At 39.9% G+C, this 144,179-nt stretch overlaps 2 pseudogenes; both read left to right on the top strand.

Moving 5' to 3' along the window:
- Positions 1-29,078: 29,078 nt before the first annotated feature.
- On the top strand, positions 29,079-98,738 carry LOC133752172 (cytochrome b-c1 complex subunit 6, mitochondrial-like; annotated as a pseudogene).
- LOC133752530 (U2 spliceosomal RNA) lies at positions 30,490-30,599 on the top strand (annotated as a pseudogene).
- Positions 98,739-144,179: the final 45,441 nt, after the last annotated feature.

A 144,179-nucleotide genomic window follows, 5' to 3' on the forward strand; every position in this document is an offset into this window, starting at 1 on the left:
CACGTTAAAAATAAACAGGTGGGATTCATTTTATAATATATTTTATCTAAACAAATGTATCTGAAATACAATTTCAATATGTGATCAAAAGAAAAAATTATAAATGTTATATCTTGCATTCCATTTTCATATTAAATTTTCAACATTAGGAGTGTACAGACTATTCAGAGTATTAGATGTGCTGCTAATCACAAATTACATGAACCATATCTAAAGTGTTCATTAGCTACACAAGGCTAGTGGCTGCTGAATTGGAAAGCATAGTTCTAGACTCCTCACAATTTGGCTCTCCAGCATGCTCAACTGATTATTCACTTTTACTGAAACAACCTCATTATTGCCTTTACATTTTCTTACCCTATTTTCTCACCTGTCCTAGAGTCTTCTATCCAGCTTCTTTGATTCCCTCTGGTCTCTTCTTCACGCTCTGGTTAGAACACATTTCTGATGCTGTCAAGGTTTAACTCATCGCACAGGATCCATCATATACTGACCCTGGTATCACATCTCTTTTCAACCTGACACACTCTTCCCTCTGACATAAGGAAAAGTTGAAATTACTTCAACAAATATTTACTGATCAAAGCAAAATCCTTGGGGGTGGACATTTAGTACAATAATGAAGAAACTGCCCAGGATGTCCAAACCACTTTTCAAGTATCTGAGTATGAGTCTGGCTCTGCTTTGAAGTCCAGCTTCCTGCTAATGCACAGCCTGAGAGACAGCAGGTAATAGCCCAAGTAGCTGGGCCCCTGGCCCCCATGTGGGAGGCCCGCAGTTAGTTCTTGGCTCCTGGCTGTGGCTTGGCACACCAGACATAGCAATTGAGGGTCTGGAGTGTGAATCAACAGATGGAAGCGCCTCCCTCCCTCCCTTCCATTTTTCCTTCCTTCTGTCATCATCTAGCTTTCAAATAAGTAACAAAGGAAGGAAAGAATAAAAAAAGAAAGAAAACATTTACAAACTCTTGGGTTCAATGGGTTCTATTTCATCTCCATATATGTGTACCTGCAGTTCCTTCTTCAACATTGTCTCTGCACCCACTCCATGGCAGACGCTAGTTTCCTTTCCTTCGAAGCTCAGCTTGTCCAACTCCTCCTGGTAGAGTTCATTCACACCTTCCCATTTATCAGATTCTGAACGTGAGTTCCTACAGATCTCTCTTACCAGAACATTAAGATGTTCATTACACTGTTTCTAGTCTGTGTCCCAAAACTTATGTGTATTGAGAGGAAAGACAATATAGTATTTAAATTCTTGGCGAAGCACCAGGCATAGGGCCTGGCTCATCACAGATCCTCAGTAAATACTTTCTAAGTCCACTAAAAATCCAAAACAGAAACACCAATGCTGATTCTTATTTAGTTTGTTTCATCAATAAAATCTAACATTTATATTTTAAAAGGTGAAATAATTTTCCTCCCACTAATCAGCAAAAAAGGCATTCCCCACTCTTGTGTAAGAAGGTTACTGAAAAACTGTAGGAGAGCTTTTAAATTGTTTTCAAAAATGCTACCCAAAAGGCATCCCAAAAGAAGTAAATAAGCAGTTACATAAGAAAATTTGACAATGGTATATTTATGTGGGAGTATTCAGGCTTCCCAAGGATTCAAGCCAAGAAAAATACCAGCTTGTATTCTTGTCTCAATTTTGTTATTTTAATAAAAGTTTCGTTTTTAGCTGAATTTTGTAGAACATTGCATGAACAGCGAAGAGAGCAGATGTGCTCCTCTTTTAGCCACCTGATGCCTACAAAGTCTGATTCATTGAAAAAAATCATACAGGGCATTCTTCACTTTATGAAAAGACTTACCTAACATGTCTCCCCACCAGCATCACTGAACATTCAATGTGATTTGCTTTCTTAAAAATATGTGCATGCGAATTTTTTCAGAGCCCACAATGTTTTAAATTATTTTTAGGCTTATACACACTTTACAAAATATTTACCTATTAGTATCTAATATTACCTTCCCATAATTAATTACGTTGCTAAGGCAATAATGATACTCTAAATTATCCTGACAATAATAAATAACAGTAATAACAATGGTGATGATGGCTGTTTACTGACCATTTACAATAGGCCGCATGCTGTTTTAATGTTTTCTACATAATTGACGCTAATCTTTCTGATGTCTATCGGATAGGTTACCAATGATATCACAATAGGCGAGGTACTGAGTCCCACTGTGCTGAATTCCATTCAGCTTCTCATATTGTCTGTAATGTGTTGACTAGTATTACCAAAAGTGGTATGTCTGACTCTTAATTCCCAGTATCACTGAAAGTGATTATTTCACACAGATCTAGAAGCCAAAAGTCCCAAATCAGAGTTTCAGCAGGACTATACTCTCTTTAAAGTGTCTTGGGGAAAAATTCTTACAACTTCTGGTTTCAGGTGGTTCTTGGTGTTTCATGGCATGTTTTCCCTGGCCATAAGCAGAGAGCTGGGTGAGAAGAAGAACAACCAGAACATGAACCGGTGCCCATATGGGATGGTGCTGCCACAAGCAGAGGTTAGCCTGCCATGCCTTAGCGCCAGCCAGCATAAATGGCTTTACAACTCAATAGTAAAAATACTTATAACTCACTTAAAAATGGACTGCAGACATTAATAGGCATTTCTCAAAAAAAGCATATAAAATGCTAATTGTCAGGCAAATGCAAATCAAATCCACAATGAGGTATTATCTCACATCTGTCAGGATAGTTATTATCAATAGAACAAGATCAGTGCTGGAAAGGATGTGGAGAAACTGGAATGTTTGCACAGTGTGGAAATACAAAATGGCAGACTGCTATGGAAAACAGTATAGAGGTTCCTCAAAAGATTAAAAGTAGAACTATCATGTGAGCCAGCAATCACATTATGGTGTATTCAATCAAAAGAATTGCAATCAGGATCCCAAAGAGATGTAAGCATCCCTGTGTACACACTCACAATGGAATACTGTCCTGTCTTTAAAAAGAAGAAAATTCTTTAATATGCAACAAGATGGATGAAATTTGGCCAGCGCCGCTGCTCACTAGGCTAATCCTCTGCCTGCAGCACCAGCACCCCGGGTTCTAGTCCCGGTTGGGAAGCTGGATTCTGTCCCAGTTGCTCCTCTTCCAGTCCAGCTCTCTGCTATGGCCCGAGAAGGCAGTGGAGGATGGTCTCCCTGCACCAGCATGGGAGTCCAGGAGGAAGCACCTGACTCCTGGCTTCGGATTGGCATGGCACGCCTGCCGCAGCATGCCGGCCATAGCAGCCCTTTGGGGGATAAACCAGCAGAAGGAAGACCTTTCTTTCTGCCTCTCCCTCTCTCTCACTGTCTAACTTTGCCTGTCCAAAAAAAAAAAAAAAAAAAAAAAAAAAAGATGGATGAAATTTAAGGACACCATGTTAAGTGAAATAATCCAGCCATAGGTTGACAAATACTACCTGATTCCACTTATAGGAGTTATCTAAAATTTTCAAATTCATACAAAGTGTGGAATTATGTTTGACAGGGGCAATGGTGGGGTGAAGTGGAGAGTTACTAATTTACAGGCACAAAGTTTAGTCAAGCAGAATGAATAAACTCTAGAGATCTACTGTACAGCATTGTACCTGCAGTGAACAACAAGGCATTGTACACTTAAGAAATTTGTTGAGGATAGATCTCACATTAACTACTCTTACCACAATACACTATGTCTGAAATCTGTGTATTCATCTAAGTGTTCTACTTTTCTTTTGATTGACTTTACCACAGATGGCTTTTGCCAATGTGGTGGAAAAAATTACCATCCATCAGCAACTCCCAGCTTGAATTCAACTGGCTTAGAAATCCCTAGGAAAGGAGCGTAATTCTTTCCTGTGGTTCTGGGGAAAAGCTTTAAATTGAGATTTGAATTAGTTTCTTATTGTGACTACAACAAACTACCACAAACGTAGTTGCTTAAAACAATGCAGATTTACTCTTAGGAGTCTGAAATTCAGAAATTCCAAATGGACAGACTGGATTATTTCCTTGTAAAGGCTCCAGGAGAAGGCATGTTTGCTTCATGTTTACAATTTCTAGAGCCTGTCTGCATTGCCCATGCATGGCCCCCTCTTTCCATCTTCAAGGCCAGCATCACAACATCTCAAATCTATCTATCTATCCATTTATCTAGCCATCCATCCATCCACCCATCTTTCTGATTTCTATTTCTGTGTTTATTTCTCACTCTCTGTTTGATAGCTAATTTTATGCATTGATATGAATGGATTATGGGGCCCAGATATTTGGTCGAACATTGAGGATATGTGAGGATATTTTTGGATGAGATTAACATTTCAGTCAGTATACTGAGTAAAGCAGGTTGCCTCCCTAATATGAGTAGTCTCATCCAGTCAACTGAAGGTCTGCATGGAACAAAAGACTCTCCTTCCATATATACCCATATATAAATTCTGCTGGTTCCATTTCTCTGGGAAACTCTATTAAAACCTGATTCAGATTTCTTCCTTTTTACAAGGATGCTGATGACTTTATTCACACACACTTTATGGGATCTGTTGAAGTCATTTCCAGTTCTATGTGGCCATTATTGTTAAAGTCTATTACTTAAGAAATAAACAGCACCCTTCCAAGAGGGCAGGAGAAAAACTAATTAGCACGTGAGTGTTCTGTACACATACAGTGCTCTGCAAATACTAACTAATGACACTGGGGAAGAATGGTCTCAAGATATTTTGCTAATTTTTATCAGTGCTTATGTATAATTTTAATTAAAATATTAGAGGAGATATGGTCACATAGGACTGGATATGACTTCAACAGATCGTAAAAGAGTGTGTGAATAAAGTCATGAGCATCCTTGTAAAAAGATAATATCAGGGCCGGCGCCGTGGCTTAACAGGCTAATCCTCCGCCTTGCGGTGCCGGCACACCAGGTTCTAGTCCCGGTTGGGGCACCGGATTCTGTCCCAGTTGCCCCTCTTCCAGGCCAGCTCTCTGCTGTGGCCCGGGAGTGCAGCGGAGGATGGCCCAAGTCCTTGGGCCCTGCACCCAGCGTGCTGGCCGCGGCGGCCATTGGAGGGTGAACCAACGGCAAAGGAAGACCTTTCTCTCTGTCTCTCTCTCTCTCACTGTCCACTCTGCCTGTCAAAAAAAAAAATTAAACAAGATAATATCAGAATCAGGGTTTATTAGAGTTTTCCAGAGAAATGGAATCAGTAGACTGTAGATATGTGTATACAGGGAGGGGGAGAGAGTCTGTTGTTCCATGCAGACCTTCAGCCTCACAACAGTACAAAGTAGGTTTGGCATGTCAATAGTGAACATGGAAAAGGAGGAAAGTGATGTGTAGTAAACATATTGTGGTAGGGATTGAACTTCACTTGCTCTGTGTTGGTGAAAGTACTGGAGGAAGCAAGTCTTCAAGAACAGGAAGAGTGTACATGTCTTTAAATGAAATCTGAGTTTATATACTGGCCTCATTTCCCTGATACCATCTGACCTGGAAAACTGATCAGGGTCAGTAAAGTCAGTACTTGTGAGAAGATAACTTTGGGACTTGTAAATATTAAAACATTTGTGGTGGGAGGTCTGGCATTGTGGTACAGCAGGCTAAGCTGTCACTTGAGACACTGACATCCAATACCAGCTTGAGTCCTGGCTGCTATGCTTCCAATCCAGTTCTTTTTAATGGGAGGGCAGGTAAGGGGGGAAGAACTGCTATATTCCTAAAGCTGTACCTATGAAATTTATATTTATTAAATAAAGTTTCTAAAAAAAATATAAAAAAATAATGCACTTTGGAAGGCAGAAGATGATGACCCAAGTACTTGGGTCCCTGCCAACAATGCCTGAAACTTAGTTGGAGTTCCGGGCCTGTAGCTTTGGCCTAGCCTGGCCCTGACTATTACAACCATTTGTGGATTGAGCCAAACGGAGGATCTCTCTCCACCTCTCCTTCTCTATCACTCTGTATTTCTTTCTTTCTTTCTTTTTCTTTTTTTACAAGCAGAGTGGACAGTGACAGAGAGGAGAGACAGAGAGAAAGGTCTTCCTTTTGCCGTTGGTTCACCCTCCAATGGCCGCCGTGGCTGGCGCGATGCGGCCGGTACACCGCGCTGATCCGAAGCCAGGAGCCAGGTGCTTCTCCTGGTCTCCTATGGGGTGCAGGGCCCAAGCACTTGGGCCATCCTCCACTGCACTCCCGGGCCATAGCAGAGAGCTGGCCTGGAAGAGGGGCAACCGGGACAGAATCTGGCACCCTGACCGGGACTAGAACCTGGTGTGCCGGCACTGCGAGGTGAAGGATTAGCCTATTGAGCTGCAGCGCCGGCTGTCACTCTGTGTTTCAAATAAATAAGTAAATCTTTAAAAATAAAATAGAACCATTGAGTATCACAAGACCACAAGCAATTAAATAAAGAGCTCAGATCTGAGTCAGGGTCCTAGTAAATCTTGGGTGAAACACTAGCTTTGCAGTCTTTTAAGAGAAACTTTGCTCTCTGAATTTGTCTGTTCACCTGGAACTCAGGTGGTTTAGATGAAATGACCTGAAATGACCCTTTTAACACAAGTAGCCTGTGATTCTCTGAGGAATATGTTCCATGAGGTTCCACTTAGTTATCTTCCCTAAGAATCACATGTACTATTCACTATTTTCCTATTGGGAATGCTCCCACCAAACTACCAGAGCAAACAGCTTTTTCCAAGGGGATCAACAGTATTTCACCATAACTTATGGACATTTTTAACATTTCTTATTTTTCTGATAAATTAGTTTTTCCTTCAAGGCAGTGACTCTATCTGATACACATTTGAACTCCAGCTCCAGCACAAAACACTAGCACAAAATAAATGTTCAATAAACTTTGCAGAAAATTGAGTAGGACTTTTCATGGTATCCCAGGATCATCAGGCAATCCCCAGATCTGAAAATAAACGAACTGTAAGTATTAAAGTTTCTGTTAACATTTATTAAAACTGGGCAACAACTCTCAATTATTCAATATGAGTAGAAAACTATAAAAAGAGAAGAAAGATAAGAGAAAGAACTCATTAAATTCAGTAACTGCCAATTTAGCAGTCGTGTGGATACTCTTGCTACCTGGAAAACAGGTGATAGGAGTAAGGAGAGGAAAATGAGAGTAACGGGGGGACAATGAAGCAGTCTGAGAGGTTAAATAGGTGTATTCTGATGTCACACTCTCTGGCAGTAAAATCTCATTCCCAGCAATTATCCAACACCACTTCACCATAATTCATTATCTGTGCAACAGAGATAGGAATAATGCCTACCACACAATGTTTTGTGAAATTAAATTAGTTATATATATAATGCTTAGAATTATATAAATAATTATAATTATTTTATGTATGTGATAATACATTTTAAATGGAATAAATATAATTTTACTAAGAAAATAAAATAGTGGATGTGTCCCACATCCAAAATGTATTGCCTCATTTGGAATCCTGGTTTGATAACTTACTAACTTTGAATTCCTGGTCAATGCACTTGCCAAAGGAACAAAACTGCATATGGGTAGCCGCTGAGTTCCTCTACTAGTGGCAAAAACTAGAGTTTCCCAGTCAAAATTGACTTACTGCCCAGCATGTGAGGTCCATGGAAGAAATGAGCAACACTGGGTGCAAGGCTATGGATGGAGAGAAAACATGCATTCAGATTTTAGTTCTGATGTGTGTTATGTGTACAACTATATTCCACTTACTCAGCAAACTGTTCTCTGCTTCCTAGAACTTAAACTGGGATGAGGGTACCTACCCATGTTAGTAAAAATCAAAAGAAAACAATGCATGTGAAATATTGAGCACAGCGGCTAATATACAAAATACCTTCTATTTTTATTGCTCAACTGAGAAATAATGGAGAGGCTGGCATAGTGCCACCATGGATTAAGCTGTCACTCGTGATGCTGGTATCCCGTATAAACACCAGCTGTTCTACTTGTAATCCAGTTCCCTGCTAATGCACCTGGGAAAGGAACAGAACATGGTTCATGTGCTTGGGCTCCTGCCACCCGATAGGAGACCTGGAAGAAGTGCCAGGATCCTGGTTTCAGTCTGTCCATCCCAAGTCTTTGAAGCCATTTGAGGAGTGAACCAAAAGATGAGAGATATGTCTCTCTCTGTAACTCTTTCAAATAAACACATAAATTACTTTTAAAAATAAATGATGGATAAGGGAGAAGGACAGAAAAAGAACTTTGGGCCAACAAAGACCATACTGATTAGTATAAATCTTATTGAAAAGCTTCAATTAGGCTTTTTGCTGGTTTAGACTAGTGGTTCAGTTCTGAATCTGGAACCAACATAGACAGTTATGGGATGAGAGAGATCTTCATGGGTAGGTGGGAGTTCATGGAAAAGCCCCTTTGAAAGAAGATATAATTTGGCACAAGAGTGAAAAGGGTGGGAGCAGTTAAAAGGGAAAACTAGAGAAGAGACAACTGACTTCTGAGTGACAGCACTGGAAATCTTGTCAAAGCATTGTCCTCTTTCTGCATGCTGCCAGAAAGTGGGATTTAGAAGTTTTTAAAGATTACTCATAGCTCTTTGCTCAAGAACATTGGGAGGCATTAAAGCCTCTAATAATGAAAGCACAGTAAAAGCAGAAGGTCATGAAAAGTGTCCCACAGTCTCAAAACACCAGCAGATTGACAGTCTACGTCTCCTCAAGGTCTGCTCTGTGGGCTCTGTGGCGATGTGCAGTGCAGGGCACAAGTTCAATGCTGTTGACCTCCACAGGGAGTAGCCACCAGCAAGGGGCCCCTGGGACTCCGATGCTGCGACACGCACTCATGTGCCCTGAATGGCCCATTCAGTTCCACCACTACTTCCTGAGGGCTTGTAGCCTCCCATTGAGCACCATAATTTCTTTTTTTTTTAACTTTTATTTAATGAATATAAATTTCCAGTGTACAGCTTATGGATTACAATGGCTTCCCCCTCCCATAACTTCCCTCCCACCCGCAACCCTCCCCTCTCCCGCTCCCTCTCCCCTTCCATTTGCATCAAGATTCATTTTCAATTCTCTTTATATACAGAAGATCAATTTAGTATAAAGATTTCAACAGTTTGCACCCACATAGAAACACAAAGTGAAACATACTGTTTGAGTACTAGTTATAGCATTAAATCACAATGTACAGCACATTAAGGACAGAGATCCCACATGAGGAGCAAGTGCACAGTGGCTCCTGTTGTTGACCCAACAAATTGACACTCTAGTTTATGGCACCAGTAACCACCCTAGGCTGTCGTCATGAGTTGCCAAGGCTATGGAAGCCTTCCAAGTTTGCCGACTCTGATCATATTTAGACAAGGTCATAAAAGAGTGAGGATAGTAACCAATGATCCTAAGAGTGGCATTTACCAGGTTTGAACAATTATACAGCATTAAGTGGGGAAGAGGACCATCAGTACACACAGGTTGGGAGTAGAGCCATTGGTGGTAGAGTAGAGGTTATGATTACAAAGGAATGAGGCCCAAGTGCACTAGACAGGGCCTAGAACAAAGGACAGAGTCATTATTAGAGGAGCTAAGAAAGGTGCTGTCTAAGCTACAATTAAGTTTTCTGATTGAAAGGCAAATAGAACCTGATAGAAGGGGCTTGATAATAATCTGGTGGGCTTTAGGCCTTGTAAATTCAGAGGCCCAGACCTATCTATCTCTTCACATGGGGTATATCCTAAGGGAGGTGTGAACCTCCTAGGGGAAGGCACTCTGTTGACTTTCATTACTTGGCTGGCCTGGGAGGAGAGCTGCCCAGGTCAAGGCAGGGGGCATCTCTAACAAGAAATTTACAGTTCTGCCTGCAATGTTGCTGACCCTACTTGACCATCCCCTCAGCTGCAGTGGTCACTTTGGAAGTTGGGCTGAGTGAAGGGCTTTTCAGCTTAGAGCCAATAAGATCTGTGGCTCTGACCTGGGCATCCTTCGACTCCAGGGCAGGTCCATTTCCAGTGATCCAACTCTTGGCAGAGCAGCACCATAATTTCATTTACAGGGCATAATTCTTCTACCTTTGGATAAAGCGCCAAGAAACTATGAACTTTCCTGAGAATATTGTGTAAACATGGACCTAAGACCACAACCCACACTTCTGATTCAAATTTAATCGTGTTTTCTAGCTCAAAATGCATGGAGGATGCTGTGGGGATAGCATGAGGATGAAGATGGGGAACCAGGGAAGACCTGGACCAGCACAAATCTCAGATCTTTCGTGGTGGAAGGATCCACAGAACCCTTTCTTCATTCCCATCTAAACGTCTTCCTCCAGTTTTGTTCTGGAAAGGCTGCTCCTTTTCTTTAGGGCTCACAGAACTCATTCCCCTTCACTTATGTTTACTCCAGCTTCAACTTCCAGAAAATAGTTTGCAATCCCACTGGACAAGCAGAGGAAGAATGGGCAAGTACAGAAAATGTAGTACTTCATGACGTTAAGCTATGGCAATACATGTGAAAATACATTGGTGCATTGCACTTTCAGGCATGTGTTACCCCCATTTAATTAGCATTATCAGCTTAACCCATGGAGTTATCAAACACTATAGTATGCATTAAAATCACCTAGAAGCCTTACTAAACCACTGAGATTATTGAATCCTGTCCCAACAATCTCTTATTCAGGTATGTCTGGGTTAAGAACTGATAATTTGTATTTTCCAACGAGGATTTATTGTTGGTACGAGAAGACACTCTGAGGAAATCAAACCCAATGATTGGGTATTGTAGGAGAAAGCCCTTGGAGTAATTGCTTGGCACCCAAATTCTCCCTCATCTCTACACAAATGGTTCCCTATTAGGTTGCACCGAGGTCATGCTGGACATGTTCTGGGCTGTGTAACTGTGATTCCTTGCCATAGTTGATTGACCCTATAGGTGGATTACTTGTCCGTGAAGGGGAACTGTTCCAAGAGGATCTGCCAAGCATATAAAATTGGGATCTTTTCCACTGAAAACTCTCCAAGACTTTCTCAGAGCTTTTAGAATAAAAAAGCATCTTTACTATGTGTGTTAGTCAGGGTGAGCTATTTACTCTAATGAAGGATTACTTCTAGCTTAATTTTCAATCATACGAAGTTGGCAGAAAATGGGTCTGCTCTATGCAGTCATTCAGGGACCAAAGACCTTCCAGTTGGAGGTTCTAGCATCTGTTAGGACTTGGGGGATGGCCCAGTATATAAAATAAGTGTGGGATTTTAAGGGCAACACCTGTAGATGATGTTTATCAATTCTCACCCACATTCCGTGAGTTAGAACCTACCCAAACAGCTGCACTCAGTTGCATATCTGGCTGTGGGCCCAAGAGGAAAAGGTAACGTTTTGTGAAACAGAAACACACATCTTTCATGTGGCTTTTTAGTCTTTTGTGATCTAGTCCTTGCCTACTTTCACAGCACTGAATTTTTTTCCAACCACAGGGCATGCACTTTTCCTTCATGTGACGTATTCTTTATCACCCTGTTGCTTATAAATATCTAGTTACCCTCCCAATTGTAATACCCAACTATAACTAATCATAACTAGGAAGGTAACTAGGGAGAACCTACTCTATTATGTATATTTTAGTAGAACCATTCTCCTCTTCTTAAATTTCTAATTGCAAGGTGTCTGGCCCGTAACAAATCTTCCCAGGCAGACGAATCAGTTAATTCACAGGCTTTTATTGGGGTTCCGCTCCCAGGTGAGGTTCACAGGTCCCAACAGAGCAATAGAGCAACAGAGCGGGAGCCGGGGAAGTCATGCGTCAGAGATTGGGAGAGCTCCTTTTATAGATTCAGGGCATGGGGGTTAAAGGTTGAGGTGGGTCTGATCCTCATTGGTTGACCTTTAGGCACCCGTAGCACCTTTAGGGGGACCTTGACAAGGACTTTTCTTCCCAAGAAGTACAGGTAGAGACTTCTCCATTCCCGGAAGTATAGGCCTTCCTTCCATGCAGATCCCAAAGCTACCACTAATAGCTGCAATTGTTCTTATAACTGTGTGATTACCTCATTAATACTATATTTTTTATTTATTCTACATTCCTCACGAGTCCATAAATTCCATAATGGTAGGTACTATTTCAGTTTTGCTTGTTAGGTCCCCATTGCCATCACAGTGTTGAGTGAATAGCAGGCATGCAATAAAATTTTGATTAATGAAAGAAGGGGAGACGGGAGGAAGGCAAGAGTTGAAAGAAGGAGGGAAGGACAGAAAATCAGTAGAGCTGTTTTTTATTAAATGGTTTTATTAAATTTATTAAATAAGTTCCTGGTTCTTATACACTTGAAGTTATGTCCATTTCTGATTTTTAAAAATTTTAATTAATTTATTTGAGTGACAGAAAGACAAGGGAGAGAGAGAGAGAGAGAGAGGGAGGGAGAGAGGGAGAACGAGCTTCTGATTTATTCTTAAATTCTTGCCACAACCAGGGTTAGGCCAGGCCAAAGCTGGTAGCCAGGAACTCAATCCAGTTCTCCCGCATTTGTGGAAGAAACTCAATTACTTGGGCCATCACTTTTGATTTCCCAGAGTCTTTATTAGCACAGAGCTGGAATCAGGAAATAGCAACTGGAATTGAACCCACACTCTCGGATATGGGATGCCAGCATTCTAACCACTAGAGCAAATGCCCACCGTCTTTTCTGATTCTCATATGGTCAATTCCTCCTTCTATTCTTTGGGGTTCGCCAAATCATTCTGGTAAATTCACCTCCTGAAGTTTAAATTAAGCAGAGTCAGTTTATGCTGCTTCCTAACAAAACAATTCCAAATTTCTTAAATTTTCGTTTGTATGAATACCACAGGGATCTGGTTATGATGGACATTCTGTTTCAGTAGGTCTTTGGATGGGATGAGGTCTGAAATTTTGTATTTTGAATGAGCTCCCAGATGACTCTGATTGTGCTTGTTTGTGGCCCATGTTTTAAGGAACAAGACCTAGTTTACATACAATAATCATTCAAAGAATTTGATCTGGAATGCTACTGCAACTCGGTCCTTAACGAAGGAGCAGATTCTCTGCACAGACCATACTTCTCTGCTAGAAAACCCGTTCCATCTCTTTCAATCCTCATTTTCCAGCTACTCTCAGGGCAATTGCATCCATGCTGACTGTTGGCTTTCATTCCCTGACTCATGCTCTAATTCAAAATTCAATGCTCGCATCGCTTGCCTGTTCACTGGAATGCATGACTGTTTACTGCCAGCATTTAACTGACCAGGGAAATAAATTAACTATCAAGATGCCAAGCCTGATAGATACAGCCTATTGTCTATAAATGGTATTTTCAGCACTGTTACTTTATTTATTTTTTATTTTTTATTTTTGACAGGCAAGGTGGACAGTGAGAGAGAGAGACAGAGAGAAAGGTCTTCCTTTTGCCATTGGTTTACCCTCCAATGGCCGCTGCGGCCAGCGTATCGCGCTGATCCGAAGCCAGGAGCCAGGTGCTTCTCCTGGTCTCCCATGCGGATGCAGGGCCCAAGCACTTGGGCCATCCTCCACTGCCTTCCCGGGCCATAGCAGAGAGCTGGCCCGGAAGAGGGGCAACCGGGACAGAATCCGGCGCCCCAACCGGGACTAGAACCTGGGGTGCCGGCGCCGCAAGGCAGAGGATTAGCGTATTGAGCCGCCGCAGGCCAGCATTGTTACTTTAAACAGTTCAGTAACTGTCATCACTGTGGTACTAATTGGGCCCATTTCTTTGGAAAATACTAACCCTCTCAAGATTCTATGCTTGGTTATCTTTTTTTCTTATTTATTTTTATATGGAGGACAGATTCCACTTATTTTGTATGTACAATTACAAGAATAGGATATTTCCCACCCATCTTTTCTTCCTTGCTCCTCCTTCCTTTTTCTCTATTAATTTTTGTGATAACATACATTTAAGTTTTTTATAATCACAAGCTTAATCTTCCACTAAATAAATAATTCAACAAGTAGTAAGGAGAAAGAGCACTGTTTGTCAGGAGTATAGACTAGGTCTATAAAGAATAATCAAGCCTCAAGATGTCAATTTCATTCATATACAATCTTAAGTAGTAAGAATAAAGTGGGCGCATCACAATACCATATTTCAAGACATACTACAGGGCTATTATAATCAAAACAGCATGGTATGGTCATAAGAATAGACACATAGACTAATGGAATAGAATAGAAACCCCACAAATAAATACAAAGATCTGCAACCAACTAATCTTTGACAAGCAAGCTAAAATCATTCCCTGGATAAAGGACAATATCTTCAACAATGGTGATGGGAAAATTGGATTTCCACATACAGAAGACACATATCTTATATCCTACACAAAAAGGAACTCAAAATTCATCAAGGATCTAAATTTGAGAACTTAAACAGTTAAATAACTAGAGGAAAGTAGGGGAGACATTGTAAGATGTTGGCCTAGTCAAAGAATTTTTGGGTAGTGCCCACAAAGGATAGACAATAAAAGCAAAAAGAGACAAATGACATTATACCAAGCTAAGAAGCATTTGCATAACAAAAAAAATTAAAAGTGAAGAGACAACTGATAGAATGGGAGAAAATATTTGCCAGCTATGCATCAGATAAAGGATTAATAATGGCCGGCGCCTTGGCTCACTAGGCTAATTCTCCGCCTTGCGGCGCTGGCACACCAGGTTCTAGTCCCGGTCGGGGCTCCGGATTCTGTCCCGGTTGCCCCTCTTCCAGGCCAGCTCTCTGCTGTGGCCAGGGAGTGCAGTGGAGGATGGCCCAAGTCTTTGGGCCCTGCACCCCATGGGAGACCAGGAGAAGCACCTGGCTTCTGCCTTCGGATCAGCGCCGTGTGCCGGCCGCAGCGCGCCAGCCACGGCGGCCATTGGAGGGTGAACCAACGGCAAAGGAAGACCTTTCTCTCTGCCTCTCTCTCTCACTGTCCACTCTGCCTGTCAAAGAAAAGAAAAGAAAAAAAAAAGGATTAATAACAAGAATATTTAAGGAGCTCAAGAAACTCAACAATAAAACAAACAATCCAGTTAAGAAATAGCCAAAAATATGAATAGATACCTTACTAAAGAAGTAATACAAATGGTTCATAGAAACATGAAAAAATGTTCATCAGGAGAATGCAAATAAAAACTGTCTTGAGGTTTCACCTCACTCCAGTTAGAATGATTATTATCCAAAAATCAAGAACTTAAATACAGTGGTGAGGTTGTGGAGAAAAGAGTGCTAGTTCACTGTTGGTGGAAATGAAAATTGGCAGCACTACTACAGAAAGTAGTATGAGCATTCCTAAAAAGCTAAAACATGAATCTATTGCATGACCCAGCTATCCAACAGCTGAGAATAAATCCAAAGGAAATAAATCAGTGTGTAAAAGGGATATCCAAACCCACGGGTTTATAGCAGCCCAATTCACAACAATAAAGATATGGATTCATTAACTGATGACTGGATAAAGAAAATGCAGTGTTTGTACATGATGGAATATAACTCAGCCATATGAAATAATGAAATCTCAACACTGACAACAAAATAAATGCAACTGAAGATCATTGTGCTAAATGAAATAAGCCATACCCAGAAAGACAAATATCACGCATTTTATCTTAGATTTGGAAGTTAATATAGAAAGAGTATAAAAATTGTGTAGGTGTCATACTATTCAGTATATAGTTACAAATATTGCTTTATTGAATTGTACCATGTACAGTGAAATATACCCTCTTTCTCTATTTTATGATCCTGGCCTTGAATCCTATATTTTGTGATATTAATATTGTTGTGCTCAAGAAAAATGTAGTATACATGTATGTATATAATACCTACATATGAAGTGAATATGCCAAAACACTAAAAATTCTTAGCTCTGAAAATTTTTTAAAAATTTGCTTTCAATGAATTTTTCTGGATAAATAATTGTAATACATTACGTTTGGATAATTCTTCATACCTTACAAAATTACTGATGCGTGTCATTTCATTCTATTGTCTCATCCCTTAAATTAGTTCCTCATTATCTTTGTGAATGACATCTCTTAGAATGATGGATTGCATCATATGAATGTACAGTGTCCTGCAGTACCAATAACCACAGTTTGTGTAACAATCTTGTATAGAGATAACTGTTTTCTGAGAAGCTCTGTGAATGTAGCTGCACCATGTTGAGTCCCACTTACTGCGTAACAAGCACTGGGGTGGGCATGTGGCATCCTCATTGAGTTGCTGTTTAGGGCACCCATCCCATGTCGGAGTACCTGTTTCAAGTCTTAGTTACTGCTATTCTGAGTCACGTCTCTGCTGATGCAGACTCTCAGAGGCAACAGGTGATGATGGTCCAAGGATCTGAGTCACTGCTTTCCATGTGGGAGACCAGAATGAAGTTCTGCACTTATGGTTTGTCCTGAACCAGCCCTGGCTGTTGTGGGCATTTGGGAATAAAACAGACGATGGACGATCTCTCCATCTATCTCTCTGTCTGTTTCTGTCTTTATACCTTTCAAATAAAATGAAAATAAATATGAATAAAAAGTTTTTAAAAATATTTAAAAAAAAACACATTTACCCAAATGCAATGGTACATACACAAAAGATGATTCTACAGGAAGGCAGTGTCACCCTCCAGGCCCCCAGGACAGCATATTAGATGAGGAAAGAACCATGTCTATTTGTAGAACTCTATTCCAAAATGAGGTGACTATTTGATTGTTTTCAGGCATTCAAGAAATTGATGGAAAGTAAGATATTTTTAAATCCACACATGAAAGAAAGTTCAAACATTGTTGTGTTGTATCAACCAGATCATTCTGAGTGCTCCTGGGTATGGTGTGGAGATAACAGAACATAGAAAAGGCCTGAGGGTATAGGCTTGCTCAGCCGCACAAAGGAGCCCTCTCCTGAAAGGCTTGTGCAAAAAGAACAAGGAGAAAGGGAATTTGAATGTTATTGCTGTTTTCCCTTTTTGCATTAACAGGCTGGGATTTCTGGAAAAGAAGGAGATGCAGCTCAGGTTTTTTTTTTTTTTTTAATAAAGATTTATTTATTTGAAAGTCCCAGTTACAGAGAGGGAAAGGCAGATCTTCCATAGGCTGGTTCACTCTGCAGATGGCCTCAACGGTCGGCAGGGACTGGGCCAGGAGCTTCTTCTAGTCTTCCATATGGATGGCAGGGGTCTGAACCCATGGGCCATCTTCTGCTGCTTTTCCCAGGCCCTATGCGGGGAACTGGATAGGAAGTGAAGCAGCCTGGAACAGCGCCTATATAAGAAGCAGGAGCTCCAGGCAGAAACTTTACCAGCTGGGCCCCAAAGCTGGTCTGACTCTTTGTTTCTTGATGATTATATTTCAAAGGGATGATTCCCCAGTCTTTGAGAAAGACATTCCCAGTGTGTGGAAAACTGACATAGCCAAGAGCCAGAGAAAGAATTTACAATTGAAAAATTTCAAAAGAAAATACTCAAAGAAAAGGAGATTGGGACCTACAGTCAGGAAAATACCTGTCTAAAGTTCAGTCAAACTGAGAGAAACTTTAAGGTCATCTTGGTCAATGCACAGTGAACTATGCTATTTTAAACTTTAATTGTTAGAATAATTTCTGATATGAATTTCAGTCAGAAAATGGAATCTTCCATTAGCGGCTCAGATTATGAAGAAATACTAGTGAATGTTATATGGTTTTAACATAAGCTAATTATTAACTTTAGGAAAAATGTAACTATTGTCGCTTTGTGATATAGTCTGTTTTGATGCTGATATGTCAAGCTCTACAATAACTGATATATGTTTCCTCATAACACACTTCGAATTGAGTGTTATTATGTGGACTTTAAAGATGAGAAAATAGAGGTTTAGAAAGGCAAGTAACTTGATCCAGGGTTATAGAAAGGAAGCTAAAGTCAACCTGGTTGATGAGTCCCCCAAATCTACTATTATCTATTCTTCCTTAGTGAATTTTGCATCTACTGTGCAGACCTTACTCATCATGATGTTGACACCACAGAATGAGTTCAAGAGAAGAGAGAGCTCATAGTATCTCCACTACTTATCCAGGCTGGAATTATCCGGAACCTACTCAGCCTCTGGCTCACTGTATGAATACATGGTGTTGCCATGACATTCCATCGAAAAGAAGGAAATTGAATCTGTTGCATCAACTTTCTCTTGCTCTGTGGGGAACTTTGAGTCACCACTAGTCCAACAAAGTTATCTTAAGGGGCTGTGATATTATCCATTCACCCTATAGCAGTAAGCCAAGTTTTTTTTTTTTTTTTTTAAGATTTATTTATTTATTTGAAAGTCAGAGCTACACACAGAGAGAAGGAGAAGCAGAGAGAGAGAGAGAGAAAGAGAGAGAGAGAGAGAGAGAGAGAGAGAGAGAGAGGTCTTCCATCTGCTAGTTCACTCCGCAGATGGCCTCAACAGCTGGAGCTGACCGATCCTAAACCAGGAGCCAGGAGCTTCTTCCAGGTCTCCCACATGGGTGCAGAGGCTCAAGGACTTGGTCCATCTTCTACTGCTTTCCCAGGCCATAGCAAAGAGCTGGATCAGAAGTGGAGCAGCCAGGTCTCAAACCAGTGCCCATATAGGATGCTGGCACTGCAGGCGGAGGCTTTACCTGCCACGCCACAGAGCCAGTCCCAGTAGCCAAGTTTTTTTCAACAAAATCAGAATTTGAGATTTTTTATAAGCAGGAAGAAGAGCTCCTGCCCTGCCCTTCCAAATGAGAGACAGATTCCAACTACATAAACATGGAGCTTTGCCAGGAGCCTTCTAGCCCTCACATCCAAGAGGGATAGTAATAGGTTCCATCTTACTAGCTGAAAAGAAAAACGACTTCCTTTTAACCTCCTGGTCCCTGCTTTGCCTCATTCTTTACAGATTACGGCATCTCTTTTCAGCCGAGATGATGTGAGGCAGACCCTCATAGTCTCCTAAGGAGCCAAAGAAAATCTGTTGAGAAAGAAATCCCACAGGGCATGTTTACTGTTCCACATGCACCCCTTCCTGCCCCCAGCAAGATGAAAAACATATGCAAAGTAATCACAGACCTTGAATACTTGAAAGTGCATTCCTAAATGCTTACTGTGTGTAGGGGGAAAAATAGCCTTGGCTACAAAATGTTCCCAGCAGGGAAAAATTGCATGAGAGAAACACAAAGTGGGGTGACAGGTTGAAAGGCTTGTAGGGACCCTCTGGACTACATATCATCAAAAGATTTTTCTCTATTCCGTTTTCTTTCTCTGTGTCTCTCTTCCTGCCTTTCAAATCAATTAATTGGTTTTAAAAAATAAAAAAAGGACAAGGAGCCATAGGAAGAGGCTGTTATTACTCCAAAGTCTGTCTTTCAGTTCTCATCAACCTGTCTATATAGTGCAGGAAAACCTGCTTCAGGGTCAAAGCCCATGAATACTGGTCTTCATGCCCCACAGAGCTAAATCACAGTGAAAGATTCTACCTCATGGTAGAAGTGTGTATCTAATCACATGAAGGAATTCTTTCCCCCTCGCACTCAGCAGTGCAAAATCATCTTGGACTGAAGCCTCTTAGCCATACTCCACTTAAGTGCTAATTTCCAGTGTTTTAAAATGCATCTTTCAATGAATACTAATGTTCTGATAAGAAGCCACCCATAGACCAGCAAAACCCTGGGCAGGAAATATTTGTTTTGAAACATGTCAAAGAGTCAGGATATTATTGTTTATCATCATGGAAGATGTTGAGGATGTGGACCAATCCTGCAAGAGGCTGTGCAGAGACCTTCCCAGGAAACAGTGGCACCTCACTGTTGAGAGTTCTGCAAGGTCCCCACCGTGGGGCTTGAAGCAAATGAGCTCACATTCTCCTTGAAAGGGGAAAACACTGTCAGGCTGCAGATGTGATCCTGAGTGCTTTGTCCCACTCAGCTTTCTGATGTGGTGGAATTAGCAGACATCACTGTGTTGACTCCTGATAGATGCAGAAGGAGTAGAGGATCAGCCTCCTGGAAACTAGATTTCACCAACAAGTGTGTCTGGTGTCTCGTTGCTACCAGAGGGATTACAGACCTGTGTTCAAGCTTCTGGGATTTGGAAAGCAGGGGGAAGCACTGGATTGAAGTGTTGGTACCCAGTTTGCACTTCTGGCTATGCTATGTATCAGCTCTGCGACTTTTCCTCCCTCTGGACATTGGCTTTATTTTTATACAATAAATATAGGATAATATGTTCTCCAATGTGATAGCCTTGCTACATTTGAATGTCATTAAATTAAAATTTACGTTCTTAGTCACACCAGCCAAATTTCAAATGCCACATGTGGCTAGTAGCTACCATGTTGTTAGCAGAGATTCTAAGCCCTTTCCATCGTCACAGAAAGTTCTATTAAATTGTGTTGATAGAGCTGATGAGTCTGGTCTTTTCTAACTGAAAAATTCTGAAAACATGCCCACACACCATCTGTGTCAGCCAGGATTAGAAGGCATGGACTCCTGGTCCTAGAACAGTAGCCTTTGTCTGCTAAACATGATAATGTGGATGGCATTTGTAACAGACTCAGGGGACATTGGCTGGAATCAGCATTTTCCCACCAAGCAGATGCAGCAAAGATCACAATGGAAAACCCCAATAAGGAGAGAGCTGAAAAGAGCTGGCTGGGTATATGGTGCTCCTGGGTTCCTATTCCCAATCTCCTCCTAGGTCAAACTCTGCAAGGAACAAAAAGAAGAGACCCTATCCTCAGAGAATAACACTGTTTATTTTTTATTAACCCGTAGTCAATTGACTTAGGGCAATTCATAATTTAGAATGTTGCTGATGTGATAAGAGCTGACTACTGAAAACAACCTGCCCCCAGAGAAGTCAGCATTGTGGATTCACCTTGCCAGCAAGCCCATGGGAGCAGACCACCTATAGTTACTTTCTGGTGCCTAAGGTGGTCAGAGAAAAAGCAGAATATGTAGGTAGCTTAGTATCTAGTCTTTCCCTGCATATAGCAGAACTTCAGGTGATATTATGGCTGCTGAGTTAAAACTATTGAGCCAGGCCGGCGCCGCGGCTCACTAGGCTAATCCTCTGCCTTGCGGTGCCGGCACACCAGGTTCTAGTCCCGGTCGGGGCACCAATCCTGTCCCGGTTGCCCCTCTTCCAGGCCAGCTCTCTGCTGGCCTGTGGCCAGGGAGTGCAGTGGAGGATGGCCCAAGTGCTTGGGCCCTGCACCCCATGGGAGACCAGGAGAAGCACCTGGCTCCTGCCATCGGATCAGTGCGGTGCGCCGGCCGCAGCGTGCTACCGCGGCGGCCATTGGAGGGTGAACCAACGGCAAAGGAAGACCTTTCTCTCTGTCTCTCTCTCTCACTGTCCACTCTGCCTGTCAAAAAAACAAAACAAAACAAAAAAACAAAAAACAACAACAAAAAAAAAAACAACTATTGAGCCAAAGAGAGCTTTGAGAACGGCATTTGTGGCACAGGGCTTAAGTTACCATATCCCATATTGGAACATTGGTTTGAGTCTCAGCTCTTCTTCTGATCCAGCTTCTTGCTAAAGCACTTGAGAAGGCAGCAAATGATGGCCCAAGTACATGGGTCACTTCCACCCATGTGGAATGTAGTTCCTGGCTCTTGGCTTTGGCCTGGCTCCAAAGAGCTGCTGGCTGTTGCAGGCATTTGAAGAGTGAATCATCAGAAGATCTCTTGTCTCTGTCTGTCCCTCTGCATGTCTCTTTCTGTCACTTGGTCTTTCAAATAAATAAATCTTTAAAGAGAGAGGGAGTTCTGAGTGTAAAAGAGGGACACCATTGAAAGATATGAGAATCCAGGCCGAATGGAAATAAATCCTGCACATTGTTCATTCTAATGTATGGCAGCTAAATCCACAGATGACTCTCCTTGAAGTATGACCTCAGTACAGAGAGCTTGGCTGGTAGAAAACCCATGGGTTCCTTCTATCAGCCCAAGGCTTATAAGATGTCTTCAACCTGTGTCAGCTCTTTCTTTTATAATACAAGACAGATCATAAGCATTTGTGTAGCACTAGTTATGCAACGGACATGCTTCCAAATGCTTTAGATACATTTGATCATTTCATTGCCATAATAAACTGCTGAGGTAAGTAATTTTATATTTGCAATGTGAAGTTGAGGCATAAGTGGTTTTAAATGACTTTCACAAGATCACACAGTCATGAAATGATAGAACGGCAGTTCTCAGGAACTCTAGTTCTAGAATTTTCATGCTTTACCATGATTATATACAGTCTTTACAAATGAGATAGATTTTTACCTGAAATCCAGCACTTGTGTAAAAGGTGTTGCTTTGAGGGTAGCAGCGTTGTGGTAGGGTAGAGTAAGCTGCCACTTGTGACATTAGCATCCAATATCAGAGCATCAGTTTGAGTCCCAGTTACTTCACTTTCAATTCATTTCTCTGCTAATGCGCCTAGGAAAGCAATGAATGATGGCCTTGCCGCCCATACACTAGACCTGGATAGAGTTCAAGGTTCCTGGCTTTGACCTGGACCAGTCTTGGCTGTTGCAGGCCTAGACTGGGGAGTGCACCAGCTGATAGAAGGTTGATCTCTCTCTCTCTCTCTCTCTTGCTCTCACTCTCGCTCTAGCTCTCTCTCTCTCTTCATTTTAAATAAACAAATAAACCACTAAAAGCTATGCCATTTTGAGATGAACACATATTAGAAAAAGATACCGAAAGAGCAGAGTTTTTGTAACAGATGCCAGGGTAAAATGGTTTACTCTGTTGTGACCAAATTAGTGACCACAACACTAAACAGATCAAAGTCCCAAACAGATTCTTGCAACAAGGACTCTGGGCTAATAGAATATTGGCTAACTGAAGCTTTTCTTTCCTTATTCTAGAAATATAACAAATATTAAAACAGTGATAAGGAAGGGCATTCTGAGGAAAGTGGGAGCATAAAAAGAGACAGAGAGAAGCAAGAGTTTAATGAATAGGAGGCATGAGAAAGGAGCCCAATTTAGAATGGCCCTGTGTTCATGATGATTGTCATCTTTTATGAGGACTTGACCAAGTAACAGAAGAGCCACTTATTCTTAGGTTGGATGTCAGTAATTTAGGGAGCTTCTACCCAATACCTAGGAAATATTCTAGTCTAACAGAGTTAGACTGTTCCTAGACACCGGTATCCTAGAAATCAAACTATGATTTGTGAATAAAATACCCTTCTCATCTGAAGCAGTTATATAACACACTTTAGTGCTTTTTAGTAAGACATTGAGAGTTACAATGAGAAGCAACTTTTTTTTTTTTTTTTGACAGGCAGAGTGGACAGTGAGAGAGAGAGACAGAGAGAAAGGTCTTTCTTTTGCCATTGGTTCACCCTCCAATGGCCGCCACAGCCGGTGCATCACGCTGATCCGAAGCCAGGAGCCAGGTGCTTCTCCTGGTCTCCCATGCGGGTGCAGGGCCCAAGCACTTGGACCATCCTCCACGGCACTCCCTGGCCACAGCAGAGAGCTGGCCTGGAAGAGGGGCAACCAGGACAGAATCCAGTGCCCCGACCGGGACTAGAACCCGGTTTGCCGGAGCCGCTAGGTGGAAGATTAGCCAGTTGAGCCACGGCGCTGGCTGAGAAGCAACTTTTAAAAATTAGTTTATCTTGGGACGCACCTTTGGCACAGTGGTCACGATGCTGCTTGGGATGTCTCCATCCAGCATCAGAGTACCCAGGCTTGAATCCCAACCCCTCCACTTATGCTCCAGCTTCCTGCTAATGCACACCCTGGAGGAAGGTGATGGTTCAATTTTCTGGGTCCCTGCTACCCATGTGGAAGGCCCAGATGGAGTTCCTGACTCCTGACATTGGCCTGTCCCAGACCTGACTATTGCTGACATTTGGGGAGGGTACCAGCAGATGCAAGAATTCTATTTCAGCCTGTCTATCTCTCAAATTAAGAAAAAAATCAGTTTATCTGAGAGCTACATGGCACCACCTCTTGTAAATATGTTGATAGCCACTTCACCTTCAGTATTAAACAGCCTGAATTCTGTTTCTGAGAAGTAGACATTTGCTGTGGAAAGGTTAAGATTTGTCTGCTATGGCTAGTCCTCCCACCCCCAGCTTGCATCTTTGCAGCACACAAATCCATGCTTACCCCTCAGTCTAAGTTCCAGTAGCAAAGCCAAAAGAACCAAATGTTCCTCTGACCAGTCTGTGCACTTTCTATTCATTTCCACACACCCCACCCTGCCCTCTTTCCTTCCTTAAATGATGAGCTACTCACTGGAGGCAGAGTGCCCACATTTTAGATCCAACCATTCCCAGGTCTGTATCCCATTTTGACCGCTTGATAACTGTTAGTATTGGCAATGGTAATGTTGCTCTCCACTGTGAGCCTTATTTTTGTTATCACTAAAATAAAATTGGTGGTTCCTACATCACAGGCTTATTGGGTGCAGGTGCAATGGTGCATACTCCATGTTTAAACCTTGCATCTCTTTTAATTCTTAGTTACAGAGGCTGGACAAAGGTAGATTTGATAAGTGCTTCCCAAATGTGTGGATGAATGAAAGAGTGATTGACTAAGGATGGGTTTTCAGTGAGTAGCAATGGTTTCGAGCTCGACACAGTAAAAACATCCTCAGGGTATACAGACTAAGCAGATTCTGGTGCTTCCCTTTCCTAACCCCTTTCCACTGTCTTTTTACGAACTGTATGCCCCATTCCTTTTTGTGCCATCAAAATGACATGTTTGGGCCGGCGCCGCGGCTCACTAGGCTAATCCTCTGCCTTGCGGCACCAGCACACCAGGTTCTAGTCCTGGTTGGGGCACCGATTCTGTCCCGGTTGCCCCTCTTCCAGGCCAGCTCTCTGCTGTGGCCCGGGAGTGCAGTGGAGGATGGCCCAAGTGCTTGGGCCCTGCACCCCATGGGAGACCAGGAGAAGCACCTGGCTCCTGCCATCGGATCAGCACGGTGTGCCGGCCAAGGCGGCCATTGGAGGGTGAACCAACGGCAAAAAGGAAGACCTTTCTCTCTGTCTCTCTCTCACTGTCCACCCTGCCTGTCAAAAAAAAAAAAAAAATGACATGTTCGACTCTAGAAGTACAAGGAACCAATCAAAGCTATGAGCTGTGTAGTCCTAAAATCTAAGAAGATTGTGGAAATAATTCAGAACCAAGCAGAACCAATCTAATCAAATAGTAAAGCAGTATTGATTGCAGTTACTTGAATAGGCAGAGGAGTAACATATTGTTAGGACTCACACTCAGAATGGTGTGCAACCTGGCCTACTGTGCTGACAACAGGAAGCCTGAAAATAATTGTAAAAGTCCCAGTCATTATTTCTAGATCTTAGATAAACTTCACTAGCTGAGAAGATAAAATTGTTAAGACAATATAGCTATCTCAAAAATGAATAAGGTTCTTTTAACCTTGAGAAAATTTGGAAATGTAGACATGTTGAAGAGAATTACAGTATTAATATTTTGTATTTAATATGTGCTTGATATTTTAAGAGTTTTTAATGTTCAAAAGAATTTTGCCTTTGAGAGCAACATATCAGTTTTATAATGTCATGCAAAATGCATAACTGAGTCATTGATTTAGACACACTATTTGAGACTGAAATCATACTATGTACATATACAATGGACTGTCTCATATATATCTAAAGTTTTTATTTTCATGAGTTTAATTTATAGATTTGAAAGAGTGATTTAGAAAATCTGGAGGATTTTCTAGTGTGTTAATCATTTTAATTCTTAAAAAGGAAATTTAATGTACTAAATATACAAATGAGATTTTTTTTAAGTTTCAAATATAAAGTTTTAAATAGGACAGAACATCAGTTGAAATTCCTTTAAATATGAGGGACTTATATTTTCTTCTTTTTATAAGTATAATGAAAAAATTTGTAAGTAGAACTTAAAAATAAGAAAATAACATTTGAGATTCGATGAATTTTTACATCCCTTATCTTGACTGTTGAGGAACAGTGTTTTTTTCTTCATACCATTTGTTGAACTCTTAGTGTGAGTTAATCTTTCTTTAAAAGATTTATTTATTTATTTGAAAGGCAGAGTTACACAGAGACAGAAGCAGGGAGGTCCATCTACTGGTTCACTCCCCAGATGGGCACAATAGCTGGAGCTGGGCCAATCTGAAGTCAGGAGCCAGGAGCTTCTTCCAGGTCTCCCACATGGGTGCAGGGGCCCAAGGACTTGGACCATCTTCTGCTGCTTTTCCAGGCACATTAGCAGGGAGCTGGATCAGAGGTGGACCAGTTGGCACACATATGGGATGCTAGCACTACAGGTGGTGGCTTTATTTGTTATGCCACAATACTGACCCCATAGAGTTAATATTATAGTGTAAATTTAACTGAAAATAGATATTTGTAAAACTTAAGAATGTGAATAGAAGAGGGAGGAGGAAGAAGGGTGAGAGGGTAGGATGGGAAGTATCACTATGTTCCTGAATCTGTATATAGGAAATGCAAGAAATTTGTATATTTTTAATAAAATTTTAAAAAGAAAAGGAAATAACTAGATTTGCAATTATTTTCAAAAATTAATATAAAGATTACAAGTTAAGTAACATCTGACTGGTTATTAATATCTTCTTAGGGAAGCCAAAATTTTGCCTTATGATTACCACTGCATTAAGCCTGTGATTACAAAGCAAATTGAAAATATATTATTGCAAAAAAAAAAAAGAGAAAAAATAAAGAAGGAAGGAAGGAAGGAAGGAAGGAAGGAAGAAAAGGAGGGAGATTGGGAGAGGGAAAGAGGGAAGGAAGGAGGAAAAATATGGTTATCTTCTTAGAATTGCATCTATGAAATACATGGAATATGTTTTTATATTAATAAAAATGTTTTAAAAAGTTAAAAAGAGTTAGTTTGCCTTGTGTTTTCATCTTCTTTTTGCTAAATCTCCCAGAAATGTATTAAGGAGTTGGATTACAGCCACTAGAGGAGCCAAACTACAAGGCCATAACCACAAGAAGTGAATCAGAAAAATGACTCAAAGTCCATAAGTTTCCATGAGCAAGTCTGTCGATAAAGAGCAAAAATTGAAGTGAAGTCGCCTCCCACAAAAGAACCCAGTTCCTATCATGTGGTGAGGGTAGAGGGAGAGGATAAAGAGGATAGAAAATAAGAAAAGAAGAAAATAATTACACAAAGCAACATCAATAGGAAAACAAAACGAAAGCACCAACTCTGCACTGAAGGTGGCCAGTTGAGTAAGATGAACCTGAGTTTGGTTTAGCTGAGCAGCAAGTAAAGCATGAGTGGAGGGTGTCATTCCAGCAAAATTGGTCAAGGGGTCAGTCCAAATAGCTAAAAGGTCAAGCCGTTTCATGTGCATTAAAAAAAAAGAAAACTAGAGTGAGACAGAAACTACAGAGAAGTGACAAGCATTTAATGCATATGGCAGTAATTTTGAGAGATACTTTGTGCCTTTATGTATGAAACTTATCTTTGTCCATAATTAGTGAAAATGACCATGTATAATCAGTTTTGAATGCCAAAATGTGAAGACCTAAATCTCAATTCCCAGTAAGTGATAGCCCTGCAATGTGTTAGCAAATGTAACAAGTAGCTTATGTTGAATATATAGAATGGGGTATACATTTTTTACAAAGGGCACTGGGCTCCTTCCTTACAAATGTTAAACAAAAATTACAGAACATTAATTTGAATTGTGTGCTGAGTTATGGCCTCTGGAGGACTCGCAGGAAAGGGGACACTTGCACTCGCTGTCATCTAGAAGTTGTGTCAAAGTTGTATAAGCCCTAGGGAGCACTGTCCATTTTTAGAGGATTACCTTATGCAAACATGGTATGTTTTTGTTTACAAATCTAGTGAAAATAAACTAAAGGAGTATAGGAGGAAGCTTGTCACTATGGGAAGTCAAGAATCAGAGACCAGAATAGGCATCCTGACATTAATGGGTCACGTCCAGCCACTTCCACCTAAGCAATATTGCACCCGAAAGAAACAATTTTAAAAGCTAGGCAAGAGTAAGTCAGACCACATACTGATGTCAAATGATTATAATTCTATAAAGGAGGATTTAGACGTAGCACAGGTTCATAGATTCCTGAGAAAGCAGCTTTTGATTGAGTGGGGCTGGACTTTTCTCTTTTAAAGCATGTCACTAAAAATTACCCGGTATTGAGATTAAAAAAAGAAAAAAAACTACTAAAATACCATTAACATAGATGAATCTCAATATATTGAGATCCAAGAGTATACTGAATGGTTCCATTTGTTAGAAATTCAAGAACAGGCACAACTTATTTATGGAGTTAGAAATGATAGGAACACTTGTTTGGAGCAATGGTTAGACCATGGCTTCGGAAGCCCATGTACCACATAAGAGTGTCTGATTTGAGTCCTGCATACTACGCTTCAGAGTCAAGCTTCCTGCTAATGCACAGTCCGAGAGGCAGCAGATGATGGCTCAACTGCTTTGGTTCCTGACACCCATGTGGCAGACCCATATGGAGTGCTGGGCTCCTGGTTTTGGCCTGTCTCAGTGCTGGCTACCATGGGCATTTAGGGGAGTGAATTAACAGGTGGGAAAATTATTACCTTCCCCTCTCTGTTTTTATCTCTGTCTCAATCTATATTTTTCTTTTTCTTTTTCTTTATTTGACAGAGTTATAGACAGTGAGAGAGAGACAGAGAGAAAGGTCTTTCTTCCTTTGGTTCACTCCCAAATGGCTGCTATGGCTGTTGCTGTGCCAATCCGAAGCCAGTAGCCAGGTGCTTCTTCTTGATCTCCCATGCAGGTGCAGGGGCCCAAGCACTAGGGCCATCCTCCACTGCCTCCTGGGCCACAGCAGAGAGCTGGACTGGAAGAGGAGCAACCGGGACTAGAACCTGCGCCCATATGGAATGCCAGCACTGCAGGTGGAGGACTAACCAAGTGAGCCACGGTGCCGGCCCCTCAATCTATCTTTTTCTTTATCTCTATCATCTCTCCCTATCTCTATACCATCTCTATCATTGTATCATGTCTAGTTCTATAAATAAATACATTTTTAATTGGAAAAGTGCCTCCATAGAGTGTGATGAATGAAACATGATAAGAAGGGAGTTTTTGTGGCAATGGTGTGTTCATCCTATTTTTATAGAGGCAGACTACTTCATAAAGAAAATATATTTATTTTGACTCATGGTCCTGGATGTGCACAGTCGGAGCCTCATCTCATGGTGGCTTCTTGCTGACAGAGTCCAGGTGGTGAAAGCCCCTCATGGTAAGAGAAAGGGAGCGCTTATGTCTGTCTGGTCTCTCTCCCGCCTCTTACAAAGCCAGCATAATTCAATCATGGGGTTCCACCTTAATGATCTAATTTAACCTTAATGAGCTCCCAGTGGCCTCTCTGCTAAAGACCATAGCTGGACTAAGTTCCTCCACCTTAATGCCTCACAGTAGAGGTTACATTCCAACAAAAGAGGACTTAGGGATACACTCAAGCCATATCCAAGTCATTGAAGATGGAAATATTCTGCATCATTATCTGATTGATGGTTGCATGTATACATTTGTCAAAATTCATTGTGTTTAAGAGCTGTGCAATTTTGCTTTATTTGAATTACATTTTGATAAACTATTTTAAGATATATATGAACATACTGAGATACTACTACATACTTACCCTATTGGCTAAATTACAAAATAATTTTTTTCAATTTATTTGACAGGTAGAGTTATAGACCATGAGAGACAGAGAGAGACACAGAAAGAAAGGTCTTCCTTCAGTTGGTTCACCCCCCAAATGGCCGCTACAGCCAGTGCACTGCGCCGATCCAAAGCCAGGAGCCAGGTGCTTCCTCCTGGTCTCCCATGCGGGTGTAGAAGCCCAAGCACTTGGGCCATCCTCCACTGCCCTCCCGGGCCACAGCAGAGAGCTGGATTGGAAGAGGAGCAACAGGGACTAAAACCTGGCACCCATATGGGATGCTGGCACCGCAGGCAGAGGATTAACCAAGTGAGCCACGGCTCCAGCCCACAAAATAATTTAAATACCTGGTGTTGCCATGAAGGTGAAGCAGATGGAACTGTCATATACCACTATTGAAAATATAAATTTGTAGAGTAACATTGAGAACATGTTGACATTTCTTTTAAAACTAATTGTACTCGGTCGGTGCTGTGGCTCACTTGGCTAATCCTCTGCCTGCGGCGCTGGCACCCCGGGTTCTAGTCCCTATCAGGGTACCAGATTCTTTCCCAGCTGCTCCTCTTCCAGTCCAGCTCTCTGCTGTGGCCCGGGAAGGCAGTGGAGGATGGTCCAAGTGCTTGGGCCCTGCACCAGCATGGGAGACCAGGAGGAAGCACCTGGCTCCTGGCTTCGGATTGGTGCAGCGCCGGCCGTAGCAGCCATTTGAGGGGTGAACCAATGGAAGGAAGACCTTTCTTTCTGTCTCTCTCTCACTGTCTATAACTCTCTTTTTGTCTCTTTCTCTCTCACTGTCTAACTCTGCCTGGCCAAAAAAAAAAAAAAATACAACTAAATATACTCATATTTACAGACCAGAAAATTCCATACTTAGGTATATATAGTTAATAGAAACACACCTACATCGCTTCTCGGCCTTTTGGCTAAGATCAAGTGTAGAAATGCACCTACAAATTTATCGACATTATGTGTACAGTTTTTTTTTCCAATTTTTGTAATAATTGCCAATTATATATCAAATGTAAAATGAACAAAGAAATTTTGTAACAGTAACACAATGGAAAACTACACAGCAATGAGAGTAAGTGATAATTTTTTGCAACAACAGTTAATTGCAATAACATAAAGTTGAATAAAGGGAACTAGAAACATAAGAATACATACTGGATGAGTTCATAAATATAAACCAATAAAATAGGCAAAATTAACCTATGTCATTAAAAAGTAAGAAGTGGTTACTATTGAGGGGATTGTGATGAGAAGCAAGCAAGTGGGATCTTACATGGTACTGGTCATATTCTCTTTCTGCTCTGGGTTCTAATTACACAAATACATTAATTTTGTGAAATTAATGGAGCTGTTCTATAATTATACTTTTATTTTCCAGCATGTGATACATACATACATATTTAATTTTTATGGAGTAAAAAAAGTGCCCATTTTTAACTCTCACAATCCTTTTTTTCTTTTTGTTAATTTGCCTTTGATTTAAGACCAGCAAACACCCTTTTCTGTTTCCTTAGAAATCACATTTGATATCTTCCCATTCTTAATTCCTTCATGCAAATGTATTATCTGTTCATGCATTATATTGTTTCTTATACCCTCCAAAGATTCAACTCATTTCAGACAATAAATCTCTTCAGTGAGTCATCTGGACACTCCAATTCCTAACCCAGTGTCTAGCTCATAGTAGGTTCTTGACATTTGTTTAATAAATAAATACATAAAGGAAAAATCTTAGACGCTTCCAATAGCCGCTGTCTACTGTCCTTATCAGGTTTGATCCATCTTGAGTCCACCATGTGTTGATCTAGGGTAGTAGGAAGAGGAACACATTATCTTAGTTGATAGAAAACCATCAGAAGCGAGGCGTTTGCATAAGCATTCCCAGCTCCAGAGTCCATTGCTTGAATTGCAGGAGGAGAACCAATAGACATACTGAGAGTGACATGGGCGTTACTATCATGTTGTTGTCAAGGTTATGGTTATTGGCAGTGCTTTCTTACAATAGGCAGTTATCAGAGGTATGATTTGCACAGGTATATCAAAAGGAGACATATGCCATATCAACTGTATCATTAAGGAATGAGAAATATTCAAAAATTGTTTTGGCAATACTTTAAAATGGAAGAGCTTATTTGTTTTTGTAATATTATCTGTTTTGTAATATTACCTGGAATGGAGTGGTCCAAAACCAGCATAAGGCTCAAGAATCCAAATTATTCTTGTCATCCTTATTGCAGTCACAAAATCCTCACGCTTGTATGTATCCTCACAGTGACAGCATGTCTGTTCCAGTCTCATCTTTGAATTCCAAGATGAAAACAAAACAAACAAACCAAACCGAGGAGAACAGAAGGGGAAATAAGTGACACAAAAACTTTCACTTATATTTCATGAAATCACTTGATTACCAGGATCAGGAATCCAAGCTTCATAAAGTACAAAAAAGCAGAGAATTTGTAATAGATGCAGGTAAGAGTCATTAGGTGGAAAAAAAATTGAGCTCACATACTTTGAACTTACTTTAAACTGTAGAACAATATGAAGCATCAGTTTCACAGATGGCTATCTTGCCATTCAATGCTTTCTTAAGCTACCATTAAAAATGGTAACAGTAGGGGTGGGTGCTTAGCCTACCGGTTAGGACGCCATATATTACATTGCAGTGCCTGGGTTCAATCCCCAGGTTTAGGTCCTGACTCCTACTTTCTGTTAGTGTGGATCCTGGGAAGTAGTGATGATGACTCAAGTAATTGGATCCCTGTCATCCACGTGGGAGACCTGGATTGAGTTCTTGACTCTTGGTTTTGCTATTAGTCTATGCTTCAAACAGAATGATACCAGTGGAGGTTGCATAATAGAAAAGTCCTGTGATGGAAATTTTGTAACTTTTAAAATATATATACATATATATGTATGTATGTGTGTATATACATAGAGAGAGACATAGAGCCCAAGATTGGAAGGGGACATTTAGCAATGAGAATATTCTCATATTCAGATACTAGGATTGTAGATAATTATTTCTTACAAAAAGGGGATCGGAGAGCCCGTGAGAAAGTGCTAGTAAGTCAGTGATATATAGGATTTGAAGCTTATCCAGGGTATTCTTGAACTACATCAATATCAGAATTCAATCTCCTCCAAGTTTAAACAGTGAAAGAAACTTCATTTAAAGAAAGGGACATGTGACTACAGAGGATTAAGAGTACCAGACAGAGTACACATGACTGAATGTCAAGAGAAGGTTCAACCAACACATTTTGTAGAATTTTAGAAGTATAGGATCTTTATGGGTGTTGAAGCCCTATCACTTAATTTCATGAATGAGGAGAGATTATATGTCTTGTCCAGAGATCATGGCTGTGTCAAGATTAGAATACTGATCTCCAGCTTTCCAGGTTAATTCTATTTCCATTGCACCATGGTAACTTAAATGATGATGCTACTTTGTGATAATTCAGGATGAACACAAAGACTTTCTAGTCAACTGGACCACAGAGGACCTACTGCTCACTTTCCAAAGAGCTGCCTCCCATCTCCTTAGAAAGAAAGAGCTCTTTTCCAGGTAAGCTTAATTGACAAAAATGGGTGGTTACCCAAAGTGTTTTGATTTGATTATTTTAGAATAGTGCATTCAAATAGTATTTCTCCTGACTACAGAGTATCAGGTGTTTATCAGAACTTTTAAAAGCATCACCCAGTACATCCTAGTAGCTGGTGATACTAGCATTTCTAGTGGTGGTCTTACTACTTCATGGTTAGAAGGAAGAAGTAGCCAGCCCCCATGGAGCGGTGTTCTACCTTATATCTGGTAAGGTACAAGAACTTAACTAGACATAGAAAATTTAAGAGACCTTCATCATGTTTTCCTTGGTAAATTTCTTGCATGGATTGTTTCATTCCCTATGTTTAATTGTCTAGATTATATGATTATATACTGGGCATGAAAATTTTGTCCATTTACTTTGGGCTTCATGAGCCTGTAGATTCCAAACAGTTAAACAAATTAGAGTAAAAACCAACACACTTTAATGAGCCATAGGAGAAGGACAGAGGAGCTGGCCAAAAAGGGAAGATTGAGAGGAAGCTTCTCTCTTTATGGCCCATGAAAAGTTCCAATGGAGAGAGAGAGAGAGAGAGAGAGAGAGAGAGAGAGAAAGTGAGCTTCCAATTGCTGGTTCACTCCCTAAAAGACCACAAAGGCTAGGGCTGCACCAGGCTGAAACTAGAAGCCTGGAACTCCATCTGAGTCTCCCATGTGGGTGGCAGGGGTCCAAATAATTGGGCCATATTCCATTGTTTTTTTGGGCATATTAGCAGGGAGTTGAAACATAAGTGGAGCATCCAGGATTTGAACTGGCACTCATATGGGATGCCAGCATTACATGAAGCGGCATAACTCACAGCACCAAAATACCAACTCCCCAAGTATGTTTTAAGCAATTTGTATGCATTAATATTGTTTTAATTGTTCCTATGTTATAGATGAAATTCAGAGATAATAAGAAATATGCCATGGTTAGAGGTTGGCAAATTCTAGCCATTGGCTAAATCCAGACCATTGCCTATTGTTTTTAAATATGGCTTGATTGGCACACAGCCACACTCATTCATTTATATAACATTTGTTGCTTTCTTATTCAGCAGTAGAATTCACTAGTTGTGAAGAAGATTACTATATGGCCCACAAAGCCAAAACACTTATTATCACTCTTTAAAAGAAAACATGTGCCAATTCCTAGGCAATTCAGTTCCTCAGTGGTGAACCCCAGATTTGCAACCAATCAAACCAACCAAGAACACACACATACAATCTAGCCTCTATTATTGTAGGCAGCCTAGTCCTACTTTGTAGTGAGGATATGGAAAACCATTGTAATTTTAATATAAGATTCACATCTAGAAGTTACTTCTCTTCCTCTAGAAGTCATTGAACCCATACTTTCCCCTAAATTCCAAATCCTTTATACCCTTCAAGTAGGAAAAACATCTTTTCTGTGAGTAACAATAAGGGTCCCAAATATAGAAAAATTAAGCATATCTAGGTATCTCATGTATTCTTTCTTGAGCTAAAAGGTGCCTGATAAAAAGCTCTGGTGTGTGGGCCGGCGCTGCGGCTCAGTAGGCTAATCCTCTGCCTTGCGGCGCCAGCACACTGGGTTCTAGTCCTGGTCGGAGCACCGATCCTGTCCCGGTTGCCCCTCTTCCAGGCCAGCTCTCTGCTGTGGCCAGGGAGTGCAGTGGAGGATGGCCCAAGTGCTTGGGCCCTGCACCCCATGGGATACCAGGAGAAGCACCTGGCTCCTGCCATTGGATCAGCGCGGTGCGCCGGCCACAGCGCGCCTACCGCTGCAGCCATTGGAGTGTGAACCAACGGCAAAAAGGAAGACCTTTCTCTCTGTCTCCCTCTACTGTCCACTCTGCCTGTCCAAAAAAAAAAAAAAAAAAAAAAAAAAAAAGCTCTGGTGTGTGTGTGTGTGTGTGTAGAGAGAGAGAGAGAAAGAGAGAGAGAGAGAGAGAGAGAATACAAATTGGTGGAAATCCAAGAAAAAGAGGTGTCAAATTTGAAGTTACAGTTATCTTGCAGTCCAGCCTCAAAAAAGACTTCACAACGTGAAAAGTGCCAAGGTATGCAGACAAAAAAAAAAAATAGTGCAAGTAGGCAAACATCTTGACCATGCTTGCATGATTGATGGCCATAGCTTTTGGCAATTCAATTACAGCCTCTTCTCTGATACATGTCAGTATATTTGAAAGTGCCAAAAGAACCCCAGGGACATTGGTAGACCTGTGGTTGTAGAAGTATTTCAAGCTCCCAAAATTTAGGCTTGAACTGACCAGGTTAAGAGCCCCACACACTGATCTCTGATGTGGAAATTTTTCATAAAAGAGGATTAAATACAACAGAGGAGATCGATTTTAAAAGGCATTCATTAGAGTATTTGGTATATGGTAGTCGCTTAATAAATTATAGGTTGATAATGATGGAAGAAACATTTGTAACAAGGACAATGCTATCACATCAGCAAAAATGGAGATGAGATTCTTAGGCTGTAGATTTTAAAGAACCTCTGAAATGCTTTAACTGCTAGATAAGGGACATCTGTAGCTATCACATTCATTCTCAGAATGCCAAGGAATCTGCTAAAGAGTTTAAAATTAATTTGTAGGACTTCATCCTTAAGGCAGATAAACACTGCCCATGTTTACTCTGCCCATTTGCTCAGCAAGCCCTTTGGTCCATGGGTTTGTTCCACAGTGAAAGGATGAATTTCAGCTCAGCCCTCTGGAAACAGCAGATTGTATATGAGAGGACTGTACACCAGCACAGTCTGTCTATTATAAGACAAAGCTTTGGTATCATGGGTAGTGTCATTTTCTGAGTCAGGAGCAGAGCTTACATCCAAGGCTACAGCATGAATGGCAGCATTAAAAAATGTTGAAATTAGACAATTCTGCTCTTTTACAGCCTCTGCAGCACCTCGAGGCCAGGATTTCATTTATGGCTGGCACTGCTGCTGGGCTGCAGACTTTGGGGCAGGCTCTGCTGCTAGTCAATTGTTATCCAGTATAAAACTGATGATCAGCTTGCTCTAGCATTAATGCCAGACAGAGTGGTTGGGTTATTAAGGCTTTTCAGGAGGTTACACTTATCAAGGTTTACAGAGGCTTCTAAGGGTAAATAAAAACCTCTCCTGATCACTTCTCTAATCTCAGTCAGTGCTGTCTTCTCTTCTGATTCCCTTTCTCCATTTTACACTTGGTGGAGCTTCCTTTCTCTGACTACCAGATAAAGTGGAATTGAACAGAAAGAAACTCATCACACACAGTCTCAGGAATACCTTTTCCCCCCCAAGAAGTCTAAAGTATAAATCCAAATGTAATCCAGTTCATTTTGAGACATATTTAGTAAGCATTTTCTTTCTTTCTTTCTTTCTTTCTTTTTTTTTTTTTGACAGGCAGAGTTAGACAGTGAGAGAGACAGAAAGGTCTTCCTTCTGTTGGTTCACCCCCCAAATGGCTGCTACAGCAGGTGTGCTGTGCCAATCCGAAGCCAGGAGCCAGGTGCTTCTCCTGGTCTCCCATGGGGTGCAGGGCCCAAGCACGTGGGCCATCCTCCACTGCCCTCCCGGGCCACAGCAGAGAGCTGGACTGGAAGAGGAACAACCGGGACAGAATCCGGCGCCCTGACCGGGACTAGAACCCACAGTGCTGGCACCGCAGGTTGAGGATTAGCCTAGTGAGCCGCGGCGCCAGCCTTAGTAAGCATTTTCAATGCTTCTAGAATTTTTTTTTTTTTTTACCATTACTGGGGTCCCGATAGCCCAGGGCATGGGAATTTCTGGGAAAATGCACAGAATGTTTTATGCTAATGAAAATTTCAGGTTTAAACCTTTTTATAGAACCCCAAATTGGGATAAAATGAGTAAGAGTTCCTAGACAGGTTGTTTTCATCTGGCCCAAAGGGATGCCTGCAAATTGGTCAATATTTTGAAACATTCCTCAAAAATGAGGTTGTATCATTTTTTTTAGTACTAAGATACTGATTTCACTTATTTGAAATTCTTGTTGAATTTCCATTATTTTAAATATTTTTATTATTTATTTGAAAGATATAGTTAGAAAGAGAGAGACAGACAGAGAAAGGTCTTCCATCTCTTGCTTCACTCCCCAAATGGCCACAATGGCCAGAGCGGGGCTGATCCAAAGCTAGGAGTCAGGAGCTTCTTCTGGGTCTTCAACACTGGTGCAGAGGCCAAAGCACTTGGGCAATAGCTGAGAGCTGGATTGGAAGAGGAGCATCCAGGACTAGAACCAGCACCCATATGGGATGCCAGTGCGACAGGTGGAGTCCTAGTCTGCTGCACCACAGCGCTGGCCCCAACCTTCCATTATTGTACTTAGGATATTGTATTGCAACTATTTCTCTTGCTAGACTGTGAGGATAGGAAACCCAATAATTCTACTAATCTACCCAGTGCCTGGTCTATAAGAGATTACATACTAGATTGCATACTCATGAATTGACTAAAAACCCTAGGAAATTGTTTAGTGTCAAAAATAGAGTACAGACAAAATTACTTCAATGATTAAGATAAAAGAAAATCTGTGTTTCTTGAGTGACTCCCTCAAGATATTTTCTAAAGAAAACAATATCCTAATCCTCTGAATCTGTGAATACATTTCATTGCTTGAAAAAGTGGACTTTGCAGAATTTCAAGATAGGGAGATCATCCTGGGTCATTTTTGTGGTCCCAAAGACATCACAAAGGTCCACATAAAAGGAAGACAGGAGATCATAGTGAGTGGTAAGAGAAGAGACAGTGGAAGCAAGAGTTCAGAACCATGTGAGAGAAGGCCACAAGACAGGGAATGCAGGTGGACCTCAGAGGCTGAACAGGTCATTGAAAAAGATTCTCCCCTTGGGATCTCCTACAGGAAGGAAACCAACCAACACCTGATGGTTATCCCATAAAACTCACATCAAGCTTCTGCCCCCAGAACCATAAAAGAACAGAGATTTGTTGTTTCAAAGAGTAAGCTAGTTGCTTGTTGCAGTCGCAATAAAAAAAGTAAGCATTTGGGAAACTGGAAACGGGATGCCACTGCAGCAAAGACCTAAACATGTGGATAGGAATTGAATAATATTTGGAAGATTGAAGGAGTTACAAGAGAAGGAGAGAGTCGCTGGAACACACAGTTGTCAAAGTATGGACCTTAAAGTAACTGCCAGGGAAGACTAATAAGGAAGCAAGCAGCGTGGTAGAGAAAATCCATATCACAGAGAATAATTAAATTGTCACTAAAAACCCTTGATGATAGAAACATGGAGGCTAGTAGGGCTGCTGCTAAGAAACCATAAAGAAATGGTAGCAAGTTATTGAAAATGAGACAAGGGCATTATTATCATACAATGGCAGTACTCTCCGCAGAAATAGATTGTTTTATGGAAACAAAATTTGTAATGGTGAACTAAGGAGACTTCCAAGCAAGGTGCTAAAAGTGACAATTTCTCTTTGGTATTCTAGGTTAAAAGTGAGAAGGAGATAAATTGAGAGAAGAATTACTGAGCAAAAATGAGCCAGCACTTGATGATTTTGGAAATGTGTAGTCCACACAGATTGCAGAAAATACCAAAATTCAACTTCACTGTCAGGAAAGCATGCTCTGGAGAGAAATCCAAGGGGATTGTACAGCTTTTTGTTAGATCTTGTGAGAGATGAAAGACAACAGCATTGAGTCACATGGTTGCCCTTTGAGGTGACTAGTTTTGTGAGTCCTGAGTCAACTCAGCCAGGATCTCACCAGAAACCAAAAAATAGAGATAAAATGATCTAACAAAGACCAGTGGAGGAATATATTGCCTAATGGAATACGTTTTTGAGATATTATAGGAAACCCACAAGTTTCATGAAGATGTTTGCCAGCAGAAATACTGCTGGACAGAAAGACAGCAGAGAGGGGATGACTTTAAAGAAATCTGTCACACCCCCCAAACTTTATAGGCTGGCAACAGGATGATAAAACTACTCAACTACAAATCTGTATCACCCTTCAAGGAGTGGGCAGTGCACAGAAGATACTATCAGCAGAACCCCAGGCTTGGTGGACAAAATGTTGGGCCCAGAGTGCAGATCCACTGGCAGCAGAGAAATATTTCAAGCCTCATACCAAGCAGAGTTTGCCCAGTAGATTTTTGAAATTGCTTAGATGCTCCATTTTCCTTTCTCAGATATGTGTAATGGTTATCATATTCCTACCCCATCATTGTCTTTTTGTAGCAGACACATTAGTCTTAACTGTCAGGTTCACAGATGGAGAGGAGTTTTGTGCCACGATGAAATATATCCACAGTCTCAATCTTATGCAATTTAGACAATCCTTTTTTCCCCCCAGAAGTCTTTTATTTAGGAATACAAACTTCATGCATTTCATAAATACAACTTTAGGAACATAGTGATTCTTCTTACTGTACCCACTCTCCCACTCACACTCCCACCCTTCTTCCTCCTCCCTCTTCTATTCCCATTCTAATTTTTTACTAAGATCTATTTTCAATTAGCTTTATACACATATGATTAACCCTATACTAAGTAAAGAGCTCAACAAATAGTATGAATAAAAAACTATTCCTTAACAATCAAGATAAGGGCTATTCAAATTCATTGCATCTCAAAGTGTCAATTTCACATTTAGAGATTACCTTTTATGTGTTTTACTATTTTCACAGACAAGGGAGAACATATGATGTTTGTCCTTTAGGGAGTGGCTTATTTCACTAAGTATAATGTTTTCCAGTTGCATCTATTTTGTTGCAAATGACAGGATTTCAACTTTTTTTACTGTTGTGTAGTATTCCATGATGTATAGAACCTATAATTTCTTTATCCAGTCTTCAGTTGATGGACTTTTGGGTTGATTCCATATCTTAGCTATTGTGAATTGAGTTGCAATAAACACAAGGGTACATATAACTCTTTCAGATGATGATTTCATTTCCCTTGGATGAATTCCCAGGCGTGTGATGGCTGAGTCATATGGTAGGTCTATATTCAAATTTCTGAGATATCTCCGTACTGCCTTTCCATCATTTTCCATATGTTTCTGCCAGCATTTGTTATTTGTTGATTTCTGTATGAAAGCCAATACAACATGGGTGAGGTGAAACCTCATTGTGGTTTTGATTTGCATTTCCCTGATGGCTAGTAATCCTGAGCATGTTTTCATGTGTCTGTTGGCCATTTGGATCTCCTCTTTTAAAAAATGTCTGTTTCAGTCCTTTTCCCATTTCTTAACAGGGTTGTTTGTTTCTTGATCTCTTTGTATATTCTGGTTATTAATCCTTTATCAGTTGTATGGTTTGCACATATTTTCTCCCATTCTGTCAGTTGCCTCTTCACATTGCTGAGTGTTTTTTTTGCAGTGCAGAAGCTTCTCAATGTGATGTAGTCCCATTTGTCAATTTTGGAGAGAATCCTAGTATGATGTTTGAGATTTTTGAATGTGTGAGGGTTCAATGAGATTTTGAATGTAATTGATGCTTGAATTGAGACCTTTGAAGATCTGAGCATAGGGTAAATTTATTGTGATGCATATGAATCATTTTTACAATAACAATACAAAGCTAATACATTAATTTATTTCCAAAAAGATTCTGTATGTTCTTTTTTTTTTCTTTTTCTTTTTAAGGCTTTCGAGGAAAGCTATTTGAAACTCAAAAAGTGTATGTGCATAATTCAGGAAGAAATTCTTTTCTGGAATTATCCTCAACATTGAACATTGGCTCTGGGAGCAGGTGTTTGGCCTACAATTTAAGATAATGGGTTATGTATCTGTCTAAAAGGTCAGATCTCCATTCTGATATATTTATTGGTTGTTGTAGGGCCAGTAAATCTATGCATTGGATGTATTTCTTAATATTAAGATATAATCTTGGCTAGTGCCATGGCTCAATAGGCTAATCCTCTGCCTGTGGAGCCAGCACACCGGGTTCTAGTCCCGGTCGGGGTCTGGTTGCCCGTCTTCCAGGCCAGCTCTCTGCTGTGGCCTGGGAGTGCAGTGGAGGATGGCCCAAGTCCTGCACCCGCATGGGAGACCAGGAGAAGCACCAGGCTCCTGGCTTCGGATCAGTGCAGTGCACCAGCCGCAGCGGCAATTGGAGGGTGAACTAACAGTAAAGGAAGACCTTTCTCTCTGTCTCTCTCTCTCTCTCACTGTACACTCTGCCTGTCAAAAAAAAAAAAAAAAAGAGAGAGAGAGTGATACAATCTCTGGAAAACCATTGCCAAGATTTCATGACACACATCTTTTCGTTTTTTGTTTTTGTGTCGTTCAACCACATTTCTTTTTAGTGCACTGTTTGCTAGTGGTGTAGACTGAGCAGAAGCTTAAATGATTTTTGTTTTTGAATCATCATAAATCGCCACACCTCAACACAAAGGAAGCATCAAGTCATGTCAAATTTGTGGGTTTTGTGTTGAGAAAAAAAATAGAAATTTCTCTTCTTGGTTACTAAGAGAAAAGCCCCATTGTTTCTTTGCTCCTGAGATGTTCCTAATTTAAAGTGATAATTTATTTAACTTTCATTGTTTAGATATTTTTATAAAAGCAAAATTCAATCTATAAATAAACACTACAAATTCCACATTCTATAATGGAGATTCTATTTATTAACTTTTGTTTTTTCAATATATTAATAAAAAATAAAATTTAATCTATAAATAAATTCTGCAAGTTCCACATTATATATTGTAAGATTGTATTTACTAGTTTGTTGTAAATTGTTGTAGGTCACTTACATAACATATAGGACTCTTCTGAGTACTATAAAAATGTCAATGACCAAATAACATTCAATTCCAAGGTATTATACATGTTTCGGTTCCCTGAACTTGTAAAGAATTTAATGAAAACTTCCTAGATAATGAAATATTGCTATTATCAGTTTGATGGGTGGAAAAATAATACATTTATCAATTTGTGTCAATGAGGCTAAAGCAATGTTAATAAATTTCTGTTTTTCTGTTTTGACTGTTCAACCAAGAGTTACAGGTGTTTATGGAGACAACACACCATTGGCCAGCCAAATAAAGGGTCCCTGCCTTCAGATTCCAATGGGCTTTCGGACTTGACACTCATTCTCAATGGCTACCTGGTGAATCAGGAGTACTCAGGAGGAGCTTACACAAAAAGTTAGAAAGGAACATGTTTCTCAACCACAAGGGACCCTATTAGTTTGTACAGAAAAACACCAAAAATGTATTTCATTATTTTTCCTAAGAGCAAGTCAGCTTTGTGAGAAAGCAGACCACCATCAAACAAGGAGTTTAACATTCCACTCTAGGTATAGAATGGTGATTTTGCAAAGAAAAGAAGGAAAAAGAATCTTACGCTTACTGTTAGGGCTTTCATTATTCTTTTCTGTTCTGAATTCTAACTTCTTTCTTTCAAAAATTAATTGAGAGAGAGAGAGAGTCATGGTCATAGTTTTCTTGTCATCCACCAACCCTCATCCTTGCTGGGACAACCTGATCTGGACCCAGACCCTCCAAAACCACCCCCAGCTCAAACCACCTAGCTGAACATCCTACACAGCTTCCCAAGAGCCTACTGACAATATTCACTCAACTGCTGAGTAAATTTCTCAGATTGAACAGGCCCACTGTCAAAATCACCTTTATTTTCTATAGATCTACTCTGCTCTGGGGTTTGCCATCTTGGTGAATAGCATCTCCATCCAGACAGCCACCAAAACAGAAACAGGCAAATCCTCTTACCACTCATGTCTGACTCACCACTGAACTACATCCTCTCTGCAGGTGCACATGTCTTAAACCTATGCTTTCTCTCCACTCCCTGTGCCACTGCTAATTGCAAGTCCCAGAAATTCTTTTCAACTATTTCACTAAGTTTATATTGATTTGGGATCTGATTATCTCTAGTCTGCTTTTCACGTAACACCAAAACTCATCTTCTATTGATAAGTTAGAATTTTAGAAGATATAAAAACTTCAGTTACAACCTTATTAAAAATATTTTTATGTAATATAAGAATTAAAGTCGTTGACACTTCCAAACTCCATTGCCATTCACAGAAGGACCATTCTGAACATATGGTTTGGCATCGTCTCAAACATTTTTCTATTTTTTTCATGTAAGTCTGCATTTATTCACATAAACATGTTTTTAAAACATAAATGGAAGTATAACTCTTGATTTATAACTTGGTATGTTAACAATGTCTTAGAGGTGATTTCATTTTAGTATATATAATAATATCCAGCATTTAGCAATCATGTCATGCTACATACTGCTCTAAAATGTTTAATATATATTATCTCTCCTAATTAACATGCTCTCTCTATTGTAGTAACAACCAGCTGAGTTTTGGTGTTGGTGTTGGTGATGGAAAATCTCTCTCTCTCTCTCTCTCATTGTCTCTCTCTCTCTCTGTGTGTGTAACTATGCCTTTCAAGTGAATGAAATAAATCTTTTTTAAAAAGAAAGAAAGTATCGGCTGGCGCCGTGGCTTAACATGCTAATCCTCCACCTTATGGTGCCGGCACACCGGGTTTTAGTCCCGGTTGGGGTGCCGGATTCTATCCCGGTTGCCCCTCTTCCAGGCCAGCTCTCTGCTATGGCCCGGGAAGGCAGTGGAGGACGGCTCAAGTCCTTGGGCCCTGCACCGCATGGGAGACCAGGAGAAGCACCTGGCTCCTGGCTTCAGATCAGCGAGATGCGCCGGCCGCAGCGGCCATTGGAGGGTGAACCAATGGCAAAAATGAAGACCTTTCTCTCTGTATCTCTCTCTCTCTCTCTCTCTCACTATCCACTCGGCCTGTCGAAAAAAAAAAAAAAAAAGAAAGCATCACTATAGACAAAAAGATTTAGAAGAAAATAAAATGGTTTACCAAGAAGATAAAATCAAATTAGATTTCCACATATCATTGATAAACAGAAAATAATAAAATATACAATGTATGCAATAGTCAAATAAGTAAGAATAAATTATACCATGTTGTAGATTAAACACTGTAAAGCAGAATTGTGACACGTTTTAAAGATATCTAAATAAGCAGGAGGATATATGATTTTCTTGTAAAGTGCAATAGAAAAATTAAGTTTCTACTTAAGTTCATTGGAAAAATCAATACGATTCCAGTGGAAATCCCACAGGACTGTGTTTATACATGCATGTGTAGAAACTGAGAAGATAATCCTACAGGTCATGAGCAGATACAAAGGGCAGGGAGATCCAGGACCACGTTGAAAGAGACCAATGCTGGAGAACCTTGATTAGATGTCAGTCTAAAGGAACAGAACTCAGAGAGCGTGGGCTACACACCAGATGTCAGAGTGAAGAGCCCTGCAGCACACCATCACATACAGTCTCTGGACTTGGGAAAACGGTGCCACAGCCGGGAAGGAGCGAAAGGATGGCTTTTGAGGTTAACGATCTGGAACAAGAGAAAATTAAATCTTAGGAATATCCTGAACTCTGTGCAAGGGGTCTTCAAAAAATTCATGAAAAATTCTTATGAAAAAATTTGCATGAATTTCAAAGTGTTTTTTTTTTTTTTTTTCACCAAGGGATCAGTATTGTGGTGCAACAGGTTAAGCAGCCACTTGGGACTCTGGTATTCCATATCCGACCACAGGTTCAAGTCCTAACTGCTCCACTTCTGATCCAGCTTCCTACTCATGCACCTGTGAAGGCAGCAAAAGATGGTACTTGCCACCCATTTGGGAGAGTAGGGCGGAGTTCCTGCTCCGGGTTTAAGACCGGCCCAATCCTGACTATTGCAGCCACTTGGGAAGTGAATCAGCAGATGGAAGATCTCTCTCTCTCTCTTTCTCTTTATTTTCCACACACACAGGCACACTGCCTTTCAAATAAATAAATAAATAAATCTACAAATCTTTTCAATTTTCATCAAACTAAGCATATGTTTTAATTCCATTATTTTTAGAAACTTTCTGGCCGGCACCGTGGCTTAACAGGCTAATCCTCCACCTTGCGGCGCCGGCACACCGGGTTCTAGTCCCAGTTGGGGCGCCGGATTCTATCCCGGTTGCCCCTCTTCCAGGCCGGCTCTCTGCTATGGCCCGGGAGTGCAGTGGAGGATGGCCCAACTCCTTGGGCCCTGCACCGCATGGGAAACCAGGAGAAGCACCTGGCTCCTGGCTTCAGATCAGCGAGATGCGCCGGCCGCAGCGGCCATTGGAGGGTGAACCAACGGCAAAAAGGAAGACCCTTCTCTCTGTCTCTCTCTCTCTCACTATCCACTCTGCCTGTCAAAAAAAAGAAAAAAGAAAAAAGAAACTTTCTAATGGATCTTCTTATTTACAGGTGTTTAGTGCAGATTTGTGTAGAGTAACATTTTTGAAAACATGAAATAGACAAATTTCAAGAACACAAAACTTTTCCTAGTAGACTAAAGAAATCATAAAACCTTTTGCCAAAGCTGAGCTGTTAAAGAAAATGAAGTATTTTGTGCATCCCTTTATTATTTGTGGCATAAGAGTCATGTTAGCTTTGCAGAATAATTTGAGATTTACATTTTGACCTTTAATTCCTGGACTATGGAGAAATTTCTATAAAATAAAAATGAAGAGTTATTGGAGAACACGTTTGGCCTAGTGGTTAAGACCACGGTTACAATGCCCACATCCTACATCAGAGTGCTTGGGTTCCATACTTGCCTCTGGCTCCCTATTCCAGCTTCCAGCTAGTGCAGAACTTGGCTGTCAACAGCAGTGTTTCAGATAATTGAATTCCTGCTACCAGTTTAGGAGACTAGGATTGAAATCCTACCTACTGGCTCCAGAACAGCACATTCCTGGCCACTGTGGGCATTCGAGGGGTGAACCAACAGGCAGGAGCTCTCTCTGTGTATCTACATCTCTCTCTCTATCTCTCTGTGTCTCAAATAGATACATCTTTAAAGATTTAAAAATTGTGAGTTCTTGAAAATTTGGTAAAGCATGAAATACTTTTTGGACTGATGGTGCTTTATTCACCCAAAATGTGGCTTTAACACGCACAAACCTGTTATCATCAAGAAGTGTTCACACCTAGCAAGCTCACTTGGTGGGTTAAACAGAGTAAGTTCTTTATTTTTCAGTTTTCAAAGAAATTTTGCAGTCTTGACAAATTCTCTATATGTAATCACCCATTGTGATGAATAATGGGGCACAAGATGCCAGAAGTTCCCTGAAGATAGACAAACATTTCTCAGGACATCTGATATATGAACATTGGAACAACAACTGCAGTCTCTTTTAGAGATGTCCTGCTAATATTTGTTCATGAAAATATGGGTTCTTATGGTGTTTGAAGTGAGACTGAAAATGGGGAATTAGTATAAAATCGTGTTGGTTTTTTATGTTCTATTTCCTATGGGAAAAATTCTTTTTACAGCTATCTTCTAGTGATTTTGTTTATCTCAGTATGAGTTACAAAAGAGTAAGACCTGGGAAAGGCTTTGGGCACAGTGGATCAGATGCCACTTGGGATGCTCACATACCATTTGAGTGCCTGGGTTTGTGTTCCAGCTCCATTTCTAATTCCAACTTCCTGGTACTACACACTCTGGGAGGATCAGGTGCTGATTCAAGTACTTGGGCTCTGGATACCCACCTGGAAGACCTGAATTGAGTTCCAGGCTCCTGGCTTCAGTCTGGCCCACCCACAGCTGTCATGGTCATTTGTAGAATGAACCAGAAAACAGAAGATCTCTCTGTCTCTCTTCAGCTTTTAAATATATAAAAATAAATACAATTAAATAACGATAATGATTTTTATCCATGTTATTGTAGAGTGCTTTGTTTCTGGATGTGCCAGTTGGCTTCATTCACTCATTAAAGGACATTTGGATTGTTCCCAGATTTTTGCTATTATGAATAAAATTGCTATCAATATGAATATTTAAAAAAAGAAACATCCTTCAAGTAGGCTGAATTCACCTGCTAGGATGTCTGTGAGGACTAACACTAAATCAACAAGTCTCTTAAGATTCAATGTGCCATATTTAAGTTTTTCTCTTTAACTTACCTCAGCTCTTCAAAAAAAGAATACTGAAAAATGAGAGTGAAGGCATTGCTATTACTAGCTATGGAAATCATCACACAGTGTTATTGATTTAAAAAGAGAGAAACAGGAAAAATATGGTACAAGATAATACAATCAATCAAAGTCATTGACTGTTTCCTGCTCACTGTTGTATATCAGCCTTGAGCACATGCAGAGAACGTGATGGGTGCTCAATTATCATCTGTTTAAAGATAAATAACTGAATTAATAAGCAAGTGAAAAAACGATTAGGAAATCAGGAGGCACATTAGGAAATGTAGGCAATGAGGCATGCAAAGGCCTCTTTATTTACCAGGGCAGTTCTTAAAGGGGAGTGTAGATGAGAAATAAACTTTGAAAATATCAGCTCTTTAGGGAGAGGCTGGTCAACATGTACAAACCTCTAGCTAGGGGAATATATTATGGTGTACTGTTGCATTGTAGGGTGGCTACAGCTGACAATAATGTATTGTATATTTGAAAATAGTTAGAAAAGAGGGTTTTGAACATTTTCACCAGAGAGAAATGGTAAATGCTTGAGGTTATGTATATGCTAATTACCCCATTATCATTATAATATATATACTTGTATCAAAAAGTTATATTGTACCATATAAATATATACAATTATTATTAATAATATAATAATTCTTAAAAATATCAACTCTGAATTAAGCATGAATTAATTTTGTAAAATTTAATATATGCAGCTATGTTTTTTTAATGAGATATAAAAGGAAACAGATTTCAAGTGAAAAAAAACTAGGATAAGCCTGAGATAAACATGATCAAACGAAAGTATAAAAAAAAAAGTTCAAGAAATGTAATGGATTTCAGTTAAATATAATGGAGGTGCTTCAATGAAACATCTTAGAAAATCAAGGACTGAAAGTTATTATATTCAGCAGCAGTAATTTTAAATAGATATCGGGCTGGTCTCAGTGTCTGTGTTAGAGTAAATGAACCATTACTGACAGTGGAATCACATCTACTAATTTGTCAATCATTGGAATACATTAGCAGTGGATGGCTGTCAGCCAGACATAAAGCAAAATACTGTGCAGTTCGCAAATTATAGTTGGCAAATTCCACTCTCCAAAATGAGACTAGGATAAAGTCAAAACTGTCTTCACATGGATTTTTAAAGTACTGGGGACTTTCATCTCTGAAAATGATGAGTAAATCAGAAGTCAACATTGCTTCCAAAATAACAAGGACAATCTAGACAAGCTATGAAATCACAGTTTTTCTAAACCTGCCAGAGACCTGAGGATGCAAATAAATCTACATCAACTAATTTCTGGAATGTGGCAATACATTCTCAGGAGAGAAGCTATCCATGACCTTTTTCATTGCTCGAAAACAGGAAGGGGTGTACCCTAAACAAAGAAAAAGAAATACAAGAAAATAAGTAACAGTGGCTCACTGGGTGATACGACAAATGGAATCCATGGAGCAGGCCTGCACTCACCCACCAGAATTCTCCCTGGGCTTTCACTGAGTGTCTGGGGAAATGTGATGGAAACTATGGCACATGGGAGGCCCAAGATAAATTCCTCCAAGCGGTGGGCATTGTGGCACAATGAGTTAAGCCACTACATCAGAAGCCTACATCCCATATCCAAGTGCCTGAGATGGAGTCCCATCTCCACTTCCAGTCTGTGAAGCAGTAGATAATGGCATTTGGGGAAGGAATTAGCAGATGGAAGGATGTGAGCGCTCTCTCTCTCTCTCTCTCTCTCTGAAAGTGCTTGTGACCTGTCACTCTTCGAAATAAAGAACTTTTAAATTTTTTTCTCTTTCACTGAGCTTTCATTTCTTTTTAACTTTTATTTAGTAAATATAAATTTCAAAAGTGCAGTTTATGAATTACAATGGCTTTTTCACTCCCATAACTTCCCTCCCACCTGCAACCCTCCCCTTTCCCGCTCCCTCTCCCCTTCCATTCACATCAAGATTCATTTTCAATTATCTTTATATACAGAAGATCAATTTAGTAAATATTAAGTAAAGATTTCATTAGTTTGCACCCACACAGAACATAAAGTGTAAAATACTGTTTCAGTACTAGTTACAGCATTAATTCACATTGAACAACACATTAAGGACAGAGATCCTACATGAGGAGTAAGTACACAGTGACTCCTGTTGTTGACTTAACAATTTGACACTCTTGATTATGGCGTCAGTAATCTCCCTAGGCTCTAGTCATGAGTTGCCAAGGCTATGGAAGCCTTTAGGGTTCGCCGACTTTGATCTTATTCCAATAGGGTCATAGTCAAAGTGGAAGTTCTCTCCTCCCTTCAGAGAAAGGTACCTCCTTCTTTGGTGGCCCGTTCTTCCTACTGGGATCTCACTCGCAGAGATCTTTCATTTAGGTCCTCTTTTTTTTTTTTTTTCCAGAGTGTTTTGGCTTTCCATGCCTAAAATACTCTCATGGGCTCTTGAGCCAGATCCAAATGCCTTAAGGGCTGATTCTGAGGCCAGAGTGCTATTTAGGACATCTGCCATTCTATGAGTCTGCTGTGTCTCCCACTTCCCCTGTTGGATCGTTCTCTCCCTTTTTGATTCTATCAGCTAGTATTATCAGACACTAGTCTTGTTTATATTTAAACATCAACAACAAAAAATAACAAAGAAAAATTACTCCAGAATACTTCAGGCCTTCACCAAATGAACTGTATACAGCTTTCCAAGGTTAGAGATATGGCAGCAGGATAGATCTTTCCAGGAACACAATAACAACAATGGGAAGAGAAAATAAAGACAATCCCTCAACACCCAGACATCAGGTGGCACCAGGCTCAGCTCTAACTCTGATTTAGAAATCTGACAGCAGAGCTGCAAAGCATAAACAGATTGCTAGAATCTCAGTGATGTCCAGATCTCAAAGCTCTGCTCAAAGGAAAGTCCAAATTTTACTTTTACAGCATTCTGAGCCAATAGTGGACTGAATCTAACTACACACAGAAAGGTCCGGACTACACACACACACTAAATATACCAAATTCCTTACACCAAAGAAAGTGCAATGGTACAAAAGCAGGTGTAAGCCCTTGTTTAGAAATAAATGTTATTTATTTCTTTACACACAGAAAGTTCAGTATCAAAAATGGAAATGACAGGACACATAAAGAAGCAACAAACATGACTATGATAAGGTAAAAGTGCTCTCAACAGAAAAAGTTCTGCATACCAAGCATTTTTGCTGAATATTGTCTTTGTGTTGTACATGTAATATGTAGACTTCTTCATCCTACATCCTATAAAACAGACTCACGCTCAATGAATGATTTTAGTTGCTCTTGCTACAAAAATAAACAATACAATGAGTAGCTATAGGAGATGATGGATGTGTTAATTTGCTTCACTAGAGTAACCTTTTATTTATTATCTATGTGTATCCTGTAATTTCATGATAGGTACCTTAAACCTAAACAATAAAATTTAGGATTTTTTTTATAAAGAAGATAAATAGCTCCAGAGATGGGCCAGATGTTGAAATTCTTAGAATTTTTAATAACTGATGAATATATTAAAAGATCAACTGGAAAAGGCCAACAGTGTTCTAATTTTAGTATATGTGCTGCTGAAGTGAGCACAAGCCAACAGTGTTCTGAACAGTATGAGAGTGGATGGGAAATTCCAGTAACCATGTGGAAACTATGAACTATTTCAATCAGATGGAAGTGTTAGTAATGAAAGTTCAATATAAGAGATGGAGATTTAATTTCATGGAATGAACAGCAGATTAGACATAGCAATTTAATGTTAATTTAAGAAGAAGATCTAATTACAAGTCAATAGTTTACCCAAACTGAAACACTTGGAGAGAGAAAAACTGATCAGAAAACAACACAAAGAAATATCTGTGGCACAATAGAGAACAACCTGCCTATGAATAATTGCAGGATCAGGAGAGAACCGAGAGAATGGTTTAAAAAAAGAAGATAAAAAATTTTAAAAGAGAATGAATGAAGATTTATCAAATCCTATCAAAAAATCAATGCAGAAATCGAGGAAACAACCTCAAATAAACCTTAATCAAGATAAATGAAAAGAAAAGTGTGCTAACTCATAATGGTAGTAAAATTTAAGAAAACCAAAGAGAAAGAGTATTATAAAAACAGCCTGGAGAAAAGTAAGTTGCACAGACAAGAACACAATATGAGAGATTTTCCTCTAGTTACAAACAGTGTGGTCCAGACAGAACAATATCTTTTAAAATATTACAGAACAAAATGGTCACCCACAGTGTGTGTATATATATATATATAACATATAATATATATTATATATTACATATATATTATATATAAAATTTTTAAAGAAAGGCAAAATAAAGTCATTTAACACAAACAATAGGTGAAGTTTTTGTCAACAACCAATTTATACTATAAGAAATACCAAAAGAATTTCTTTAAAATAAGTAGAAATGACTAGAATGTTTTGACTTTCCAGAAGTGATAAATAGCACCTTAATGTGAAATCTTCATTGTATATTTTTGGTATGCTTGTATGCAATATATACATACAACACATTTCTCTAAAACACCATTGAATTTTTAAAGAAAAAATAGCTATCACCAGCTTCCAGGTTTGTAGCATATATTGAAATAAATAACAAACACAGAGAGGGGGAGGGCAATGGAGTTATGATATTGTAAAATTGAATTGCTTTGTTATTTGAAAATAGACAATAGTAGATGAAAGATGCAAGGGGTAACCTCTGGAGCAACCACTACCTAGATAATGCCAAGGGACATAACTTACAAGTCAATGAAAACCGTATGTGAGATTTGATGTAGTGATTAAGATGCCTTACCAGATGCCCACATTCCATATCAGAGACCTGAGTTCTAGTGCTGCCGCCATACTTGACCAGCTTCCCACTAATGATCTAGAATGTCTTATTCCCATTTCCTTCCTTCTTTTTGTACAACTTTCTTGTTCTCACTCTTCCCCAGACAAATCCTCTCCCAACCTCTGCATAGCTAGTCATTTGCATGTTTCAGGGCTTTTAAACTGCCTGTTCCCTCCAGTAACAAAGAACTCCTTTACTGGGTAGCTATATGCTTCATCTCATTTCAGGAGTTTGCTTAATGAAATTTATGTTGGTTGTCCATCTAAGCTACAACCAATACCACCCCTATGCCCACTCATATAGACTTCACAGATTTAATCAGGATTTCATTTTTTTTCTAGCATAGTTCTTATTATCTTATATATAATATATAATTTACTGTTATTACTTTTTAACTTGTTTTTAACAGATTAAATATGATTTGTAGATGCAATTTTAAGAACGTAATGATGTTTCCTCCCTCCCTCCCCCGTTTCATCCTATCCTTTCCCTTTTCTTTTTTTTTTTTTTTTAGTTTTTGAGATAGTATATTTTAAATTTTCACTACAGTAAAAAGGCTTCATACTTCACTGAATAAGAAGCTCAACAAGTGAAAAACAAAAGGATTGCACTAAAAGAACAGCAAGGAAAGAGGATCATGGGAACAAATGTGTGAAGACAATAGATGAGAACAAAATAGATGAGGCAAAAAGCAAACATAAACATAGTAGACTTGTCCAAACCATACAACCAATTAAAGTAAATGTCAGTGAGCATAATGTAGCAATTACATTTCTTTTGTATTAATTTAAGACTCAAGTCTCAATTATATGTTGCTTAACAGAGATCCACTTTAAGTATGAAGACTCCAAAAAGGTAAAAATAAAATGTTAGGAAAAGATGTATTTCATGTAAGTAATAAACCTAAGTGGATAGATATATTTATATTAAATCATACAAAATTCAATATAAAAGATATGATGAGAAATAAAAGAGAGCATTTCAGGGATTCCTATTTGGTGTAGTGGTAAAGATATTACTTGGGGCATCCATTACTAGTATTAGAGTGCTTGTGTTTGAATCCCAGTTTTGCTCCAACTTCCATGTTAGTACATGAGCTGGGAAGTGGGAGGAGATAGTTCAAATAGTTAGGTTCCTGCCACCCTCGTGAGAGACTCAGACAGAGTTCTGGTTTCTACTTGGTTTCATTCAATTCTAGTTGTGAACATCTGGGAAGTGAACCAGTGAATGAAAGATCTTTGAATGTATGTACATATGTATATCTCTCACTCTCTCTGCTTTGTAAATAAATAATGACTGTAAATATCAACTCACCTAATTCAAAGTGTCAATATTTGTGAAATTTAACAGAGCTATAGAAGAAAATACGCATACTAGCTTCACCATTGTATATATTTTTAAATTTACATTCTTAACAGACACATGAAAATTCTACATATTTATGGATCATCTAGTAATTTTCAATATATGTATATATTATGCAATGTTTAATATATATATCCTCCAACATTTAACATTTTCTTTATTGTGTAAACATTCAGAATCCTTTTAGTTTTTTAAAAAAGGATTTATTCATTTATTTGAAAGTCAGAGTTATTTATTTGAAAGTCAGAGTTACAGAAAAAGGGGGAGATACAGAGACTCTCCATCGGCAGGTTCACTTCCCAGATGGTTGCAATGGCCCAAGCTGGGCTAGGGTGAAGCCAGCACCCAAGAACTTCTTCCAGGCCTCCCAGATGGGTGGGAAGGGCACAAGCAATTGGGCCATCTTCCTCCACTTTTTCCAGGTCCTTAGTAAGTAAGGAGCTGGATCAGAAGTAGAGCAGCCAAGACACAAACCGGGACCCATATTGGATGCAGGGATCGCAGGCAGCAACTTTACCCACTACATCACGATGCTGGACAAAAATACAGTGCATTAACACTATCGGCTTCAGAATTTCTTACTCCTATCTATAACTCAGTACCCATTAATTGAGCTTTTCCCAACTCTCCTTCATCGGTTCCATCCTCAGCCTCTGATAACCACCATTATAGTTTTAACTTTTAAATGATCTCCAATTTGTAGAGTCTACATATAATTGAGATTATATATTTGCCTTTCTGTGCTTGGCTTATTTCTTTTAACATAGTGACCTCCAGTTCCATTCATGTTGTTGGGAATGGCAAGGGTCATCATTCTTTAAAGTTGAGTAGTATCCCATTGTGTGTATGTGCCACATTTTCTCTACCCATTCATCAGTGGGTATGCCCTTAAGTTATTCCCATTTCTTGGCAGCAGTGAATAGTGTTACAATGGACAGGAGAATCTATCTCTTCAGCAGACTCATTTAATTTCCTTTTTATACATACCCACAGTGGGATTGCTGAGTCATTTGGCAGGCCTAGTTTTAATTTTTTGAGGAACCTCTATACTGTTTCCCACAATGACTGTATGACTTTGCATTCTCAGTAACATTTAAAGGCTTCCTTTTTCTCAACATTCTCACCAGTATTTTTCTGATCATAGTTAATCTAACTGGAGAGAGGTGATATCTCATTGTGGTTTTGATTTTCCTTATGATTACAGATGTTGAGCTTTTTTATATACTTGTTAGTCATTTGCATGTCTACCTTTGAGGCATGTTTGGTTGGATCTACCATCAATTTTATATTGGATTATTTGGAGCATTTTTCTTTGTTCATTTTTGCTACTGAGCTATTTGAGCTACTTATGCATCCTGTGTGTTACTCCCTTGTTATATATATAACTTACATGTATTTTCCCAATCCGTAGGTTGTTTCCTGGCTCTGTTGATTGTTTCCCTTGCTGTGCAGAAGCATTTTAGTTGATGCAATCACATTTATCCATTTTGCTTTACTTTCCAGTGCTTTTAGGGTATGATCCAAAAACCAAAATCCTTGCTTATTCCAATATACAGAAACATCTCCCTATGTTTTCTTCTAATTTCTAGTTTCAAAATTTCAGGGCTCACATTTAAGTCTGTAATCCATTCTCAGTTGAGTTTTGTACATGATGAGAGCTAGGGGTCTAGTCTCATTCTTCTGCAAGTATATAGGAAATTTCCCAGAATTTATTAAAAACACTGTTTTTTCCAAAGCACATTCTTAGCATCTTTGTCAAAGATTCACTGGCTATACCTGTGTGAGTTTATTTCTAGGGTCTGTATTGTTCTATTGGTCTATGAATCTGTTTTTATGCCAATACTGTGCAACTTTAATTATTGTGGCTTTGTAATATATTTTGTTTCTTTTGGGGCCAGCGCTGTGGCACAATGGGTTAATGCCTTGGCCTGAAGTGCCGGCATCCCATATGGGTGCTGGTTCTAGTCCTGGCTGCTCCTCTTCCGATCCAGCTCATTGCTATGGCCTGGGATAGCAGTAGAAGGTGGCCCAAGGACTTGGGCCCCTGCACCCATGTGGGAGACTCGAAAGAAGCTCTTGGCTCCTGGCTTCGGATTGGCACAGCTCCAGCTGTTGCAGCCAACTGGGGAGTGAACCAGCGAATGGAAGATCTCTCTCTGTCTCTACCTCTCTCTGTAACTCTGTCTTTCAAATAAATAAAATATATATATATATATATATATAGTTTCTTTAAAGACTTATCTATTTTTTTAATAATTTATTTATTTGAAAGAGTTACACAGAGAGAGAAGGAGAGGCAGAGAGAGTGAGTGGGAGAGAGAGAGAGAGAGAGAGAGAGAGAGAGAGAGAGAGAGAGAGATCTTCCATCTGCTGGTTCACTCCCCAGATGGCCACAATGGCCGGAGCTGCGCCAATCTGAAGCCAGGAGCCAGGAGCTTTTTCTGGGTCTCCCAAGTGGATGCAGGGGCCCAAGCACTTGGGCCATCCTCCACTGCTTTCCCAGGCCACAGCAGAGAGCTGGATCAGAAGTGGAGCAGCCGGGACTCCAACCGGTGCCCATATGGGACGCCAGCACTGCAGGCAGCGGCTTTACCTGCTATGCCACAGCACCGGCCCCAAGACTTATCTATTTATCTGAAATACAGAATGACACTGGGGTGGGGGATTGGAAGTGGGGAAGAGAGCAAAAGAGATCCTCCATCCACTTCCCAAATGGACACAACAGGTGAGGCTGGTCCAGGCTGAAGCAAGGAGCCAGGGACACCACTGGGATCTTCAGCATAGCTGAGATGGGCTCAGGAACTTGGACCATCTCCCAGTGGTTTCCCAGGAGCTTTATCAAGAAACTGAATCAGAAGTAGAGGGGCTGGCACCCAAACTGGGACTTCAGTGTGGGATGCAAGTATTGTAGGTGGTGACTTAACATACTACACCACAACACCTGTTTCTGTAAAAAGTTTTAAAGTCAGGTAGTGTAATGACTCCTGCTTTCTTTGTGACCAAGATATCTTTCAGGCTCTACAAAAATTTTAGGAGTATTTTTTTTCTTACTTCCATGAAAAATGTTATTTTTATTTTGGTAGGTTTTGCCTTGAATTTGCAAAGATGTTTGGATTATATGTGTATTACAATGATATAATTTCTTCTAATCCATGAACAGAGATGTCTATCCAATTCTTTGTGTCCTCTTCAACTTCTTTTATCAATGATTTATAGTTTTATTCATAGGTATTTTGATGTTTTTGATTAAATTTATTGCTAGGTAATTTTTCTTGCACCTACTGAAAATGGGATTATTCACTATTGGAATGCAAAAAATGCTACAAATTTTGGCCGGCGCCGTGGCTCAATAGGTTAATCCTCTGCCTGTGGTGCTGGCACACCGGGTTCTAGTCCTGGTTGGGGCACCAGATTCTGTCCCAGTTGCCCCTCTTCCAGACCAGCTCTCTGCTATGGCCCAGGAGTACAGTGGAGGACGGCCCAAGTCCTTGGGCCCTGCATCCCATGGGAGACCAGGAGAGGCACCTGGCTCCTGGCTTCGGATCAGCGTGATGTGTCAGCCGCGGCGGCCATTGGAGGGTGAACCAACGGCAAAGGAAGACCTTTCTCTCTGTCTCTCTCTCTCCCACTGTCCACTCTGCCTGTCAAAAAAAAAAAAAAATGCTACAGGCCGGCGCCGTGGCTCAACAGGCTAATCCTCCGTCTTGCGGTGCCGGCACACCGGGTTCTAGTCCTGGTTGGGGCACCAGATTCTGTCCCGGCTGCCCCTCTTCCAGGCCAGCTCTCTGCTATGGCCCAGGAGTGCAGTGGAGGATGGCCCAAGTGCTTGGGTCCTGCACCCCATGGGAGACCAGGAGAAGCACCTGGCTCCTGCCTTCGGATCAGCGTGATGTGTCAGCCGCGGCGGCCATTGGAGAGTGAACCAACGGCAAAGGAAAATCTTTCTCTCTGTCTCTCTCTCTCACTGTCCACTCTGCCTGTCAAAAATTTAAAAAAAAATGCTGCAAATTTTTTAACATTTACTTTGTATCCTAAAAGAGTGCTTAATTTGGTGGAATTTGGGAATATTCTATATATAAGATCCTGGCATCTGCAAGCAGTTCAGTTTGGCTTCCTCCCTTCGTATTTGGATGTCCTTTACTTCTTACTCTTGCCCAAGTGCTATTGCTGGGATTTCCATGACCATATTTACAATACTAGAGAATCCTGAATATGTCTGTATAGTTATTATTAACTAGTGAATTTTCTGTATCTTGAATTTTTCTCCTTACTCACTAGCATCTTTTCCTTTCAGCTCAAAGAACTCCCTTTAGCATTTCTTATAAGACAGATCTAGCAGTGATAAATTCTCTCAGGTTTTGTTTGTCTGTAAATGTCTTTATGTCTGTCTCATATCTGAAGGATAACTATGTTATTTGCAATAAACTTGGCTGGCAATTTTTCCTTCAGTACTATGAAAGTCTTATGCCACTCTTTCATGGCCTGCAGTTTTTAACCAAGAAGTTTACAGTCAATGAATTGGTACCCTTTCATTTACAATTTACTTTATTTCTCTTGCATCTTTGAGACTTTTCTTTATCTTTAACCTTGGTCAGTTTGAGTATATATATTAAGTAAACTTGGTTGGGTTGAATAAAGGTGACTTTTGATTTTGCTGTACTTAGAAAGCTTTATATTTCTTTAGATTTGGAAAATGTTCATATGTTACCTCTTTTTAAAAAGATTTATTTATTTACTTGAGAGGCAATGTTACAGAGAGAGAGACAGACAGACAGACAGAGAGACAGACAAACAGAGACAGAGAAAGAGAACTTCCATCTGTTGCTTCACTCCCCAACTGGCTACAATGGCCAGAGTTAAGCCTATACAAAGCCAGGAACCAGGAGCTGCTTCTAGGTCTCACACACAGATGCAGAGGCCCAAGCACTTGGGCCATCTACTGCTTCCCCAGGCCATACCAGAGAGCTGGATTGGAAGTGGAGCAGCCAGGACTCGAATTGGCTCCCATATGGGGTACTGGCACAGCAAGCAAAAGCCTAACCTACTAAGCCAATGTGCTGCCCCTCTTTTGTTAAAAAAAAAAAAAAGATTTATTTATGTAGTTGAGAAGCAGAGTTACAGAGAGAGAGAGGGAGAGACAAGATAGAGAGTTAACTCTTTGGATGTGTTTTTCACTCATCTGGCATTCTCAGGTCCTTCATAAACCCACATAATTTGAACATTTACCATTCTCATGCTATCTCAATATTCCCAAGAGCTTTCTTTCTTCTTAATTGCTTTTCTCCCCCCCTTCAAATGTTTATTGTCAAATAACTTGTCTTCAAGTGCACACATTCTATTCTGTTTGCTCTAGCATACTCACGTATTCTAGTACATTTTTAACTTGCTTAATATCTTTATCAGTTCCAGGATTGTTTGATTCTGTTTAATTACTCCCACCTCTCTCCCAGCTCTCTGTGATAGTGTGTGAAGTCATTTTGATGGGTTCTCTTGCAGTTCACGGAGTGTCCTTTAAAAAACTATTTTGAAATCCTCATCTAAACATTTGATAATTTTAATTCCTGGATGATTGGTTTCTGGCTTCTTATTTTGCTCATTATATTCTTTGGACATCCTTGGTACTTGTTGGTTTACAATGTCTTTTTTTTAAAGATTTTATTTATTTATTTGAGAGGTAGAGTTAGAAACAGTGAGAGAGGCTGGTGCTGCGGCTCACTAGGCTAATCCTCTGCCTGCAGCGCCAGCACACCGGGTTCTAGTCCCAGTCGGGGCGCCGGATTCTGTCCTGGTTGCCCCTCTTCCAGGCCAGCTCTCTGCTGTGGCCCTGGAGTGCAGTGGAGGATGGCCCAAGTGCTTGGGCCCAGCACCAACATGGGAGACCAGGAGAAGCACCAGGCTCCTGGCTGCGGATCAGTGTGGTACACTGGCCACAGCGCACCAGCCGTGGTGGCCATTGTGGGGCGAACCAACGGAAAAAAGGAAGACCTTTCTCTCTGTCTCTCTCTCACTGTCCACTCTGCCTGTCAAAAGAAAAAAGAAAAAAAAAAAGAAACAGTGAGAGAAAGAGACAAAGTCTTCCTTCCGTTGGTTCACTCCCCAGATGGCTGCCTCCGCCGGAGCTGCACCGATCTGAAGCTAGAGCCAGGTGCTTCTTCCTGGTCTCCCATGCTGGTGCAAGGGCCCAAGGACTTGGGCCAACTTGGGCCATCTTCTACTGCTTTCCCAAGCCATAGCAGAGAGCTGGATCAGAAGAGAAGCAGCTGGGACTAGAACCATCGCCCATGTGGGATATCGGCACCACATGCGGAGGATTAACCTACTGTGCCACGGCGCAGGCCCCTACAATGTCTTTCACACAGTGAAAGATTAGTGAGAGTAATCTGGCTTTTTTTGTAGCTGACCTTTCAGAAATTCTTTATTTTTAAAGTTTTATTTATTTATTTGAGAGGTAGAGTTACAGAGAAAGAGAGAAAGAGAGACAGAGAGGGAGAGGTATTCCATCTGCTGGTTCACTCCCCAAATGGCCACAACGGTGAGAGCTGGGCCTATCCAAAGTCAAGATCCAGGAGTTTCTTCTGGGTCTCCCATATGGGTTCAGGGGCCCAAGCCCTTGGGCCATCTTCCACTGCTTTCCCTGGCCATAAACAGAGAGCTGGATCCGAAGAGAGTAGCTGGGACTAGAACTGGAGCCCGTATGGGATAATGGTGTTACAGGCAGAGGCTTAACCAATTATGCCACAGTGCTGACCCCAAGCCCTTTCAGAAATTCTGAAATTCTGATCAGTCTATTTTCTCCGAGCCTATGGACATTTCTGCTATTTCAGCACTAAATAGCACCCCAATCCATGGTTGCTGTAGCTCCTCTATTAACGTGTTTTCATAGTTTCATCTAACAATACTCCCTGAGATCAGGTTTTTCACAAATCTGCCGTTGATTTTGTGTTCAGAATGAACTTGGGAAGGGCTTGAAGAGGTAGAGTCCATGCCTGTGAGACTCTTCATGAGACTTGGGTAGGCTCAGATGCCTGCTCCTGATGCCACCAATACGATGATGTTAGATCACAGTTGGAGCCACAGACCACTAAACCTAGTGCAACATGAGGGTAGGACTGGAGTCAACTGTGCTGTGGTCCATCTTCTGCTGATAAGCATATCCCCACCACTGGTGATGCCGGCTGGAGTAAAAGACTGATCAACTGGAGACACAAAAATCCATTTGGCACTGAAGCAGATCCAGAGATTCCATCTGTAGGACAATTAAGATCTGATCAGTGTTGATTTTGCCAACCTGACACTGAGTCCCAAAACAGTCTTGTGGTTCATTATTGTCTGTCCAAGGTTGGAGGAAGGGTTGTAGAGGCAGGTTTTCAGCTGCCCAAGCAGGATCTAGATGGATTGCACCTATATGTCACAATCATTAGGTCCTGTGCAATCTTGAGGGTGCTTTGCAGGCCCATAAAATGCTGATGGTAATACACATCTAAACAGGTCTGGGTATTGGGGCTAGTCTAGAGACACTAGCTGTGGAGGGGGACCATTTGGACCTGTCTCGAGTTGGGCTTTACCAGACTAGCACTGAGTCCCAAGACATAGTTGTGTGATTGTTTACTGTCTGCCCATGTTTGGGAAAGGGAGATCAAGGCAACATCTTGGCCACCCAGGCTGACACCTGGTCTTACAAAATCTCATGGGGCACATCAAGCCCATTTGTGGCTAACGGTGATACACAGCAAAATGAGTCCATCCTACCAGAGTCCATGTCTCTGCCTGATGCTGGAAAAAGTCTAAAGAGGGTTTCGGGGAAATATGGTTATCTTCTTAGAATTACACCTATGAAATACATGAAATCTGTTATTTCTATATTAATAAAAATTTAAAAAATAAAAAATTGTGAGCACAGGCCTGGGGGTGAGAGGACTTTTGGTTGTATCAGGGGCTGGGTCCTAAGCTCTCTCTCTTGGCCTATTCCCCACTGACCGGAGTCTTGCTCCCGCCTTCTACCAGAGGTTAGAGAAGAGCGGCAGGGATAGTCCCCTGGCCACCAGGCCATGGAAAGTTCAGATACTCAGTCTATAGTTACATGCCTGGGGTCAAAAGGCATGAGCCCTTTCTGACTCTGAATTTTTATCACAAAGTTGAAGGATTTGTACTACTTGATTTCAAGACATGCTAGAAATATCAATTAATCAAGAAATTATGACTTTAGGCAAAATGATAGACAAATATATCTTTAGAGTACAATAGAGATCAGAAATAGATTAAGAATAAGGCATCTAAACAATTCAATGAAGAAAATTACTCCCAACAAATGGTGTTGGAAAAACTAGATATCTAGTTTGAAAAACACTTAATTTTGATCCCTACATCACTCCATACATAAGGAATAAATTTAGAATAGACTGCAGACCTAAATATAAAAGATATAAAAAGATAGGAAGACACATAAAACATCTGGAAGAAAATATTGAAAAAACCATGTGACTCAAAGATAGGCAGAGAATTGTTAAGTCATAAAACCCACTAACAACAATTAGAAATGTTGATAAGTTAGAATTAATCATATCTAACAATTTTTAGATTATAAAAATCATATTAAGAAATGTAGATGAGTAACAGGCTAGGAAAACTTGTAATAGAATATATAATACAAATTTATAATATATCTAACAAGAGGGTCTCACACAATATAAATATTTTTTAAAATGTTTAAAATCAACTGTAACGAGGAAAACAACTCAAAAAAATGGACAGAATATTTGAATGCACAAACACCACCTTCACAAAAAGGTGCTCAACATCAATTTGTCATCAGGGAAATTCAAACTAAATGTATGATGTTTTATAATTTACTAAAATGTCTAAAATAATAAATGATAATACCAAATGGTGGTATAGATGTATAGCAACATGAATTCTCAATGAATTTGTAAGTGGCACACCCACCTTAATAAATTATATGGTAGCTTCTTTAATGCTAAATATATATCATATGGCATGATTTAGGTCCTAGATATTTACCCAAGGGAAATGAAAACAGATTTGTGCAAAAATGTTAATAGTCTTATAGACAAAATTGGCAAACTTATGGCCATTAACAGAACTCATAAACTGTGGTACAAGGACAGAGTTGAATACTACTCAACAACGAAAAGAAATACAACTTCTCACACAAGAGACAGTATAGAAAAAAAAATCTCAAAGTATTTTGTTTAACAAAAGATAATGCTCACCAAAGAATATATACCATGTGATCACACTTAAATACATACAAAGCAGGTAAAACTGATCTGTGGTGATAGAAATACAAAAGCAGTTACGGGTGGGTTATGATTAGATCATAGAATGGAAACCTGAGAAGATTCTCTAGGGTGACTACAATGTTATCTGTCTTGGTTTGAATGGTTATGGGACCTTCTATTTGTTATTTGAGATGATGTGAGAACTCATGAAACTACACATTTAGGCCATGTGTGTTCCATTACATAGAAATTTTACCTCAATAAAACATTTAATTAAAATCGCATTGACTTAGTCTGGTCAGAGTGCTTTCACAAAATACCATAGACTGGGTGGCTTTAGAAAGATATTTTTTTTTTAAGGGAAAAGGTTTATTGGGAAAAACCCAGCAGAGCGGAGGGGTGGGGTGACGAAGGGGAAAAAGGGAGAGAAGGAGAGTGTAAGAGACAGAGATCAATTTATATTCTTGCAGTTCTGGAAAGTGAGAGGAGCCTTCAGGGTTGATGTGTGGTGAAGGTTTCCAGTTGAGGTATAGGTGTGTGGCTTCTCTGTGCACCTAAGGGCTTTCCTCAGGCCATGAGCATGGTTGGGGTGGGAGGGGAAGAGAGGGCAGGTGCTATAGTGTCTCTTAAGTACACTAATCTTATTGTACCAGGGCCCTACTCTTAGGACTTCATTTAACTTTATATGGGTAAAGATCCTATCTCCAAATACAGTTCAATAGGGGGTTAGGGTGGCAATATAAGAAATATAAGAATTGGGAGGGGAAAAAACATTCAGTCCTCAAGAAGTACAAAAAAATGTTTTCTTTAAAACAAAGACAAGTTTGTTGGAGGAATGTTTCTAATAGTTTTGCTTGTTTTTGTTTGCTCTAAAGCTTTCCTTCAATATAACATGCAATAAGATGAAAGAAACAACAAAAACCAAAATTCTGCATGTAGAAAAGTGCCTGGAATGTACTAAGATAAGTTATTTATGTTTTAAAGCAGTTGTTTCAATGCAAAGTAGACAATTAACATAGTAAATAGTAAAATCATGCAACCACTATTCAGTTACCAAAATGAGAATAATTCCAAACATCTTTTTATACTTCAAAGTATTTCATGAAATGGTGTTTTAAAGTTATGTCTCAAATAATATGAACAAAACAACTACCAACTATATCATGATAAATTTCATTTTGAGAAATATGGAGAAACTACAGGGCTATAATGAAAAATAATGACTTAATCAGATACTGTATCTAGAAACTTCACAGAAATAATTCTATGGGGAGAATACTTTGGAAGAAAAATTAATCTGAGGATACATACAGGCTGCTCCTTGCTCCTAAAATAGATCTCAATTTTAAGAAGAAAATAGTTTCTTTTTCCAGTATTGTAGCTAAGATATTCAGGGCACACACGACAAGGCTGAAAATATGAAAAAAGGTCTTGGTTCTTAACCTTTCATGCTTTCCCCAGGAAATGTTTTCTCTTTCCTGCTAGAACTCAACAAAAATAAAGACCACTTTTGTACCCAGGATGTAACCAATGACATGAAAAAATGTAAGATATATGGTGAGAATAATATTGCTCTCAGCTAAACATTTAATGTTCTTCATGCACGTGTGGGCTATACTAAATCAGCATATCTCCAAGCAAATCATTTACCTCTCACCCTCAAAAGTAGCAGAAGATTTTAGCTAATTCTTCCTCTGTGTACTTTACAGCCTAAGGTTACTGTGCTATGTTAATTTTCTCCTCTAGCAGCATTTCAGCCTTAGAATCTGTTTCTATGTATATGAAATGTTTCTGGACTTTTCATTTTATAATCAATTCAATGCAGGATCAGCATCATCTCTACTCTTGAAAGTTGCTTTTATGGGCCGGCGCCGTGGCTCAACAGGCTAATCCTCCGCCTTGCGGCGCCGGCACACCGGGTTCTAGTCCCGGTCGGGGCACCGATCCTGTCCCGGTTGCCCCTCTTCCAGGCCAGCTCTCTGCTGTGGCCAGGGAGTGCAGTGGAGGATGGCCCAAGTGTTTGGGCTCTGCACCCCATGGGAGACCAGGATAAGCACCTGGCTCCTGCCATCGGAACAGCGCGGTGCGCCGGCCGCAGCGCGCTACCGCGGCGGCCATTGGAGGGTGAACCAACGGCAATGGAAGACCTTTCTCTCTGTCTCTCTCTCTCTCTCACTGTCCACTCTGCCTGTCAAAAAAAAAAAAAAAACAAAAAACAAAACAAACAAAAAAAAAACCAAAGGGAAAGTTGCTTTTATGGCAATGAATATGGGATCCAGAGAAGAACCATGTTACTATCACGTGGATTAAACTTCATTTTCAAGTACTCTTGGGGAAAATAATCATGAAAAATAATTAAAATCTGTATTTTCCACTTGAGTGGACTTATTAGGATTCCTGTGCAAAGATTTTTTATGTATTTTTAAAGGGATTGGAGATATAAATATAAATATATTTTATATAATCTATAATTTTTATAATTTATATAAAATTTATATAAATATATCTCTTACTCCCAACCAAGACCAAAGAGACCTTATCAAAGAAGAGTCCATTTATGCCAATAAGCTGCAGGATGTGAATCTGACCTCATAGAAACTTCACTAAAAATGGGGACTGAGTGGAGACAGAAACTCAAAACGACCAACACCCTGCCAGCCCACAGACTTCACACAGCACTCACAGCCAGACTGCATAGCCAAGGTTCTCAATCCCAGAGAAGCAAATTTAAAACTGATATTAAATTTTGAAAAATTTGTACATAAGTTATTTAAGGTTTCTCCAGCACTGACGAATACAAGATGTGGCGAGTTGGCACTTTGAGAAACAGTAGTTTCAGACCCTCGAAAGTGTGATAAGTTCCATGTGGCTAAGTCAGTGGCAAAAACAGAATTTTCTTTGTTCCAAGAGGGCAGGAGAATGAAGTGGCCACTTCAAGCCAAGGGGTACATGAATCCCCTGAACTGTTGGGAAAGGAATAAAAATGAGAAGACAATTTGGTCTCAGAGGTCTCACCACCTAATTTTGATCACATCTGACGAAAATGCTAAAAATAAAAATAACATTTTCCAAAGACATCTTAAAGCTGAAAACCTGGAAGGCATATTTGCTTTTGTTTCTGGCCACTTCCTTCTGGGATCACCTTTCTGACTTTTCTGATACTTCCTGCAGAGCAACGACATTTTCCATGTTGGAGTCTTCCTGGACTCTGCATGGCTCTCTGAAAGGCAGAGCCCTACCTTCTTTCCTCCTTTATAGAAAGGGCAATATGTGTTCAGCTGTTGCCAGGCAGTTTCTGTTGTCAGCGGCCATCTTGGTATGACCTTTTCACCTCAGTGGCCATCTTGGCATGAACTTTTCATCTCCTCATTCTGGCATGACCTTTTCACCTCCTCATTCCACCACATTCCAGTAGTCTACTAGTGGACTGTTTTGATTCCCCTATATGTATGATCATGTCATCTGCAAACAGGGATAATTTGATTCCCTACTATATAATTTTTATCCCTTTGATATCTTTCTCCTGCCTAATGGCTGTAACTAAAACTCAGTTTTTATTACTGATTCAAAATCCTTCTTGGTTATTGGTCCATGTATATTTTTTTATGTTTTATGCCTCAATTTTGGTAAATTGTGTTTAGAAATCTATCAATTTCTTCTAGATTTTCCAACTTGTAGGCATATAGCTATTTGTAGTAATTCCTGATGATTCTTTTTATTTCTGTGGTATCCATCTCCTTTCTCATTTCTGATTTTATTAGTAAGAATCTTCTTTTTTTTTTTTTTTTTGGTTAGTTGAGTGAATATTTTATCAATTTTGTTTATTTTTTCAAAAAACCATCTCTTCATTTCACTGATCTTTTTCTATCACTTTTGTTTATTTCTTCTCTATTTTTTATTATTTCTTTCCACCTACTACTTTGGAGTTTGTTCTTGTTTTTCTAGGTCTTGGAGATTCATTTTTAGAACATTTATCTGAGGTCCTTCTAGTTGTTTGATGTAGACACTAATTGCTTTAAGCTTTCTTCTTTTTTAATTAATTAATTTATTTTTAAGGAATACAAATTTCATATGTACAACTTTAGGAATAAAATTCCTACAATTTTAGGAATATAGTTATTCTTCCCACCATACCTGCTGTCCCACTCTCCTCAACCCCTCCTGTACTCCATCTCCCCTTCCCAGTTCCATTCTCTATTAAGATTCATTTTTAATTAACTTTGTACACAGAAGATCAACTCTATACTAACGCTGGACTCAAAATCAGTGGGGACTGCAGGGTTCGCAGCCAGACAAGATCATCAGTGGTTCGTGGGCTGCAGGCTCCTCTTGCCTCACTGTGGGAAGATGGCATCCCCACCAGCCACTGGCTGCAGGAGCCACTTGTGGAGTCTTGCCACCGGTTGAGTGTTTGTACACAGTTTTTGCTGCTCAGCAGTCTCTTCTTTTTGCAGAGTTTCCATTGAAAACATCTCTTCAATATCCCTTGGGGATGCAGTTCCTGCCTTGTTCTTCTGCTATCTTCCCAAGGTCAAAATCAGCATGACTTTTTTCTAGTCATCCATCTTCCATCTTGGATCTCCTCTTCAATGTTATGGCCAAGTTTTCAATAATCTCTATCCCTCTCTCATGCTCATCATCAGCTTTTTCCACTTCTTGCAAGTCAGTCGCTAATCAGGGTCCAGACCCTTTTGACTCAGCTGGATCCTCAGTTCATGGAGGCCACATCAGCCTGTGACTATTCTAAGTCCTCTCTCCCTTCACTGCCCACTGAAGGCTCCTGCCTTCTCCTTTGTGTCTTCAGCTGCTGCTGCAGCTCCTGGATCTGGCACTTAGCCATTACTGCAGGGGTTACTCCAGCACTAGTGCCCACCCAACTGCTTCTTGCTCTGGCTCCTGCCTCACCCATTGAATGCGAAAGCCATTTCTCATGCCACTTCCTTATTCATTTTTAAATACATAATACAAAGTAATCTACTGCATATTGTTTGTTTTTTAACCATCTGTGGGGCCTAAATTTACTATAATCTATGTAACAAATAAGAGCAAATTAAAACTTCATCCTGTAGAGTGCCCCACCCAAATTCCCTAGCCTCACCTTCTCAGTGCACAGCTTCTAGACTCTAACTGCATTCCGGATTTACTAGAAGTCTTTTTTTGGGCTCCAAGGGGAGCTCACTTTGCTGCCTACCTGGAAGACTGGAAGGATCAGGAGGTTAATGATACTCCAGAGAGCCCTCCACCATGGAAATTTTTGAGTTGTGTGAAAAAAAATAAAAACCCAGCTCCCTCACTTCACTGGAGGGAGGATGCTGATGTATGTTTTATTCTGGGCCTGCAAGAATGGCTAGGGAGTGCAGTGGAGGATGGCCCAAGTCCTTGGGTCCTGCACCCCATGGGAGACCAGGAGAAGCACCTGGCTCCTGCCATCGGAACAGCGCGGTGCGCCGGCCGCAGCGCGCTACCGCGGCGGCCATTGGAGGGTGAACCAACGGCAAAAAGGAAGACCTTTCTCTCTGTCTCTCTCTCTCACTGTCCACTCTGCCTGTCAAAAAAAAAAAAAAAAAAAAAAAAGAAATGAAGTTCTGGTGGCCCACAGTGACCACTTGGCTGATGCCCAGCCATTTATTTCTGCCTTACTCCTGTCTCACTTCCTCACTCCCTTTCTAGTGTTTACTGGAATCACTTCCCACACAGACTTCATGTTCTTTAATCTCTGCCTATGGATGTCCCAAGTGAAGACATGATGGAACCATCACTCTTCTGCTCTGCATTTGTTCAGAGATTTCATTGTCACAAATGGAATCATCAGTACTTCTTGACTTCAGTTATAAAACTGACACTTTGAAAGGCTAAGCTGAAATCCTTTACCCATGAGTCTGTATTGCACAGATCTCTAAGAAGTTGATATAGGACAAATTCAGCCTTGCATACATAGATAATATTTTCAGTGTTGTGAAACAATGCCATCATATGCAGCTCCTCAGTGAGGGGCCCATTAGTCTAGAGGATAATGCAGTCCTCCCTTTCTTTAGCAGTCACGTATCTTGGAGCTGACATTCTGAAGACAGGGAAGAATGGTTGCTGAGCATCCCACAATTTAATGTAATGCCATTGTTTTGATTCTGGTACTTTATCTTTGACCTTTTGCATATTTTGTGTATCAAAGCCTTGAGATTTTGCTTCCATTTTCCCTAACAACAAAATTCTGCTTTGTTTTCTGACGGCTTGCACCATAGTTGCTGACTCGGAAGGTATGCCTTAGTAGACAGCTAGAGTTAGGAGTGGAGAGGGGCATCAAACCCAAGCAACCCAATATGGGACACAAGCATTCTTAATCAGTATCGTATCCACTAGGCCAAATGTCGGTCTCCATATTTGTTCTGCAATTTCCAGAACTTTCCAGGCCAAGCAAAGGAGATCCATTTCCACCTAGCGTCTGTCTTGTGTGTTGTTAGGATCCAGCGTCACCTACAATGTCAGTTCTCACTCTCCTAGCTGAGACTGGGCTTCACCTGCTGCTGCTGTCCTGTACTCTGTCCTTTTAGATTTATCCCTTTCTTATTTATTTCTTTTTAAGGTATTGTAGCAGTACTTCAGGATGGGACAAAGGGAAAATTTGAGCTAATGTCATATTTAACAAAATCTGGAAATTGTTTTTTCAAAGCAGTATTGGCCAGGGTTCTCAAGACCCTAATGAATCCTCCTATCATTCCAATTTTGCAAGGGATATGATCTGAGAGTGTGCTGTGGGGGCCCAAGAGGAGTCTCTGTAGAGAGTTTTCATTGTAAGAGGCAGGAATAAGGACTTCAAGGAAAGAGGGTTACATGACCTGGTAAAAATCATGTTCAAGATACAAAAGTCCTTCAGGTTTCTCTGGACGCTCTGCTTTGTTAAACAAAGTCATCTCAGAAGAGCCAGAAACAAGTATTTTCTTTTTTTTAATGTTGATTTTTTTTTTTGACAGGCAGAGTTAGACAGTGAGAGAGAGGGAGAGGCAGAAAGAAAGGTTTTCCTTTTTGCCATTGGTTCACTCTCCAATGGCCGCTGCGGTGCATCGTGCTGATCCGAAGCCAGGAGCCAGGTGCTTCTCCTGGTCTCCCATGCGGGTGCAGGGCCCAAGGACTTGGGCCATCCTCCAGTACCTTCCCGGGCCATAGCAGAGAGCTGGCCTGGAAGAGAGGCAACCGGGACAGAATCTGGCGCCCCAACCGGGACTAGAACCCGGTGTGCTGGCGCCGCAAGGAGGAGGATTAGCCTGTTAAGCCACGGCGCCAGCCAGAAACAAGTATTTTCATTTAATCTGTAGACATCCACTTATTTGGTGGCTAAAGTGACAATTTTATTGGCTTAGGAAAAAATGTTAACAATTTGAATATGTACTCACACAATGGGTCTTAGGGCAGAGTAAGCGGCCTAGATCACCAGCACCATTTCTTTTTAAAGGTTTATTTTATTATTTATTTGAAAGTCAGAGTTACACACAGAGAGAAGGAGAGGCAGAGAGAGAGAGAGATAGAGAGTTCCTCCATCCACTGGTTAACTCCCCAATTGGCTGCAACAGTTGGAGCTGCACCAATCTGAAGCCAGGAGCCAAGAGCTTCTTCTAGGTCTCCCATGCAGGTGCAGGCGTCCAAGCACTTGGGCCATCTTCTACTGCTTTCCCAGGCCATAGCAGAGAGCTGGATCAGAAGTGGAGCAGCAACCCGACTCAAACCGGCCCACACTGCAGGCATCGGCTTTACTTGCCATGCCACAGCACCAGCCCCCATCTGCACCATTTTAAAGTCAAGGATTTGTGAAACACCGAAGGCTATAAAAAGGAATCAAATCAGATTTAAAAAATTCTATCTAAGTTCATGAGAATTGGGTTGTATCTAAAGTTTTGGGGTGGTTGCCTCCATACTCTTGTCTCTGACACAAGAAGAAATGCAAGGATAAGAGGTAGTAAAGGTCAGAAGAGCAGACAGATGTATCCACATGCAAAGTAAAACTGCACACTCAGGAAGGAGTGCAGGCAGGCTCGACAGAGGGGTGCCCTCAGTCGGACTTGGGGCCATCTCCTCATATAACCTAGAGGTGTACAGAGTGGTGTCTCGGGCAGAGATTAACTGAATATTTAAAGGGAGTGGGATTTGAGTGTGACTCATTTCCTTGCACCTTTTTGGAAGTCTTAGAGGTGCCTTGGCTTTGGGTGAATGATAGGAGTGGGAGTGCCAATCAAGGCAATTTTATTTTAATAACATAATTAGAAATGTTGTTATGGGGACCACGTAAGCTACAGCTTAACATTAAAAAAGAAAAGCAAAACATGTTGGATATTTGTAGCTAGCACTGGTTGTAAGTGACAAAACTATAGAAGCCACAATTTTCTGCTTATGGTGAGGAGAAGGGGGTTTGGTGATACACAGAGAGGGAATTGAACAATGCAGGAAGAGCTACAGTGGCAGAACAGACTTAGGGAACTGCTGGAGACCTGGGCTCTCCTTTATCAGTTATTCAGTTACCTCCTTGGCTGCATAAGCATGAGCCTAGAATATAAAAGAGAAAAAGAAAACATATTCCTTTGTATCTACAGTGGTCATATGTATCAAAACGCCCAGTGCAGTGTGAAACAAGTGACAACCAAGGTTCACATCAGAATAATGCCATGGCTGCCTCCCTATCACTTAAATTAAAAAAAAAAAAAATCCATTAGGTTTTAAACCTAGAATCTTAAGAAATGTGACTATATCAAACAAAGGAGGAAATTAACATGTTTTACATTTGATTCAGATGTGGCATGTAGAAAGATAATAGAGTTGTTTCACCTGAGGGAGACATAAGAGATTTGCAAGAGTTGTAAATACTAGAAGGCAGTTAATATTGATGTTCCAGTTGTTCTTTCCAGGGATTGTCTGGGTCACCAAATTTAGAACAGTTAATCTTTTCATCACATTTAATTCCTGCTACAACTCAGGTAACTAACTACTCATCAGCTTCTAGGGGTTTCAGCTGGTTAGACTTTGTGGCCTGAATTTATTACTGTTACCATAATTTAGCTAACTGATACCATGTGTTCTACTCCTCTATGCCAGAGGAGAGGGGTTCAGTCCTGGGGTCCTTATCTCCCTTTTGATTTCTAGTTTCTTTAGGTCATCAAAAGTACCTGTAGAGTATGGTAAGAAAATAATATGAGGTAAGTATGGCATACAAAGGCTCCAAAGTACATCCCTCATATTTTATCTGTAATGCACATAAGATATGCAAGGAAATATTAGGATTGGTATACTCTGGCTTCTTTCAACTGCCAATGCTTGAATTGCAAAATCAGAGAAGTAAAAGGGAAAACATTGTGTTTTATTTTTTATGTTAAATGACCTTATAAGAAGAGCAAAAATCTAATTATTTTACTGCAATATCTAGTTACATGGCAATATAGCATTTAACATCAGTGAGAAAAAGGATCAGGTCCATAAGGAAGAGAGAGAGAGAAAATGAAAATGAGTGCTTCTTACAGTCTACAAACTAATAAATCCCTGAAGTTAAACAGATAATTTGTTTAGGGAAAAAAACATCCTGTTAAGCCCAATTTGGTAATTATTTAAAAAACAAACTCCAAATTCTGGCTAGCATACGGTAACTTTAAGTGATAGCCTTACTAAGTAAGAGGTTTTATGTAAGTGATTTATACCCTTGAATACTTTCACGAGTCTTTAAAGATAACTAGAATTGCCAACTATGACCAAGGGCCATCTGGTGCTTTAAACAAACCAATTGAAGAAACATAGCAAGGGCAGAAAATCACATCACTGTGACCTGTAATGAGACAGATCCGCTCATAAAGAGCCACAAGCGGTATCCTCAGTTATGTAGCTAACGCTGAGGTACTATGTAGAGTTTCTTAACTAGTCTTTCTCTATGAAAGACCTCACAGTTTATCTAGTAGGCATAATATATCCATGCTATAAACAACAACTAAAACGCAGGGCAGGGAGCAAATTTATCAAATACAACAAATGCCAGATGCCAAATTCTATGTTTTTCTGTTGTTGTCTTTATGAGTAAAATAGACTTATTATGAAAATCACTACTCTCTGTGAGTAAATTAAAATGCCTTTAAATTAAATGTTTTTTAATTCCATTTGGATTTCAAAACAAGACATACAAGTTTAATTCCCTTGGTTTATAATCTGTGCTTCAGTTAATTAACAGTTGATGCATAAAGCAACATCCCTAAGGAAAGTCTGTTCTCTACTGTGGGATATGTTGGCCTTCCATTTGCTTCCCACACCAATTAGGATAAAATATAGCCACCTTACCAAGCCTGAGAAGACACTACATTGCCTGTAGACGTTTGTATCTCACTCCCTACAGTCTTGTATCATGCCTGAGGCAGTCAGAATTCTAAGATGCCCACTGATACTCTTGTGTACTCATGTGTATCCCCTGGATTACATTCTACCCTTGAGTACAAGCAGTTCCTGGATATGACGGAATGGTTACTCCCTTGAATACCTTATGTTACACAGCAAAGATGATGTTATTATCACTGCATGGTTAACTTACATTACATAAGACTCTGTTTTAGTGGCCAGCGTCATGACATAGTGGACAGAGCTGGCACCTGCAATGCTGGCATCCCATATGGGTGCTGGCTCATATCCTGGCTACTCCATTTTCAATCCAGCTTCTTGATGATGGCCTTGGAAAAGCGGTGGAAGATAGTCAAAATACTTGGAACCCTGCCACCCATGTGGGAGTGCCAGATAAAGCACTTGGCTTCTGGCTTCAGCCTGCCCAGTGCTGGCTGTTGTGACCAACTGGGGAGTGAACCAGTGAGATAGATCTCTATCTCTCCTTTTTCTCTGTAACTCTGACTTTAAAAATCAATTAATAAAACTTATAAAAAATCATCTCTGTGTAAATAGAATGGAGACTGAGTTTCTCTTGCTCTCCTTGAAGAAGGAAGTAGCCATGTAGTGAGAGTCATAAAGGCTACACCTAGGAATGGAAAAAACCCTATGAATATCCAGCAAGGAAATGAAAGGGGTCTGCAGTCACAGGGGTGAATTCTGCCAGCTGTTGATTAGACCACAACCTCAGTTGCCAGATAAGAACACAGCCCAGCAGTCATAATTGAGGCTTGATCCTCCAGATAAAACGTGGTAACATCTTAACCCACAAAAAGTTGTAGATAACAAATGCGTGTTGCTTTTCTCCCCATTGTTATTTATTGATGTTATTTATTTGAAAGACAAAGAGACAGAAAAACAGTGAGAAAGACTAGGGAAGAAAGACACAGAGATTGCACATCTCCTGGTTCACTCCTAAAATGCCTACAACAGCTAAGTTGAGCTAGGCTAAAACCAGGATCCAGAAACCCAATCCAGTTGTCCCACAGCTGGCAGGTCCCAACTACTTGAGCCACTACTTGCTGCCTCCCAAGGGTGTGCATTAATAGGACTTTGGGGGCAAACTGTTGAAATCTTTACTTGATATATACTAAACGGATCTTCTGTATATAAAGAGAATTGAAAATGAATCTTGATGTGAATGGAAGGGGAGAGGGAGCGGGAAAGGGGAGGGTTGCGGGTGGGAGGGAATTTATGGGAGGGGGGAAGCCATTGTAATCCATAAGCTGTACTTTGGAAATTTATATTCATTAAATAAAAGTTTAATAAAAAAAAAAAGAAAGAGGACAAAAAAAATGTTTTCTCTCTCCAAAAAAAAAAAAAAATAGGACTTTGGAATCTAGAACAGAGCTGGTAACTGAACCCAACACTCTGATAAGGGATGCAGACATCTCATGTGTCATCTTAGCCACCAGGCCAGATGCCTTCCCAATGTGTGTTGCCTTCAATCACAGAAAATTAACTAGTTTCCTTCCTTTGTTCCTCATGCATGCATAGCTCATTCCTCCTTGCATAGCTGGTTTCTAGTTATGATTCAGATTTTAGCTCAAAATCACACCTTCTAACATGACCCAACTGCCAGCCACATCTTAAGTTAAACCTACATAGATACCATTTCATCTCATAAGGTTACTTTCTTTTATTGTCTTCATGGCACTTATCACTATCCACAAGTATCAGTTTGCTTTAAAATTTTTCTTGCATCTTAAACGACATAGCACATGAATGCAGATAAAAAGGCAAATCATACAAAAATGTGATTGCAACAGCAACGAAGTTCACCATGCTGCTGGTGAGAACATGGGAGTTCATGATGCCATGTTCTCTAATTTGATCCAAGTTTGCAAGTTAATATAAAATTTCTTTTAATTAAAAAAATGAATAAAGATTAAATACATTTTATTGTGCAAACTAAGACAGATACTGAAAGACAAATATAAAAATTCTCTCATATATGAAAGTAAAAAAAAAATAATAATTGTAGATCTTATTTTAAGACAGCAACTACTCCAGGTTGGGAAGGGTAAGGAAAGTGGTTGGAGAGGGTGATTTGGATAATGGGTATCACAACAGAGAAGCTGGTAGGCTCCAAACACAAGAGAAGAAAATGGAAATGCTGTGAAGCCTTAAGCCCTTGACTGTAATGTAAATGCAAAATATGTTATCTCAAAAATGAAAAAAGACAGAAAAAAGGGAGAGCGTAGAAAGCTGGGAGGGAGAGAGGGGGAGGGAGGAAAAGAGGGAGGAGGGAGGGAGGAAGAGGACAGCATATAATCTTAGAATTGTATCTATAAACTGTGTTTAATTTCTTAACAATTCAAAAATTAAAATCAAAAAGTTAAATTAAAAAGAGAAAATGGAAATGCTTAATTGCTTGGTATAATCACTTTACCCTCTGTGTGTGAGTGGAAACATTGCCTTGAACCCTATAAAAATATATAAGCAGTAAATGTCAATGTAAAATTTTTTAAAATAAAAATTAACTTACTAAAATTGGAAGAATAACTTTAGTATTTCCTACAGGCAGATGGTTGAAGAAAATGGTCTTGGTATTAATGAAAGACCACTTTGCTAGATATTTTATATTAACCTCTCCAGATTCTGTCCTCAGAATCAAGAAATGCTCATCTGTCATCTTTTCATTTAGTGTCAAATATTTTCCAATTTCCACTTTTATTTCTTCTTTAATTATGGATTGTTTTAAAATGTATTGGAAATATATATAGAATTTTTTATGCTCTTTGTGATTTATTTATTTATTTATTTATTTTGACAGGCAGAGTGGATAGTGAGAGAGAGAGACAGAAAGAAAGGTCTTCCTTTTTGCCGTTGGTTCACCCTCCAATGGCCGCTGCGGCCGACGCATCTCGCTGATCCGAAGCCAGGAGCCAGGTGCTTCTCCTGGTCTCCCATGCGGTGCAGGGCCCAAGCACTTGGGCCATCCTCCACTGCCTTCCTGGGCCATAGCAGAGAGCTGGCCTGGAAGAGGGGCAACCGGGATAGAATCCGGCACCCCAACCGGGACTAGAACCCGGTGTGCCGGCGCCGCAAGGCGGAGGATTAGCCTGTTAAGCCACGGTGCCGGCCTGTGATTTATTTATTTTAATTGCATTGTGGCTAGAGAACTTTAAGTTTGTTGAAATTTTATTTATGACACCGTATTGTGAATTTTTGCAATAAAATAAAGTCACAGAGAAAGAGGGAGAGACGCAGAGAGAGGGGTCTTTCATCTGCTGGTTCACTCCCCAAATGGCCACAACAGGTGGGGCTGGGACAAGTCAGAAACAGGAGCCAAAAGTTTCTTCTGGGTCTCCCTTGTGGGTACAGGGGGCCAAGCACTTGGTCCATCCTCCACTGCTTTCTCAGGCACATTAGCAGGGAGCTGGATTGGAAGTGGAGCAGCCGGGGCTGGAACGGATGAGATGCCTGGAATGCAAGCAGCAGATTAACCTGCCACACCAACAACTCTGAATCCAATTTTTATAAATTTTTATTGTGTTCTGAAACATAATGGGTATTCCACCAAATATGAGTAGAATATTTGGTAGGATATAAGTATACATTTTTATATACTTGTGTCTATTAAATCAAATTTGTGATATTGTTCCCTCCTACTAATTTCTTATTAGCTTGTCTATTTTCTTAACCCATTTTCTAAAAATGTGTTAAAATCACCGTGTTTGACCATACCTTGTTTATCTTCCTTGTAATTATGTCCATTTTTGTTTTATATAATTTATTGTTCTATTATTGGGTAGCCAAATATTTATATCTTTCTGGCAATTAACACTTTTATCATTATAAAGTAATTTTATTTTTTTAAAGATTTATTTATTTATTTGAAAGTCAGAGTTATACAGAGTGAGAAGGAGAGGCAGAGAGAGAGAGGTCTTCCATCCACTGGTTTACTCCCCAGTTGGCCACAATGGCAGGAGCTGCACCGATTCAAAGCCAGAAGCCAGGAGCTTTTTCCAGGTCTCCCACAAGGGTGCAGGGGACCAAGGACATGGGCCATATTCTACTGCTTTCCCAAGCCATAGCAGAGAACTGGATTGGAAGTGGAGCAGCCGGGACCAGAACTGGTGCCCATATGAGATGCTGCACCGTAGGTGACAGCTTTACCAGCTACACCACAGTGCCAGCCCTAAAGTAACTTTCTTGACTTACAAATACAGGATTTGTTTTAAAATAAAATTATTTAGCATTAATGCAGCAGTTGCCTTTTTTGTTAGTCGTACTGTGCTACAACGTTTTCAGGTACTTTTCACTTACCATTTCTGTGTATTTATGCTTTCATAGTGTATACTGTAATCATCATATAACTCAAGGAAATTGTTTGCTTGTTTCAGTAAGGTTAATCTATCTTTACTGCAATTACTAATATAGAAATTGTACATCCTGTCTTAACAAACTCTAATATATATGTTTATCTTTAACCACCTCCTAGATAATGCAATGATGCAGGCTCTTCGGAATATTTTAATTCCATTTATTCCTTTTGTCTTAGACACTAAAAAATAATTTAATTGCTAAATATTTAGTGGATGTGGTTATTTTAAAATTATCCCACAATATTTGGGATACAGCAAGCTCCCTTCCGCCTACTTTTTAACTCCCTTCCACCTATAGTGGAACTTTTTAAGATTACAGCTATTCATGATTAGACCCTCTAGTTGTAATCAATGCATCACTTACACTGTCTTCAGTATTTCAAACCTTTTATCAGTGCACTTTATTGTGTGTTTTCCTTAATTTATATTCCAGATCATCAATTCTCTTTTTAGCTGTGTTTAATCTCAATTAAGCTTCAAAATTCTTTTTTTTTTATTAAACTTTTATTTAATGAATATAAATTTCCAAAGTACAGCTTATGGGTTACAATGGCTTTCCCCTCCCAAAACTTCCCTCCCACCCGCAACCCTCCCCTTTCCCGCTCCCTCTCCCCTTCCAATCACATCATGATTCATTTTCAATTCTCTTTATATACAGAAGATCCATTTAGTATATATCAAGTAAAGATTTCAACAGTTTGCCGCCATATAGCAACACATAGTGAAGAAAAAAAAATACTGTTGGAGTACTAGTTATAGCATTAAATAAGAGTGTACAGCACATTAAAGACAGAGATCCTACATAATATTTTTTAACAAAATTAATTAATTTTCTATGCCATTTCCAATTTAACACCAGTGTTTTTTTTTTCATTTCCAATTATCTTTATATAGAGAAGATCAATTCAGTATATAATTAGTAAAGATCTCATCAGTTTGTACCCACGCAGAAACACAAAGTGTAAAAATACTGTTTTAGTACTAGTTATAGCATCACTGCACATTAGATAACACATTAAGGACAGATCCCACATGGGATGTAAGTACACAGTGACTCCTGTTGCTGACTTAACAATTTGACACTCCTGTTCATGGCGTCAGTAATCTCCCTAGGCTCTAGTCATGAGTTGCCAGGGCCATGGAAGCCTTTAGAGTTCGCTGACTTTGATCTTATTCCGATAGGGTCATAGTCAAAGTGGAAGTTCTCTCCTCCCTTCAGAGAAAGGTACTTCCTTCTTTGATGGCCCCGTTCTTTCCACAGGGATCTCACTCGCAGAGATCTTTCAGTTAGGTCTTCTTCTTTTTTTTTCTTTTCCATGGTGTCTTGGCTTTCCATGCCTACAATACTCTCATGGGCTCTTCCGCCAGATCCGAATGCCTTAAGGGCTGATTCTGGGGCCAGAGTGTTGTTTAGGACATCTGCCATTCTATGAGTCTGCTGTGTATCCCATTTCCCATGTTGGATCTTTCTCTCCCTTTTTGATTCTATCAGTTAGTGTTAGCAGACACTTTTCTTGTTTGTGTGATCCCTTTGATTCTTAGACCTATCAGAGCCATCATTTGTGAACTGAAATTAATCACTTGGACTAGTGAGATGGCATTGGTACATGCCACCTTGATGGGATTGTATTGGAATCCCCTGGCACATTTCTAACTCCATCATTTGTGGCAAGTCAGATTGTGCATGTCCCAAATTGTATATCTCCTCCCTCTCTTTTTCCACTCTGAAATTTAACAGGGATCACTTTTCAGTTAAAATTTAAACACCTAAGAATAATTGTGTGTTAATTACAGAGTTCAACCACTAGTACTAGAACAACAACAACAACAAATACGAAAAAGGATAAAGTATTACATTGTACATCTAGAGCCAGGACAAGAGCTGATCAGGTCATTGTTTCTTATAGTGTCCATTTCACTTCCACAGGTTTCCCCTTTGGTGCTCAGTTGTTGCCGATCAGGGAAAACAAATGAAATTTGTCTCTTTGGGACTGGCTTAATTCACTCAGCATGATGTTTTACAGATTCCTCCATCTTGTTGCAAATGACTGGGTTTCATTGTTTCTTACTGCTGTATAGTATTCTATGGAGTACATGTCCCATAATTTCTTTATCCACTGTTGATGGGCATTTGGGTTGGTTCCAGGTCTTAGCTATTGTGAATTGAGCTGCAATAAACATTAATGTGCAGATGGCATTTTTATTAGCCAAATTAATTTCCTTTGGGTAAATTCCAAGGAGTGGGATGGCTGGGTTGTATGGTAGGGTTATGTTCAGGTTTCTGAGGAATCTCCAGACTGACTTCCGTAGTGGCTTAACCAGTTTGCATTCCCACCAACAGTGGGTTAGTGTCCTTTTTTCCCCACATCCTCTCCAGCATCTGTTGTTGGTAGATTTCTGCATGTGAGCCATTCTCACTGGGGTGAGGTGAAACCTCATTGTGGTTTTGATTTGCATTTCTCTGATGGCTAGTGATCTTGAACATTTTTTCATGTGTCTGTTGGCCATTTGGATTTCCTCTTTTGAAAAATGTCTATTGAGGTCCTTGGCCCATCTCTTCAGTGGGTTGTTTGTTCTGTTGTTGTGGATTTTCTTGATTTCTTTGTAGATTCTGGTTATCAACCCTTTATCTGTAGTATAGTTTGCAAATATTTTTTCCCATTCTGTCGGTTGCCTCTTCACTTTCCTGACTGTTTCTTTTGAAGTACAGAAACTTCTCAATTTGATACAATCCCAAATGTTAATTTTGGTTTTGACTGCCTGTGCTCCTGGGGTCTTTTCCAAGAAGTCTTTGCCTGTACCTATATCTTGCAGGGTTTCTCCAATGCTCTCTAATAATTTGATGGTTTCGGGTCGTAAATTTAAGTCTTTAATCCATGTTGAGTGAATTTTTGTGTAAGGTGAAAGGTATGGGTCTTGCTTCAAGCTTCTGCACGTGGAAATCCAATTTTCCCAGCACCATTTATTGAATAGGCTGTCCTTATTCCAGGGATTAGTTTTGAATCTTTGATCAAATATAAGTTGGCTGTAGATGTTTGGATTGATTTCTGGTGTTTCTATTCTGTTCCATTGGTCTATCCTTCTGTTTCTGTACCAGTACCATGCTGTTTTGATAACAACTGCCCTGTAGTATGTCCTGAAATCTGGTATTTTGATGCCTCCGGCTTTGTTTTTGTTGTACAAGATTGCTTTGGCTATTCGAGGTCTTCTGTGTCTCCATATGAATTTCAGCATCATTTTTTCCAGATCTGAGAAGAAGGTCTTCGGTATCTTGATTGGTATTGCATTGAATGTATAAATTGCTTTTGGGAGAATAGACATTTTGATTATATTGATTCTTCCAATCTATGAGCATGGAAGATTTCTCCATTTTTTCGCATCCTCTTCTATTTCTTTCTTTAAGGTTTTGTAGTTTTCATCGTAGAGATCTTTAACATCCTTGGTTAAGTTTATTCCAAGGTATTTGATTGTTTTTGTAGCTACTGTGAATGGAATTGATCTTAGAAGTTCTTTCTCAGCCGTGGCAGTGCCTGAGTATACAAAGGCTGTTGATTTTTGTGCATTGATTTTATAACCTGCTACTTTGCCAAACTCTTTGATGAGTTCCAGTAGTCTCTTAGTTGAGTTCTTTGGGTCCCCTAAATAAAGAATCATATCATCTGCAAAGAGGGATAGTTTGAGTTCTTCCTTCCCAATTTGTATCCCTTTAATTTCTTTTACTTGCCTAATAGCTCTGGCTAGAACTTCCAGAACTATATTGAATAGCAGTGGTGAGAGTGGGCATCCCTGTCTGGTACCAGATCTCAGCGGAAATGCTTCCAACTTTTCCCCATTCAATAGGATGTTGGCCGTGGGTTTTTCGTATATTGCTTTGATTGTATTGAGGAATGTTCCTTCCATACCCAGTTTGCTTAGAGTTTTCATCATGAAAGGATGTTGTATTTTATCAAATGCTTTCTCTGCATCTATTGAGAGAATCATACGGTTTTTCTTCTGCAGTCTGTTAATGTAGTGTATTACATTGATTGTTTTGCGAAGGTTGAACCATCCCTGCATACCAGGGATAAATCCCACTTGGTCTGGGTGGATGATCTTTCTGATGTGTTGTTGCATTCTATTGGCCAGAATTTTATTGAGGATTTTTGCATCTATGTTCATCAGGGATATTGGTCTGTAATTCTCTTTCAATGCTGCATCTTTTTCCGGCTTAGGAATTAAGGTGATGCTGGCTTCATAGAAAGAATTTGGGAGGATTCCCTCTTTTTCAATTGTTTTGAATAGTTTGAGAAGAATTGGAGTTAGTTCTTCTCTAAATGTCTGGTAGAACTCAGCAGTGAATCCATCTGGTCCTGGGCTTTTCTTTTTTGGGAGGGCCTTTATTGCTGTTTCAATTTCTGTGTCAGTTATGGGTCTGTTTAGGTTTTCTATATCTTCCTGGCTCAATTTAGGTAGGTTGTATGTGTCCAAGAATCTGTCCATTTCTGATAGATTTCCCTGTTTGCTGGCATACAAGTCCTTGTAGTAATTTCTGATGATTCTTTTTATTTCTGTGGTGTCTGTTGTTACATTTCCCTTTTCATCTCTGATCCTATTGATTTGGGTCTTTTCTTTTTTTAGTTAGTTGGGCCAATGGGGTGTCAATTTTGTTTATTTTTTCAAAAAACCAGCTCCTTGTTTGGCTGATTTTTTGTAATTTTTTTTTGGATTCAATCCTGTTGATTTCTTCTCTGATTTCAATTATTTCTCTTCTCCTACTGGGTTTGGGTTTGGTTTGCTGCAGATTTTCTAGATCCTTGAGATGACTTGAAAGCTCATCTATTTGGTGCCTTTCCAATTTCTTGATGTAGGCACCTATTGATATAAACTTTCCTCTTAACACTGCTTTTGTTGTATCCCAGAGGTTTTGGTATGTTGTGCTTTTATCCTCATTTACTTTCAGAAAATTTTTGATTTCTCTTTTAATTTCTTCTATGACCCATTGTTCATTCAGGAGCATGTTGTTCAACCTCCATGTGTTTGCACGTGCTCTAGGGATTCCCGAGTTGCTAATTTCCAATTTCATTCCTTTGTGGTCTGAGAAGCTGCATGGTATGATTCTAATTCTTTTGAATTTGTTGAGACTTGCTTTATGGCCTAGTATGTGGTCAATCCTAGAGAAGGTTCCATGTACTGCTGAGTAGAATGTAAAGTCCTTAGATGTAGGATGAAATGTTCTGTAGATATCTGTTAGATCCATTTGGGCTATAGTGTCATTTAAATCTACTGTCTCCTTGTTGATCTTCTGCCTGTTGATCTGTCTATCTCTGAGAGTGGAGTATTGAAGTCCCCCAGTACTATTGTATTGGGGTCTAAGTCTCCCTTTAAGTCCCTTAACAAGTCTTTTAAATAAGCTGATGCCCTGTAATTAGGTGCATATACATTGATAATCATTATATCTTTCTGTTGAATGGATCCCTTAATCATTATATAGTGCCCCTCTTTGTCTCTCCTAACAGTTTTTGTGGTAAAGTTTATGTTGTCCGATATTAAGATGGCTACGCCCGCTCTTTTTTCATTTCTGGTGGCATGGTATATATTTTTCCAGCCTTTCACTTTCAGTCTGTATGCATCATTGTTGGAAAGATGAGTTTCTTGTAAGCAGCAAAAGGATGGGTTTTGTTCTTTAACCCAATCAGCCAATCGGTGTCTTTTAATTGGACAGTTCAAGCCATTAACATTCAATGTGACTATTGAGAAGGAGTAACTTTGCCCTGTCATTTGCCAAAGATTTTTTCTAATATATGGTTTGAGACTCCTGTGATCTTTTGCTGTGAGGTTTCCTTCCTTTATCTTCTTTCATATTGGTGACCATGTTTCTGTGTTTCTGTATGTAAGACATCTTTAACCATCTTTTGCAGGGCTGGACAAGTGGCGACAAATTCTTTCAATTTCTGTTTGCTGTGAAAGGTCTTTATTTCGCCTTCATTCACAAATGAGAGCTTTGCAGGATATATATTCTGGGCTGGCAGTTTTTCTCTCTTAGTACCTGGGCTATATCTCGCCATTCTCTCCTAGCTTGTAGGGTTTCTGAAGAGAAGTCAGCTGTGAGTCTAATTGGAGGTCCTCTGAGAGTAATCTGGCGTTTCTCTCTTGCACATTTTAGGATCTTTTCTTTGTGTTTCACTGTGGTGAGTTTGATTACGACGTGTCGTGGTGAGGATCTCTTTTGATCATGTTTATTAGGGGTTCGATGAGCTTCCTGTGCTAGGATGTCTCTGTCCTTCTCCAAACCTGGGAAATTTTCTGCTAGTATCTCACTAAAAAGGCCTTCTAATCCTTTCTCCCTTTCCATGCCTTCAGGTACTCCTAGAACCCGAATGTTGGGTTTTTTAAGAGTATCCTGTAGATTCCTGACAGTATTTTTTAGATTTCTGATTTCTTCTTCTTTTCTTTGATTTGACTGTTTCCTTTCCTGTTCTCTGTCTTCTAATTCCGATATTCTCTCTTCTGCTTCACCCATTCTGTTTTTAAGGCTTTCTAATGCGTTTGTCATTTGATCTATTGAGTTCTTCATTTCATTGTGGTTTTTTGTCACTATCACAGTTTCATGTTCTACTAGTTGTTTCATTTCATTTTGATTCCTCCTTAATATTTCATTTTCACGACAGAGATTTTCTATCTTGTCCATTAAGGATTTCTGTAGTTCAAGAATTTGTTTTTGAGAACTTCTTAATGTTCTTATCAATTTTTTGAGATCTACTTCTTGCATTTCCTCTATCTCTTCATCTTCATAATCTTGCATTGGCGTGTCTTGTTCATTTGGAGGCATCATAGTGTCTTCCTTGCTCTTGTTACCTCGGCTTCTACGTTTTTTGTTTGGCATGTTGGAGATAATTTATGGTTTTTTTTTTTTTTTTTTTTTTTTTTTTTTTTTTTTTTGCTGTGGTGTTTTTTTCTCGTTATACTATGCCTCTAAGTGGGCTGTCTGCTTTGATGGATCCTTAGGGGCTGTGATGGGTGTGGCCAGAGAGCTCTGCTTGATTCTTCAGGTTTAAGGCTGTGCAAAAAGCGACTCACCCAGATTTTTCACTCCCTTGCTCCTTACTGGATCGCTCTCTCTCTCTCTCTCTTTTTTTTTTTTTTTTTTGACTCAGTTGGGAAGTAATCCCGAATGGCTGAGTGAAATTGAGGGTAGTTGAAATCTGGCCTCTGTGAATATTCATTTGATCTACCCCTGGGACCACACAAAGAGTTTATGCAGCCCTCAATGTGTTCTCAAGATTCACCAAATTCCGAAGTTACTGAGTTTGTGGCTGCGCTTTAGATATGTAAAATGGCTCCTGCTCTTTGTTTTGCTCCTTGAGTGACAAGAGAGGCCTCTGCTTTTCCCCCCCAATGTCTCGGGTTTCTGCTGTCTTTGTCTTACCTCCCTCCCGTTCCCACGCTGGCAAGATTCTGCGGCTCCTCTCCCAGGGTTGAGTTTCCATGCGGTGGGCTCCCTGTAGGTCCTCTGTGTCACATCCACTAGATCCGGAAGCGTTTCCTCTGCAGTTTTTTTCTTGAGTCTTTTCCTGAGGCTACAGTAATTCCACTTTTATGAAACTTTATTTTCCCAAACTATGGCGCACATCCTCACTATCTGCCATCTTGGCTCCGCCCCCAGCTTCAAAGTTCTTAATTTCAGTTACTATCTCTGTTTATTTAACTTCATAGAGTCATGTTTATAGTCTGTCATTTTTAAATTTAAGTTTGCAGAGTGATTTTATATATTTCTTGTTATACTATGACTGTCTTAAGTGGACTGTCTGCTTTTGATGGAGCCTTAGAGGCTTGAGATGGGTGTGGCCTGAGAGCTCTGTTTGGTTCCTCAGGGTTAAGGGTGTGCCAAAGGTGACACTCCCAGGTTATGCGTGGTAAATCTATCTATCTTTCTTTCTTTCTTTTTTTTTTTTTTTTTTTTTTTTTGATTCACATGGGAAGTAATTCCACACAGCTGAGCGGAATTGAAGGTAGTTAGCAGGCAAATGATATACCCACAGGAGCCAGAGATCGGAAGCTCTTTCCCAAGGACCACACAGGGAATCTGTGCTGCCCTCAGTGTGGGCTCCAATTCTCCTGCAGTCTGCCACTGGGTTGCCAAGGTTACTGAATTGTAGCATCTCTGGAGAGTACTCACATGAATTCTGTGATTTCTCTCATCCACTGTCTCTTTTTTCACAGTCTCAGTTCATTAGCACCACACATTCACTAGGTCCTAATTTCCTGTTATTTCACCCCTCACCCCCAGAGTCAGGTTTTTCTGCTAGGCTCAGGGCCGGTGCAGTCCTGAGGTCACGCTGCTTATGATGTATGTCCAAAATGGCGCCTGCTCTTTGTCTTGCTTGCCTTTGAGAGGTGAGCGGATAGAGAGAAACTCGTGTCCATACTGGTCACTTTTTTTTCCCCTCTCTCTTCTAGTTACCCTGGTGAACTTCTCCCCACAAGATTTCAAGCCTTGTTCCCTCTAGTCTCCTCTTTCCACTTTCCCACCGGTGTCTCAGGCTATTGAGGTTTGGCTCACCTCGCGTTCCAGCACTGGTGCATTGATTCTGCCTCTGGTGTCCTGAGCCGTGGGCTCCCACACCCTCCATGCAGGTCCACCATGAATTACTAATTCTGGAAGAGTTTCCTCTGCTGTTTCTTTCCCTGCTCTTCCTTGAACCTGCAGTATCTCCACTTTTATTAAAGTGTCTCTTCCAGGACTATCAGTGTGCTCCCTTCCTATTCCGCCATCTTGCTGCTCTCCGTGATTTTATATATTTCATTTGATAATCCCAACACTTGGAGAACTAAGGTTTGTGTCTGTTGTGTAGTCTTTATTCTTTATCTTGCTCATGTTGTCATCTGTTAGGGCATATCTTGCAACATGTCTATTGTCTTCTGCACACGCTATTTTAAGTGGAATCTCCATTAACTTTTTCTAAGAACCTGAGGATGCAGTTATCCAGGGGACACTTGAATTTTTATAGATCACCTACGATATCTTCTCTAGTAAAGTCTGGACGCTCACTTCACATTGGAGAGGTCTTTGAGGGCCCAGCTGAAAGCAACTTATTCTCTTAATTACCTCTAAGTTTCCACACATGACTACAGGACAAATGCAAACAGCCTTCAGAATACATGTCTCTATTAGAAATAGAGGCATAACCCACATTCTCTGTTTGGACCACAAGGCCATAGTACACTGACCTCTGTACTATTTTGCTTAAAATTTTCGTACCTCAAAACATCAACAAATGACTCTAAGATAAAGCATCTTTGATTCTTATCTGTACCCTAACCATGATGCTATTCTATCATCCTTCTGGGTTTTGAAAATGATTCTTCGTTGGCTCAGGTACAAGAGCTACCTTGAGCAGAGTAGAGCTCGGTCACCAAGCACATAATTACAAGAAGCTTGAAATTCAACATTCTTCACACTTAGTACCCCTTTTCATATTTTATATTGTGAATGAGATTGTACTTTCAATTTAAATCAATCTTTATATAATTTAAAAATGTATTAAAAACAGTGATATAATTCTGCACAGTGACAAAAAGAGGAGAGAAATTCAGTAAAGATTAACACAAGAAAAGGTATTTTCTCTGTTTTGAGAGAAAGAAAATCTATAGATTTAATTAGAAAATTTTTATATTTTATAACTAACCTTCAATATTCCATCATCCTATGCATAAGAAACCTATAAAACGTAAATTGAGCAATAAATCTACTTATGGTAATTTGAAAATAACTATGTTTTTAAGGTTTTACTCTTTTGAGAAAAGTAACAGGTGAATGATTAGAACATTTGAAAATATATTAAAATTGATTGTGAAAATGGTACACATTCTACAGCAAAAGTTTCTTTTACTAAATGTTCAGATGAGCAAATAATCATATACATAGCTGATATGTAATACAAGAAATGCATTCATGAAATTATTTTCTAGAACTAGGTTGTCATTTTATTTTGAAGAATATACTGTATTTAAAATTACTGATATTCAATAATCACTGTCAGATAAATAAGACACTGGGACAATGTATCCTGAAAGTGACCATGTTCCCTTGTTTTTCCCATGCCACTAGCATGGAACTGGATAGAAATTGGAAGAGCCAGGACAGAACCAGAACCCAAATGAGATGCTGGCGTTGCAGGAGGTGGCCTTACCAACTGCAGCACAATGCTGGCCCCAGAGTAAGGTAGTTCCACAAATGCATGAAGTGGTAGGGAATCTACAATAACACTGATGTTTCTAAAATATACTCCCTGATTATGACTTGTTGGTACATCTTCAAAATATTATATTCCAAGCCACAGATACCATGAGGGAAAACAGATTAAAAAGGTATCCTCTGAAACTAACAACACAGATGAAAAACAAGTAAGAGGGTCATAAGATTACAGATTCCATACAAATAATCAAATTCTCACTGTAAACTAGTTATATAATAAATATGTCATCACTGGAATGAACTACGATACAGTGGAACTACCTGATAAAATTCCATGATGGAAACAAGAAAAAAGTAGAGCCAATATGCCTCACATAAAGGTATTGGATACCTATAGCAACATCAGTGATGCAATGAATAAACACAATTGATTGCTGTCCAAATATCCCACTTCCATTAGAGGTAAAAAATGGTATTGACTTTAGTTCACTTGAATAATTTATATGTTTATCATGAATGCATGGATTATTCATAAATTTGTGAACACAGAGAAGAAAGAGCTCATAAATTTGTTGGATTTCAAAGGAAACATCTACTTAGAATTCCTACAATGATGCAATGAAAAAACATCTAAAGGAAGAAAAGATAATACTCCTAGGTTTACTAGTATCCAAGATATTGTCAAATTTGACATGAGAATGGGGCTGGCACTGTGGCATATCTGGTAAAGCTGCCACCTGCAGTGCTGGCATCCCATATGGGTGCTGGTTTGAGTCCTAGCTGCTCCACTTCTGATCCAGCTCTCTGCTATGGCCTGGCAAAGCAGTAGAAGATGGCCCAAGTGCTTGGGCCCCTGCACCCATGTGGGAGACCCAGAGGAAGCTCCTGGCTCCTGGCCTCAGACTGGTGCAGCTGCAGATGTTGTGGCCAATAGGGAAGTGAACCAGCGGATGGAAGACTTTCTCTCTCTCTCTCTCTCTCTCTCTCTCTCTTCCTCCCTCCCTCTCTCTGCCTTTACCTTTCTGTATTAATTTATTTATAAATAAATAAAACTTAAAAAAATTTTGACATGAAAATTCATATTATTCTCAAATGGTAAGAACAACAAAAGATGTCAAAATAAACCATGTCATATGAAACTGATAATATATCATAATAAATGTAAGGTGAACCTCTGTGTGAAGTGTTTTGCTCATTTCCACCAAAAATAATTAATGAACAGGTCATTAAGTTCAGTTCCATATACATGTTTACATATATATGTGTATATGAAAGGGTATCATATTTGTCCAATGTCCTATTCATAGAATGGCCTATTTTTTAATAGATACTGTGTTGTCCCTGTGCTCTAGAGGGCAATCCATAATTTCATTGTTAATGATCATAAAGTATATGTAAGCTCTAGATTATGGTGTTCAATGTATTTTAATGCACCTGTGTCAATTTTGTTGAAATATTGACAGAATTGAAAATTTGGTACTTAATGGGTAAAACAGCATGTTAAAAATTTCAGAGTAACCAATAGAAATAAAAAATAACCAAAAATAAATCCTCAAAAACAAGCAATGGAATAAAAGGGGCAAAAGTAGGAGAATAAAGAAGTCTTTGTGTAAGACTAAGATAGAAACAAAGATCAAGAGAAGCACACAGAACAAATGGTAACACAAAATATGTGGTTGTAAATGTTCATTGTGTCAAAAATAAGGAATTGTAGAGGAAAAATTTCCTGCATATTTTTTCCAGAAAGAGTAGAATTATGAACTAATAATTGATTTTCTTATAATGGTCAGTGGATCCCTGCTGGTTCCATTTATAAAGTTAGAGGTATTTTTATTTTCACAGGGTTTGGGTTTCCTAATCTGGATGCTGTTATTCTCTGTCTTCTTCATTTTATGTAAGAGTTCACTTCACAGACCAGAAATCAGCTCATTTCATACAGGTCACTGAATAGGTGGCCTGTAGTAATGATCTGTGTTCTGGCCACCCCCAGCTACAGCTCCTCACATGAGAGGCAGAAAGAAACACTGCTGCATTGCATGCCTTCAGCCCAGCCTCTCTGCCACCCCAAAGAAGACTGATCCCTTAATGGACATAATTATAATGTTATTTCTTCCTGAAAATTCTACTGTGTCTCGTTTTTAACCATTCACTTCATTTTTATGGAATTTTAAGGATATATAAATGAAGTCTTGCTTACAGTATTATCACAGAAAACTAGAACTCAAAATCTCCCTTTCAGGGAATTTCAAGGCCTTTGGAATTACTTCAAAGACAAGTTCACTACAATTCAGAGTGCCCTGGGACATACAACTATGTACCAGTGGAAGTGAACCTAGGCTCCAGACCTTCTAGAATGTGTTACAATTGTTCAGGCCCTTTGAAGTGCCTGTCAGTGCAATGTTCGAGCAGCCTGTTGAGAAGCGAAAAGAGTGCTTTGATCAATGGCCTACCCTTTATATAAACAGCATGGCTGGAAGTTACAATGTTATTTGGATTGCAAATATCATCTGTAAAGACTGGCTTTCTCTACCAGGCAGAAGATGCATTTTAGGATCGATAACTCCCCATCTCCCATTCTATTAGTGTAGGGTATATGAGAAACTCTTACAACATGAACTGCAGTGAAATTCAGACTTTTCAACAATACCTTATCTCTTCATTAACTCAACTTCATGGAAAATTTTAGACATCTACCTGAACATCAAACTTCCTACCTGAGGTACTTGCATTAGATTCAAAAGAGTAGAAGTAGAAAGCTCCTTAGGATCCATCCACTTTCTCACTGACAGATGTAGACACATGTCCTGAGAGGCAAGTTGAACCCAAGGTGGTTCCTACCAGATCACCAACTGATACACACACACTTTTTGATTCCTGTTCCCAAGCCCTTCAATCATTACTGGGAGAGAAGAGGCAAGTTGAGGGAGATTTTTAATTTTTTTCTTCCATTAAATCCATTTTTGATCCAGGTGTTTGTGAACCAATCCTTATGAAGACAAAAACGTCAAGCAGGAATGCTGACAATAGGAGAGGAGAATTCTTTCATGTTAAGCAATCAGTGAACAAGCAGGATGTGTCATGCCAGGTACTAGAGCTGTAAATTCTCTTCCTTTGAGGAACCTGGATTCAGTTTTCAAAGGGGAGGGAGTGACTGTGGACAGGATGGAGACAGACAATAAATAAATAAGCCAATAGGTTCACATAATAGGTTACCAATAGATTACTAAATAGGTTACTAAGAAGTAAAGAAAAGAGAATTAAAGTAATTACTTTTGAGGCCTGCACTGTGGTGTAGTAGACTAAGCCTCTGCCTGTGGCGCTGGCATCCCATATGGGCCTGGGTTGTGCCCTGACTACTCCTCTTCTGATCCAGCTCTCTGCTTATTGCCTGGGAGAGCAGCAGAATATGGCCCAAGACCTGAAAGAAGCTCCTGGCTCCAGATTGAGGCCACCTGGGGAGTGAACCAGTGGGTGGAAGACCTTTCTCTCTGTTTCTCCTTCTTTCTGTTACTGTACCTCTCAAATAAATAAATAATCTTTTTTTAAAAAGTGACTACTTTATACATTAAATATATGTGAATGCAAAAATTAAAAGAAAAATAAGAAAGGAAGAGGGAGAGTGGGAGTGAGGGAGTGAGTTAGGATGGTGTGGAAGTATCATTATGTTCTTAAACTATATTTATGGAATACAACAAATACGTTCCCTCTATATAAATTGTTTAAAGGGAATAAGGGTGACTATTTAAAAGAAGCTCTGTCTCAAGCAGAAGCCATCATACTGAGAGCTGGATGAGGGATGCCAAGGAGTCAGCCACATAAGGCCCTGAGGAAGATTGCTCTCTTCAGTGGAGGCAAGGTCTTGGGTGAGAACACACAGCTGGCAGAATAACCCAGGGAGAGAAAGAAAGACCAGGATGGCTGGAGCGGGGTGACTGAAAGAGACAGAGGAGGCAATGAGGTCTGACGTACATAGGAGGTCTATCATGTCGTGGTAAGAGGTTTGGATGTCATTCTAAGTGTAAACGAATCCACTTGAAGCTTTTACACAGGAAAATATCACTCCTCGACTGGTCTCTCTCTCTCTCTCTCTCTCTCTCTCTCTCAGTCATCATAACCACATGTGTGCAGAATACATTACAGAGGTGTGTTATAGTTTGGTCTATGTTTTCTGACTTGTAACAGAGTAAAAGAAACTGGGAAGAGGAAACACACACATACATACACACACTCACATACATACACACACTTACACGTACACAGGTACCTGCTGAAATCTGAAATCCTGTGTATCTGGTTAATGAAAAAGGAAGGATTTTGACATCCAGTGACACTCAGTAAAGTTTAAAAACCCAGGGACTTTGAAGATGGTCCTAGAAAGGCATGGTACAAATTGCACAGTCAAGATCTTACTAATGAATCTTAATGAGAACATTAATGTTTTACATTCCCACAATATTCTCGTCTGTCGTTGAACATTTTTTCCAACTTCTTCATAATCCATCCTTGAGAGGATAAAGATGTCCCATAGGCCTCTGCTTCATTCTCTGGAGACTAAAGCACTGACCTGTGGCAGTGCCCTTAGTTGGGGTAGACCGGTTACTTACATGTAAGGAGACTTGGACACACATAAGCATTACTTGCCAGTATGGTACTGTGCTAATATTTTACAAATGATAACTAATTTACCTTAATATCATAAGGTGGACACTATTTTTACCATTTTCCACATAAGAATGTTAAGACTTGAAATATTTGGAAAATGTGGCAGGGAGAGGGGTGTGTGGATGTTTGTCATAGTAGTTAAGATGCTCGTTAGGACACTCGCATCCCATGTCAGAGTACCTGGATGTAATACCTAGCTCTGGCTCCTGACTTCAGCTTCATTTTAATGGAGACCCTGGAAGCTGGTGATGGCTCAGGTAGTTAGGCCCCTGCTACCCAGGTAGGAGGCTTCAGTTGCATTCCTGGTCCCCAGTTTTGTCCTGGTCCAATCCTAGCCATTGTTAGCATTTAAGGAGTAAATCAGGAAATGAGACATCTCTCCATATATCTTTCTCTCCCTCTTTCTCTCTCCCTCCCTCTCTCCTTCCCTTCCTTCCTCTGTCTCTCCACTTCTAAAAAAAACAAAAGTACCAAACTTTCCTGTATCACAGAGTCCATAATTGCACAGTCGAAATGTTAAGCCAAGACCCCAAATCCCAAGAGTTTCTTTCCCCTTGACTAGTCCAGAAAGAATCCTTCATGTTGACAATACAGGTGAGTGGGGCACAATTCTGCCTGGCCTTCCACTAGGCCCTATGCAACCTGGAGTAGGTACCAATTTTCAGTCATTGATCACCTTATTATCACTGATGGGATAAATGTCACTTTATTTTTGTAAAGATTTATTTCTTTGAAGGCAGAGTCACAAAGAGAGGAAAAGAGAGAGAGAGAGATGGAGAGAGAGGAAGAGAAGGAGATAGAGAGAGAGCTTCCATCTACTAGTTCACTCCCCAAATGGACACAAAGGCCAGGGCTGGGTCTGGCTGAAGCCAGGAACCAGGAGCTTCTTCCAGGTCTTCCACTTGGGTGCAGGGGCCCATGCATCTAGGCCATCCTCCACTGTTTCTAAAGGAGCATCAGCAGGAAGCTGGATCAGAAGCAAAACAACTAGGATGGTAACATGGGCTGCTGGCTTCGCCAGACATGCCAAAGTACAAGCCCCAGAAATCAATCCAAACATCTACAGCCAACTTATATTTGATCAAGGATCTAAAACCAATCCTTGGATTAAAGACAGACTATTCAATGAATGGTGCTGGGAAAATTGGATTTCCACATGCAGAATCATGAAGCAAGACCTTTCACCTTACACAAAAATTCACTCAACATGGATTAAAGACTTAAATCTACTATCTGAAACCATCAAATTATTAGAGAGCATTGGAGAAACCCTGCAAGATATAGGTACAGGTAAAGACTTCCTAGAAAAGACCCTGCAGGCTCAGGCAGTCAAAGCCAAAATTAACTATTGGGATTGCATCAAATTGAGAAGTTTCTGTACTTCAAAAGAAACAGTCAGGAAAGTGAAGAGGCAACCAACAGAATGAGAAAAAATATTTGCAAACTATGCAACAGATAAAGGGTTGATAACAAGAATCTACAAAGAAATTAAGAAACTCCACAACATCAAAACAAACAACCCACTAAAGAGATGGGCCAAGGACCTCAATAGACATTTTTCGAAAGAGGAAATCCAAATGGCCAACAGACACATGAAAAAATGTTCAAGATCACTAGCAATCAGGGAAATGCAAATCAAAACCACAATGAGGTTTCACCTCACCCCAGTGAGAATGGCTCACATTCAGAAATCTACCAACAACAGATGCTGGCAAGGATGTGGGGAAAAAGGGACACTAACCCACTGTTGGTGGGAATGCAAACTGGTTAAGCCACTACGGAAGTCAGTCTGGAGATTCCTCAAAAACCTGAATATAACCCTACCATACAACCCAGCCATCCCACTCCTTGGAATTTACCCAAAGGAAATTAAATTGGCAAACAAAAAAGCAGTCTGCACCTTAATGTTTATTGCAGCTCAGTTCACAATAGCTAAGACCTGGAACCAACCCAAATGCCCATCAACAGTAGACTGGATAAAGAAATTATGGGACATGTACTCTATAGAATACTATACAGCAGTCAAAAACAATGAAATCCGGTCATTTGCAACAAGATGGAGGAATCTGTAAAACATTATGCTGAATGAAATAAACCAGTCCCAAAGGGACAAATATCATATATTCTCCCTGATTGGTGACAACTAACTGAGCACCAAAGGGGAAACCTGTTGAAGTGAAATGGACACTATGAGAAACAGTGACTTGATCAGCTCTTGTGCTGACTGCTGATGTACAATGTAATACTTTATCCATTTTAGTATTTTTTCTCTGCTTTGTTTTAGTACTATTGGTTGAACTCTGTAATTAACACACATTTATTCTTAGGTGTTTAAATTTTAATTGAAAAGTGATCCCTGTTAAATATAACAGTGGGAATAGTAGAGGGAGGAGAAGAACATTTTGGGACAAGCTCAATCGGACTTGCCCCAAATGGTGGAGTTAGAAATGTGCCAGGGGATTCCAATACAATCCCAACAAGGTGGCATGTACCAATGCCATCTCACTAGTCCAAGTGATCAATTTCATTCACAATTGATGACTCTGATAGGTCTAAGAATCAAAGGGATCACACAAACAAGACTAGTTTCTGCTAATACTAACTGATAGAATCAAAAAGGGAGAGAATGATCCATCATGGGAAGCGGGATACACAGCAGACTCATAGAATGGCAGATGTCCTAAATAGCACTCTGGCCTCAGAATCAGCCCTTAAGGCATTTAGATCTGGCTGAAAAGCCCATGAGAGTATTGTAGTCATGGAAAGCCAAGACACCCTGGGGAAAAAAAAAAAAAGAAGAAGACCTAACTGAAAGATCTCTGCGAGTGAGATCCCAGTGGAAAAAACAGGGCCATCAAAGAAGGAGGCACTTTTCTCTGAAGGGAGGAGAGAACTTCCACTTTGTCTATGACCCTGTCAGAATAAGATCAAAGTCGGCGAACTCTAAAGGCTTCCATAGCCTTGGCAACTCATGACTAGAGCCTAGGGAGATTACTGACGCCATAATGTGTCAAATTGTTAAGTCAACAACAGGAGTCACTGTGTACTTACGTCTCCTATGGGATCTGTCCTTAATGTGTTGCACAATGTGAAGTAATGCTATAACTAGTACTGAAACAGTATTTTACACTTTGTTTCTGTGTGGGTGCAAACTGATGAAATCTTTACTTAATATATACTAAATCGATCTTCTGTATATAAAGATAATTGAAAATGAATCTTGATGTGAATGGAATGGGAGAGGGAGCGGGAGATGGGAGGGGTTTGAGTGGGAGGGAAATTATGGGGGGGAAGCCATTGTAATCCATAAACTGTACTTTGGAAATTAAAAAAAAACCTGATAGAATGCCAATAAGATCTAGGAATCTAGGAATAATATAGCCTTATAATAGCTTCAGGATATTAAGGTTAGTACAGCATTATAATAGCTTTAAAGTTATTTTTTTTAATAAAACAAATTTTTAAAAGATTGTGTATCATACAAAAATCCTCCCCCACTCCTATTACAAGTCAATGATGCAGATTGTTTTTCTTTTCGTGGTAATTTAATGCTCCCCTGAACTATCTCCCTTGATTTCAGAGCTGGGCTCAGAACAGTCATGCACACTGATATGGATGCTGCACAGGGAGAAGCTCATTTTCTGCTTGATTTTGTAAGTGAAATTACACTCTGACACTACTCTTTCTGCTGCCACTGAAAGGTGTTAATGAAACATGGCACCAGAAATTTATATGCAAGTTTCTCATCTATTATATTCTTTGGTCTGAAAATGCCTTTTTAGATCTGAGTGACAAGAAAGTGTAAGTCTGGGGAAGGGGGTGTTGTCTGGTAGAAAATTCCTAGTGTGACCAGGAAATCACTCAAATTGGTCTCCTGATTGAGAAGGCAACATTTGCTGGGGGAGATGAACAATTATAAAAGATGGCTGTTCTCAGATGAGAGTTATATAGATTTATATGTCTATATGTCACCATTGGATCCCAAGCCACAGGCTATCTTTAAATAGGATGCTTGCATTTGTCAATGTCAGTAATTATTAAAATACTATCTATCAGGAAGGGAAGTCACCTATAGAATGAAACTCTTTGTTTAGGGTGTGGTTTCATAAGTAAGATACTTAATATTGAGATGAAATATCTTGGGATGATTTCCCTGTTGACTAAGTACTTGTTCTCCCCATCGGCTCGAAACAATGCGATCACCGTGAAGCATAAAAAGGAAAGAAAGAAGGGGCCGGCACTGTGGAATATCATGTTAAGCTGCTACCTGCAGTGTCAGCATCCCATATGGGCAACTGTTCAAGTCCTAGTTGCTCCACCTGCAATCCAGCTCTCTGCTATGGCCTGGGAAGGCAGAGAAAGATGGCTCAAGTGCTTGGATCCCTACACCCCTGGGGGAGACCAAAAAGAAGCTCCTGGCTCCTGGCTTCATCCTGGCCCAGCTCCAGCTGTTGTGGCCATTTGGGGAGTGAGCTGGCAGATAGAAGAACTCTCTCCCTTTCTAGGTTTCCCTTTTGGTCTGTAACTCTGCATATAAATAACATAAAGCTCTTTTTTTGTTTGTTTAAAAAAAAACAGGAAAGAATATTTTAGCAATAGCCTGATGGCTCTGACTGGAAAATAATTCATTGAAGAAGAGTATTCCAGCATCCTGCCTCTACCCTAGCCAATTCACCTTGATGTATTGGTTACACTGACCCGACCAGGGTCAACTAATTCTGTCTGCAATCTGCACCCAAGGGCCATCTAAACACGCATGTGATTTATCCTCAGTAGTGTCTTACTTCCACATAGAAAGTAAACAACTTATATTTTATATCACTATGTTCATATACAATATGGTGGGTAGTTTGGTGTCATGGGCAACCTTTACTGCCAGTTGATGGTTATTGCTATTTTCTCAGCAAAAAACACCTGGCACCTGATACAGACTTAAAAAAAAATTGTTTGTTTAGTAATGCATGAACAGATAACTCTAGTGTAGCCATTTTGCTTCCAAAGTTGTGGGAAACCACATTAAGCTTATAGAATACGAATTATGGAAAGAACCAGTTCTTAATTTCCATGAGTTTTTTTAGGAATTACTGGTTTTGAATTGATCTGTTTTTTTTTTTTTTTTGTTTGTTTTTTTTTTTTTTTTTTTTTTTTTACCGTCCTTTTGGTTTATCATTTGGTGGGAGCCGGTTTTCCTACAAAAGTGTTAACCACTTATTTTGAAAACCATATTTGATCTTTTCTTTTTAAAGATTTATTTATTTATTTGAAAGGCAGAGCCACAGAGGTAGAGGCAGAGGGAAAGAGAGGGAGAGTCTTCCATCTGCCGGTTCACTCCTCAAATGGCTGCAGCAGCTGGAACTGTGCTGATTCAAAGCCAGGAACCTGGAGCTTCTTCTGGTCTTCCATGCAAGAACAGGGACCCAAGGACTTGAACCATCTTCTACTGCTTTCCCAGGCCATATCAGAGAGCTGGATTGGAAGTGGAGCAACCGGGACTCAAACAGGCACTCATATGGGATGCTGGCACTGCAAACAGCAGCTTTACCCGCTAAGCCACAGTGCCAGCTCCCACTATTTGGTCTTGATCATGAGCATATATTGTTTTTCCAATAGACATGGTACATTTTAGGTTTCAATTTTTCCAATGAATATATCTTACAGATCAAACTGACTGTGATAGTTCATTAAAAACCATCTGTTTTTCCAGGATCTGTCATGGGCTATTGTGTTCCCAGTAGACCTGACATAACTTCTTCCAGTTAATGGTCCTTCATCTTTCAGAGTTATTTAAATGGTTCTCACTTGGTTTTCATAACAACCCTTATCACCGAATTTATCTTCTACATCAATTGACTTCCAAGCCCTCCCATTCTAGACTGTATGTACGCTGAGAGCCCACAACTCATACATTTATAGATTTTTGTTGTTTACCAGAATCTAGCACAGTGACTTATAGTAGATTCAACATGCTTAACTAATAAGTGAAAAAATGAATAAATGAATAGGTAGATATATACACAGAAATACAATTTCATTCTGGAAAGATAGTCAGTGTTCCCTTTGTGTTCTGGAATGATATTGACCCTTAACAAATCTTTATCTTCAGTAAATAAATTGATGTTAGAATCAACACTATTGAAACTGATATCCAAGTTCGGTGGGTACTTGTGACTGGTAGTATTGAACCCAAAATCGTCGGCAGGCACGGAACTGGAAGATGAGCCAATGATGCTGACCGAGTCCCGAGATACCAGGAGGAAGAAGAGAAAGAGGAGGAAGCAGCAGATCCCCTAACAACTATGAGAGAGCAATGTGAGCAGCTGGAGAAAAGTGATGAGCACTGTGATGAGCGTGGGTTCTCCTGATCACAGACAGAAGCAGACTGCACAGAGGAGTTCTTGGATTTTTGCATTCCATGGAAAGCTGTGTGGCCCACAAACTCTCCAACTGCCTGAAAGAAATGCACAGACTCATTTACTCCAGCCTGCATCACTTGGGCATCAGCATACATCCTTATGGTTTTGACTACATCATTTGTTTCTAACTTGTATAACTATATTCAAGTAAATCTCGTGGATTTTGCCTTAGGAAGTAACTTCTGTGTAACTAGCAGCGATTCCATCCTAGTAAAGTCCTGTAGTCTGTGAGAAACAGGAACTGATATCCATTGGTGAGGAGCAGTGTTATAGAAAAAGCTGGAGCCCTAAGGACTTCTTATACCAAATATTTCGCCAATAATAGGATATTTCTCTTCATGACTTAAAGTTCCACACACTTTTGCTCAAGTAGTAAAGATAAGAATATCCTAAATTATCATCTTTTCTTAGTGTGAAATGGTAAGAGTCTGATGGAATTCATAAATTCACCATGGTTTTCTGAAACATTCCTGACACAGGGACAATAATTATAAGTTCCTCACTCATGCTGTCATATAAATCCGATCTGTGCTAGAATGAAAAATACAGTCAAGCACCGATGAATTATTGCAAGATAACTTGAGAGAAAAATAGCATTTTTTTTCCTGTCCCAAGTGCCCAATCTTGTTTCTCATTGCCTGGAGATCATTATTATTAATGTCAGGCCCTGAGCTAAATGAGGCTGGTGTACATGAGTGTAGTTAATATTCATGACAGCCCAGTTTGCTACAGGGCTAGTCACTTTGTACAAATTGGATCATATACATTTTAATTATGCAAATCTATAATTATTTAATATAAAAATATCAACACATTTGCACTTTATTTACAAAATGTCAAATATAGCAGGCATCTTCCAATTTAAAAAAATTGTGAAAATTACCTAATTTACAAAGTTAAGTGTAGAGAACTTTAAATGGTATTTACGCTTTGGTCATGTGTGGGTATGTTGCTTTTTGTTGAAAAATAATCATTATAATAAAAGCTAATAAAATTAAATACAAACTGGGCCGGCGCCAAGGCTTAACAGGCTAATCCTCCGCCTTGCGGCGCCGGCACACCGGGTTCTAGTCCCTGTCGGGGTGCCGGATTCTATCCCAGTTGCCCCTCTTCCAGGCCAGCTCTCTGCTATGGCCCTGGAAGGCAGTGGAGGATGGCCCACGTCCTTGGGCCCTGCACCCACATGGGAGACCAAGGGAGGCACCTGGCTCCTGGCTTCGGATCAGCGAGATGCGCCGGCCACAGCGGCCATTGGAGGGTGAACCAACGGCAAAGGAAGACCTTTCTCTCTGTCTCTCTCTCTCACTATCTATTCTACCTGTCAAAAAAAAATATTAAATACAAACTGAGCACTTCACAGACAGCAAGCTATTTATTTTTCACAAAAATATTTGAGTGCTATGAATTAGGACTATTATTATCCACATTTGTGGAGAAAGGAAGGTGATGTACAGCTAATAAGTGGTAGAGAGAATTTGAACTTCATCCAGTGGCTCCAGGTTTAATCAATGCCGGCCTTATTTTACAGGACTAATCTTCCATTACTTGCATTTACAATTAAATAAAATCTTTAGGAATCCTCCCTTCACATAAAACTTGTCTGTGTTGTAGGTACTACATCTTTACCTTTGAAACTGAAGCTATTTAAAAGTGATTAAGTAACTTTTCCAAGACCTCAATGATAACACAAGAAAAATGCAGGTGACAGAGACATTAGCTGTTATGTCTAGATAAAGCCACAGGCACACAGGGAACCCCAATCAGAGACTGAGTCATCTGTGAGCCTTTGTTGACCTTCAGTTATTTGTATAATGTTGGGTAAGTTTAGCCCGCCTAACCCTTCTTGTTCAATCCTCCCCCCTCTTTTTCTCCCAGGACCACTTCAATCCGAACCTTCTCCTGAGAAAACTACCCAAGTGTCAAATGCCTGACTGCACAACCTTATTTCTTCAATTAAGGTTCAAACAAAAGAATCCCCCAGGCTGTTTCTCTGGGTACCCACACTCCAAAGAATGTCTCTTCTCTAACTGTAACCCAATCTTGTCAAACAGCAGCCAGAATCAATACATGTCTGACCCAGTCCAAATATCAGGAGATGGAAAGAGCTCATCACTAATAACCCCACCACACATTCTTGTTGTCAAATTCAGATAGATTTTTGCTGTGCATGTCCTACCCAATGGAAAATACAAGACATATTCTTTCCCGACTGGCATCAAAATCAACAAAAACTGTGCTGTAACTTGTAGAAGCTGGAAATTGAGGCCATATCCTTTTTTCTATTCTCCAAATGGAGCCCCACAGCAGATAAAACAGAGATTTTTTTGAGAACAAGTTCACAAAGGTGTGTTGTGCAGGATAATGCTGGGCAAGTTTTCCTTAGAAGATTTTGAAGCTTTCTGCTCTGTTTCAATGAGCTTCATTTTTGAGAATAGTTTAGATTTACAGAAAATTAAAAAGACAGTGCACGGTGTTTTCATATATCCCACAGTCAATGTATTAGCAACATTATTCTCAACACCATACACCAAATCTGCCCAGCTCTGGCGTTGCAGCCATTTGGGGAGTGAACCAGCAGGTGGAAGACCTCTCTTTCTGTCTTTCTCTCTCTCTACCTATAATTCTGCCTTTCAATTAATTAAAAAAAGAAACTGATGTCATACATTTTATATATATATGTGTGTGTGTGTGTGTATGTGTGTGTATATATATATATATATGATGTATTTTATTTACTTAAATGACAATGTTACAGAGAGGAGGGAGAGACAGAAACAGAGAGCAGTTGAGGTCTTCCATTCATTGGTTTACTCCCCAAGTGGTCCAAAGCCTTGTTTTCTCAGGTACATTAGCAGGGAGCTGGATGGGAAGTGGAGCAGCTGGGACTGGAACCTGTGCCAATATGGGATTTCCATCATTGCAGGCAGCAGCTTAACCCAGTGAGGCACAAGGCCTGAAGTCAATACATTATTTTAGAATTATTAATTATTAATTTTAATTTGTAATTAATTTTTAGCAGGTTCAGTGTGCTTTGTAGATGTAATTCAAAGAACATAATGATATTTCCTTCTTCCCTCTCTTCCTTCCTCCCCCTTTCTCTCTCAAACCCTCTTTCTCCCTTTCTTTTTAGTTTTTGAAATAACATATTTAAAATTACTTAACATCATAAGCAAGAAAAACCAAGCTGGAGGCATTACAATACCTGATTTCAAAGCATACTACAAGGCTAAAGTAATTAAAATAGTGTGGTATTGGCGTAATAACTGATACATAGGTCAATGGAACAGAAAAGAGAACCCAGAAATTAATCTATGTATATATGGCCAATTGATTTCCGACAAAATCGCTCAGACCACACAGTGGAGTAAGGGTAATCTCTTCAACAAATGGCGCTGACTAAACTGGAGACTTTGAATCTTTCTGCTTTTTGTGCTGCACTAGCAGCCATTTGGGAAGTAAATCAGCAGGTAGACGTGTCTCTCTCTCTCTCTGTCTCTCTCTTTCTCTATAAATAAATCTTTAAAATAATGTACAGTCCAGGGGTTAATGTTGTGGTGCAGTGGATTAAACCACTGCCTTCAACACCTGCATCCCATGTCAGAGCACCAGTTCTCCTTTCAATCCAGCTCCCTGCTAATGCATCTGGGAAACCAGCAGAAGATAGTCCAAGTACTTGGATCCTTGCCACACATGTAGGAGACCAGGATGGAGTTCCTGGTTACTGGTTTCTACTTGTCACAGCCCCAGCAATTGAAGCAACTTGGGGAGTAAACCAGTAGATGGAAGATCTCTTTCTCTCTGTCTGTCTGTCTCTCTCTCTCTCTGCCTCTCGCTCATTCTACCTTTGAAATTAATTAAAACAAATTTAAAAAATAAATGTACACCCCAGTTTCTTCTTTCTTATCATAGCCATGAGTATCATTATTCATTGTTACAATGTCTACTGGTATCTTTTAGGTCTTCACTTACAACACTTAATAATTTAACACAATAAACCCATGAGTTCCATTTATGGATGTGGAAGTTGGAACAGAGAGGTTACATTACTTGTCCAAGTTCACACAGTGATGGATCCAAGACTGGAAACCAGGAGCATGCTGGGTGCTCTATCACAACCATGGTCCCCCTTTCAATGTACCAAGGAAGTTTCTGCTTCCTCCTCAATTCTGCTTTCAAAAGATTGTATCTCTCTTCCAGGCCACTTTAAGCAAAAAGATGTGCACTATGGAAAAGGGGCTCAAGACCACTTGCTCAGAGGAGGCCATGAAGAATATAAAAATAAGGACAAGTCATATCAGACAGCAGGAGTGAAGGGTGGCAGCGTAACACCTACCCATGTCTTCAGGGTGCCTGAGTCAGCAAGACAACCAGGTCTTTGAGGAAATGAACTGAGATGTTTGTTAAAGGCCAAAGAGAAATCATTTTAGCTTGGTGTAAAGGAGTATAGTTGCAATTGCATAATGACAGAAAGAAGATGGAAAATGAAGTTTGACACCAGAGCATCTTTGCAGGCTGGACAGCAAAGCCCTGACAATCATCTCAGGCAGAAAGGTCACAGCTCCACCCCTGGGACTGGATGGAAACTCGGCCACCAGAAATCTCCTGCCTTGCAGGAAGGGACTGGGATGGGCCTGATTTGGGTCACAGGTGGAAAGTGGGAGCCAGTGTCTTGGGGAGAGCCCCAAGATAAAACAGATGGCAGGAAGACAAATGAACAACAAACGTCAACTTTGGGACCTTTAAAAATGTACTTTCAAGTTATTTTTTCTTTTTGATTGACATATAATTATATATACATATTTATATGACATAGTAATGTTTCTATACATGCACACATTGGGTAATGATCAAACTAGCTTAATTAGCACATCCATCATTTCAACATTGATCATTTTTTATTTAATCAAACATTTATCATTTCCTTGTGGTGAGAATACTAAAAATTCTTTTCTGGCTCTTTGGAAATAGGAAATAAAATATTGCTAACTAGAGGTACCCCACTGTGCAATAGAACCCCAGAACGTATTCCCCCTGTCTAACTGTAACATGGTGCCCATGGACTCACTGCTCCCCAGACCCTTCACACCCTACCCCTCCCCAGCCTCTGGTAACCACTGTTCTACTCTCAACTTCTTTGAGATCAACTTTAATCCAGTCCATGTATAAGTGAGAGATCATGTGAAAATTGTCTTTTCTGTGCCTGGTTAAAGTACTTAAAAGCTACAATTGTTTTTTATTTCAACAAACTCAAACTCAAAGGACAGGAACATGTCAGAATTCCCACTTTCAAGCTGAGAAAGTTGAGGTTCACCGATGCTAAGAAATATGCCTAAAGCCATGTAAATCGAAGATGGTGGCATCTGTATCATAAGCTAAGTGTTCTGAGTTATGTCTTAGATGACTCTCTCTCTCTCTCTCTGTCTGTCTCACACACACACACACACACTCTCTCTCTCTCTTTCATATTATACCGATGGTTTATCATGTCAGAGAAATAAAAACTGAAGCTAGGTTACATGCAGATCAACTAGCATGAGTTCAGGGAAAAGACCTATACATAGCTTTTTTGTTTAGCACCCTAAGTAATTCTAATGTACAAACAGAATTGAAAATTACTGTTCTGAAAAATATTTTTAACACAGAAAATATCAATCAACAGAAAACACAATCATGAAATGTTAGAAGTAAGGACATAATTTTGTGTGTTTTCTGTTTAAGTACCACCCTGATACAATATGAACTTGGATTTAAAACTGCCAGCTCTACAAAAGACAACAGTTTGGGAGGACATTGAGGTTGCTAGGGGTGATCAGTTTACCAGGGAAACCAGCTGAGCAGAGGGAAAATGTTGCATGAGCAGCCCACAGCTAGATGCACTCTGTAGAAGGGCATGCTCCCGGTCGGCGCCGCGGCTCACTAGGCTAATCCTCCGCCTTGCGGTGCCGGCACACCGGGTTCTAGTCCCGGTCGGGGCACCGATCCTGTCCCGGTTGCCCCTCTTCCAGGCCAGCTCTCTGCTGTGGCCAGGGAGTGCAGTGGAGGATGGCCCAAGTGCTTGGGCCCTGCACCCCATGGGAGACCAGGAGAAACACCTGGCTCCTGCCATCGGATCAGCGCGGTGCACCAGCCGCAGCACGCTACCGCGGCGGCCATTGGAGGGTGAACCAACGGCAAAGGAAGACCTTTCTCTCTCTCTCTCTCTCTCTGTCCACTCTGCCTGTCAAAAAAAAAAATAAATAGATAAATTAAAAGAAAAAAAGAAGGGCATGCTCTCGTTTCTTTAAGCAGAAACTAGAACGTAATTCCCTGGAAGAGAGTATTTTACTCTTTGCTGGCAGATGCATTTATGTCATTAAGACTTCTCTGTTTTCTGCCTCAGTCACAAGTATCAGCATGGTCACTATCGAGAGACAGGAGACAGATGTGGGAGGTCGTTTTTGTTTTGTTTTTTTTTTTTTTTTAGTTCTCCCTGATAGCCCTTAATGCATGGAGCACTTCAGTTCTTTTTCTTAAGGAATGTGAATTACTGGGAATTTCCTTAGAGAACTGAGTTAGTCTAAGATTCAAACAACAGATCCACTCTCAACTGTGGTGAAAGATTTATTCCCAAGTAGGTGCCGAAATAAGTGAGAGAACTGGCGGATTCCCTTGTAGCATGAAATAATTGAAGTGAAGGATTCAATAACAGCAAATCAATGATTTTTTGCCAGTCTTTAGTTTCTTTATAAAATTATTGTGAATGTATATTACCTTTATATCGTTATAGGGTGCCAAAAAGAAATAGAATCTTTCAAGCAATAAAATTGAGAATCTAACTCAAGGAAAGACGAATGGAAATTTTCTGGACTCATTTTCCAGACATGAGTTGAAGTCTGTGTCTCATCTGTACAAATACTACCATTCATGGGATTGGAATGTGTTGATACCTCATCACAATTCAAAAGTTTTCTTCTAGTTATTTATTGTTTAAATGTACTTGTCAAAGCCATTGTTCTAACTGTAAGTACAAATGGATAGTAATACCTTACTTTATGGCCAGGACCAAATCTACATCAAGACTTTCCAACTTAGCCCGTATCTTTCTTTCACTTGGCTAATTCTCAGTCTATATTTGTATACCAGTTTAGTAACATCTCCTCCCGACTATCGACTATCTTCCCTGAATTGCAAACCCCCCTCTGTGCTCCATCACACACCTTTCCATAGTGCTGATCATATTGCAAAGACATTCCCCATTTAGACTATAGGTTATTGATGCAGATATTCATTTGATTAATTCATTCAAAATAGGTTATTGCCTGCTCGGTGCTGTGCATTGTTCTAGGTCCTGACGAAATAGACAGTATTTCTTGCCCCTAAGAAGCTTACATTTGGGGAAGTCAGAGGAAGATATTTGTGCACCATGGCAGTGGAGGGCCCAGTGAGGATGGAATTTTAAATGGGATACCCAGGGAAGCCCTCACTGGGAAGATTATCTTTGAAGAATACCTCAAAGAAGTGAGGGTTGAGTAAAAATAAGATTCTGGAGAAAGAGGGTTCAGGCATTGCTAAGGCTTCAGTACCTAGGAGTACACATACCGGATGTGTTGCAGAAACAGCACGAGGGGAGAGAACAGGTTAGATTATTTCAATGGTGCTGCACCTAGAATAGAGAAAGCACTAAGTCGTTATTTGTTGAATGATTGAAAATTAGTAATCAATGTGTAAGAATACATATGATTTATAAACTGTTATTCCCATCTAATTGATCTCAGTTGTTCCCTGCAAAATGAAGATATGATCAGAAATTCCATCATATTTCTTGGAAATTTGGGATTTAATGAAACAGAGTATCTGAAAATAAATGGGCTATATTCAATGAAAATCAAGTTATGGGGCCAGTATTCTAGTGCAGCAGGTTAATCCCACAACCTGCAATGATTGCATCCCATATGAGCTCCGGTTCAAGTCCTACTTGCTCCATTTCCTATCCAGCTCCCTGCTAATATGCCTGGGAAAGCAAAGGAAGATGGCCTAAGTGCTTGAGCCCCCTTCACCTATGTTGGAGACCATGAGTACTGGGATCATGGCTTCAGCCTGACCCAGCCCTGCCACTGCAGCTTTTTGAGGGGTGAACCAGCAATTGGAAGCTCGCTCTCTCTCTCTCTCCAAAAATATATGTATATATATGTGTGTGTGTGTGTGTATATATACATATATATAGCTACCTATCAAAAAATGTAATGAATATTTTAAAACATAAGATAACCCAGTTAAACTTAGTGAATTTAACTTATTTCTAGGCAACCTTGACTGTTAAAATGAATGTTGTCCACTTGTTTTAATTTTCTCACTAGAACACTCATCTCTTGTGCACATCACGGCTCTGCAGTATACACTGGTTGCTCCTGTTGCTCCCTGTTGAGTGTTCTCACATCTCCAGAAGCTTTTTGTCATGGTTCCTTTTTCTGTGGATTCTTTGTTTCTGTAATCTATTCTCAAAGCAATATTCTCGAGTGTGAATTTCTGGCCACATTATGATGGAACCAAGTATTAAGAGAAATGTTCTGTGGGTGCATTGCTCTGAAAATTAGGACTAGAAGAGAAAACCGTGTTTCTTCACATTGCCCCCGGAGAACATCCCACTAGAGGTGACTATGCGAAGCAGGGTGACATAATTCTAAAGCACCGAAAAAGGAAAGGTCAAAATGGAGACATTTTCATCTGATCCATCACTCCATGAAGACATCAACCTAGGGACAACAACTGATACATAATGCTTTCAATCCTAAACTACAGCTTTTCTTGCTAGGCAGTTGTAGTGAGTCGCTTTATCCTTTCTGAAGCAGTTTCATTATAACAGCCATAATTAGAATATCTGTAATGTAGGGGAAAAGATCAAGTGAAATAATATATGAATGTTTTATGCAAAAATATGAGGATTATAAAAAAGAAAAGCACTTTCTGAATTTAAACAGAAATGTAATACAGAAAATACAACAACTTTGTAGGAAAAAGTGGGCAAATATCTTTCTTTAAAGTTTCTTTTGGGACCGGCACTGTGGCGTAGTGGGTAGAGACTGCAGTGCTAGCATCCCATGTGGGTGCTGCTTCAAGTCGCAGATGCTCCACTTCCGATCCAGCTCTCTGCTGTGGCCTGGGAAAGCAGCAGAAGATGGCTCAAGTCCTTGGGCCATGGCGCTCATGTGGGAGATCCAGAGAAAATCCTTGCTCCTGGCTTTGGATCGGTGCAGCTCCAGCCATTGTAGCCATCTGGGGAACGAATCAGTGGATGGAGGACTTCTCTCTCTCTCTCTGCCTCTACCTCTCTGCAACTGCCTTTCACATAAATAAATAAATCTTTTTAAAAAGTTTCTTTTAATATTGTTTGGGAAATAAAAAGTGATTGTTATTCTTACCCAACAGCCGTTCTCTGGATACCAGATGCTGTCAGCTCTACCTCAAAAATACATGTCCCATCTGTCTATCGCTCCATTTTCCAGCGCCACACAAGCCAGCATCACAAGTCCCTGAACTACTACTTTTAAATTCTGGTCCCCTCACTTAATATTTTCCCACAGAGCAGCTAAAAGGATTTTTTAAGGTTGTAAATCAGATCACGAAACCTTTCTCTTTAAAATGCTCAGAGGTTTTCTGATCCCACTTAAAATCCCAAATCATTATCATGGACTGAAGACCCTGCCCTGGCCCCTGGTGTTCATCCAACACTTGGGTCTTCCTCTCATGGTGCTTTCCTCCTGTCCTTTAAACACATCACACCAGGATTGTTCCGTTCCCATTGCAACTCCCTCTGCCTGGAATCCTCTTTTCCTGCTTGTGTTTGAACGACTCACTCTTACCATTCTTGTCTCAGCCCCAATTTTACTCTCGGTGAGTATTCTATGGCTGCCTCATCTAATGGTACCTTTCTCCTCTGTCAGTCCATCACATGACACCCATGCAAAGGTTTTCTCCTCCTCCAATTCTCTCTTCTCAGCATTTAAAATTTATTAAATTACTTCATTTGTTTGCATTTTAGTATCTGCCACTCAACTGAATGTGAGTTCCATGAGAGCGTGTCCTGGTTGGCCTTTTTCATCATGAATCAATCCCTTGTTATGAGATTTTGTACCTGAAATCTAATAAGTCGTAGATGAATATTTGGTGAATGAACGGATTAGAGAACTGGCAGTCCTAGACATGGTTATTAAGTGTCATTCAAAGCTATGAAATTTCAAGCCTTTTGGAGAAAAGGGTGATTTAGCGTGGACTTATTTCCTGATCTCCTCAGAAAGCAGACTTGGGGAACGGTCCTGAGGATGATGGTAGCTGTGTTTGCAACATTCTTGTGACAGGCCAGCTGGAAGCATGCCAGAAACGTGAAGTCAGCTCTTTGTGAGTCAGAAAAGTCTACCCAGAATTGTCACAAGTCATAATAATGAAACTTGACAACAAAATTGGAAGCCTATGTCTTTATTAAAACTCCCATTTCAGAGGAAACACATATCCATGCAACAGCTCTGGGTTAGCACAATGAAGATTCCAAGCAATTATCTGAATATTAAAAAAAATACTTCTTTTTTTAAAAACAACTCCATCAGGGAACTTTCACAGTAACATCTCTGTGGCAGCTCTTGAAAAGGAATTAGGAGCTGTTTTCAATCATTCTGTGAATAACGTGACATTTAAAAAACAAGAAAAGAATGGGAAAAAAGGATAAATACTTTAAAAGTAGCTTAGGCTTCGAGGAACAGGCTAGCAAAGACGGATTTCACCCTGCTGTACAGGGTCCTATTGAATTATACATGAACCAAAAGGACCTGCAATGAAGAATGTTCAGTCCATAATCGGACAGGTGCCAGGATCCATTTCTACTAATCCAGTACAAACGGAGGCTCTAACAATTCTATAGTGCCAGACAGCACAAATAACCCCAAGAATCCCAGAACTAATTCATTGCCTGGAATTTTACAGTCTGATAAAAACACAATGGAATTCACTGAGTTCAGTGAGTCTCAATGGAGAACCAAACCATGGATATCCATCTAGGTCACTGACACTAGAGTTCTGCAACAGGATCTCAGGAAACAATTCGACAAAAACAAGTAGACAATGTAGGAGACCAGGAGAACATCTACTAACTGTTTTTTTTTTTTTATCCATATGTTTGTTATGCATACATTTATTGCAAATTTTGAAACGATTTTCTAAATTGTTTTTCCACTCAGCATTCCCATCAGCAGTGTATGAGTATTCCATTTCCTTCACATATTTGTCAAATGAGATCTTTCATTTTAACTTCAGCCATCCAGAGAGATGGGTAGCAAAATATCGTTGTCGTCTCCATTTTCATTTCCCCAGTGACAAATCACATCAAGCACCCTTTAATGTGACGTTTTGTCACCCATATAGCATTGCTTGTTGAAATATTTACCCATTTGTAATTTTTGTCTCACTATACATAGACAGTACTTTATGCATTTTACAAAGCAGCACTTTTTCAGATGTACATTTTTTTCGAAGATTTTTCTCCTGTCCTTTTTCTTTTATTTTCATGTTCTTTACAATGTCTTTGTCAAAGCAGAAGGTTTTTTTTTTTATGAATTTCAGTGTATCAATTTTTTATGTAATTTGTACTTTTGGTCCCACAAGTAAGAAGCATTTGCCCACAGTTGCAAATATTTATTTATTATATATTTTCTCCTAAACATTTCAAGTTATATGCTTAGATTTATAATGCATTTTGATTTAATCTTTGTATGTGGTACAAAATATGAAGCTCCTTCCTCTCTCCCCTCCTCCCTCCCAACTCTCTTCCCTCCGTCTCTTCCTCCTTCTTTCCCTCCTTTTGCATTTCTGTATCTAACTATTCTACTGTCACACAAAAATGCTACCATTTCTTCACTGACTTACCTTTGGATCTGTGTTGAAAATCAGCTCCCTAGTTATGTGTGACTCTATTTCTGGACTCCCAAACCTGTTCCTTTAATCTGTTTGTCTATTCTGTACCAATAAGATATTTTCTTAACTGATACAGCTTCATAAAACATCTTGAAATTGTGTAGTGCTAATCTTTCAAGTTTATTTTGTCTGTTCTTGGTACCTTGCATTTACAAATATGAAATGAATATAAACATTACTTTTATTTAATGAATATAAATTTAATGAATATAAATTTCCAGTTTACAGCTTATGGATTACAATGGCTTCCCCCTCCCATAACTTCCCTCCCACCCACAACCCTCCCCTCTCCCGCTCCCACTCCCCTTCCATTCACATCAAGATTCATTTTCAATTCTCTTTATATACAGAAGATCAATTTAGTATAAAGATTTCAACAGTTTGCACCCACATAGAAACACAAAGTGAAACATACTGTTTGAGTACTAGTTATAGCATTAAATCAAAATGTACAGCACATTAAGGACAGAGATCCCACATGAGGAGCAAGTGCACAGTGGCTCTTGTTGTTGACCCAACAAATTGACACTCTAGTTTATGGCGCCAGTAACCACCCTAGGCTGTCGTCATGAGTTGCCAAGGCTATGGAAGCCTTCCAAGTTTGCCGACTCTGATCATATTTAGACAAGGTCATAAAAGGCAGAGTGAGGATAGTAATCAATGATCCTAAGAGTGGCATTTACCAGGTCTGAACAATTATACAGCATTAAGTGGGGAAGAGGACCATCAGTACACACAGGTTGGGAGTAGAGCCATTGGTGGTAGAGTAGAGGTTATGATTACAAAGGAATGAGGCCCAAGTGTGCTAGACAGGGTCTAGAACAAAGGACAGAGTCATTATTAGAGGAGCTAAGAAAGGTGCTGTCTAAGCTACAAGTAATTTTTCTGATTGAGAGGCAAATAGAACCTGATAGAAGGGGCTTGATAATAATCTGGTGGGCTTTAGGCCTTGTAAGTTAAGAGGCCCAGACCTATCTATCTCTTCACATGGGGTATATCCTAAGGGAGGTGTGAACCTCCTAGGGGAAGGCACTCTGTTGACTTTCATTACTTGGCTGGCCTGGGAGGAGAGCTGGCCAGGTAAAGGCAGGTGGCATCTCTAACAAGCAATTTACAGTTCTGCCTGCAATGTTGCTGACCCTACTTGACCATCCCCTCAGCTGCAGTGGTCACTTTGGAAGTTGGGCTGAGTGAAGGGCTTTTCAGCTTAGAGCCAATAAGATCTGTGGCTCTGACCTGGGCATCCTTCGACTCCAGGGCAGGTCCATTTCCAGTGATCCAACTCTTGGCAGAGCTGCCAGGGCTCTTCACAAGCTGACTTCTGCTGAAGCCCAGGCTTACCACATTGAAAGCCACTGCAGTGGACTGGCCTGTTGGGTCTCCTTGAGGGCAGATCACTGTACAGATCAGCCATTAATAGGCCTGCCATCCATTGCTTCTGATGCCTAGCTTTCTTTTCCTCCTGGTTTGTGTTAAAGCAGACCAGAGGATGCAAGTCAAGGGAGTGCCCAAGTCCCATCTCTAATCTTCAGTGGCCTGAACTACAAGTCTATAGTCACAGGCATGTTCTGTAGTAGTTTTTCTAAAGTAGACAATGCTCATGAGGAAAATTATATTCTCACTTAAAAACTTTCTTTCCCTTTGGTCTGAAAGGGAGGTTTTTTCTACTTACTGTATACTTTGCTGATGGCGAAGTGAATCTAGCTATGAGATTATTATTTAAGTTCTTATTTTGGCTATGCTATTACAGAAAAATGTTAGCCATCTCTTTTATAAGGTCTAACGATTAAATTGTGCGTCCTGCAGATTCCTTCATAATAGAATTAGTTTCCTACCTTGAAGAGAATAGAGAAATGCAAGAACAAGTTGGGCTTAGAATAGAGAAATGAGGGAGCAAGTCCTAGATCGCTTGCTGACAATAGCAGTATTACATGAATACTTAGCAAACCGTTTCAACCATTAGATAACAACTTAAGAAAACATTTACCAGAAGGTCCAATGCCTTCTATAAATTATAAGAATCATGTATTTGAAAACACCTCTTAAATATCTAACATGGTGTAGTTTAACCAGTAAACTTAAGCACAACCATATAGAATGTTTTTAGTTTCTTTCTACCAACAAGTTTAAAACATATGATACACAGATTCAGGTCACACAAATTAAAATGTATCTTTGATTGATTTTAGCAGCTTAAATTTATGGACAATCTTATCTATAAGCCATTTAAAATAAAACTCTTAATAAAATTTCCTATGTGGACATACAATATGTACACACATATACCATAGCATAATAGACCAATATAGCAATTTTAATAATAGCTCTTAAAATCTTTAACTCTTTTTGTAGATTGCCAATGGATTTGAATTGCTTTTTGTTTTTAGATTACTTTAATGCATTGCTTTAACAGAGCATCAGTGTTTAATTCTATGTCAAAGAGAAATTGAGCTTCCTGTGATCTTTTGCTGTGAGGTTTCCTTCCTTTACCTTCTTTCATATTGGTGACCATGTTTCTGTGTTTCTGTGTGTAACACATCTTTAAGCATCTTTTGCAGGGCAGGACGAGTGGCAACAAATTCTTTCAGTTTCTGTTTGCTATGAAAAGTTTTAATTTCACCTTCATTCATAAATGAGAGCTTTGCAGGATATAATATTCTGGGCTGGCAGTTTTTCTCTCTTAGTACCTGGGCTATATCTCGCCATTCCCTTCTAGCTTGTAGGGTTTCTGATGAGAAGTCTGCTGTGAGTCTAATTGGAGATCCTCTGAGAGTAATCTGACGTTTCTCTCTTGCACCTTTTAGAATCTTTTCTTTATGTTTCACTGTGGTGAGTTTGATTACAATGTGTCGTGGTGAGGATCTCTTTTGGTCATGTTTATTAGGGGTTCTATAAGCTTCCTGTACTAAGATGCCTCTGTCCTTCTCCAAACCTGGGAAATTTTCTGCTAGTATCTCACTGAAAATGCCTTCTAATCCTTTCTCCCTCTCCATGCCTTCAGGAACTCCTAGAACCTGAATATTAGGTTTTTTAATAGTATCCTGTAGATTCCCGACAATATTTTTTAGATTTCTAATTTCTTCTTCTTTTCTTTGGTTTGCCTGTTTCCTTTCCTGTTCTCTGTCTTCTAAGTCTGATATTCTCTCTTCTGCTTCGCCCATTCTGTTTTTAAGGCTCTCTAATGTGTTTGTCATTTGATCTATTGAATTCTTCATTTCATTATGATTTCTCGTCACTATCACAGTTTCCTGTTCTACTAGTTGTTTCATTTCATTTTGATTCCTCCTTAATATTTCATTTTCACGAGAGAGATTTTCTATCTTGTCCATGAAGGATTTCTGTAGTTCAAGAATTTGTTTTTGAGAACTTCTTAATGTTCTTATCAATTTTTTGAGATCTGCTTCTTGCATTTCTTCGATCTCATCATCTTCATAATCTTGAGTTGGGGTGTCTTTTTCATTTGGGGGCGTCATAGTGTCTTCCTTGTTCTTGTTACCTCGGTTTTTGCATTTGTTGTATGGCATGTTGGAGATATTTGGTTTCTTCACTGTGGTGTTTTTTCTTGTTACACTATGGCTCTATATTAAGTGGACTGTCTGCTTTCGGTGGAGCCTTAGAGGCTTGAGATACGTGTGGACTGAGAGCTGTGTTTGGTTCCTCAGGGCTGAGGGTGTGTCAAAGATGACACTCCCAAGTTAGGCGTGGTAAATCTCTCTTTCTTTTCTTTTTTTTTTTTTTTTTTGATTCAAAAGGGAAGTAATTCCGCACAGCTGAATGTAATTGGAGGTAGTTAGCAGGCAAATGATATACCCGCAGGAGCCAGAGATTGGAAGCTCTTTCCCAAGGACCACACAGGGAATCTCTGCTGCCCTCAGTGTGGGCTCCAATTCTCCTGCAGTCTCCCACTGGGTTGCCAAGTCAGATCCTAATCTCCTGTTATTTCACCCCTCCCCCCAGAGTCAGGTTTTTCTGCTAGGCTCAGGGCCGGTTCAGACTTGAGGTCGCCCTGCTTATGACGTATGTCAAAAATGGCGCCTGCTCTGTCTTGCTCGCCTTTGAGGGGTGAGCGGAGAGAGAGAAACTCGTGTCCGTATCGGTCACATTTTTTTTTTCCTCTCTCTCTTCTAGTTAGCCTGGTCAACTTTTCCCCACGGAGTTTCAAGCCTCGTTCCCTCTAGTCTCCTCTTTCCACTTGCCCGCTTGTGTCTCTGGCTATTGAGGTTCGGCTCACCTCGCGTTCCAGCGCTGGTGTGTTGAATCTGCCGCTGGTGTCCCGAACTTGGGCTCCCACGCTCTCCATGTAGCTCCACTGTGAATCACTAGTTCCGGAAGAGTTTCCGCTGCTGTTTCTTCCCCTACTCTTCCTTGACCCTGCAGTATCTCCACTTTTATTTACCTGTGTGTCTTGCTAAACTATCAATGTGCTCCCTTCCTATTCCGCCATCTTGCCGCTCCTCACATCAAGTACCCTTTAATGTGACGTTTTGTCACCCATATAGCATTCTGACAAAGTGCTTGTTGAAATATTTACCCATTTGTAATTTTTGTCTCACTATACATAGACAGTACTTTATGCATTTTACAAAACAGCACTTTTTCAGATGTACATTTTTTTCGAAGATTTTTCTCCTGTCCTTTTTCTTTTATTTTCATGTTCTTTACAATGTCTTTGTCAAAGCAGAAGGGTTTTTTTGATGAATTTCAGTGTATCAATTTTTTATGTAATTTGTACTTTTGGTCCCACAAGTAAGAAGCATTTGCCCACAGTTGCAAATATTTATTTATTATATATTTTCTCCTAAACATTTCAAGTTATATGCTTAGATTTATAATGCATTTTGATTTAATCTTTGTATGTGGTACAAAATATGAAGCTCCTTCCTCTCTCCCCTCCTCCCTCCCAACTCTCTTCCCTCCGTCTCTTTCTCCCTTCTTCCCTTCATTCCTTCTTTCCCTCCTTTTGCATTTCTGTATCTAACTATTCTACTGTCACACAAAAATGCTACCATTTCTTCACTGACTTACCTTTGGATCTGTGTTGAAAATCAGCTCCCTAGTTATGTGTGACTCTATTTCTGGACTCCCAAACCTGTTCCTTTAATCTGTCTATTCTGTACCAATAAGATATTTTCTTAACTGATACAGCTTCATAAAACATCTTGAAATTGTGTAGTGCTAATCTTTCAAGTTTATTTTGTCTGTTCTTGGTACCTTGCGTTTACAAATATGAAATGAATATAAACATTACATTACTTTTTTTTTTTTTACTGTTGAGGAACAGGTTTTTTTTTTTTTAACTTTTATTTAATGAATATAAATTTCCAAAGTACAGCTTATGGATTACAATGGCTTCCCCCCCCCATAACTTCCCTCCTACCAGCAACCCTCCCCTTTCTCGCTCCCTCTCCCCTTCCATTCACATCAAGATTCATTTTCAATTCTCTTTATATACAGAAGATCCGTTTAGTATATATTAAGTAAAGATTTCAACAGTTTGCCCCCACACAGCAACACAAAATGAAAAAATACTGTTGGAGTACTAGTTATAGCATTAAATCACAATGTACAGCACATTAAAGACAGAGATCCTACATGATATTTTTAAAAAATTAATTTTCTATGCCATTTCCAATTTAACACCAGGTGGTTTTTTTTTTTTCATTTTCAATTATCTTTATATACAGAAGATCAAATCAGTATATACTAAGTAAAGATTTCATCAGTTTGCACCCACACAGAAACACAAAGTGTAAAAATACTGTTTTAGTACTAGTTATAGCATCACTTCACATTGGACAACACATTAAGGACAGATCCCACATGAGATGTAAGTACACAGTGACTTCTGTTGCTGACTTAACAATTTGACACTCTTGATTATGGCATCGGTAATCTCCCTAGGCTCTAGTCATGAGTTGCCAAGGCTATGGAAGCCTTTAGGGTTCGCCGACTTTGATCTTATTCCGATAGGGTCATAGTCAAAGTGGAAGTTCTCTCCTCCCTTCAGAGAAAGGTACCTCCTTCTTTGATGGCCCCATTCTTTCCACTGGGATCTCACTCGCAGCGATCTTTCAGTTAGGTCTTCTTCTTCTTCTTCTTCTTTTTTTTTTTTTCCAGGGTGTCTTGGCTTTCCATGCCTACAATACTCTCATGGGCTCTTCAGCCAGATCCAAATGCCTTAAGGGCTGATTCTGAGGCCAGAGTGCTGTTTAGGCCATCTGCCATCCTATGAGTCTGCTGTGTATCCTGCTTCCCATGTTGGATCCTTCTCTCCCTTTTTGATTCTATCAGTTAGTATTAGCAGAAACTAGTCTTGTTTGTGTGATCCCTTTGACTCTTAGACCTATCAGAGTCATCAATTGTGAACTGAAATTGATCACTTGGACTAGTGAGATGGCATTGGTACATGCCACCTTGATGGGATTGTATTGGAATCCCCTGGCACATTTCTGACTCCATCATTTGGGGCAAGTCCGATTGAGCATGTCCCAAATTGTACATCTCCTCCCTCTCTTTTTCGCACTCCTATATTTAACAGGGATCACTTTTCAATTAAAATTTAAACACCTAAGAATAAATGTGTGTTAATTACAGAGTTCAACCAATAGTACTAAAACAAAGCAAGAAAAAATACTAAAAAGGATAAAGTATTACATTGTACATCAACAGTCAGGACAAGAGCTGATCAGGTCATTGTTTCTTATAGTGTCCATTTCACTTCAACAGGTTTCCCCTTTGGTGTTCAGTTAGTTGTCACCTATCAGGGAAATCAAATGATATTTTTCTCTTTGGGACTGGCTTAATTCACTCAGCATGATGTTTTCCAGATTCCTCTATCTTGTTACAAATGACCGGGTTTCATTGTTTTTGACTGCTGTATAGTATTCTGTAGAGTACATGTCCCATAATTTCTTTATCCATTCTACTGTTGATGGGCATTTGGGTTGGTTCCAGGTCTTAGCTATTGTGAATTGACCTGCAATAATCTATATGTGCAGATATCTTTTTTGTTTGCCAATTTAATTTCCTTTGGGTAAATTCCAAGGAGTGGGATGGCTGGGTTGTATGGTAGGGTTTGAGAAGTTTCTGTACTTCAAAAGAAACAGTCAGGAAAGTGAATAGGCAACTGACAGAATGGGAAAAAATATTTGCAAACTATGCTACAGATAAAGGGCTGATAACCAGAATCTACAAAGAAATCAAGAAACTCCACAATAACTAAACATTGCTTTTAAAAATCACACTATCAACTCTACAAACACACCCGTTGGCATTTTGGTTGTGATTGAATCAAAGCAATTATGTAAGGGCAATTCACACCTTAACAGTATTCAGTCTCCCAAACCATGCACATAAGATATCTCTCCATGCAAGTTCTTGTTCAATGCCTTTTGGTAAGGTTTTATAATTTCCATTATATAGTTCTCAAACATCTTTCTTTTTGTCAGATTTATTCCTAGTTATCTCATGTTTTTCTGTGCCATTTTACTAGGATTATTTTAAAAATTAAACATCTGTGAATTGTTGCTATACAGAATATGTTTTATATTTTACTTTATAGAGTTGTTAATTCGAAGTTTTAGTTCTTGTATCTTTTGTGTAGATTCCATCAAAATGATGCATCCACTCATCAGCTAAAATAGAATATTACAAAAACCAATGACAGTCACACAAGCATTTTATTGAAAATGAGAGGCAAGGCAACTGATTGGGACTGGCAACAGATCGGGACTGGCAACTGATCGCGACCAACACTCCTTACCAGAGTGCAGGCCCCAACAGTGAGTTATACAGTTTTTTATAGTATGCTGTCCACTAGGACTCACAATTTCGAATCCCTGGTATGCAGTGAAAAATAAAAAAACCCAGAATATGGTTGTAAGATAACAGTTAACAATAACAAACCCAGGAACAATAATAAACCCAAGATATATTTGTAAGATAACAATGCAGGACACGTTTCTGTCAACTTAGTCCTTTCTCAGTTCCTTGGAATTTGGGCCCACATTGTTTCACAAGATACACTCTAAGCCTTTAGCAAGCAAAGCTAATTTGTATAGGAGCAAGAGATCTACAATTAGTTTTTAGCCACACTCATTCCATTTTGATTTTGACTCTGCAACATCTTCTACATAATAATCACATTATTCACCAAAAAAAGAGACAGTTTTCTTCTTACTGTCCAATCTGGATGTCTTTCATTGCTTTCTCTCATGTTCATGTGCTGGATAGAATGGTGGTTACAGTCACTGAGGGAGAAGGGAAGAATGAGGGAGAGTTAATGTTCAATAAGTATAAAATGTTATTTATGAGAAATGAAGTTCTACAGAGCTAATGAGCAGCATTGTGTCTATAGTTAATAATACTACATTTAAAATTTTGATATAGAGTACATGTTATGTATAGTGTTGTAGTTACAAGGCTTACAATTAAAATTTTGTTAAAATACGTCATGGAAAATATTCTTACCACAATTGAGAGAGAGAAAGAATTCAAGCCACCAACAAGAAGAAAGTATCTGTGAAACATCTTGTTGATAAAGGACTTTTATGCAAATTATACAATGAATGCTTAAATGCCAGAAAAAAGAATGAGCAACCTAATTTTAAAACTGGAAAAAGGGATCAATGGTTGACACAGCAGTTCAGACACCACGTGGGATGTCTGCATTCCATATCAGGAGTGCCTGGGTTAGAGTCCTAGCTTCTCTCTTGATCCCAGCTTCCTGTTGACCTGCACTGTGGTAGGAAACAGGTGATGACTCAAGTGCCTGGGTATCTGCCAACCATGTTGTGATATCACCCAATCCTCGCTTTGGTGGGCATTTAAGTTGTGGATCAGCAGGTGAGAGGTATCTTTCTCTGTCTGCATCTTAAATAAAATAAAACTTAAAAATAAAAACGAGAAAAAACAGCTGAACCTCATCAAAGATATATGGATGTCAATTAAACATGTGAAAAGGTGCTCAACATCATATGCCATTAACAAACTGTAAATTAAAACAATAATGGGATATCTCTCCACACCTGTTAGAGTGGCCAAACTCTAAGGCACTGACACCAGCAGATGCTAGGAGGATGTGGAACAATAGGCGCTCTCATTCACTGCTGATGACAATGCAAAAATGGTACAGTCACTTTGTAGAGCAGCTCACCAGTTCATTACTTACAAAGCTAAACATACTCTTCCCATAGAAGCTACCACCACTCTTCTTGGAATTTATCCAATTGAGTGAGAAAGGTGTGTCCATATGCGAAGCTGCACATGGATATTTATAGAAGCTTCGTTCATAATTGGCTAAGTGCAGAAGTAATTAAGATGGCTTTCAACTGTGGATGAACTGTGATACACCCAAACAGTGGAATAGTCTAAAAAGAAATGATCTACCAAACTATGAAAAAGAGATGGGGGAAGCTTAAGTGTGTACTACTAAATGGAAGAAGGCAATCTGAAAGCTTGCATAATTCATGATTCCGAATACCTTATGTTCTGGAAAAGGCCAAAACAGATAGTTTGTTTTCTCGTATGTCTCCTTTTATCTCTTTATGCCTTCTTCTGTACTTATTTTTAAAATCATTTTAACTCCTTTGTTGGTTCGTGAGTTATAATTCTGTTTTGTTATTCTAGTGATTACTTTAGGGTTTAGAGTATATACTTCGTTTATCACACTCTAACATCAAAGTATATCATACCAATTCATAGATCGTAAAGAACCTCACATAGTGGGACCAGCATTTTGGTGATGCAGTTAAAGCTGTCGCCAGCAAAGCCAGCATCCAGTGTGGGAGTGGGTTCATGCCCCAGCTGCTCCACTTCCCATCCAGCTCCCTGCTAATGGCCCAGGAAAAGCAGCAGAAGACCGCCCAAGTGCTTGGGCCACTGCCATCTACTTGGGTGACCTAGAAGATGCCCCTGGCTTCTGGCTTCAGCCTGGTTCACCCCTGGCCATTGTGGCCATCTGGGAAGTGAACCAGAATATGGAAGATCTCTATTTCTCTCTCTCTCTCTCTCTCTCTGTAACTCTTTCAAATAAATAAGTAAATATTTTTTTAAAAATCTAAAAAAAACTTTACATAATATGTTTTCATTTCTCCTTTGTGGCCTTTCTAGTATTGCTGTCATTTATTTTACTTCCTCATATATTATTAATCTGACACTCTATTGTGATAATTTTTATAAAATTAATGATCCTTTAAAGATATTTAAACAATAAAAAAATCTTGCATCTTTACCTATGTTATTAAATTTTCTTTTATGTACACATATACCATTATTTTCGTATGATACAATTTTTGTTTTGCCTAGATTTCTTTTCACATTTCCTACAGATAAAGCCTGCTGCACTCTCAGATTTTGTATGTTCAGAAAACCGTTATTTATCATTGGATCTAGAATTCTAGGTTTGATACTTTTTGGGGTCTTCCTTGCTTGATTGGTTGATTGTTTTTTGTTTTTTTATAGATGTTGCTCCACTTCCACATGCACTCTTTCCAACAACAAGTCTCTCTCATCCTTATGTATTCTTCTGTACATGTGTTGCTTTTTCCTGAGTCATTTTTAAAATTTTTGTTTTGTAGCAATAACTAAACTTTGACTTGACTGTACCTTACGAGTGTTTTCTTGATGTCTCACATCTTCTATAGGTTCATTGAGATCCTTGGAAGTGTGGATGTCTAGTTTGCACAAAATTTGAAAAAAATTGACTGTTAGTTCTTCAAATATTGTTTTCTGTCCTCATTTCTCTCACCTTCAGGGAATCTAATTATGCACCAATTAGGCCATTCAAAGTTGTCACACAATTCATGGCTACTATGTTCTTTTTAAAAAAAAAAAACTTTTATTTTCCTCTTTTTCATTTTAGATTATTTCCATAGATCTACATTCAAGTTCATGAATATTTTTCTACCATTAATTCTATTCACCTGATTTTTCATCTCAGACATCACAAATTTTATGTCTAGCATCTCAGTTTGGGTCTTTTCAATATCTTCTGTGTCTCTATTTAATTTGTTCAGTCTGCATAATACAGTTAGAGTAACAATTTGATGTTCATTCCTACTAACACCTATGTCAGTTCTGGATAAGTTTCAATCGATATTTTAGACACTATCATATTACTTTGTTTCTTTTATATCTGCTAATTTTTACTTAGATAGAAAATAAATTTTGATTGAACATGATCTTTTTGGGTAATTTTACACTGCCATAAATAGTCTTGAACTTTGTTTTGAGACCAGGTTAAATGACTTCAAAACAGTTTGAATATTTCAAGTCTTGCTTTTAAGATTAGTTAGATGGGGAGGGACATTTGTGGCAGTAGCTAGGATGCTGCTAGGGTCATCCTTATATCACATTGTAGTGCCTGTTTCTAAGTCTTAATTCTGTTCCTGTTTCACCTTCATACTAATACACACTCTGGGTAGCAGCAGGTGATGCCTCAAGCAGGTGAGATCGAGTTAAGACTCCTGGATCTGGCCTTGGCAAGCCCTGCCTGATTTGGGCATCTGGGGAGTGAACCACTGAATGCGAGACCTCTCTATATATCTCAGTCTCTCTGTCTTTTATATAAAAATGAAAATAAACAAAAAAATAACTTTTTAAAAGTTAGAAGAAATAAAGGAATGATCAGATGTGACCTATCATCACATTATATCCAAGGCTAGTTTTTTCCTACCATGGAAGCAGAACACTTCCAGGTGCTATAGTTAACACTCCACTGAGTTTCCAGTCTGGCTGGTAGAAACAGGCACTGTTCCTGACTCTGAGTGAGCATTCAGCACCGCTTCTTTCCTCCAAAATGTTTATTTCTCCAGCTTCAAGTAGTTTTCTCAGGTGCATGCACTGGTCAGTAACTTGGAGGTCTCCACAGGTCTCTGTGAAACTCTCTCCTGTCCTGTACCCTGTCCTCTGAACCCTGGCTTCCTTGTTTCCCCCAAATCCCCAGTTCCGTCTGCTCAACAAACACAGTGCACTGGATTCTTCCTGGCTCTCTGCCCTTTCCCCATGGCCTGAAAACTTGCAAACCATGGAGCCTGGTCAGCCTAGGGCCGACGGTGTTTGTTTCCTGTCTCTCCTCCCAAGGATCACGGTCCTTGGTTAATTTTTGTGCCTCTGTCATGAAAAGTTTTCTTTTTTATGTTTTGTTCTGTGTTTTTTTGTTATTTCAATCAGAAGATTACTATTCCATGTTGCCTGGAAAAAATAATCCCAAACATCTTTACTTTTTATGTCAGTCATCCAGTACATATGGATTCAGCTGTATCTCTTAAAAATAAAAACAAAAATATTAGAGAAATAATTTAAGAAGAAAAGTGTGATCTATGTAGAAAGACAAAATCAACAAGCAAATGTAAAAACATGGCAGAAAGAGTGGAATATTAAGATAAATGTGAATAGCTTAAATATTTTATCTTAACTCTATTCTGATGTAGCAAATGAGCTGAAAATAAAGTTTCCTTGAAAAGTAAAACTAAAAGATAAGCATACATGTATTTGTGGAAGAAAAACAAAGATAAGTAAGAGTAATATGATTTATATTAGCTTAATTCAATGAAAAGTAAGCCAGTAAACAGCACAAAGTACATTTCCATTAGGAAAAAAAATCTAATCCATAATCAAGAATTATACATGGAATACTACACAAGTCAAGTAACCAATTTGTACATTGATCTCTGCACTCTTTACATTAAACTAGACCCCCAAAACATTCTTTCTTTATATTGAAATCAAGCCCCAATGGATTAGATTGTTAAATATCAGAAGTAGACTATATAAAAAACAAAAAGAAAACCTAAGAGAATAATACATATCATATTTGGAAAGAACTGTCTAAGAATTGAAAATAAATGTAAAAAGGCAAAGGTGGTCAATGATTCTATAAAAAGGAGACCATGACAGAAGCCATCATCATTAACCATTCAAAGACTCTTATTTGAGTTTATGGTTTAACTCCCAAAAATATATCCTTAGCCAATGATGAAAGATTTACCCTGGGCAATATTCACAATAACCAAAAAATGGAGTTACATGTATTGCAAGAAGAAAGTATCTAAAATTTAGTATATCAATAGACAGTGATATAATACAGATACTTATTAAAATTCTGAACCTGAAAGTTGAATTTGAATTGATATAAGAAAATGTTAAATTATAAGTGTAAAAAAAGAATATGTAAAACTGTGCATGTAAAATTATATGTAAGAGAAAATTAATAAGTATATAGAGAGGGAGAGAGAAAGATTAAGAGATCTGGAGTAGAGATATTAGGTAATGCAGAGATATTCATCAACATACTATTTGCAGTCAAGATGGCTTGGGAAGGAATATTTTTTCTTCTTTATAATTTTATGAAATTTATAAATTTTAAATATCTAAGAATTGAGCACTTCTCATTTTCACAAAATGAAATATTCTCTACACAGCCCCTACCACACACCCTCACACAGAGTTTTCTTTGTATTTTCTTGCCCTTTTAGCTCTTTTTATGCTTTGAATGGTCATCATTACTCATAAAACTGGCCTGTTGTTCCTTGCTAGGTATTTCTAAGCTGGGATAAATTTGATGTAAAAACATTTCAAGAAGAAATACTATAGGTACATATTCAAGGAAAAGAGCAAACTTCAAACATTCTGGGTTTAAGAGAGAAAGAAAAAGAAATGGCTCTAAAAATCTTAGAGCTCCAATCAATTTGCCTCAGGCAATGTAAGAGTCAAGCCAACTCACTAATCAAGATAAATGTTATTTTAATGCAACACTTTTTTGGCATTTATCATAACTACTAAGCTTTTGTATGTAAGGCAAGAGGCCCATGAATGCCAGAAAGAAAAAAATAAATGATTTGCACATGTTTTGCAACATGGTTTGCAAAGGGATTATCTGGCATAAACATGGTTCTTCCTACAGTCAACAGAGTGAGTAGGAACAAATTTCTCAGAGGCATCCATGCCATTTGTACACTGCTCCAGTTATTAACAGTCTGTCAGAACCAGAAAGCAGGAACTGCCCTTTTGTGTCCCCAATGCCACTTTTTTTCGATATAATAACTGCCCAAACCCCACTATATTCATTGCAGTTAGAAAGAATCTGGCAAGTAAAACACAGCCTGTGTCAGGTTGAGAGAGTTGGACAAGAGGAAACTGGGTCTGTGCTGGTACAGGGGGTTATGCCACCACCCGAGATATTGGCACCCCCCATGAGTGCCAGTATGAGTGGTTGCTGCTCTACTCTGCTCTGGCTCCCTGCTAGTGCACCTGGGAAAACTCCAGAAGATGACAAGTTCTTAGGACCTGGACCACATGGGAGACCCAGATGGAGTTCCAGGCACTTGGGTCCCGGTATGGCATCAACCATTGCAGCTATTTGGGGAGGGAACCAGGGGATTCAAGATTTCTTTCTCTATCTCTCCCTCTTTGTCACTCTGCCTTTCAAATAAATAAAATATTTTTTTATAAAAGAGAAAATCAGTGATAAATTTCTGTCCATTTCAACGCAATCTTTGGAAAAATTGGGCAAGCATGGTGAGTGAACAGAGAATTGCATTCTCCCATTTTCTTCTTATTGCCTTTGTCAGCAAGAGTTGTAGAGCAGTCTGGACCAAAGATTGATTTGTCAACACAGAGTGAAATCAGGAGGCAGAAAACCATACAATTTTTGCCAGAATATCTTTTAGATTTCATGTCTCTTAACTCCCAACTGAAATAGCGTTTGCATGCTACTATTTTCCAACCAGATCTTGTTTGAGAAAATAACCGCAGCCGGCACTGTGGCTTAGTAGGCTAAGCCTCCACCTGCTGCACCGGCATCCCATATGGGCATCAGTTCAGTCCTGGCTGCTCCTCTTCCCAGCTGGAACTTCCGATACCGTTCTCTGCTTATGGCCTGGAAAAGCAGTAGAAGTTGGCCCAAGTGCTTGGGCCCCTACAACCACGTGGGAGATCTGGAAGAAGCTCCTGGCTCCTGGCTTTGGATCAGCCCAAACTGGGGAGTGAACTATCGGATAGAAGACCTTTCTCTCTGTCTCTGTCTCTCTCTCTCTCTGTATGTATGTAACTCTGCCTCTCAAATAAATAAATAAAACATTTAAAAAAGGAATAAAATAGAAAATAATCCTCCAGCACAGGTACAATTTTAGTCATAATAAAAACAGGCGGACATAAAGATAGATTAACCTAGAGAAGAAGGCGCCTTTCTCTGAAGGGAGGAAGGAACCTCCACTGTGACACGGCCTTGACAAGTTCAGAGTCGGTGAACTCAAGGGGCTTCCATAGCCTAGACAGCTCATAGCAAGAGTCTTGGGTGATTGCTGACGTCACAAATAAGAGTGCCAATTGTTAAATCAACAACGGGAGTCACTGGGTACATGCTCCCCACGTAGGATCTCTGTCCTTAATGTGTTTTACTATGAAACTTAAAAACACTACTAGTCGAACAATACCCTATACCTTGTGCGGTTGTGTGAATGCAGCCTGTTGACATCCTTGCTTAGTATATACTAAGTTGATCTTCAGTATATGAAGGTAATTGAAAATGAAACTCGATAAAGGGCGGGATGGGAGAGGGAGAGGGGAGGGCCACGGGAGGGAGGGAGGTTGGGGGGGGAGCCACAACAATACAAAAGTTGCACTTTGTAAATTCACTTTTATGAAATAAAAAAAAAAAACCTAGAGAAGAAAGTTATGGTAGGTTCCTTAAGCCATATAAATATTAAACTAATCACCACAATATTTACAAAAGGAATGTTTGCAATATCATTGTTTTAAAAACTGATAACAATAGTCTACAGTACTTATGCATTTTAAGACTTAATGATACATTTAGCCTTTAACTATCATGTAAATTAAAAATATGTCATCTAAAAATCTAAAAATAATCTAAAAATTAAGTTAAAAAATAAGACTGTAGTAACCCATGAGGTTGTAAATACATAGATGATATGTTGATCCCTTATACTTGTTCACTGAGAGAGATCACTAACCGGACACAAAAGTTTCTCCCCATGCAGTATGGGTACAGCTACAGAATTCTTTGTTATACAATTCCCAGAGCAGCCATCCAACAAATTGCATGAGAATAAATCCTTGCAATCCCCAACTTAGGTTATAGATGAAACAAAAATCAATGCATTCTATGTAACTATAATATATATGTAGAAAATTTTGCATATCCCGAGAGCTGCATTGTGGAATAGTGGGTTATGCCACCGCTTGAGACATTGGCACCCCATATGAGTCTTGATAGAGTCCTAACAGCTCCATGTCCCATCCAGCTCCCTACTAATAGCCTGGAAAAGCAGCAGGAGGTGGCCTCACTGGGCCCCTGCCACTCAGATGAGAGACGCAGAAGCTTCTGGCTTTAGCCTGGCCCAGGTGTGGCTGTGAACCAGAAGATGGAAGTTTCTTTCTCTCCCTCTCTCTCTCTCTCTCATTCTCTGTAACTTTGACTTTCAAAATAAATACATAAATCTTTCAAAAAATTTTCATATCTTAAGTGTCCTGCTGGAAGACTTCCCAAAATTTCAACACCAAAATGAAAACACAGAACATTGCCCCAGAAGTTTTTGTTTCTGCCTCTATCTGCAATGGTTAGTTTTTGTGTAACCTCAGCAAGGCTAGGCTAGAGAGCTCAGCAATCAATCAAAAACCAATATACATGTTGCTGTGGAAGTGTTTTCTACATGACTTTTTTAAAAAAAATAAGATTTGTTTGTTTGAAAGGCAGAGGCAGATTTACAGAGTGAGCAACAGAGAATCAGAAAGAGGGATCTTCCATCCACTGGTTCACTCCAGATGGCAACTGTGGCTGGTGCACCAAGCTGAAGCCAGGATCCTGGAGCTCCAGCTGTTGGGGGTGTAGCAAGCGAGAGGAGAGACAGGACACGGGAACTCCTCCCCTGAAGAATACCGCTGGCTAGTTCTCAGCGTGCCTCTTTTATGGACAAGGATTAAACCAGCCATTTGTACAGCCCATGTGTATGTTCCAACATTACTTATAACATTACCTGATAATCTTCAGAACATGATTGCCCAGACTTGATGGGACACCTTGTGACTTGGTTTACTAGATAAGCAAGTCTGGGAAGAGAGCTGTATGTCCTGATGGGAGCTAATGGTCCCATGGGTACTCAATGCTCTTCCTGATAGTAGGTCATTTACTATCCTTAATCAGTCCCTGCAGCCACACTCCATGTCCAGAAGTGTATTCTCAACTGAGAGTGCTTTGGCAGAAACTTTGTTCCCCGCATCCATCCACATCTCCCGCATGGGTGGCAGGGGCCCAAGCACCACAGCCAAATTTTGCTGCCTTCCCAGGCACCTCCACAGGGAGCTGGATCAGAAGTGTAACTGTCAGGATTCCAACCCAAGCTGCCTGGGATGCTGGCAGCCCAGGGAGTGGCTTAACCCTCTGCACTACAATGCTGGCCTCTGCCCATGTCCTTAACATCTATAATCAACCGATTGTAAGTAAAGGAGATTATTCTCAATGATAGGAGTAGGCCTCATCCGATTCTTTGAAACACCGTAAAAGCAAAACTGAAATTGCCCAGATGAAGAAGAACTGCCTCAATATTGCAGCAGAACTCATGCTACAGTTCTCCACCTAAAGGCCTAGGCTACAAACTTAATTTTTTTATTTGACAGGTAGAGTTATAGACAGTGAGAGAGAGAGACAGAGAGAGACAGAGAGAAAGGTCTTCCTTCCGTTGGTTCACCCACCAAATGGTCACCACGACTGGTGCTGCGCCGATCCAAAGCCAGGAGCCAGGTGCTTCTTCCTGATCTCCCATGTGGGTTCAGGTGCCCAAGCACTTGGGCCATTCTCCACTGCCTTCCCGGGCCACAGCAGAGAACTCGACTGGAAGAGGAGCAACCGCGACTAGAACCTGGTGCCCATATGGGATGCTGGCGCCACAGGTGGAGGATTAACCAAGTGAGGCACAGCACCAGCCTTATGAATTCTTTTAAGAGTATAATTTAAGCTTATTGATACCAGGTTAACCTAATCTAGCATTTAACAAATGAAGTCATTTATGGAAAAACCTCCCTTGCTATAGTCAAATAATAAACAAATATTGAGGCCATCCATAGTATGTTAAAACAGAATATGTTAACTACAACTTGGGAAAAATACAGATAGAATATTTAAATATTTTCAAAGAAACATTTCATCTTGTAATTATTTTAAATATATATATATATATAGTCTGCAGCTAAATTTCTTAGACTGAGACAAATTGAAAATTGAATTATCATTGCATCAACCATCTCTCAAGCATTTTATTTACCCCTCTTTGAATTTTGCATATGAGGGTGCCCAGTAAGTGAGAAAATAGCAATTATATCAGTAGAATGTTCAGCTCTTTAGCATAACTCCTCTGAGAAACATTTTGGCTTAATAGTCATTTGGGACTATCAGGCTCTCATAATAAAAAGAACGTCATCATTCCCAATTTGAAGTTTTTCTGCCCTAGTGAGAGAAATAACTTAGCTCTCCTGAAAAAAAAGTGATCAGTCTCAGAGATGTATATGAGACTACTGTCTGCACTGTTGATCACAGAACATTTAAAGGTTAGGGGAATTTTCCCTTTTTAAACTTTCAAGTATATTTCACAAAATTTTAAATGTATTAAGTTAGTTGTAATATTCCCCCACAGGATATTCTACAAATTTGCAAGATAAGATGAAAAGTAACAATATCTTGAAACCATGGTGTTTAACAAATGGGAACAGTAAGTGCATTGAGTGTAAGGTAAGAAGAACCGGTGAGAGCTTTTCTCCACCCCAGTCTTGCTGCATGGTCTTGTCCTACCAGGTCCCACCCATGAACATCTGTCTGTACAAGAGGCTGAGGTACAGCTGCAGGGTACAATCTGCTGGCCCCAGGCTGCCAAGATGATGCTTTCCAAAATGGTCCAAAATTGCATCTGTCGTACATGGATAGGTAACTAGTCAGCCAAGATTATTTACATTTTACAGATGAGGAAGCTGGGGCTAAGAAACGGTAAGGAACATCAACATTGCCAGAAAGTGGAAGAATTCAAAAATGGTTTATTTTAAGACAATGTTTTCAGGTGCCAGCATTGTGGCATGGCATATAAAGCCACTGCCTGAGATGCCACATCCCATATAGGTGTTGTTTCACATCCCAGCTGCTTCACTTCTGATCCAGCTTGCTGCTAAAGACCTGGGAAAAACAGAAGAAGATGGCCCAAGTGTTTAGCCCCTGCCACTTGTGTGGTAGACCTAGATGAAACTCCTGGCTCAGCGTCAGCCTGGCCCAGCTCTGATTATTGCAGTGATCTGGGAGTGAACCAGCAGGTGGAAGATGTCTCTCTGTCTCTCCCTCTCTCCCTTCACTTCCGACTTTCAAAATAAATAAATAAATCTTAAAAAAAAATAAAGAAAATGTTTTCTTTGTTCCTTAAGACATTTACAAAAAGAGAAAATTAAAACTTAGAATGAGAATAAATGCATGAGAGAGTGCTAAAATAACATAAAAGGAACTGACTTAACCCTCAGAAAGGCTCTGAGTTGAGGTTTCAGTGTTCAATGATAAGACAAAAGGGTTCAATGAGAGAATGTCTACAGGGCTCAAAGACATGACACTAATGTCCCATTGCACTTTGATGGTTTCTCCTCTTTGAGCAACATTATACTCAGTAGCTTAAAAATCTGATCCTAATGTAGTTAGGAGAAGTTTAGACTCTAACTTGGCAAAGCATTAATAAATACTGGTAAATATCTAGCGGGTCACAGGAGAGAGCTTTCAGAAACTGTGTCAACAAAGAACTCCCTGAACACTTTTATAATTGCTAAAGAGGTGAATTCAGTGCTGGAAGGAACATGTTTGCTTTGAGTGATTGGGGCCTTCAATAATGGGGACTGAGCTGTCTTCCCTGCAGAAGAAATGAGAAAAAGCCAAGAAATCAGGCACATTGGTGCCTAGCAACAAATCTAAGACCACCTTATTAGTGACAACCTCTGACTCAGGAAAGAGGGCTGTTGACTTCCTTTGCCAAGTTCAACTGAGATGAGGAAATATGAGTCACCTCAATCAGATACAAATACAAGGAAGTACTGAGTCTGAACAAGTATTTCTTTTCTGTGTGGTTTAAGGGGATTAGATAGACTGGATTAAGTCCAACCTGCCCTCCACCTACACACTAAGGTGGATTTTCAGGGCCAAGTCAATGTCTTGGGGAACTGGACAAAGCTAAGGCAGAACTTAGATAATGTAACTCAGCTCTAGATAAGGCATGAAGAAAATCAATTAATGGAACTTCCAGTTAACTGACCCACAAGGAGGATGTAACAGGAGAGACAATAGATTTAGGAGGATTTATTTGTAGCCATATTCCAATAAGGAAGTGAGCCTGGAACCTCACAACCCTATGCCTTGTGAGGGAGCTTTCATGTGATCCTGGGAGTGCTTTAGAGGCATCCTTGCAACAGGGGACCAAGGGGACTGGACCTGAGAAAGTTGAGGAGACCTATGGCAGCTGAGTTCAGGCTGCATCTAAAGCTTACACTTCATTTGTGCATAGATCAAATGTACTCAATACCAGAAAAGCAGACAAGGAAAATCGTGAAAAAATACAGAATTGGATTGCATTGAAAGGGATCACGATCTTGGGAACCTTGTATTTCCTTCTGGAGCCTGCCTGCCTTCTGTTGTTCTACCTAGTCTCAAGATAATTTACCAAAAAGTTGGGTGTTATGCCATGCCTACCACCAACAGCTCTACGTCTCAGTGGCCACTGTCCCAAACCCAGGTGGTGACCAAGAGAAGAGAGGAACCTAGCTAACTTGGAGAATGAGAAGTCCCTGGGAAGAAGGCAGATTATTGTACTCTAAAGATCTTAGAGATGAGAATCCAGACTTGTTCCCTCTGCATTTCCAGTTACTTCCCTGCCTGCTGTGTTTCTTCCCTCCTCCACTCCAGGGGGAAGTGTTTTCAATGTTATGTTCATTTTTCATTTCTCCTCCTAGGTCTGTCCTGACTTCACAACTCTTGTTTGAGGGATCCATCCCATATTGTGAAATGAGAACCCACCTTCAACACTTCACCTTCATCCCACTTCTTTTCTCCCCCTGGCTCAGGGTGACGAGGCAAAGAAACCCACCTTAACCCCTTCACCTTTGGAAAGCCCCTCCATAATCCCCATCTTTGTTTATCCATGGCCCTACACCATCAGCACTACCAAATATCCACAACAGCTCTATCATAAGGAAGTAAGTTCAAAGCCACCTATGAAGAGGAAAGAAGGCAAAGTAATCACCATCATTCTTTTATAATATTTCACCTCTTTGTTTTACTATTGCCTTTTCTCTCCTACCCTTGGTTTTACCTATTCTACTTTTAAATTGCTGATTAATAGTGAATCTGCTGTTCCCTTTCTCATGTTGGAAGTATGGCATCACTGCAGGAGCAAGACGTATGCAGGAATCACTCAAGAAGGTGACCTGCAAAGGCAAGGGGAGGCTCACAACATCGCTCCACCCACCCCAACCCCAGGAAAAAGCTACTGGGAGATAAGGAATGGCCAGCAGGGGAAACACTACCCAAATTAGTGAGGCCCAGAATAGAAGACTTCTGAAGGTCCAGCAAACCACCAGTGAGAAGTGTCCACTGGAAATATCACAGAAACCCAAGGAAATCCAGGATAGCTTTGCACCTTGGGAGCCAGGTAAAAGCTTACTGATCCTTCAAGACTGAGATAGAATGGAAGAGAAAGTAAAAGTGGAAAGAGTAAAAAAAATGTGCTCCACCTCCATTTCAGTCTTTCTTCTGGGGTAGGGAAGATGATCTAAAATTTGGTTAACTTCTGCACCTAGATTTTTTTCTTTTTCTTTTTTTTTAAACTTTTATTTAATGCATATAAATTTCCAAAGCACAGCTTATGGATTACAATGGCTTTCTCCCCCGCCCCATAACTTCCCTCTCGCCCGCAACCCTCCCCTTTCTCGCTCGCTCTCCCCTTCCATTCACATCAAGATTCATTTTCAATTCTGTTTATATACAGAAGATCAGTTTAGTATATATTAAGTAAAGATTTCAACAGTTTGCACCCACATAGAAACACAAAGTGAAAAATACTGTTTCAGTACTAGTTATAGCATTAAGTCACAATGTACAGCACATTAAGAACAGGGATCCTATATGAGGAGTAAATGCACAGTGACTCCTGTTGTTGACCTAACAAATTGACACTCTGGTTTATGGCATCAGTAATCACCCTAGGCTCTTGTCACGAGTTGCCAAGGCTATGGAAGCCTTTGAGTTCACTGACTCTGATCATGCACCTAGATTTTTAAAGATTTTATTATTTATTTGAAAGGTAGAGCTACAGGCAGAGAGAGGGAGAGACAGAGAACCATCTGCAGGTTCACTACCGAAATGGTCGCAATAGCCATATCTGTGCCGCTCTGAAGCCAAGATCCAGGAGCTTTTTCTGGGTCTCCCACATTGGTGCAGTGGCTCAAGACTTGGACCTCTTCCACTGCTTTCCCAGGCCTCAGCAGAGAGCTGGATAAGAAGAGGAGCAGCCAGGATAAGAACTGGTACCCATATTGGGTGCCAGTACCCACAGACAGAGGCTTAACCTACCACATCACGGCACCAGCCCCAGGTTTTCATTTATTAACATGGAGTGGGAGTTGTGGTTTAATTTAACCAGAGAATTTTTATAAGACTATCCTGAAGTTCCAGCTAAGTTTCTACCTAAAAGCAGGACTGAACACAGGGCGGGTTCTTGGAAACAGCATTTTCTGATCACTTATTACGAATCTTTGTTATTCAATGCACTAGCAACAATGGTTCCCATGCCTGATTTATCTGGGTTTTAGCTACTGGAACATTTTGTCCCCTCGTCTGCACTTAGATTGGTTTGGATATATAGATTGTTGATGCAGGAAGGGTTTCATTTGAAAACTCTCTCATTGCTTCTGTTAATTTTATTTTAATGGGGTGTAAATTTGGCCCTATTTGAATACACGGAGTTCTGCAACTGGTGAATGTTTTGGGAGTTTCCTCAAAATGGTTCTACCCACACAGCTTGGCTTGTAAATGAGCCTCCTCCCACCAGCCTGCTTCCCTCCTGCTATATACAACATGCACACAGGCTTCCAGGCACGGAGAACTTTATTTACCCACATGCCCACAGCTTGGACCCCAGAAGAGCTCCCAGTTTTGCAGGCATAATCATTTATGTACTTTCCCACTCATTCCCTAGGACATTGTTAACCACAATATCTGCATAGACTGTCTCAAAACTAAAGAAAAATTTCAGTTCACTTTTGTTCATTTCAATCATATTTCCATTCTTGGAACTTTATTTTCCAAATTAAAAGTCTATATCCTCTATAAGCCACTAAAGCCTTCTATTCTTCCCCCTCTTGGCTAGCATTACCCACAAGAAGTGGAAACTCAATTATGAAATACAGATAATGGGTCGTCATAAAAAAGAAGAGAGCATGTTCTGTTGCTATTTTTAAGATATATGTATATGGGAGCTATAAAGGATTCTAAGTAGAACAACATTTAACCATGATTGTCTTTTCTCAGAATTGATGTCTGTATTTTCTCCCCTTTCCAGTGAAGTGAATAAGATAAGGTGGTTTGAGGGAGTCTCCTGGTGCCAGATGCATCTACCTGCCTCTGGTTCACATAGGCAAAAAGAGGGAGAGGGAGAGGGAGAGGGAGAGGGAGAGGGAGAGGGAGAGGGAGAGGGAGAGGGAGGGAGAGAGAGGACAAGAACAACAGTAGAAGAAAGACAAGGAGAAGGAGATGGAGGAGAAAAAAAAAGAGGGGGAGGAAGATTCTGGAATATAGAGAACACAGAACTTCCATAGAAATCTGTGCATTTTACCTCTTTTTTAAAATTTTTGACAGGCAGAGTGGACAGTGAGAAAGAGAGAGAGACAGAGAGAAAGGTCTTCCTTTGCCGTTGGTTCACCCTCCAATGGCCGCCACAGCCAGCACGCAGCTGGCGCACTCCGCTGATCTGAAGGCAAGAGCCAGGTGGTTCTCCTGGTCTCCCATGCTGGTGCAGGGCCCAAGCACTTGGACCATCCTCCACTGCCTTCCTGGGCCATAGCAGAGAGCTGGCCTGGAAGAGGGGCAACTGGGACAGAATCCGGCGCCCCTACCAGGACTAGAACCCTGGGGTGCCGGCGCCGCTAGGTGGAGGATTAGCCTGTTGAGCCGCGGCGCTGGCCCATTTTACCTCTTAAAGCTCATATCAGCAATATTTAGATAAAGATTTCAGACTAAATCAATAAAGAGTGAAAGTTCTGCTAGAATGTTATTTTTGCATGTGTACCCCAGCTAAGGTAACAGAGTTCTTAGTAGGTGTTGGTCTAGTCAAAGTCAGGATCCTAGAATTGTATTTAACAAGGAATTTTTTCTATATTGTCAGATGCTTACCTCATTTAAATGTTCACATACAACTGATCCCCAATGAGTGTTATGGATCATTTTGAGGAGAAGGAACTTTCAACAGTAAATTTCATGGCAGAAAGCATAATTAACACATATCAAACAGCTACTTTCTGTGTGATACCACAATATTAACAGATGTGAAATAGAATCTAATTTAATTCTTACCACTCTGATCATGATCATGTTTCACTGTTTCCATATTTGTTGAACAAATTCTGTCAGTCACCAGGTTAGCTAAAATTACTCTAATTTATCAGGTAAAATGAAATTCAGAGAGGTAACTGACTTGTACAGTACTCCCTTCTTATCTACAGGGAATATGTTCTGATAGCCTCAATGGGTGCCTGACACAACACACAGTTCTGAACACTATAATTTAATGACTTTCCCATGTTAACTAGGCATTTATCATTCACTTTAGCCATAAATTTTGCCGTTTGAAGTGCTACAGAAAAATGAGAAAAAATTTCATTTTCCTTCTTCACAATTTCATGCATAAAAGGCTTGTTTTTACCATAGATCTTAGCAAGCAACCTTAGCATATTGTTTACTCCCCTATTAAATCCAAAACTTCAACCTATTAACTTAAAGGAAACATTGTTCAGTTTTTCTTTCACATAACCGTATTGTGAACACCACTACTCACATGCTTTGGAGTCATATTATGTAAAATAAGGGTTACTTAACACAAACACAGCACTGATAGCTCAATAGGCAATTAGACAACTTAAATGACTACTAAGTGACTAATAAGTAGGTAATACATACAGTGTGGATACCTGGCCAAATGATGAGTAACATCCCAGTGTGAAATGGCATGAGATTTCATCACACCACTCAGAACAGTGCACAATTTGAAATTTATTGCTTATTTCTAGAATTTTCCATTTAACATTTTTGGGTCACAGTTGAATGCAGGTATTTGGAACTGATGATAAAGAAGGACTACTGTATCAGGATTTACTTTAATATCTTCATGAAGTTGACCAGTTTTGTTGGTAATATGTGAAAAATACAGTCTGCTTGTGCATTGTTCCCTCAATAGTTTATCCAGTGAATTGGCCAAAGCATAAAGCAAACATTTAATCTGAAGATTAATTATTTCTTTATATAATCTTCTATTACAATGTCATATAGAAAACAATTCTGGATATATAGCAAGCCCAATAAATACATAATTATAGATATTGATGATAGATAACACCTCTACAAATGCTTGTCTGGACTTATCTGACAAGTCATAAAGGGTTCTTCAACGTATATAATGGTATTTTGATTCCAAGGTTGCATATGCATTCTTTACTATGAAAATCTAGATTATTCTCAGGTGTCTGAGCCCTGAGCTAGTTCAAAACATATTAATTATATGTTTGAAAAGACAAAAAAAGCCTACTAAACATGGTAGTTAAAAGTTGTTATGTAACAAGGCTCAGGAAGACCTATCTAGGTAGCTAGCATCTGATCATCCGTCTGAAGGCTCAACAAGGACTGACTTCCAGAACACTGCTAACTGTGAGCAGATTTAATTGGCCTGCCTTGTCAAAAGCAGTCAGCTTTGACTTGAGCTCTTCTGAAGAAATTTAACCAAAGGAAAATCTCTGAGCAGAATGTCTTTAATGTTTCTCTCACTGCTTGCCTGGACTTTAGATGGGTTTCTGCCTGACTATAGGTCCCTGACCTTTTCTTTAGAGAATTCACTATTCAAAACTCGTAATTGCAAATTCCTTCCCTGCTCCTTTGAAATCAATCTCCTTAGAAGCTGTGCAGTTTTAAGATCCAGGAAACGTCTTTCTTAAGTCTTTGGAATCATTTCTTCAAAATGTAAGCATTTTAAGAGACCCCTATCTGCCAATCTCTGTGGGGCAAGAGGAGCCCAAGCTCCATGGGCCCCTTGCTCCAAGTGGGAAAACTAATTCCTGACATAAAGACACAGAAAGTTTGCTTGTCCCGTGGGTAAATCCCATTAGTAAATACAGGCGGCCTATAATTTCTCTATCAGTCCTCAAAAACCTCTCATTGAGAAAGGTTTGTGAATTCTTGCTGGATAACTGCAATAACCTCCTTCCAGTTGTGATCAGTCTCCCTCCCCTGGTACCATATTTTTAAACAAAATCTTTCTGTTCAACTTTTTCAACATCAGTTCTTACTTTGACATCTTCCAGCTTCTTGCTGGGCTTAATTCTTTATGAATCAGTATTTTTAAGCAAATGCAAATAGGATTCCCAGTTGACTCCCACATCTTTCTGGAAAGCTGAGGTGGTCACTGAATTGCACACTCAAAAGGGTCTTGTCTAAAGCAAGTTGTGCTTTGTAGAACAAGTTTCCTTTGCCCCCAAAAGCTTGCAGTTAATAGAATGCTGTTGGGTTCCATTCTGTACTCTCTCTGTCTTCTTTCTGCTCTTCTTTCTTCTAACTTCTTCTGAAACACACATGCACAAAATCTATCTATCTCATTTAAAAGAATTACGTGCCGTTCTGATTGATTTAGGAGAGACACTCCAGCCTGGGACATTGCCAATAACCAGATCCCCTAGACTGAAGGAGTCATCACCCAGCTACTGAGAGATTGGGGGATGGTCAATGAATAGGCTTCAGTTATCAGCCCCTTCAGCAATGGCCTCAAAGCAGAGAGTGCCCTTGCTCAAGACCCTTTGTCCATCAAATGTGGCAAAGTGCCCTCCCATGATAACTATCAGGTGCAGTGTTATACAGCTAACTCAGAATGATTCTTCATAATGCAATTCCAGCTCCAGAGTTCCCATGGAGTTCACCAATGCTTTCATTGGTCCTGCATAGCTGTTCAACCTCTCCTTCTGCCCCATTATTTCATTCCCCCTCTTCTATAAGTATTGATTCCTACCAATATTCAATAATAAATATCCTACCCTCTAAACTGTCTCAGATCTACTCCCACGCAATTCAACATGTAGCAGGTTATTATGAGAAGCAAATTAAATGAATGTAAAAGTACTGGGGAATCTGTGATGACAAAACAACTGAATGGTAAAAATATTGATGGCCACCAGTGAGCACTGTGTTAGGCATTTAATAAATATTATTTAATTCTCATGCTGAAATTGAAGGATAGATATGCGATTTTTAAGTGAGAAGACCATAGTTCAAAGAGGTCATTTTTGGAGGGAGAGCCCAAGTCACCCAGCTAGCTACTAAGTGGTAGTGATTGGCATTAAACCTCAAATTAACTGACAACTTTTCAGTTAGGTGCCATCCATGGACTAGACAGCTATGACTTTAAGAACTAAGAGTACTAAGAAGGAATACAAATAGAAACTTCAGGTGGGGAAAGCGCATTTGAGAACAACCAGAGAAAAGTTCAGCTGCCTCCTCCCTAGCAGTCCCAGATGTGCTCCCTGCTGAGAACAGAGAAAGGCTGTCAGATCTATTAACCTCAGCAAATGTAAATGGGGACCCAGATGCTCTCATCTAAAATAACATCCTCCTCAACAGATGGCCAGGGTCAACAAGTTGGTTTTGAGATTGAAACTTCCAAACACCTCATCTGTATAAGGGCAGGGTTAGATAAAGGAAAAACTTCAACTCATCTATTTTGCAGGGTTGATATTGATCCCTCAAATGGCCAGCAGCTAAAGTAGCACCTCTTGCCAATGCCAGTGTTCATCCAACAGAGCAGGTTGCTCCACCTCATCAGAGGGAACACCTGATTTGATGACAAGATGACTGCCTAATACAGAACAATCCTGCAAGAAGAAATCATTCACCCAAATGTTGAGAATCATTTACCGAGCAACTATCATGTGCCAGGCACCTAGCCCCTCGTTGGACATCCCACGTGAGGGAGAGACAGTACTTGCCATTAAGAAGGCCATGGGCCAGGGAGGACAAATAGCAAGTGGAAGGGGAATTTTGTTTTGTCTTCTTAAAAAGATAATAGGGAAGAGACCAGATAATACAGGTGGAGACCAGAAGGGTTATCTCCTAAGTAGCACTTCTAAATCAAAACCTCCTTCGCAGGGGAGGGGCTGAGAGTCTGAGAACAGGAGATTGGGTAGAAGTTAGGGGAAAATGTTTGAAAGGGGAAACAGAAAATTTATTGTAAGCAGAGGCAACTGTTTTGCCAAGACTTAAACTAACAATGAAATATCTGAGCATGGCTTTATCTGGGTAGGTTCACTGGAGACAAAGTATTTGAATATCCTTTATGTTTTTTAAAGATTTGTTTTATTTAATTAAAATGCATAGTTACAGAGAAAGACACACACATACACACACACACAGATAGATAGATAGAGAGATTTCCAGATTTCCATCTGATGGTTCATTCCCCAAAAGGCTGCAATGGTTGGGGCTGGGTCAGGTCAAAACCAGGAGCCTGGGATTCCATGTGGGTCTCCCATGTGGGTGGCAGGGACCTGAGCACTTGGGACACCTTCCACTGCCTTCCCAAGTGCATTATTAGGGAGCTAGATCAGAAGTGGAGCACCGGGGGCCAGCGCTATGGTGCAGCAGGTTAACGCCCTGGCCTGAAGTGCCAGCATCCCATATGGGCACTGGTTCAAGACCCAGCTGCTCCACTTCCTATCCAGCTCTCTGTTGTGGCCTGGGAAAGCAGTAGAAAATGGCCCAAGTCCTTGGGCCTCTGCACCCATGTGGGAGACCGGGAAGAGGCTCCTGGCTCCTGGATTTGGATTGGCACAGCTCTGGTTGTTGCAGCTGATTGAGGAGTGAACCATAAGATGGAAGGCCTTTTTCTCTCCCTCTCCCTCTCCCTCTCCCTCTCCCTCTCCCTCTCCCTCTCCCTTTCTCTCTGCCTCTCCTCTCTCTGTGTAACTCTGACTTTCAGAATAAATAAATCTTTAAAAAAAAGAAGTGGAGCACCTGGGCCTTGAACTGGTGCTAAACTGGGGATGCTAGTATCATAGGAAGCAGCTTAACCTGCTGAGCCACTAAATCAACTGCTGAATATTCTTTGTAAATATTAATTCTACATTATTATTTCTTATTTTATATATATTACAAAGCATGACAATGTTATGCAACATCCCCTAATTCTACAGGTGTTTACTGAGCTTCTGTTAAGTGCCAAGTGCTATTCTAGGTTCTGAAGTTACAGTCATAGGAAGACAGAGCAGGTCTCTCACTAATTGGGTTTATAACTGGTGCCTGTGATAGGCCAAAACCAAAAACATCATAAATATTAGACTAGAGCAGTAGCTATCACTCAGGGTGTAACATCTGAGTCACTGCAGGAGGTTTCACAATTTTCAGTGCTAGGGCCACACCCTACCAGCGAAATGAGAAAATCTGGGTAAAAAGTCGGGTGCTCACAATGTGCAAGCATGTTTAAGAATCAGTTGCCTACAGCAGTGGTTCCACGAGTTTAACTGCATCAAAAACACCTACAAAGTCTGTACAAGCACAGATCATTAGGCCTTGCCCTGGAGTTTCTAATACAGTTAAATCTGAGGGAGAGCCCTAAGAGCTGCACTTTTAACAAGTTCATGGGTGATATGGATGCTACTGCTCAGGGACCAGGTTTCTGGAATCAGTACACTGGAGAATTTAAACTTATTTGTATTTATTTATCTTGCCAGAAAATATGCCTTTCCTATAAATCTATTCATTAAAGTACACTTTCTTCCCAGAAAAGGGTGAGGATAAGAACTTTTAAGGGACAGTTGACTGTTCAGGCTTCACTTCTTGAAGAATTTCCAAGTAACAAAAGTACCTGGGAGTGCTCTGCTTGTCATGGGCACACAGTGCAGAGGTTAATGACAAGGATTTGGTGTGCATCTACAAGCAACTTATTTTTGACAAAAGAGCCAAAATCAACCCCTGGAGCAAGGACAGTTTTTTCAACTAATGGTGCTGGGAAAACTGGATCTCTGCATGTAGAAGTATGAAACAAGATTCCTACCTTACACCTTACAAAAAATCCACTCAAAATGGATCAAAGACTTAAACCTATAAATGATACCATTAAATTATTAGAGAACATTTGGGAAACTCTGCAAGACATTGACATAGGCAAAGGCTTCTTGGAAAAGACCCCAGAAGCACAGGCAGTCAAAGTCAAAATTGACAGATGGGATTGCATCAAGCTGAGAAGCTTCCATACTGAAAATGAAACACTCAGCAAAGTGAAGAGGCAACTGACAGAATGGGAGACAATACTTGCAAACCATGCAACTGATAGAGTGTTAATATCCAGGGCCAGCACCATGGCACAGTAGGTTAATCCTCCACCTGTGGCACCAGCATCCCATAAGGGCACCAGTTCTAGTCCTGGCTGTCCCTCTTCCAGTCCAGCTCTATGATATGGCCTGGGAAAGCAGTAAAAGATGGCCCAAGTCCACCCTGCACCCATGTGGGAGACAAGGAAGAAGCACCTGGCTTCTGCCGTCGGATTGGCACAGCTCTGGCCATTGCAGCCATTTGGGGAGTGAACCAACGGAAGGGAGACCTTTCTCTCTGTCTCTCCCTCTCACTGTTTGTAACTCTAGCTTTCAAATAAAATAAATAAAATCTCTTTTAAAAAGGGTTAATATCCAGAATCTATAAAGAGCTGAAGAAATTCAACAACAAAACAATCCAGCTAAGAAATGGGCAAAGGACCTAAACAAGCATTTTTCAATAGAGAAAGTTCAAATGGCTAACAGACACATGAAAAAATGCTCTCAATCACTAGCCATCAGGGAAACATGCATCAAAACCGCAATGAGTTTTTTCCTCACCCAGTTAGAATGGCTCTCTGCGGCTGGAACTGTGGCATAGCAGGTAAAGTCGCTGCCTGGAGTGCTGGCATGACATATGGGCACCAGTTCAAGTCCTGGCTGCTCTACTTCTGATCCAGCTCTCTGCTATGGTCTGGGATGCAGTGGTAGACAGCCCAAGTCGCTGGACCCCTGAACCCACATGGGAAACACAGGAAAAGTCCCTGATTCCTGGTTTCAGTTTGGCTCAGCTCCGGCCATTGCAGCTCTCTGGGAAGTGAACTAGAAGATGGAAGACCTCTCTCTCTCTCTGTTTCTCTCTCTGCCACTGCCTCTCTGTAACTGTGCCTTTCAAATAAACAAATAAATCCTTAAAAAAAAAAAAGAATGTCTCTCATACGGAAATCAACAACAATTGTTGATTAAGATGTGGAGCAAAAGGTCCTCTAACCCACTGTTGGTGGGAATGTAAAGTGGTCTAGCCACTGTGGAGACAATATGGAGAAACCTCAGAAATCTGAATTTAGACCTACCATATGATCTAGCCATCCCACTCCTGAGAATTTACCAGAACCAAGAAATCAGCATATGAGTTATATGTACCTCCAAGTTCATTGTAACTCAGGTCACAATAGCTAATGTATGGAATCAACCCAAATGTCCATCAACTGTTGACTGAATAAAGAAATTATGGTGTATAAATACACTATGAAGTACTACTCAGCTATAAAAAAGAATGAAATTCTAACTTGTGCAACAAAATGGATGCAATTGGAAATCATTATACTTAGTTAAATATGCCAATCCCCAAAATACAGATCTCATATGATTTCCCCAACCATGGGTAACTAATAGAGTACCTAAAATGTAATATATTGTAGTGAAATGGACATTTTGAGATTGGATGATTGTTTATAGCCCTTGCCTCTTCAATTGAACAACAGTTTTTTTTTTTTAATTCATAACATTTGTTGAACTCTTATTTAGTATAGAATTGACCTTACAATCATTAAGGAAACTAAAAGTAGATCTCTGTGAAAATTAAGAGTGGGAATGGGAGAGGGAGCAGGAAAAAGGGTTGGAGTATGGATGGGAGGGAGCAAAGTATCACTATGTTCCTAAATCTGTGTACATGAAATATATGAAACTTGTATAGCTTAAATAATTTTTTTTGACAGGCAGAGTTAGATAGTGAGAGAGAGAGAAACAGAGAGAAAGTTCTTCCTTTTCCATTGGTTCACCCCGCAATGGCCACTGTGGCCGGCGCACCACACTGATACGAAGCCAGGAGCCAGATGCTTCCTCCTGGTCTCCCATGCGGGTGCAGGGCCCAAGGACCTGGGCCATCTTCCACTGCATTCCCGGGCCACAGTAGAGACCTGGACTGGAAGAGGAGCAACCAGGACAGACTCTGGCGCCCCAACCGGGACTAGAACCCGGTGTGCCGGCGCAGCAGGCAGAGCATTAGCCTAGTGAGCCACGGCACCAGCTTTAAATAAATTTTTAAAAAATTTAGAAAGCAAGGTTTTGGGAGCCATCTAGTCTATGGGGAGCACATCTCCACCACCTGTCAGGGTGGGAATCTCCAATAAGCTCTGTCTTCTTCCTTTATATCAGTTTATTCTTAAATAATAAGGGTTGAAAAATATTGATAAAAGACTTAGAACAGAGTCTAACATTTGACAACAGTCACATAAATGTTGGCTGTAAGTACTCTTCCGTCATCAGCCTAATGCTCAAGTTGATTAGCTTATAAGAATATAACAAGCTACGAACATCCTCCTTTCTCCTCATTTTTTGTGCTCCCTAGTTCAGATATGTATAATATCTTCCAAAGATTATACCAATGCAGCAGTATTTCAAAGCGTTATGTGACAGTTTTATGAACAAAGAAACTCATGCAGAATGGAAGACTACAAATACTAATAAACTTTTTATAGTTTCAAAAGGGGTTATGTGGATAAATAAGGCATAAGATCTATTCTCAAGGAACTTAATACCTGGCAGAGAAAATAACATGTTTGCAGATAACTATACTCCAAAGCAAGACTTTAAAAGGGCATAAAGAAAAGAACACAGACGTGTAGATCAGAGAGGTGAGGGCAAACATCTGGACATCATGATAATGGCTCATGGTTATGGCTTCACAGAGAAAACAATTGATTTGGAGCATAAAGGAAGAAAGAATCTAATACCCAGACATGGTGATAGGAAGCACACCCCAAGAAGTAGAGGTGGTATGCACACAAATTAGCACAAAAAACACAGCATTAAGTTTAGTTAAAGAAAACTAACAGCATGTACAGGAAGAACTAGAACTGGCCTCAGTGTTTATTTTATTCCTTCAAGTATCAGCCCTGCTTCTGTTCTGCCAGGTTAATGAGTTCTCTAAATAATAAGATAATGATGTATATTGATGGATAGAATTTCTACTCCTCCAGTAAAAAATTAAACAAGCCAAATCCATACACACTTACATACAAAGCTAAATGCTCAACTGA

Source organism: Lepus europaeus, chromosome 2 (genome assembly GCF_033115175.1).
Source record: "Lepus europaeus isolate LE1 chromosome 2, mLepTim1.pri, whole genome shotgun sequence".
Classification (NCBI taxonomy): Eukaryota; Metazoa; Chordata; class Mammalia; order Lagomorpha; family Leporidae; genus Lepus; species Lepus europaeus.